This window comes from Globicephala melas, chromosome 19 (genome assembly GCF_963455315.2).
Source record: "Globicephala melas chromosome 19, mGloMel1.2, whole genome shotgun sequence".
NCBI classification, from domain to species: Eukaryota; Metazoa; Chordata; class Mammalia; order Artiodactyla; family Delphinidae; genus Globicephala; species Globicephala melas.
Genome location: NC_083332.1, coordinates 4,972,458 through 5,116,636, shown reverse-complemented (window position 1 = coordinate 5,116,636; position 144,179 = coordinate 4,972,458). Strand labels below are relative to the sequence as shown.

Genomic DNA, 144,179 nt, shown 5'->3' with positions numbered 1-144,179 from the left:
TGTTGCTTCTTCCCATATGTAGAGTTACACTATTAAAATCATTGGTCTTATAAGACTATAGATTTGGTCACTTGTTTCAAGTCACCTAGTCATCATTTTTACTGGAGGCTCAGTCACACACTTGGTAATGCAAGGAACAATCCTGTAAAACAGGCAGAACACAAGTAGTACAGTAACGTTAATACGGTCATAAGTAAGTACTTAAAAGAGCTTCTGTTAGGTGCGGCCCAGTACCTCCCCAGGTCTGTGGAACAGTCTGTTCTGCACCAATTGTTATCTTTAAGGTAAATGATATATTGTTATGGTACATAAAGTTCACTGAAGATGTCTAGATATACAAGGTGAGTGCTGAGTCATTACTGATGAAGGAGAAGGAATTTAATTTAAATTCAAATTTTTCCTGTCTTGCCTTAAACTGTGAGTTTTTATTTCATCACTGTTTTCCCAGGAAGCAGGCATCTTACTCCATCTTACTCCATCCCACATCCTCTGACTGTGTGGGCAGGGGGGAAGCAGGCATCTTACTCCATCCCACATCCTCTGACTGTGTGGGCAGGGGGGATCAGAAGACACAGAGAGGGACTGAGAGAGCAATAGAAAACTGAGGGGAAAAGAAGAGTGGGCAAGGTCAGAGGGCAGTGTAGAGGATGGGTGAGTGTCTTGCAAAGAGATGGTAAGAATGAAAGAGAAAAAGCAGTGAAAGTAGCAGATGAGAAAAATAGAGTGTATAGAAAATTGGGATCTCCAGGGAGATGAAGGTGAAGGGATTAAGGCAAAATACAAGAGGAGCCCTTGATCAGTGGTAACAGCATCGTCAACCGTGGTGAGGCATTTCCCATGGAGAGTCGGGGGAGGGGATAAAAGAGCTGAACCCATGTCCTACAGAGCAACTTGATGCTGGGAGAGGAAAAGAAGAGGAGAAACGAGGGGAAGAGAGAGAACAGGAAGGAAGCACAGCCACCAGGGGGCGGCGGAGAGTGGGGAGGGAGAATAACAGGGACAGAGAGAGAGAAGAGATGGGGGAAGAAAGAGGCAGAAATACAGAGATGTAGGGTCATCAGAAAGGTCGGGGAGAAAGAGCATCAATAGGGGGCACAAGTTGCAGAGTGGGGCAGGACAGGAGTGAGAAAATAGGACGGGAGAAACAGCAGGAGGCTAGAGGGGAGCAAAAAGACAGACACAGAAAGCAGCAGGGAGACCGATAAACAGAATGAAATGGAAACGCGGAGTAGTGCAGGTGGAGACCTGGAGATGATCACACTGTAATAGAGCCCAGCAGTGCGCAGCCCTTAGCACAGGGCCCTTGGCGCACGCTGTTCCCCCCACCCCCGTTACCAGGCAACGGTTACCAGGAGACCACTGAAGGGATGGTTGGAGTGGCCTTAGAGCTCCCGTTCAGCCATTGGTCGGCGCCACAGTGAGCCCTTCCCTCAAGCGACCAGCTGCCAATGAGTGACATTTAATGGACCCATTCAGCCAAATGTCCGCGGAGTGGCAGTCGTCAGGCAGAGAGTGAAGTAAGAGAGGGATCCAGGCCTTCTCCCCTCCCCTTCTCCTTGGGCCAGCAGGTGAGCTGGGAGGCCGAGGGAACGGGGTGTCTTTTGCGGGAATCCATTAGGCTGCCCTAATGGCCGCAGCAGTCTGCACGGGGACCTGGCCCTGAGGGAGCTGCCAACTGAGATCTGCTTCTTCAGCCAGGCCTGGGCACTGGCAGGAGGACCCAAACCTGGTTCTGGACGAATGCTCCGGGGCAGGGTAACTGGCCCCTCTGCAGGGACCCCTTTCTGTTAGCCAGGCCTGGACCCTGGAGGGTGAAAGTTGTGTCTTGGCACCTTCCCCTTTCTTGTCAGGACAGAGAGTAACATTTGTTTGGTGGAGGTTTACAGGAACATCTTTACCTGACCACGACCTGACCTCAAGTACAAAGGATCTGCCACCAAGAGGTCTGTAACCACACCCCTCCCTCACCGTTCCTGTAAGAGGGCTTTGCTGGAAGCTTTCACGGAGTTTGGGGTTTTTAAGGCATGAGCCACCCATCTCCTTGCATGGCCCTGCAGCAAGCCTTTCTGTTCCAAACTCCAACATTCTGGTATTGTTTGGCCTCACTGTGCGTCTAGCACACGGACTTGCGTTTTGGTAACAGTACTAAGTGGAGTAAATCAGACACAGGTAGACACATATATGTGGAATCTAAAAAAATGGTACAAATGAATTTACTGACAAAGCAGAACTAAACTCACAGACATTGAAAACAAACTTATGGTTCCCAAAGGTGGAAGGAAGGGGAGAGATAAATTAGGAGTTTGGGATTTACAAATATACACTACTACATATAGAATAATTAAACAAGGATCTACTGTATAGCACAGGGAACTATATTCAGTATCTTATAATAACCTATAATGGAAGATAATCTGAAAAAGTGGTTAAGAATCTGCCTGCCAATGCAGGGGACACGGGTTCGAGCCCTGGTCTGGGAAGATCCCACATGCTCCGCAGCAGCTAGGCCTGTGCGCCACAACTACTTAGCCTGTGCTCTAGAGCCCCCATGCTCCGCAACAAGAGAAGCCACCGCAATGAGAAGCCCATGCACTGCAACGAAGACCCAATGCAGCCATAAATAAATAAATAAATAAATTCTATATATATACACTTCAGTTAAAAAAGGGATAAGCTACACGATTTGATCTTCAAAGATCTGTCATGCACTGAACAAAACAAAAGTGTAGGAACTTACTTATTGGTCTCTGTGTGGAGTTTTCTGTCCTGAGTCCCTCCTGGGACGGTGGGCAGCAGAGGACCGTCTGTTCCACATGCTGAGGGCTTCCCTGTGTGTGTGGTGGTGACTCAGGAAGGGGGTGTGTTGATTGCAAGCATTAAACAGCCTGTTTTCCACTTTCAGGATCGACCTCTAAAGACTCTTGTCTGAGGAAGAAGCCCAGAAGAGGAGGGAGAGGAGAGAAAAGGAGTCTGGAATGGCTCTTTCTCAGGTAAAGTCATATTCTCAGTTGATTTTTCTGTCTTTCCAGAAATGCCCTTCTTTGGACTCGCTGGTCTTGTCTGAAGTGTCCTGCCTGACACCTGTACAGTCACAGTCACCCGGGTCCTTCCCTCAGGGCCTGTCACCTCCACTTAGATCCCATCTCCCCATGACCTGGGACTTGTGAAGAGGCTCCACTGGGCCTAGTCCTGGGCAGGGCTTCACACCCATGGACTGGAGATGGGGTGTCGGTGCTACTGGGCAGCAGGGATTACTGAGGGGCCCCATCTGGATGCACTGTCTGCTCTCTGAAAACCAGGATAAAGAAGCTGTACATGCAAGTCAGGTAATAATATGCACTTATGCCCGGTAAATTTTAGCAAACAGACTACAGCAAATACGTTGTGACTTTTCATGCTGCATTAGAAACGAAATGGATGTGTCGCTGATTTAAAAATCGTAACGATGGGGAATGGAATGGAAAGTTCAGAGATACATCAGTGGTAGAGGGTGTTTCATTCTACTATTGATTTTAAACTTTGAAATCAACCTAAATCTCTGACACATGGAGATTCTTAGCCCATTTTCATCATCTCTGGTCCTTGGAGGTTACTTTTCGCTGTTGGTTGCCTCCTCTGACACACAGAAGTTTCTCATTCTGATGCAGGTAAGGTTCCAGCTTTACACTTTTGCTGGTAGATACCCGGTTCTCCAGCACCGTTTGTTACTGAGACTGTCCTTTTTCTATTGCGTGGTCTTGGCACCCTTGAAAATGCGTTCTATGTATATGCAAAATTAATTTTGAGTGTTCTGTTCTGTTGCGTTACTTTACATATCTGTTTATGCCAGTACTACATCATCTTGATTATTTCGTGATGTTTTGCACATGGACTTTTGGTATCCTGCAACTTTTCTAGAGGTTTTTTTGAATTTTATTTATTTTTGGTTGCATCGAGTCTTCGTTGCTGCACGCAGGCTTTCTCTAGTTGCGGCGAGCAGGGGCTACTCTGTTGCAGTGCGCGGGCTTCTCATTGTGGTGGCTTCTCTTGTTGCAGAGCATAGGCACTAGGGCGCACAGGCTTCAGGAGTTGTGGCACACAGGCTTACTTGCTCTGCGGCATGTGGGATCCTCCCAGACCAGGGCTCGAACTCCTGTTCCCTGCATTGGCAGGCGGATTCTCAACCACTGTGCCACCAGGGAAGCCCTAGAGTTGTTTTTTGATGTAGCAGTTTCCTTGTGGAATCTTTACTGTTTTTACATATAAAAGTTATCATCTATGAAGAAAGATAATTTTACTTTTTTCAATTCGGGTAACTTTCTTTTTCTTGTCTAATTTCTCTGGTGAGGGCTTTCTGTACTTTGCTGGACAATAGTGCAGAGAGTGTGTATCCTTGCCTTCTTCCTGATCTGAGAAGGAAAGCTTTCTGGCTGAGTGTTTATATCTCTCTTTTTTTCTTTTTGGCCTTGTGGTGGGATCTTAGTTTCCTGACCAGCGACTGAACCTGGGCCACGGCAGTGAAAGTGCCGAGTCCTACCCACTGGACCGCCAGGGAATTCCCAGAGTTGTTATATCTTGAAACATAGATGAATTTTGTGAAATGCATTTTTCTGCATCAATTGAGACGATCATATGTTTTTTTCCTTTATTCTGTTAATGTGGTATATGACATTAATTGATTTTTGTATGTTGAGTCATCCTTGCTTATAGTAATAAAATCCACTTGGTCATGATGTAAAATCATTTTAATGTGTTGTTGAATTTGGTTTGGTACTATTTTGTTGAGGATTTTTCAGTATTCATGAAGGATACTGGTTTGTAGTTTTCTGTGTTTCGTGTGTCTTTCTCTGGGCTTGGTATAGAATCATGCGGGCTCCATAGAATGGGTTTGCCAGCGTTCCCTCTACAGCTCTTCGGAAATTTTTTTAAATTCAGGATTAGAGGTAATTCTTCTGTAAAGGTTTTGGTAGAATTATGCAGTGAAGTGATCTGGTTTTGGCTTTTTCCTTGTTTGAGATTTCTGATTACTGCTTGAACCTCTCTAGTTATAATTCTTTTCAATTTTTTTATTAAAGATAAGAGCTTAGTAGGTTGTATGTTTCATGAGTTTACCCGTATCTTCTAGATTATATAATTTGTAAGCATTATTGTTCACAGGACCCCTTACAGTTTTAAAAAACATTTCTGTGACAACAGTTGAAATCTCTCCTCTTTCATGTTTTTAGTTATCTAAATCTTTTTTTTTCTTACTCTAGCCAAGGTTTTGTAAATTTTTTTCAAAACACTAACTCATGGTTTTCACTTTTATATTTTCACTTTTATATTGACTTTTATATTTTATATTCATTATAGTACATTTATCTCTGGTCTAATCTTTATTTACCTCTTTCCTTTCGTTAAATTTTATTCTTTTTCTCTACTTTAGTAAAAACAGATTTCTGATTTGACTTCCCTGTTTGTACAGCTTTCACTACGTTTTATAAATTTTTGTATGTTTTCATTTTCATCCAGATATTTAAAAAATTCCTTTGTGATTTCTTCTTTGACCCATTGGTTATTTATGAATACGTTGTTTTATTTCCACATTTTGGGGATTTTTCTGTTTTCATTCTGCTGTTTATTTCTAATTTCATTGCTTCGTAGTTTGAGAAAATTTTAAGACTGAGAACACAATGAAGTAAGATTTCTTTTAGGGCTTCCCTGGTGGCACAGTGGTTGAGAGTCCGCCTGCCGATGCAGGGGACACGGGTTCGTGCCCCGGTCCGGGAAGGTCCCACATGCTGCGGAGCAGCTGGGCCTGTGAGCCATGGCCGCTAAGCCTGTGCGTCTGGAGCCTGTGCTCCGCGGCCGGAGAGGCCACAACAGTGAGAGGCCTGCGAACTGCAAAAAAAAAAAAAAAGATTTCTTTTATATCCTAACATGTGGTCTCTCATGGAGAATGTTCTTGAGAAGTGTGTGTTTTCTGGTTTTGTTGGGTAGAGTGATTTGTACATGTCTGTTAGGTCCAGTATGTCTATAGTGTTGTTCAAGTCCTCTGTTTCCTTACTGATGTTCTCTTTGGTTCCACCCATCGAAAAAACTGGGGTATTAATGTTTCCTTAATTTGGGGGGGGAGTTCTAATGTTAGATGTATATCTTCTGGTGAATTGATCCTTTTAACAGTATATATTGTCCATCTCTTTTATCAGCTTTTGTCTTTATATTGTCTGACACTGTGTAGTCACCTCGGGTCTCTTTTTCCACCCTTTCACACTTGGCCTTTCCATGGCTGTAGATTTGTGATTGTTAATAGTTCCAACTCTCTGACACACTCTCTGTAGGCACACTGTACAGTGGTGAAAGGCAGGAGCCCTGGCCAGCAGCCTTCACTGCAACTTCAGAAGGAATGCATCCAGTGTTTTCTTCTGATTATGATGTTTGGTGAAATGTTCTTGCTTCATAACAATATCTTTTTTTCTATATTCCTTTTTGTCATGATTTTTAATTCTCCAGGAAGTTTTAAACTATTATTGTGATAAGTCTTTTTCTTAATATGTTAAATTAAATTTAAACTAAATTAAGTGCAGGTAATAAAAATGCTGAAATAAATGTGGATGAAAATGGTAATGGAAAATGTTATCCAAAAATATGTCACTAGACAACTCCTATCTTTTGTTTTTTTCTTTGGCCAAGCCAATCGTCTTGTGGGATCTTAGTTCCCTGACCAGGGATTGAACCTGGGGCTGCAGCAGTGAAATCACCTCCCTGGGCCCACAAGTTCCTATAAAGCCCCAATGTAGAAGGGGACAGTGGCCTTAGGTGGGGAGACCTCATGTAACCCCAGCTTGAGAATCTAGTTCAGATGCTCTAAGTCCTCCAGAAAGAGCAGTTTAATAAAAGGCTTTGGGTTAAGCTTTCAGAAGATAATATATAGAGAGAGCTGGATATTCCATTTAATCAGTAAACATTAATTAAAAATCAGGAACAACTGAAAACTGTTCAGTGAGATGGACAAAAAACAAAAAGCTTACTTTTTTGGAAGCTTATCATTGTTTTCAGCCTGTCCTCCCAATTTGCTGAGGCCCAAGACATCTGGAGATGAGTTTTCTGTCTCTGACATACCAGCTAGGAGGAAGCAGAGTGGTTGAAATATTGAGAGAAAATCAACACGGCCAAGTTAGGTGTTTCTGTAACAGGTGGAGGAGTATTTGCAGGGAGAGTGAAGCAAAGTGTAAAGGCAAACTTTCCGACCAGACAACAAACAAACACACAAAAATGCTCCAGAGGCAGTAAGGCCTGGACATCCAGGGGAGGCTGAGTTACTCAAGGCAGACGATCGTTGCCCTCCCTGTTCTCTGGGTCGTGTGAGGACCCACTGAGAACCACACAGAAGGTGCACACGGAGCCAATTCACCATATTTGTCTTCGATTATGTCTGGTTCCAACACTGACACATGTAATGTCACTCACCTCACAAACATCTCATTGCAATTTCGTGTTCACTTCCTCAGATACGATGAGGTCTTCTCCGGCCGTGTACAGACCTTCCTCCCGCTCTGTCACGTGAGTACCGAAGGCGGCCGGGCGTCCAGCTCCTTCATCTGGCTCTGCTCTCTGCTCGTCTGAGATTTCCCGGAGCTCGGGCACTTTGGCCGGGTCTTCCTCATGAGAACCATCAGAAGACCTCTAACGGAAAGAATCCTTAAACGGCCTTGTTTGCTGAGGGACGAAATAAGGAAATCGCTAAGATCAAAACTGCCTTCTGCACGCTGTGGGCTCACACGACTGTCACGGCCGCTCAGGTCTAAGCAGTGTGTTGGCAACAGACCTGCACAGACTGGACAGGTGAGATGAGAACCAGACAGAGAGGGAGACAAGGACTTGCCTTTCCATTCATGCTCGGGGTTTATGTCAAACACCCCCGTCTGTCCTGTCAATGTCTCCTTCCGGTTTTTCTGCTCTTTTAAGAATCATTAGCTAAGGGCCTTTCCTGGCTCTCCAGTGGATAACACTTGGCGCTCCCAATGCAGGGGGTCTGGTTACTAGATTCCACACGCTGCAGTGTGGCCAGTCAAACAAGTTAGAGAAATTCCCCCTCAAATGGACTAAAATTACATTAACTCTCACCATAAATTTCAAGCAAGGTATGAGCACCCTGAACTGGTCAACCCCAGTCCGCTTAGTGAGAAGATGTCGAAAATCTGTTTAAAAGCAGGCAGAGTGGATCATCTTTTGAGTTTAAAGACAATAACCCAGAGCCCAATCATGACCGGAAGCAAATGTTAACCCAGTAAGAACCCCACTAACCCTGGTGGTGTTCCTTTCCGCTTTCAGTTCAGCGATTTCTTTTTCTCTTTCAAGGAGCTGCAGATGGTGGTGTTCCTTTCCGCTTTCAGTTCAGCGATTTCTTTTTCTCTTTCAAGGAGCTGCTCTCTGCATATGTTTAGTTCTTTAGTTCTTAACTGCTACAAAATCCTGGAAAACAGTTAAATAAATAGAAACAGAAAACAGACCCTCAAGACTGTCCAGTCCTCACACAAAGGCACCTCGCGCCGTTGTGGGAAGACCCGCCAGAGAAAGGAGGTCCACCCAAGACGCCCCCAGACCACCGTAACTCAGACCAGCCTTCACCCCTCCGCCCCTGACCCCGGCATGCGAGAAGGGAACGCACCTTCTCAAGATCCAGGGAAGTCCAAGATACCTTCCTGAACGTAAATCCTAACGCTACAGTGGAGATATATATATATATATTTTAAATATTTATTTGGCTGCGCCAGGTCTCAGTTGCAGCACGGGGGATCTTCGCTGCGGCATGGACATGACCAGTGGCACTCTCTTTGTAAAGGGGCCTTCGGGGACGCTGTGCTGGGCACCTTCTCTGCCCGAGCAGCCATTTATGATGAAGCTGAAGCCTCTTGTTAGATTCTGAAAGAAGCTTGTCAACAATGTCTGATTTTATTACATTTTCCATTCATTTTTTCTCTCTGCCTTGCCTAAAATAGGAAAAACGAAAAGTTCTAAACTTCAAGAACAAGTATGGCCATTATTTTAAAAGCACCAAGGAGCGATGACGTTGAGTGGCCTGTGCCCTGGCTCCCTAGGCTGTCAGCTTTCACGTGAACCCAGAAAGGACTCAGCATTCCGAACCACACACAACTGCCAGACTCTGAATGCATCTAAAGTGCAAACATTCAGCCTCCAAGTCCAGGGGTGCTGTACACACTACAGCAGTGGACTGGCGTAGACTCTGGCTAAACATCTGTAGTAATTATAACTATGAACCCAGCTCAATTCACCTCTTTACAGATTCCTAAACGATTAAGAGATTTAAGTATCTGATTATGTTGCACTTCTTGTAACTGCTTTTTTGCCTAAAATAGGAAAAACAAAAACTTACAGACTTCAAGAACAAGTATGGTCAGTGTTTTAAAAGCACCAAGGAGTGACGACGGGCGTGGCCTGTGCCCTGGCTCCGTAGGCTGTCGCCTCCCACTGCTATCTCCTAGTGGACTCCTGCACCATCACCAGAGCTGACTCACAGGTACAGAGAAGGGCAGGGACATTGTTCGTCAGAAGGTCCCTCCCCACTGCTTCTGTTCAACAAAGGACCCAGGGAGCCTCAGGAGTGTCACCAGCCATTAACTGTCAGATGGACTCAGCGAGCAGATTTACATGCAGAAGCAAGCGTATTTTAAAGGGCATCAGCTTCTATACACATTGGTGGAGGAATTTCCCAGTGTGTAAACCGAAGATTGAGTCTGGATTAAGCCGCTTGTGGGCTCTTCGTCATGGCATGCATGTGGGATCTAGTTCCCTGACCAGGGATCAAACCCGGGCCCCTGCACTGGAAACGCAGAGTCCAACCCACTGGACCACCAGTGAAGTCCCTGGCTCTGCTCTTGACTGCTCATCTAAGATTTCCTGGAGCTCGATCACTTTAGCCAGGTCTTCCTCGTGGCTTAGGGAACAACCAGAAAGAATCCTTAAAACAGCCTTGTTTGGTGAGGGACGAAATAAAGCACCTCCGGGAAATCGCCAAGGTCAAAACTGCCTTCTGCACGCAGTGGCCTCACACTCTCATGGCCGCTCAGGAGAGAGTCAGAGGGGTCAGAAATCACTGCCTCAGCCCAGTGAGTCCACCACCCACCACAAGAATGGGACCACCAGAAATCATTCCCTCCGAAAGTGAGGGCAAAACGGGGAAATGAGGTTAAGGGTGGGAGGCAAAGTGAGAGACATTAAATCCCTGTGGAATGCGAACTACAAGGTACTCATACTTTAAAGTGGTTTCTAAGTGGCGTATTGCTCTTATAATTTTCTAACCAGTAAAAAATGTAAATCACATTGAAAGTTGTTACGGTCAACATTGTTACGCGTAAGTTTCCTCCAGATAAGAACCATTTCCTTAGCAGAAATAAAACGGCTCCTGTCAGAATATGAGCACTTTTGAGGATCTGTATACACAGGGCAAAATTGGTTCTCCAAGAGCTAGTTACCGAATTACTCAGCAGTAGCTAGCGCTAAGAGCTAGCCAGCAGAAGACAGGGTAGAAGAAAGGCCTTCTTCTCTGAGAGAACAGCATATTTACAAAGAAGCTACAGGAAAACAACATCCTGGGTGAGGAACCCAGCATGGCTGGGGCGGGACACAGAGAGGCCGCTGGGGTCAACCCCTCCTTGAGTCAACCTGATGGAAGAGGGTCCAGATCTCACCAGTGGGCCTCAAACTCGGCCTCCAAGACACAGGAAAGATGCCTCCTACAGGGCCTGGAGACTAGGAGGGTGAGGCAAAGCTGTCTCCTCGGTTTCTGACCACCTGACTAGGTACAAAACTGTACCAACCTCAGGAGGACCAATAGATGGTGAGGAAAAGATAGTTTGGGCCCGTGTTGAATTCAAAGGCCCAAAGTCCACCCAAAAGGAGGTGTGCCAGGCGAGGGTGTGTGAGCCAAACAGTAGAGTGGGGAGGGCAGAGGGTCATGGAAACGCAAGGAAAGCTGCCACGCCCAGTCCTCCCATGCTGACACACCCAGCAGTGCTGACACACCCAGCATCGGCCACTGCTTCTGCAGCAGTTCTACCCACGCACTGAACTTTCTCAAACTGAACTCACCGAGTCTTTCATTCTGTTTCTCTCTGCACAAAGAGATCTTGGGCCACGTAACCCTTCCTACATAGTGAGTAGAACAGTGCCTGACACAGAACAGGCGCTCAGCAAGTATCTGAAGATGTTAGGGTACATACATTATACACATAAGCAGTATGTACACTTAATTAAAGTATTATATACATTGCTCTGGGCTTCGTAAGATGGGTGACGTTGAGGGGGTTAAAATTTTTGCCCCAAGAGCTCAACCCATGTACGCCGAGCGACTCCTCCATCAGTGGTTTCCACCAATCCCTCTTGCCCCGCCCCCACCTGTCCTCCACGCAGCGCCCGCAGGACCTGCTGCCACGTCCGACCAGATGGTGTCAATCCTTCCCCACTGAGGCCACAATGCCCTGGGCTCGCAGCCGTACTTACAAGACGAAACAAACCCCGCCGCCCTCACCTCCCTGCACTCTTCGCTGTGCTCCAGGGGCCGGGGGCGCTCGCCCCACTTCCGTGACTTGAGCCGAGGCCAAGTTCTTCCTCGCCATGGCCTTGGCCCTGCGGTCGCGGCGCCGGAAATGCGACCACAGGTGGCCCCTTCCACCACCCACCCTCGGGGACGGGTGCAGCACCTCGCACACGGCAGTGGCTGCTGCTTCACTGCCGGGCACCTCACCACCTCCCGTCACCGCGACCGCCGCCATCACTGCCATCTCCAGAGGAAATGGCGCCATGGCTCCGCCTCTGCCACTGTCTCCCGGGAGCCCGGAACCGACCCAGTCACAAGGGGCTCCATGGAAACGGAAGGGCTCGGCTCAGGCCACCATCAACGGGGCAGAGAAGGGGTGCGGTGGGACGACGACTTCCAAGACGACGACAGGATGAGTGTGTGGGGAAGAGCGCGCAAACGCTGCTTGGAAAGGATACTGTTTGAAAGCACCGAAGAGGGACTTCCCTGCTGGTCCCGTGGTAAACATCCGCCTGACGATGCAGGGGCGCGGGTTGGATACCTGGTCCGGGAGCTAAGATCCCACATGCTGTGGGGAAACTAATCCCGCGCGCCACAACTACTGCACTCGCACGCCGCAACTAGAGAAGAGAAAACCCGCATGCGGCAGCTAGAGAGAAGCCCGCACACCTCAACGAAAAAGCCCGCATGCCTCAAGATCCCACGTGCCACAACTAAGACCCGACTCAGCCATACAGATAAAACAAGTTAATTTTTTAAAAACGGAACAAAATTTTTAGCAAATTAACAACACGAAGCTACTGAAGAGTATTAACTGTTTCAGAAAACAAATGCACTAGAACTAAGAGGGGTTTGCCACCTCCTCCTACTAAAAACGACACCAGTGAGGCTATGGGAAGGGCCCCACCTAAACTCAAGGGCATCCCTAGAATCTACCCCGGGTGAGGAGTCACTGAGCTAATTCTACCTCACTGATTCTGAGGTCAGTTCTGCCTAACTGACTCACTCAAGCTCAGGAAGTGCTGGCTCCAACCTTGTTAAGGGCACTGAAATGAACCCACAGTGGAGTGCTGGACCCTGCTGTGAACTCAGCCGTTCTTGAGACAGGCTGGGGATTCCTCACACCAGAGCCTCTCAACCCCGGCTGTGCCGTGGGTGCTGTGTAGATGTTCAGGAGCATCCCTGCCCTGAGTGCGACAGCCACGGCCCCTCAGACCCCGCCCGGTGTCGCCCCTTCCTGTGTCCCCACGCCATCCCCCACCCCCTCACCCTCCTTGCTCTCTGATCCCCCCTGCACAGGCTACACTGCTCCTGGCTCCACCCAAACCTCTGCTGTGACAACTAACACTCCTGACACAGGCAGACTAAGTTGTGATTTTAGGACCTTAGTCCTTCAGGTGTTTGGAGTCCTATATCCACCCATCTCAGGCAGACTAAGTTGTGATTTTAGGACCTTAGTCCTTCGGGTGTTTGGAGTCCTGTACCCACCCATCTCAGGAATTAGCAGACTCCAGGAGACACAGAGGCACAATTTGGGGTCCCGCCCACAATTCAACCTGAACACACTCTCTTTTCTCGGCCTTATACACTGGAGTTCTCTGAAATGTCTTTCTCAAATCTCAACTGTTGCTTTCAAAAAGACTAAAATCACTGCACTCAACTTCAAGAATAAAATCTTCATTTTTACCTTTAAAATGAAATTGGAGGGATGACTAAAAGCAGTCATTTTTTTAAGCACTTAAAGAGAAAACCCACATGGGATCAGTTCACAGAATAAAGGCCACGTAACCCCTCCCACCTCCTCAGCCACCGCCCGTCATCACGAAGCCTGCCCTGGGCTGGCACAGGGCAAGGGGACGAGGGGAGACCAGTGCGGGCCTGGGAAAACGGCACAGCGGCCACGAGAGGAGCCGCAGCACAGGTCCTCTGTCTCTGGGCAGAGTGGGCCACTTGCTCCATCCTCTTTCCAAGTTCAAGTGGCCAATAGCATGGGCAACCTGGGGATTCTGATTAGAAACGGAATAGTGGGGACTGAGCAAGGACCAGTGGTTCTTGCTTTCTCCCATATTAAATAAAAATGATCGACATATCTACAATGACTATTATGTATTGCTTCAGATGGAGAGAACACCAGTTTTCCCCCCACTTCCAGTTCTATACGTGAGCAGCCTGTAGGTCAGCCCACCAAGAACTAGAAAAGCTAAATATGTTTTTAACGGATGTCTGAAGGCATCAAAGAGGTACTGAGGCATCCGCAACCGAAGGGTCCAAGATTCCAGACAAAAGGGAAAGCCAGTGAGGGAGCGGGAGACTGAGAGGGCCACTCCTTCACTCGGGGCATCTGACTCTGGGAAGAAAATGCAGTAAAAAGTCAAGCAGAGAGCCCTGGCTAACAGAGATCTGGACAGTTCCATGGGGCTGGGAAGACAAAAATTCGAGTGCAGGCCTGACAAGTCAGCCAGGACTTTAGGGACCAAGCTCCCCAAGAAAAGGAAGGCACAGAAAATGAGCCCAACACTCTGCACAAACGGGCTGAGCAGCTGAGCTGCAGTAAAACCTCATGGTGCTGAGGACCTGCCAAGGAGGAGGGGCCCTGGGAAGCTTCCAGACGGAGACCCTGGAGGGCTCCACCCTGGGGTGGGGGGGAAGGTGGGTGAAGGCAGGTAAGACTGAGGCTTACAAGGACTCCCAGCCTCCAGTCACTCATTCCCTGACTAAACTGAGAGCCTGTCCGTACCCTGGGTCTGCGTCTACGGTTCTGCATATATAATATCCAGCACTCAACTAAAATAACAAAAACGATGTCACAACAAATAGGACCAAGAGATAAAAAGAACAGAAATAGAAACAGATGCAGAGGGGATCCACAGACTCCAGTGATCAGATGCAAACTTCACTTGTTCAAAAATACATACCAGACATCTATGCATATGAATACGTGACTTCCATGTGCAGATTCATTTCTCCTGGCTTACAGAGGGTGACAAGGGGCGTTGCTGAAACTTAGGATCTGTAGCGTATTCGTGAGCAGCACGGGTGATAACCTCGATTTGTGCCTGCCATCTGAAGTGTGTTGAGAGGGATGTCAGTCCTGTGAGATCTATAGGACCTCATGCAATCTCAGTGCAGACACTGTCTCAGCTGAGTTGAATTGTGGGACACCCAGCTGGTGTCCCAGGAATTACTTGTGAGAAAAATCCCCACACATTGGTGACCAAAAGTGTCAAAAGCGTTCTACAGGGGCGGAGGGGAAGATGGAGGAAGAGTAAGACGCAGAGATCACCTTCCTCCCCACAGATACACCAGAAATACATCTACACGTGGAGCAACTCCTACAGAACACCTACTGAATGCTGGCAGAAGACCTCAGACCTCCCAAAAGGCAAGAAATTCCCCACGTACCGGGGTAGGGCAAAAGAAAAAACAGAGACAAAAGAATAGGGACGGGACCTGCACCAGTGGGAGGGAGCTGTGAAGGAGGAAAGGTTTCCACACACTAGGAAGCCCCTTCGCGGGCGGAGACTGCGGGAGGCGGAGGAGGGGGGAGCTTTGGAGCCGCGGAGGACAGCACAGCAACAGGGGTGCAGAGGGCAAAGCGGAGAGATTCCCGCACAGAGGATCGGTGCCGACCAACACTCACCAGCCCGAGAGGCTTGTCTGCTCACCCGCCGGGGCGGGCGGGGGCTGGGAGCGGAGGCTCGGGCTTCGGTCGGAGCGCAGGGAGAGGACTGGGGTTGGCTGCATGAACACAGCCTGAAGGGGTTAGTGCGCCACGGCTGGCCGGGAGGGAGTCCGGGGAAAAGTCTGGACCTGCTGAAGAGGCAAGAGACTTTTTCTTCCCTCTTTGTTTCCTGGTGCGCGAGGACGGGATTAAGAGCGCTGCTTAAAGGAACTCCAGAGACGGTCGCGAGCCGCAACTAAAACCGCGGACCCCAGAGACGGGCGCGAGCCGCAGCTAAAAGCGCGGACCCCAGAGACGAGCAGGAGACACTAAGGCTGCTGCTGCCGCCACCAAGGGGCCTGTGTGCAAGCACAGGTCACTCTCCACACCTCCCTTCCAGGGAGCCTGTGCAGCCCGCCACTGCCAGGTTCCCGGGATCCAGGGACAACTTCCCCGGAAGAACGCACGGCGGGCCTCAGGCTGGTGCAACGTCACGCCGGCCTCTGCTGCCGCAGGCTCACCCTGCATCCGTACCCCTCCCTCCCCCCCGGCCTGAGTGAGGCAGAGCCCCCGAATCAGCGGCTCCTTTAACCCCGTCCTGTCTGAGCAAAGAACAGATGCCCTCTGGTGACCTACACGCAGAGGCGGGGCCAAATCCAAAGCTGAGCCCCGGGAGCTGTGAGAACAAAGAAGAGAAACGGAAATCTCTCCCAGCAGCCTCAGGAGCAGCGGATTAAAGCTCCACAGTCAACTTGATGTACCTGCATCTGTGGAATACCTGAAGAGACAACGAATCATCCCAAATTAAGGAGGTGGACTTTGAGAGCAAGATCTATGAATTTTTCCCCTTTTCCTCTTTTTGTGAGGGTGTATGTGTATGCTTCTGTGTGAGATTTTGTCTGTATAGCTTTGCTTCCACCATTTGTCCTAAGGTTCTATCCGTCCCTTTTTTTCCTAGTTATTTAATTTAATAACTTTATTATATTTTACTTTATTTTACTGTATCTTCTTTTTTCCTTCCTTCCCTCCTTCCTTCCTTCCTCCCTCCTTTCCTTTCCTTCTTCCTTCCTTCCTTCCTACTTCTACTAATTCTTTCTCTCTACTTTTTCTCCCTTTTATTCTGAGCCATGTGGATGAAAGGCTCTTGGTGCTGCAGCCAGGAGTCAGTGCTGTGCCTCTGAGGTGGGAGAGCCAACTTCAGGACACTGGTCAACAAGAGACCTCCCAGCTCCACATAATATCAAATGGCGAAAATCTCCCAGAGATCTCCATCTCAACACCAGCACCCAGCTTCACTCAACAACCAGCAAGCTACAGTGCTGGACACCCTATGCCAAACAACTAGCAAGACAGGAACACAACCCCACCCATTAGCAGAGAGGCTGCCTAAAATCATAGTAAGTCCACAGACACCCCAAAACACACCACCAGACGTGGACCTGCCCAGCAGAAAGACAAGATCCAGCCTCATCCACCAGAACACAGGCACCAGTCCCCTCCACCAGGAAGCCTACACAAGCCACTGAACCAACCTTAGCCACTGGGGACAGACACCAAAAACAGCGGGAACTATGAACCTACAGCCTGCAAAAAGGAGACCCCAAACACAGTTAGATAAGCAAAATGAGAAGACAGAGAAACACACAGCAGATGAAGGAGCAAGATAAAAACGCACCAGACCTAACAAATGAAGAGGAAATAGGCAGTCTACCTGAAAAAGAATTCAGAATAATGATAGTAAAGATGATCCAAAATCTTGGAAATAGACAAAATGCAAGAAACATTTAACAAGGACCTAGAAGAACTAAAGATGAAACAATGATGAACAACACAATAAATGAAATGAAAAATACTCTAGATGGGATCAATAGCAGAATAACTGAGGCAGAAGAACGGATAAGTGACCTGGAAGATAAAATAGTGGAAATAACTACTGCAGAGCAGAATAAAGAAAAAAGAATGACAAGAACTGAGGACAGTCTCAGAGACCTCTGGGACAACATTAAACGCACCAACATTCGAATTATAGGGGTTCCAGAAGAAAAAGAGAAGAAGAAAGAGACTGAGAAAATATTTGAAGAGATTATAGTTGAAAACTTCCCTAATATGGGAAAGGAAATAGTTAATCAAGTCCAGGAAGCACAGAGAGTCCCATACAGGATAAATCCAAGGAGAAATACACCAAGACACATATTAATCAAACTGTCAAAAATTAAATACAAAGAAAACATATTAAAAGCAGCAAGGGAAAAGCAACAAATAACACACAAGGGAATCCCCATAAGATTAACAGCTGATCTCTCAGCAGAAACTCTGCAAGCCAGAAGGGAGTGGCAGGACATACTGAAAGTGATGAAGGAGAAAAACCTGCAACCAAGATTACTCTACCCAGCAAGGATCTCATTCCAATTTGATGGAGAAATTAAAACCTTTACAGACAAGCAAAAGCTGAGAGAGTTCAGCACCACCAAACCAGCTTTACAACAAATGCTAAAGGAACTTCTCTAGGCAAGAAACACAAGAGAAGAAAAAGACCTATAATAACGAACCCCAAACAATTTAGAAAATGGGAATAGGAACATACATATCGATAATTACCTTAAACGTAAATGGACTAAATGCTCCCACCAAAAGACACAGATTGGCTGAATGGATACAAAAACAAGACCCATATATTTGCTGTCTACAAGAGACCCACTTCAGACCTAGAGACACATACAGACTGAAAGTAAGGGGATGGAAAAAGATATTCCATGCAAATGGAAACCAAAAGAAAGCTGGAGTAGCAATTCTCATATCAGACAAAATAGACTTTAAAATAAAGACTATTAGAAGAGACAGAGAAGGACACTACATAATGATCAAAGGATCGATCCAAGAAGAAGATACAACAATTGTAAATATCTATGCACCCAACATAGGAGCACCTCAATACATAAGGCAAATACTAACAGCCAAAAAAGGGGAAATCGACAGTAACACATTCATAGTAGGGGACTTGAACACCCCACTTTCACCAATGGACCGATCATCCAAAATGAAAATAAATAAGGAAACACAAGCTTTAAATGATACATTAAACAAGATGGATTTAATTGATATTTATAGGACACTCCATCCAAAAACAACAGAATACACATTTTTCTCAAGTGCTCATGGAACATTCTCCAGGATAGATCATATCTTGGGTCACAATTTAAGAAAACTGAAATTGTATCGAGTATCTTTTCCAACCACAATGCCATGAGACTAGATATCAATTACAGGAAAAGATCTGTAAAAAATACAAACACATGGAGGCTAAACAATACACTACTTAATAACGAAGTGATCACTGAAGAAATCAAAGAGGAAATTAAAAATACCTAGAAACAAATGGACAATGGAGACAAGACGACCCAAAACCTATGGGATGCAGCCAAAGCAGTTCTAAGAGGGAAGTTTATAGCAATACAAGCCCACTTTAAGAAACAGGAAACATCTCGAATAAACAACCTAACCTTGCACCTAAAGCAATTAGAGAAAGAAGAACAAAAAAACCCCAAAGTTAGCAGAAGGAAAGAAATCATAAAAATCAGATCAGAAATAAATGAAAAGGAAATGAAGGAAACAATAGCCAAGATCAATAAAACTAAAAGCCGGTTATTTGAGAAGATAAACAAAATAGATAAACCATTAGCCAGACTCATCAAGAAAAAAGGGAGAAGACTCAAATCAATAAAATTATAAATGAAAAAGGAGAAGTAACAACTGACACTGCAGAAATAAAAAAGATCACGAGAGATTACTACAAGCAACTCTATGCCAATAAAATGGGCAACCTGGAAGAAATGGACAAATTCTTAGAAATGCACAACCTGCCAAGACTGAATCAGGAAGAAATAGAAAGTATGAACAGACCAATCACAAGCACTGAAATTGAAACTGTGATTAAAAATCTTGCAACAAACAAAAGCCCAGGACCAGATGGCTTCACAGGCGAATTCTATCAAACATTTAGAGAAGAGCTAACACCTATCCTTCTCAAACTCTCCCAAAATATAGCAGAGGGAGGAACACTCCCAAATTCATTCTATGAGGCCACCATCACCTTGATACCAAAACCAGACAAGGATGTCACAAAGAAAGAAAACTACAGGCCAATATCACTGATGAACATAGATGCAAAAATCCTCAACAAAATACTAGCAAACAGAATCCAACAGCACATTAAAAGGATCATACACCATGATCAAGTGGGGTTTATTCCAGGAATGCAAGGATTCTTCAATATACGCAAATCTATCAATGTGATAAACCATATTAACAAATTGAAGGAGAAAAACCATATGATCATCTCAATAGATGCAGAGAAAACTTTTGACAAAATTCAACACCCATTTATGATAAAAACCCTGCAGAAAGTAGGCATAGAGGGAACTTTCCTCAACATAATAAAGGCCATATATGACAAACCCACAGCCAACATCATCCTCAATGGTGAAAAACTGAAAGCATTTCCACTAAGATCAGGAACAAGACAAGGTTGCCCACCCTCACCACTCTTATTCAATATAGTTTTGGAAGTTTTAGCGACAGCAATCAGAGAAGAAAAGGAAATAAAATGAATCCAAATCGGAAAAGAAGTAAAGATGTCACTGTTTGCAGACGACATGATACTATACATAGAGAATCCTAAAGATGCTACCAGAAAACTACTAGAGCTAATCAATGAATTTGGTAAAGTTTCAGGGTACAAAATTAATGCACAGAAATCTCTTGCATTCCTATACACTAATGATGAAAAATCTGAAAGTGAAATCAAGAAAACACTCCCATTTACACTCCCATCACATTTATATAATTTCTTTTGTTACCACTGCAACAAAAAGATTAAAATATCTAGGAATAAACCTACCTAAGGAGACAAAAGACCTGTATGCAGAAAATTATAAGACACTGATGAAAGAAATTAAAGATGATACAAATAGATGGAGAGATATACCATGTTCTTGGATTGGAAGAATCAACATTGTGAAAATGACTCTACTACCCAAAGCAATCTACAGATTCAATGCAATCCCTATCAAACTACCACTGGCATTTTTCACAGAACTAGAACAAAAAATTTCACAATTTGTATGGAAACACAAAAGACCACGAATAGCCAAAGCAATCTTGAGAACGAAAAACGGAGCTGGAGGAATCAGGCTCCCTGACTTCAGACTATACTACAAAGCTACAGTAATCAAGACAGTATGGTACTGGCACAAAAACAGAAAGATAGATCAATGGAACAGGATAGAAAGCCCAGAAATAAACCCACGCACATATGGTCACCTTATCTTTGATAGAGGAAGGAATGTACAGTGGAAAAAGGACAGCCTCTTCAATAAGTGGTGCTGGGAAAACTAGACAGGTACATGTAAAAGTATGAGATTAGATCACTCCCTAACACCATACACAAAAATAAGCTCAAAATGGATTAAAGACCTAAATGTAAGGCCAGAAACTATCAAACTCTTAGAGGAAAACATAGGCAGAACACTCTATGACATAAATCACAGCAAGATTCTTTTTGACCCACCTCCTAGAGAAATGGAAATAAAAACAAAAATAAACAAATGGGACCTAATGAAACTTCAAAGCTTTTGCACAGCAAAGGAAACCATAAACAAGACCAAAAGACAACCCTCAGAATGGGAGAAAATATTTGCAAATGAAGCAACTGACAAAGGATTAATTTCCAAAATTTACAAGCAGCTCATGCAGTTCAATAACAAAAAAACAAACAACCCAATCCAAAAATGGGCAGAAGGCCTAAATAGACATTTCTCCAAAGAAGATATACTGACTGCCAACAAACACATGAAAGGATGCTCAACATCATTAATCATTAGAGAAATGCAAATCAAAACTACAATGAGATATCATCTCACACCAGTCAGAATGGCCATCATCAAAAAATCTAGAAACAATAAATGCTGGAGAGGGTGTGGAGAAAAGGGAACACTCTTGCACTGCTGGTGGGAATGTGAAGTGGTTCAGCCACTATGGAGAACAGTATGGAGGTTCCTTAAAAAACTACAAATAGAACTACCATATGACCCAGAAATCCCACTACTGGGCATATACCCTGAGAAAACCAAAATTCAAAAAGAGTCATGTACCAAAATGTTCATTGCAGCTCTACTTACTATAGCCCGGAGATGGAAACAACCTAAGTGTCCATCATCGGATGAATGGAGAAAGAAGATGTGGCACATATATACAATGGAGTATTACTCAGCCATAAAAAGAAACGAAATTGAGCTATTTGTAATGAGGTGGATAGACCTAGAGTCTGTCATACAGAGTGAAGTAAGTCAGAAAGAGAAAAACAAATACTGTATGCTAAAACATATATATGAAATTTAAGAAAAACCATGACTAACCTAGGGGTAAGACAGGAATAAAGACACAGACATACTGGAGAACGGACTTGAGGATATGGGGAAGGGAAAGGGTGAGCTGTAACAAAGGGAGAGAGAGGCATGGACATATATACACTAACAAACGTAAGGTAGACAGCTAGTGGGAAGCGGCCGCATAGCACGGGGATATCAGCTCGGTGCTTTGTGGCTGCCTGGAGGGGTGGGATAGGGAGGGTGGGAGTGGGCGAGACGCAAGAGGGAGGGGATGTGGGAACACATGTGTATGTATAGCTGATTCACTTTGTTGTAGAGCAGAAACTAACACACCATTGTAAAGCAATTATACCCCAATAAAGATGTTTTTTTAAAAAAAAGTGTTCTACATGAGGGTGTTGTGGTGTGCATTTTTAAGTATGAAGTATTTGGTGATCCCTGAGTTTAAGGCACAACGAAGAAGCTTTGCTAAATTCAGCACATCTGCAATGCTCTGACGGGTGTGGAAGTCCTGATTATTGGTGAGACGTGATCCACGAGGATAGCTTTTTCACATTCATGGCATTTGTGAGGATTCTTTCCACAATGAATTCATCTTCTAAAGACCTGACTATACTAAATACATTTATCTGGCTTCTATCCAGCATAAATTTTCTCATGAAGCCTAAGCTATCAAGCCATGCTAAAAGCATCGCCAACTTCATTATATTTTTAAGGGCTCTCAGTAGTACGGATCCTCTGATGCTAAGTTAGGCTAGAAGGCGCACTGAAGAATCTACCACACTCATTACATTTGTACGGTTTCTGTCCGGTATGAACTCCCCGTTGATTGGCAAGGTATGAATTTCGGCTAAAGCCTCTGCCACATACATCACATTTATACACTTTCTTTCCTGTCTGAATTTTCTGATGTCTACTGACGTTTGAGCTGTCATTACATTTGTAACTTCTCTTTCCAGCATGAATATTCCAAGCTGTGAGTTTTGACCAAAGATTTTACCACATACATCACATTTATATAATTTGGCTCCTGGGTGGATTAGCTGATGTCTTCCAAGAGTGGCTCTATCATTAAAGGTTTTGCCACACGTTACATTTGTACCATGACTCTCCGTGAATTTTCTGACGACGTACAAGCTGTGAATTTCGAACAAAGAATTTGTCGCATACATCACATTTATATAATTTCTCTCTTGTACGGATTATCTGATGTCCAGTGAGGAGTAAGTCCTTAAGAAAGGTTTTCCTACACTCATTACATTTGTAAGGTCTTTCGATGTGGTCTTGTGTCATCACTGAAGGAGGCATGAAATAATTGCCATATGTGTTTGAAACGTCGGTTTGGACACGAGGAGGAATTCTTTGAAGTGGAGTAAATGAGGAACTACTGTTGATAGACCTCTCAACTTCATCACATTCAGATATTATCCCATCAGTAAGAAATACCTGCAGTTTATCCAAAATGTTAAATCCAAGCCTATTTCCAATGGGCTTGATTCCTGCTTGATCCCTTCTACCATGTTGATCTCTTCCATCAGTGAGATTTCCATTATGGGTCATAGACATTCCTTTGTAATTTCATCATCTATCTAATGACACTCAAAATCATGTGTATTTTCCTGGATTTCCCTGAGGTAAAAATGATTATAGGAACAGTTCTGTCATTATCAGTTTAAAGAGTTGGGTGGAAGATTAACATGAAGATTTTTCTGTCGGTGCCCTTCCGACCTGCAGCTTTATCAAGCTGAACGTTCCATCGCTGACTTGCACCAAGCTGTCTTGGAGTCGACCTAGTTATGGAAACGCGTTCTTCACAGAATCCCAGTTCAGGGAGTTCAAGCTGGCCCATCACAGTACCTCTCCATCTCTACAGGCAGAGGGTTAAAAGCAGGAGAACTGGCAGGTTTCCACAGGAGGGAAGTCCATGGAAAAGAGTGAAAACTGGGGAGTGAGGAGAGGAACCCCACGGTGTCCTCTGCAAGGCTGTGGACAGTGGCCCGTGAGCACAGGGAGCCCTCGCTGGTCACCTATGCTGTCATCAAGGAGGGCCGCCCTCGTAGTGAGCAGCTACTGGATGCCTGCTGTGTGCCTGGTGCTCTGTTCCCCTCGCAGAAGAGCTGAACCCACGGAAGGTGTCCTTAGGGGTGGATGGTGGAGCGGGCACTTGTGTCCGGTGGGGCACTGACCCCGAGCCTGGGTACCCCTCTCCCGGGGGGAGCAGCAGCAGGCTGGCCTCTGCCGGCCACATGTGCCGGGAGCCCCGAGCCTGCTCTCCTGAGGATGCGGTGGGCTGAGAGCTGGGAGGGATGGGTTTCCAGGTTCCCGAGCCAGTGACCACAGGCTTTGGCTGCACACGCCCCCACCAGGTACCAGGGCCCCGTCAGCGCACACCCACGAGGCCCTCACCTCTGGGGATTCGACCTCTTTTCCACCCCCGCTTCATTATCCAGAACACTCGCTATTTGACTGCATGTCTTTTGAATGAATGTGACCTACAGTTGAGAAGCACTGTGATGACATTTTAATCACTGGGAACATGAATTAAAAGAATGATATTTACATACCAAATAGCACTAAATAGACTGTTGTCTCATAATTGAGAAGAAAAATATATATTATACTATAGGTGTATTCTGAATACTTACTGTAAATAAATAAATGCAAAAGAACAGATGACATAGGATAAAGAAGATGTGGCACATATATACAATGGAATATTACTCAGCCATAAAAAGAACCGAAACTGAGTTATCTGTAGTGAGGTGGATGGACCTAGAGTCTGTCATACAGAATGAAGTGAAGAGAAAAACAAATACTGTATGCTAACACATATATATGGAATCTAAAAAAGGAAAAAAAAAAGGTTCTGATGAACCTAGGGCCAGGACAGGAATAAAGATGCAGACGTACAGAATGGACTTGAGGACACAGGAAGGGGGAAGGGTAAGCTGGGATGAAGTGAGAGAGTATCATGGACATATATACACACCAAATGTAAAATAGCTAGCTAGTGGGAAGCAGCCGCATAGCACAGGGAGACCAGCTCGGTGCTTTGTGTTCACCTAGAGGGATGGGATAGGGAGGGTGGGAGGGAGACGCAAGAGGGAGGAGATATGGGGACATATGTATATGTATAGCTGATTCACTTTGTTATACGGCAGAAACTAACACAACACTGTAAAGCAGTTATACTCCGATAAAGATGTTAAAGAAAAAAAAGAACAGATGACATAAATTGTAATGCTAAATAAGCCAAAACAAGCATATCCAATCTAACTAATTGGCTGTAAAACAAATACAGAGAAATGAAGAATTTGATAAAACAATTTTTAACAAAACAATATAGTTTTCTAAGTATCTGCTGTAAAACTACATACCTATAAAGAAAAGGCATTTTATAACTTTAACAAGTAGTATGTCAGTTGTTTTGCATAAGACACGCTGAAAGACCATCATCTGTAAATTCCACTTATAAATTAATATATAAAATATTAATTTTCTCCAGTTCTCTAACAGCCAGTAAGTAGAGCAATCCCTACCTATGCAGTACCCTTAGTTATCTAGCTTAATGGTTACCAAAATATATGGAATAAACAGCACATTCTATATTCATTAACTGGGATCAGATACAATGTTGTTGAGAACGAAGTACAAACGAAAAGCAAACAGGATATAATGCAGACAAAGGTGTATCATGAAAACCATGACAGAATACTAACATACCTATTTCTAAAAAAGTAACTTTTGAGTATTTACTACAAAACATGCAATATTCTAAGCCATCTAACAGCACTAACTTGTTTTTAAAGGCTTGAGGTAAATTAACACGATTTTTCAAATCAGGGTAGGAGATGCACACAGGTTTATGTACATTAACCCAACCGACACACAAAGTAGTGTAAGAACCAGGACCTACAGACAGAAAACTTCAATGTGACCGGCCATCGGCCAAAACTTAAACAGGACAGATTACAAAATAATACAACGAATACCAAAATAATACAACGAATAATACAACGAATTTCTGACGTTTAGACAGAAAACGTCAAGGGAGATGTAAGAAGTGAGCTGTGTAACGAAGCCATTCAGCCATCCCTCCTGGAAGTGGTTTCCGAGTCATCACAGCTGCACGGCTGTCCGGATAAAGTTGTTCAATGGATAAAGAGGGATTGTTTCTATAATGTGACTAACGTGGAAGGTGGAGGCATGGGTGAAGAAGTGCTCTGGAAATGGGGGTGATCAACACAACAAATTAAATATGCAAATAAATAACTTTCCATTCACATCGAGGTTCCATCTGAGAAGTGATCAGGAATGAGAAAGGGCATGAGTGGAGCACAGGGTGTATGCATATGTGGGGGCACAGCTTGTGACTGCACATCTGTGTGAAAATAAGTGTACGATGGCAACTGAAATACTAATTTTAAAAGAAAACAAGAATTGGTTTAGGAATTAACATGATACCATCCCAGTTTTCACTATGGAAATTATACTATGGGTATGAAACAGAAACGAAAAAGATCTAAAAAGGGAGAGAGTGTGATGTTGTAAGGAGAAAGCAGGATTACAAATGTGCTCTATAATGTGTTGTACTGATTATACCACAAGTACCACAAGTTCCACTGTCATGTTTATATCCAAGAAAAACATACAGGATTTTGGCACAGTGGTTAAGAATACGCCTGCCAATGCAGAGGGCACGGGTTCCATCCCTGGTCCGGGAAGATCCCACACGCCGCAGAGCCACAACTACTGAGCCCGCGCGCCTACAGCCCATGCTCCGCAACAAGAGAAGCCACCGCAATGAGAAGCCCGCGCACCGCAACAAACAATAACCCCCGCTTGCCGCAACTGGAGAAAGCCCATGTGCAGCAACAAAGACCCAATGAAGCAAAAACAAAAAAAACAATATTTCAGGAGATTGTGCAAGAATGTTCTTGGCAGAAAACAGAAGGAAAAACCAAAAAAGGGCGATCATAGGCGATGGATGACTTTCTTCTGTACCCAAACAGAGATACAAAAAAAATCAAATCAATAGTAAAGAAGAGTAAGAGACCATGATTTTGAAACTGAGTCCCCCTAAACCTGAGTTCTTCTGTCGAGTTTGATTAACCTGTCTGTGCAACATTTTCCCATTCTTATCCAATACCTGTTCCCCTCAAGATTGATGAATGTCAAAGAAAAGGCAGGATTGATATCAAAGGGAACCTGGGGGGCCTTCCGGGTTACAAAAACCTTTCTGTGTCCCCTGTTTCCTGTTTATAGAAGAAGGCTTTAGTTTCCTAGACCTTCCCTGAGATCCAAAGAGCAGATTCAAGCAGTTACTGATTAGGGGAAGGAGGGAATGCAGAAACAAAGGAAAAGCAAGCCGAACATGTATCTTTCCCACGATTGGTAGCTTAAACTGATACCTTGATTTACAACCCCAAACTGTGGCTTCAACAAGTTGCCCCAAGAAGCCTTAAAAATTGATGACACCCAGAGGGTCAACTGAGGACTGGAATTCTTAACGCATCACATCTGGCTCTAGGTAAATAATAAAACGTCACAACTATTGCTTTTACTCTCTTCCTGAAAGAAGTTAAAGAATCACAAGACCGTGATACAGAAACTCGTTTTGCAGGCACGTACAGAATAGTCACAATGTGTGCCAAAGAGTCTGCACAGCTGAGACCTTATAGGAAAGCTGGGATCACAGACACTCCCCTCCCCTCCCTCCTTTTGCCTTTAAAACCTTACACACAGGTATAAGAGTATGCTGAAAACTGTCCTTCCACGCAGTCTTTCTTTAGAGCTTTCACCATCCTCAATGGTGAAAGAATGGAAGCTTTTCCTCCAAGATCAGGAACAAGACAAGCCTACCTGCTATTTCTAAAAACATATAATTGAAAGTCCTACCAAGAACACATAGGCATAAAATGAGATGATAGATATCCCAGTAGCAAGAGGAAGCAAAATCATCTCTGTACACAGGTAACATGATCTAATAGGTAGAAAACCCTGAAGATTCTGAAAGTAAAAAAAAAAAACCTTCTAGAAATAATGAAAGAGTTCAAAAACCTTATAAGATTTAAGATCATCATGCAAAACTCAATTGGGTTTCTAAAAATTAAAAATGATCAAAACAAATTGAGAAAACAATTCCATTTATAAGAGAATCAAAAAATATTTAGACATGGCATTATAAAAGAAGAGAAAGATTTGTACACTGCAAACTATAGACTGCTGAAAATTTTACAGAAGACAAAAATAAATGGAAACATATCCCATGTTCATGGATTGAAAGTCAATATTGTCAAGATGTCAGTACTACCCAAAGTGATTAACAGATTCAAATCATTCATTCCCTAGTGAAATCCCAATAGGGTTTTCCTGAAAAAACAGGTAAATCCATTCTGTGATTCCTATGGAATGTCAAGAGACAATGAATAGTAAAAACAAGTTTGAAAAGAACAGAGGTCTCACACTTCCTTGTTTCGAAAATTATTCCAAACCTACACTAATCGAAACAGTGTGGTACTGTCATAAAGGCAGACAGAGACTTTAGGAAAAAACTCTTCTGTGATAGCAGCCAAGATGGCGAAGTAGAAGGATCCTAAACTCACCCCTTCTCACGAGCACACCAAAATCACAACTAACTGCAGTACAACCATTGATGAAAGACTAGCACCTACCAGGAAAGCTCTTTAACAAGTAAAGACATAAAGAAGGAACCACAATGAGATGGGTAGGAAGGGCAGACTCATGATATACCCAAACCCCATATCCCCTGGGTAGGTGACCCAAAAACTAGAGAATAATTATATTACAGAGGTTCTCACACAGGAGTGAGAGTCGTGAGCCCCACATCACGCCCCCTAGCCCAGAGGTCCGGCACTGGGATGAGAAGCCCCCAGAACATTTACCTTTGAAGGCCAGTGGGGCTTGACTGCAGGAGCTCAGAGTAATGGGGAAAAGAGAGATTTCACTCTTAACAGACACACACAAAATCTCACATACACAGAGATGAAGGGCAAAAGCAATAATCTGACAGAAGCCTGGGCAAGAACTGCCCCTGCCTGCTGATCTTGGAGGATCTCCTGGGAAGGTGGGGGGAGGCGTTGGCTCACCCTGGGGACACAGACAATGACGGCAGTAACATCGGTGAGCATTCATCTGCATGAGCTCTCCTGGAGGCTGACTTCTTGGCACCAAGACCTCGCCCCACCCAAGAACCTATAGGTCTGGCGCTGGGGCGCCTCAGGCAACACAACAAACTGGCAGGGGATACAGCCCCACCAATCAGCCAATGGGCAGCCTAAAGGCTTCCTGAGCCCACTGCCACCTCTCTGCATGCCCTTAGACATACCCTGGCCTGCCAAAGGGCCAAGACCCAGGTCCAACCAACAGGGGGCAGGGAGAAGCCTCTAGACCAGCCTCACCCACCAGGGTGCAGACACCAGAAGCAAGAAAACTGCAGTCTCACAGCCTGCAAACTGAATCCACAAATACAGGCCAGACACTACCCCGGGACCAGCTGGCCTCTGACCTTCGGTGATGAAAGGGATGCAAAGGACACCTCCTACAGAGGGCCACTTTTCCAACGTTGAGAAATGTCACTAACCTACCACATACATAAAAATAGAAATAGCAATTTAGACAAAATGAGGTACCCGAGGAATATGTTTCAGGCGGAGGAATAAGACAAAACCCCCAGAAGAAGAACTAAGTGACGTGGAGATAGGAAATCTGGCCGGAAAAATGTTCAGAGTAATGATCAAAAAGAACTCGGGAGGAGAATGGATGCACTGCCTGAGAAATGAGAAGTATTTAACAAAGACTTTGAAAATCTAAACAACAACTGAACAGAATGGGATAATACAGTAACTGAAATGAAAAATGCACTAGGAAGAATCAATAACAGGCTAAATGAGGCAAAAGAATGGATCAGTGAGCTGGAAGACAGAGTAGTGGAAATCATCACTGAAGAGAAAAAAGAATAAAAGAAGGACGACATTTGAAGAGACTTCTGGGGCAACAACAAGTGCACTAATATTTGTATTATACAGGTCCCAGAAGGAGAAGAAGAGAGGAAGCGCCTTAGAAAATATTTGCAGCGATAATAGCTGAAAACCGCCCTAACCTGGGAAAGGAAACAGTCACCCAAGTTCAGGAAGTGGCGAGAGTTCCATATCCATATGAAGACTCATAGAAAGCAGAAACCAAACATCTATCATAGATACACATTCAAAAAGCACATGAAAAGATGCTCAACATCATGTGCTTTCCCACTCTGTACAGCTCCTTGGAGCACCTCTTTATTCCCTAGGTGGGATGCTGCCCAGTGTATCAATCATTCAATAAAGCCAATTAGATCTTTAAATTTATTTAAATTTGATTCAATTTTTGCACACTAATGGAAGGAAGTCAGTCTGAAATGCACTGCTATGGGATTTGCATTATAGCCATCTGAATATTCTGGAATAGAGTGTAGAGAGTACAAATTATGAGTATGTAACCCCCAAACTGTATGTTGTTTCATTCCATATTGGAAAGAAATTGTTATAGATTCTTTCAAACCTGAGAGCCTAACGGTGCATTTTACCTGCTGTTATAAAGCACCGACATGAGATAAAACTGTGTTGACGGAATAAACATGATTCATCCAGGGTTATGACAAAAGTGATTATATTTTATTAATTAAAACAGGAGACCCATGATACATTCAGAATGTAATTCTATGAATACAACAGTAGCAAATGATAATGGCAGCAGTTAAATGTGAATCATACACACACACATATTATTCTGGTTCTGATTAAATTTGATGCTCAAAATAATTGCTCTCTCTTCAATTTCCAAAAATAAGACTAACTTTTTTTTTTTTTTCTTTTTTTTTGCGGTACGTGGGCCTCTCACTGTTGTGGCCTCTCCCGTTGTGGAGCACAGGCTCCGGACGCGCAGGCTCAGCGGCCATGGCTCACGGGCCCAGCCGCTCCGCGGCATGTGGGATCCTCCCGGACGGGTCACGAACCCGTGTCCCCTGCATCAGCAGGCGGACTCTCAACCACCGCGCCACCAGGGAAGCCCCAAGACTAACTTTTTTTTAATCATACATACAACAGTTATTGCCATCCAATGGAGAAAGTGACCAACTTTTCCTGTGCATTGTTCCTACCACATAATCAGTCCCTAATAACCTGTCACTCTCCTCCCATGAAAAGCCCAGTGCCTCATGTCTTGCCTGCTCTTGTCCAGGTCAGTTGGTAGAGCACTCTGTCCTGTAACCCACTGTGAACAGAAGGGCGCCCTGAACATAATAAGCATGATGATTCATGTCCTCGTTTTACACTATTCTCTGCCCCTCCCTGACACTAATTCACACACTATTAAATTTGATAATTCAGGATTCATGTCTTTCCAGGGAACATGGATGTGAATGAACCATACCTAATGAAGTTGGCCCCCTCATCTTACTGATTCCTTCCCAGAGACCATCATGAAAGGCCTGTAATGAATGCATGAAATCAACATATTAGCAAGGCCAAGCTCTTAGGGCTCACCACACAACAGGCCAATAAACTGAGAGACTAGTTGTTGGAGCAAGCAACAGTGGCTTTATTCAGAAAGCCAGCAGACCCAGAAGATGGTGGACTGCTGTCCCAAAGAATCGTCTTCCCTGAGTTAGAATTCGGGCTTCTTTCATACTAAAAGAGGAGGGAGTAAACTCTTAGTTCCAATCAGGTTCTTGAGGGGATGTCTTAATTTCTTCTTTCTTGAATCCATTCACAGGGGAGCCTGGACAGGAGGTTTCCCACAAGGTAAACAAAGGTATTTTAGTTTAATGCACATTACACGGGAATCAGGTTTCCCAAAGATAGCCCATTATGTATAATTTAAGCTTATAAGCAACATCCCTTTAGTGATTCACTTGTAGCCAAAGCAATAGAATACAAATGTTAAAGTAAAAGGAAAGAGACAGACTTGTTCTTCCCTGTTACTTCAAACTTTAGGTTGAAAAGCATAAATAGTAAGTAGCCTTTTCAAGAAAACTCAAATACTTAATATACTGAAGATAATCAGCTATTTTCACATATGTCCTTTTTCCTCTCATATACACACCATGTCAGAAGTTTTAACATGTTGTGAGTTGTAATGATTCTGCAGTATGTAATATCTCAGGTTAACCTTAGAGAACTAAAGATTTATTTATTCCTAGTATGCCTTCTCTGATGGTCTGTCGTAAGAGTGGCTCAAAAAATTCACCAAATTCATTATATTTGTAAGGACTGTCCCAAATATTAGTTCTTCGGTAAACCCCAAGGATGTACTGTTTCATGAAGCTTTTCCGTGTATACTTTGTAACCTGTAAGAATTCTGTCATTACACTAAAGGTGTGGATACTTGATGTAAAAATTTACAACATTCATTACATCAGAAAGCTTTCTCACCAGCGTAAATCCTCTATTTCAGTTTTGATCTTCAAGTACAGTCCTCAGGACACATATTGCTTTGTGTGGTTTCTCTCAAAACTGTGTACTCTGAAGCTTAGTGCACTGTGAGGCCTGGAGAAAGCCTCTCTTCATACATTTCCACAGCTTCTCTTCAATATGAATTTTCTGCAGTTGCCAAGTACTTGAACTCAAGGTAAAGGTTTTGCCTCAACCAGTGAATTTGGGAGGTACGGCGCCAGTATGCTCCTATCTTGTGACTTCTGGGTAAGATCCTTGCCACATACATTTCTGCGGGTTTTACTCAGGATAAATATTCTGATATCGGGCTTCCCTGGTGGTGCAGTGGTTGAGAGTCTGCCTGCTGATGCAGGGGACGCGGGTTCGTGCCCCCGTCCGGGAAGATCCCACATGCCGCGGAGCAGCTGGGCCCGTGAGCCATGGCCGCTGAGCCTGCGCGTCCGGAGCCTGTGCTCCACAACGGGAGAGGCCACAACAGTGAGAGGCCCACGTACCGCAAAAAAAAAAAAAAAAAAAAAATTCTGATATCTAGCGATGAGTGAGCAATAGTTTAACTTTTGACATATTCGTTGCATTTTAAAACATGAAGTATTTGGTGATCACTGAGTTTAAGGCACAATCTAAAAGCATTCAAAATTTAGTACATTTGTAACATTCTGAAGAGTGCAGATTACCTGAATATTGGTGAGATGTAAGCTGTGAGAATAGGTTTTTCACATTCATGGCATTGGTGAGGAATCTTCCTAGATTGAATTCATTTTCTAAAGGCCTGACTATACTAAATACATTTATCTGGCTTCTATCCAGTATGAATTTTCTCATGAAGCCTAAGATGTGAAGGCCTCCTAAAGCACTGCCACCTTCGTTGTATTTTTTTTTTAAAGATTTACTTATTATTTATTTCTGGCATGTTGGGTCTTAGTTGCGGCACGCAGGATCCTTGTTGAGGCATGCAGGATCTTTCACTGTAGTGCGCAGGCTTCTCTCTAGTTGTGGCGTGCAGGTTTTCTCATCTCTAGTTGTGGCGCACAGGCTCCAGGGAGCGTGGGCTCTGTAGTTGTGGTGCGTGGGTTCCAGAGTGCACGGGCTCTGTAGTTTGCAGCACGTGGGCTCTAGTTGAGACACGCAAGCTCAGTAGTTGTGGCGCGCAGGCTTAGTAGCCCCGCGGCACGTGGGATCTTAATTCTCCGACCAGGGATCAAACCCATGTCCCCTGCATCGTAAGGCAGATTCTTTACCACTGGAACACTAAGGAAGTCCCCTTCATTATATTTTTAAGTGCTCTAACCTGTATGGATCCTCTGATGGTTAAGTTTGGCTTGAAAGCACACTGAAGACTTTGCCACACTCACTACATTTGTAACGTTTCTCTCTAGTATGAATTCTCTGATGGTAAGGGAGGCTCAGGGCACAAAAGCTTTGCCACACTGATATCTGTATGATTTCTCCATAGTATGAATTCTCTGAACAACAGTTAGGTGTGAATTTTGAAGCCCTTCCCACATATATCACACTTACATAGTTTCTCTCAGGTATGGGTTTTCTGATGTGTAGCGAGGGTTGAGACCTGAGTAAAGGCTTTCCCACACTCAAAACATTTGAAAGGTTTCTCTATATGTACTCTCCGATGACTTGTAAGGTGTGAATTTCGACTGAAGACCTTGCCACACTCATTACATTTGAAAGGTTTCTCTCCAGTATGAATTCTCCAATGAAGTCGAAGATGTGATTTTTGACTAAAGACCTTTCCACACTCATCACATTTGTAAGGTTTCTCACCAGTATGAATTCTCTTATGACTTAAAAGGACTGCCTTCTCACTAAAGGCCTTGCCACACTCACTGCATTTGTAAGGTTTCTCTCCAGTATGAAATCTCTTATGACTTATGAAATGTGAATTCTGACTAAAGAGCTTCCCACACTCATTACATTTATAAGGTTTCTCTCCAGTATGAATCCTCCGATGACCAGCAAGGTGTGCATTTCGGCTAAAAACTTTGCCACATGTATCACATTTATATAATTTCTTTCCTGTGTGAATTTTCTGATGTCTACTGAGGTTTGAGCTGTCAGTAAAGGTTTTACCACACTCATTACACTGGTGACTTCTCTTTCCAGCATGAATATTCTGATGACGTACAAGGTATGAATTTTGACCAAAGATTTTACCACATACATCACATTTATGCAAGTTTGCTCCTGGGTGGATTATCTGATGTCTGGCAAGGGTGGAGCCATTGTTAAAGGTTTTGCCACACGCCTTACATTTGTAACATTTCTCTCCAGGATGAATTTTATGATGACATGCAAGCTGTGAACTTCGACCAAAGAATTTGTCACATATGTCACATTTATGTAATCTCTCTCCTGTGTGGATGGTCTGATGTTTAATGAGGTGTGAGCCCTTAAGAAAGGCTTTCCCACACTCATTACATTTGCAAGGTCTTTCCCTGTGTGCTTTAAGGTTTTGCGTCATCACTGAAGGATGCACAAAATCATTCCCATATATATTAGAAACATTGGTTTGGACACTAGGAGGAATTCTTTGAAGTGGTGAAAATGAGAAACAATTGTTGACAGACCTCTCAACTACATCACATTCAGAAATTATCCCATCAGTCTGAAATATCTGCAGTTTATCCTGGAAGTTTAATCCAAGCCTATTTCCACAGGGCTTCATTCCTGCACCCCCTCTACCATGTCGATCTCTTCCATCAGTGAGATTTTTGTTGCAGATTACAGGCATTCCTTTGTAATTTCTTTCATCGTCTCTCCACTGACACTCAAAGTCATACATATTTTTCTGAATTTCCCAGAGGTGAAAATGTTTGATTTTACAGCTTTCAGGTCTTCCCAACATTGGTATTTGGAATACTTCTCCTTTATCACTGTTCACTTTGGGTTGTAATTGCTTGATCACATGTATAGGGGAGATATCTACAAGATATAAAGAACCATAGGTATCCCATTCACAATAATTCCAAGATATATGTCTCATGTTGAATATATGATATTACAACAGATGTAATACTTATACCAAAGATAGGTATGAAATGCCCCAACCATGACCTTAAATTTTTGGAAACACTAAAGGAATAGAATTCTTTACTTAAGAAAGCGTGACAACATAAATCCAAATATACTTTAAGGTAGCCTAGTTTTATTTATTTATTTTTTTTCGCGGTACGCGGGCCTCTCACTGTTGTGGCCTCTCCCGTTGCAGAGCACAGGCTCCGGACGCGCAGGCTCAGCGGCCGTGGCTTACGGGCCCAGCCGCTCCGCGGCATGTGGGATCCTCCCAGACCGGGGCACGACCCTGGGTCCCCTGAATCGGCAGGCGGACTCTCAACCACTGCGCCACCAGGGAAGCCCTAGCCTAGTTTTAAACACCATATGACAAAAACACTCACACTAGACAAACTTATGTCGGCTCTCAAAGAAAGAGTATTCTTCTACTATCATCTCTAAGAACATACCAACCAACAGTAAACATACTGCTGTCTCATAATTGAGGAGAAAAATATACTATTGATGTATTCTGCATACTTACTGTACATAAATTAATTTTTAAAAATAGACAATGTAGGGCTTCCCTGGTGGCACGGTGGTTGGGAGTCCGCCTGCCGGTGCGGGGGACGCGGGTTCGTGCCCCGGTCCGGGAGGATCCCACGTGCCGCAGAGCGGCTGGGCCCGTGAGCCGTGGCCACTGGGCCTGCGCGTCCGGAGCCTGTGCTCCGCAACGGGAGAGGCCACAACAGTGAGAGGCCCGCGTACCGCAAAAAAAAAAAAAAAATAGACAATGTATTATACCGGGAAATAATCCAAAACGAAACTTATCCAATTAATAATATAATTGGCTGTTTAGAACTGTAAAACAAATATAACAGAGAAAATGAAGAATTTGATAAAACAATTTGTAAGAAACAATATATTTTTCTAAATCTTTGCTATAGAACTATGTACACCCCCCCCAAAAAAGGCATTTTACATTAACAAGTAGTATGTGTCAGTTGTATTGCATAATACATGCTAAAAGACCATCATCTGTAAATGACATTTACAATTTAAGACATAAAATATCCTCCAGTTATCTAATGGCCAGTAACAGAGCAATCCCTACCTATGTGGTATCCTTAATTATCTGGTTTAATGGCTCCAAAATACTAGAAACAAAAAGTGAGCACTTTGTATATTTATTGACTAGGGTGAGACACAATGTTGTTGGAAAAAAATGCAAATGAAAACCATATAAGATATAATGCAGATAAAGTCATATCATAAACAACATGAATTTTATTAGCAGAAATCAGAAGAAAAAAACAGGAAAAAGCCATCTAAAGACAAATGAGTTTCTTCTGTACATACGTGCAGTTACAAAGAAACCGAATCAACCCTCCAGTAGAGTAGGGGACCATAATTTTCAAAAGTTAAGTTGCCTTAAATCTGAGTTTTCCTGCTAAGTCTGATTAACCTATCGAAAATTTTATTCTGTTTCTTCTTCCACACATGTTCATCTCAAGATTGAGGAGTACCAAAGAAAACGGGGGACTGAAACTGAACAGGAATCTGCAGGGCCTTCCTGGTTACAAAAGCCTTTCCGAGTCTCCCATTTCCTGTTTGTAAAAAAAAAAAAAGGCTTGGGCTTCCCTGGTGGCGCAGTGGTTGATTGAGAGTCCGCCTGCCGATGCAGGGGACATGGGTTCGTGCCCCGGTCCGGGAGGATCCCACGTGCTGCGGAGCGGCTGGGCCCGTGAGCCATGGCCACTGAGCCTGCGCGTCCGGAGCCTGTGCTCCGCAACGGGAGAGGCCACAGCAGTGAGAGGCACACGTACCACAAAAAAAAAAAAAAAAAAAATAGGCTTTAGTCTCCTAGACCATTCCTGAGTTCAGAAAGTCAGATTCAAGCAGTTACTAATTAGGGGATTGAGAGAATACAGAAACAAAGGAAAAGCAAGTCCAATTTAATCACTTCCATAATTGGTAGCTTAAATTGGTACCTTGATTTATGAACCCAAACTGTGGCTTCAACCAGTTACCCCAAGAGGACTTAAAAATTGATGACACCAGAGGGTCCACTGAGAATTGAAATTCTTAACCAGCCACATTTGGCTCTAAGTAATAAAATGCCTGAACTATTGCTTTTCCTGTCTCCTAGAAGGAAGTTAAGGGATCACAAGACTCTGATTTAGGAACTGCTTTGCAGAAACATACAGAATAATCAGAAAGGAAGCCACAACTTGATTCTCAAAAGTCTGCAGCTGAGATCTTATAGGAAAGCTGGGATTACAGACACTCCCCTCCCCTCTCTCCCTTACCCTTTAAAAATCTTACACCCTGGCCAGCCAGGAAGATGGATTTGAGGCAAGGCCAGGTCTCCCAAGTTTCTGGTTGGCACCTCCTCAACTAATACACATTTCTCTGCTTCTAACTCCAATGAGGAACGGGCATATGAATTTGTATTCAACATCATGTGTGATGTACGTTCTTTATCAAGAAAAGGGAGAAGACTATGCTGAAAAATATCCTGCAATGGAGCAGTTACACAAAGCTATCATCATACTCAATGGTGAAAGAATGAAAGCTCTTCCTTTAAGATCAGGAACAAGACAAGGATACCTGCTCTCAATATTTCTAAAAGCCTATTACTGGAAGTCCCAGGAAGAACACAGAGGCAGAAAATTGGGTAACAGATATCCCAATAGCAAAAGGGAGTGAAATCATCTCTACAGAACTGACATGATCTAATATGTAGAAAACCGTGAATATTCCGCAGAAAAGACCTGCTAAAATTTTTAGAGCTCTAAAAAAATGACAAGATATAAAATCAACATGCAAAATTCAGTTGGGCTCATAAACATTAAAAATGAACAACCAAAAAAGAAAATGAGAAAAATATTCCAGTTACAAGAAAATCAAAAAAAAAAAAAAGTTAGATGCAACATTATACAAGAAGGTAAAGATATGTATATTGCAAACTAAAGACTGCTGAAAATTTTAGAAAAGACAAAAATAAATGCAAAGACATCCCAAATTCATGGATTGGAAGTCAATGTTGTCATGATGTCAATACTACCCAAAGTGATCATTATATTCAAATCATTCCCTCGTGAAATCCCAGTAGTGTTTTCCTGAAGAAACAGATAAATCCATCCTGTGATTCATATGGAGTCTCAGGAGAAAACAAATAGCAAAAACAATCTTGAAAAGAACAAACTTGTTGTATCACACTTCTTTATTTCAAAACTTATTCCACAGATACACTAATCAAAACAGTGTGGTACTGGCATACAGACAGACTGCTGGAATAGAACAGAAGACTTCCAAAAAAAAACTCTTGAGGGATAGCGGCTAAGATGGCAGAGAAGGACCCTAAGTTCCCCTCCTTTCACAAGCACACCAAAAGCACAACTGACTGAAGAGCAACCACTGAACTAGAACCTACCAGAAAAGATCTTCAACAGCTAATGAAGGAACCACAACTGGACAGAAGGAGGGGCAGATTGGCCATATAATCAAATCGCATGCCCCCTGGGTGGGCAGCCCACAAACAGGAGAATAATTATATTACAGAGGTTCTCCCACAGGAGTGAGAGTTCTGAGCTCCACGTAAGGCAGCTCAGCCCAGGAGTCCAGGAAACAGAGTCCTCAGAGCATTTGGCTTAGAAGGCCAGCGGGACTTGACTGCAGCTCCACAGGATTGGGGGAAATTGAGACTTCACTCTTAAAGGGCGCACAAAAGAATCTCACATGCACTGGGACAAAGGGCAAAAGCAGTAATATCATAGGAGCATGGACCAGAGCCACCTGCGGGTCTTAGAGGATCTCCGGGGAGGCAGGAGGCAACTGTAGCATGGTCAGGAGACATAGACACTGGTGGTGGACATATCAGGGAACATTCATCTGCATGAGCTCTCCTGGAGGCTGACATCTTGGCACCAAGACCTGGCCCCATCCAAAACCCTGCAGGCTCCAGTGCTGTGACTCCTCACCTCAGACCAAACAACACACTGGGCAGGGGCACAGTCCCACCCATTAGCAGACAGGCTGTCTAAAGACTTCCTGAGCCCCAGCTACTTCCCATGCCCCGAGACACCAGTGGGCCCTATCCACCAGAGGCAGACCCAGCACCACCCACCAGAGAGCAGGCACTTGCCCCTCCCACAAGGAAGTCTGCACAAGCCTCTAGACCAGCTTCACTCACCAGGGGGCAGACACGAGAAGCAAGAAAACTATAGTCTCTGCAGCCTATAGACCAAATCTGCAAATGCAGGCCACATACTACCTGAGGACCAGATAGCCCCTGGTCCATAGGTGACGAAAGGGGAGTGCACTGCCTGAATGCATAGGACGTCTCCTACAGAGGGCCACTTCTCCAAGGTTGAGAAATGTAACTAACCTACCACATACATAAAATACAAATGGCAATTTAGACAAAATGAGGCGACAGGAAAAAAAAAAAATGAGGCGACAGAGGAATATGTTTCAGATAAAGGAACAAAATAGAAGCCCAGAAGAAGAACCAAGTGTGGTGGAGACAGGCAAACTATTCAAGAAAGAGTTCAGAGGAATAATCGTAAAGATGATCAAAGAATTTGGGAGGAGAATGGATGCACAGTGTGAGAAATGAGAAGTTTTTAACAAAGACTTAGAAATTCTAAATAACAATGAAACAGAATTGAAGAATACAATAAATGAAATGAAAAATATGAGGAATTAATAATAGACGAAATGAGGCAGAATAATGGCCCAGTGAGCTGGAAAACAGAGTAGGGGAAATCACTGCCACCAAAGAGAAAAAAAGAAAAGAATAAAAAGAAATGAGGTCAGTTTCAGAGACCTCTGGGACAAGAGCAAGTATGCTAATATTCACAATACAGGGTTCCCAGAAGGAGAAGAGAGAAAGGGCCTGAGAAAATATTTGAAGAGATAATAGCTGAAAACTTCTCTGACCTGGGAAAGGAAACACCAAGAGACATTCTGATTAAAACAACAAAAATTAAAGACAGAAAATTACAAGCAACAAGGGAAAGCAATAAAAAACACACAAGAGTACTGCCATAAGACTATCACATGATTTTTCATCAGAAACTCTGCAAGCCAGAAGGCACTGGCACAATATGCTTAAAGTGATGAAAGAGAAAAACCTGCAACCAAGAGTAGTCAAACCAGCAAGTTCTCCTTCAGATTGATGGAGAAATCAAAAGATTCATAGACAAGAAAAAGCTAAAAGAATTCAACACCACCAAACCAAATTTACAACAAATGCTAAAAGAACTTCTCTAGTGGGAAAAGACCACAACAAGACCTTCTTGACTACAAACAAGAAAATCACAAAATGGAAAAGCTCACTGGTAAAGGCAAACATGTAATAAAGGCAGAAAATCATCCACACACAAAGCTAGTAGGTAGGTTAAAAAACAAAAGTAGTAAACCCATCTGTATCCACAATGAGCAGTTAAGGGATATACAAAACAACTGGATGTAAAATATAATCTCAAAAACAGTAATCATGCAGAGAGGAGACTACAAATGCAGGGTATCTAAAACGCATTTGAGATTAGCAACTTCAAACAAGCACATAAACATACGTACTAGTATACAAAAACCTCATGGTAACTGAGAAGCAAAAATCTCTAATACATATACATATAAAAAAGAAAAAGAAATCCAACCATAACACTAATGATACTCATCAAACCACAAGAAAAGAGAACAAAAGAAGAAAGGGGGACAAAAAGACCTACAAAAACAAATCCAAAACAATTAATGAAATGGCAATAGAAACATACATATCAATAATTATCTTAAATGTAAATGAACTAAATGCTGCAACCAAAAGATACAGACTGGATGAATGGATACAAACATAGGACCTGTACATATGCTGCCTGCAAGAGACTCACTTCAGATGCAGAGACATACAGACTGAAAGTGAAGGGATGGTAAAAAGTATTCCATGCAACTGGAAATAAAACAGACAAAACAGACCTGAAAAAGAAAAAAGACTGTTAAAAGAGACAAGGCCACGAGAAAATGATCACAGGATCAATCCAAAAAGACATAACAATTCCAAATATATATCCACCCCAACTAAGGAGCACCTCAATATATAAGGCAAATGTTAACAGACATAAAAGGAGAATGGACAGCAACACAGTAATAGTGGGGGACTTTAACACCCACTTATATCAATGGGCAGATCATCCAGACAGAAAATCCATCAGCAAACACAGGCCTTAACTGACACATTAGAGCAGATGGACTTAATTGATATTTATAGAGCATTCCACCTGAAAGCAGCAGAATACACATTCTTTTCAAGTGCACGTGGGGCATTCTACAAGACAGACCACATGCTGGATCACAAAGCAATCCTCGGTAAATGTAAGAAAACTGGAATCATATCAAGCATCTTTTCCGACCACAATGCTATGAAGCTAGAAATCAACTAAAAAAAAAAAAAAACCAAAAACCAAAAAAGCTGCAAAAAACACAAAGATGTGGAAGCTAAAGAATATGCTACTACACAACCAGTGGATCACTGAAGAAATCAAAGAGGAAATTAAAAAAAGAAAACCCTAGAGACAAATGAAAATGAAAACTGTGACCCAAAACCTATGGGACACAGTAAAAACAGTTCTAAGAGTGAAGTTTATAGCAAAACAAGCTAAACTTAGGATTCAAGAACAATCTCAAACAACCTCAAATAAACAACCTAACTTTATGCCTAAAGGAACTAGAAAAAGAACAAAACCCCAAAGAGAGATATAAAGATCAGAGCAGAAATAAATGAAATAGAGACCAAAAAAAAGAAAAAAGAAAAGAAAAGATCTATGAAACTAAAACCTGGTTCTTTGAAAAGATAAAGAACATTGATAGAGAAGTCTCAGAAAATGGCAGAGAAATAAGATGTGGAGATCACCTTCCTCCCCACAGATACATCAAAAACACATCTACATGTGGAACAACTCCTACAAAACACTGGCAGAAGACCTCAGACTTCCAAAAAAGGCAAAAAGTCTCCATGTAACTGGGTAAGGCAAAAGAAAAAAGGAAAAAACAAAAAGAGACAAAGGCAACAGGACAGGACTCACGCCTCTGCGAGGGCACTGTGAAGGAGGAAATGTTTCTGCACACTAGGAAGCCCCCTCACTGGCAGAGACAAGGGGGAGCTTTGGAGCCTCAGAGGAGAACGCAGCAACAGGGGTGCGGAGAGCAAAGCAGAGGGAATCCCGCACAGAGGATCAGTGTCAACCAGCACTCCCCAGCCTGAGATGCTTGCCTGCCTGCCGGGGCGAGTGGGGGCTGGGTGCTGGGGCTCGGGCTTCAGAGGTCAGACCCCAGGGAGAGAGGATTGGGGGTTAGCTGTGAGAAGACAGCCTGATGGAGTCCGGAAAGCAACCTGGGCCTGCCAGATAGACAAGGGACCATTGTTGCAGGGTGCACGAGGAGAGGGGCACACCCGCCCTAGGAGCCTCTTTCTCCACGCACTCACAGACAGCAGGGCACAGCCTACACAAGCTCTAGGGCCTGGTGAGAGCTGTGCCTGCTATCTTGAACCCCAGAGGTGGGCGTGGCAGCTACTGCTGCCACCGCAGGTCCCGTGAGCAAGCCCAGGTCACTGCCCACACCTTCCCGGGAGCCAGTGCAGCCCGCCACTGCCAACGGTCCAGCGATCTGGGACCAACTTCCTGGGGAGGGCGAACAGCACACCTCAGGCTGTTGAAAATTCCCACTGGTCTCTGCTGCCAAAGGTACTCCCCGCACATCCCAACTGTGAATGCTGTGTCCTTCCCGCTCCCTGGCCTGGGTGAGCAAGTGAGCCCTAACCAGCCACTGCCTTCACTCCCCCTTGCCCGGGTGGGGAAGAGACTCCTGAGGGTGGCCAAAACACAGAGGCAGAGCCAAAACTAAAGCTGAACTCTTGGGGCAGTGCAACCACAGAAGAGAAAGGGAAATTTCTCCACGCAGCCACAGGAGCAGCAGATTAAATCCCTCAATCGGCTTGGTACACCCTCCATCTGTGCAATATCTGAATAGACAACGAGTGTTTCCACAATTGAGGCTGTGGACTCTGGGGCAAGTACTCGTACGAGTTGGGTCAGGTCAGAGCATAAGCTGGCCCCATGGTGCCCACAGCAGGTGCAGAGACCTACCGAGAGTTCGATTTCTGCTTTTGATTTGCTTTTAGTTTTGGTAGTTTATTATTTTTTTTTTAATTTTTTTTTTTAGGTAGTTTAGTTTTTAGTGTTTGTTTTCATTTTGGGGTTCGTTTGTTTGGTTGCTCTCTTCTTTTTTGTTATCTCTCTCTCCTGCGGTTTGTTTTTTTGTCTTGGGGTTTTGTTTGTTCGTTTTCTTTTTTGTTTGTTTTCGTTTGTGTGTTTCTTTGTGTGTGTCTGTTTTCCTTCTTTTTTTTTTTTCCTTTTCTTCCACACCGTGCAGTTGCAGACTCTTGGTGCTCTGAACAGGGGTCGGGCCTGAGCCTCTGAGGTGGGAGGGACTAGTCCAGGACGCTGGATGACCAGAGAACTCTCAGCCTCAGGGAATATTAATTGGCAAGAGCTCTTCCACAGGACTCCATCTCTACACCAAGACCTGGCTCCACCCAACAGCAAGCAAGGTCCAGTGCTGGAGGCCTCATGCCAAATAACTAGCAAGACAGAAACACAACCCCACCCATTAGCAGACAGGCTGCCTAAAGTCATACTAAGCTCAGAAACACCACAAAAAGAGCCACCGGACGTGGCCCTGCCAATCAGAGGGACAAGATCCAGCAGCACCCACCAGAACGGAGACACCAGTCCCCCCACTAGGGAGCCTACACAAGCCACTGGACCAACCTTACCCACTGAGGGCAGACACCAGAAGTAAGAGGAACTACGACCCTGCAGCCTGCGGATAGGAGACCCCAAACACAGTAAATTAAACAAAATGAGAAGACAGAGGAATATGCTGCAGATGAAGGAGCAAGGTAAAAACCCATAAGACCAAACAAATGAAGAGAATATAGGCAGTCTACCTGAAAAAGAATTCAGAGTAATGATAGTAAAGATGATCTAAAATCTCAGCAATAGGGCTTCCCTGGTGGCGCAAGTGGTTGGGAGTCCGCCTGTCAATGCAGGGGACATGGGTTCAAGCCCTGGTCCCAGAGGATCCCACATATCGCAGAGCAACTGAGCCCGTGCACCACAACTACTGAGCCTGTGCTCTAGAGCCCACGATCCACAACTACTGAGCCCACGCGCTGCATCTACTGAAGCCCACGTGCTCTAGAGCCCATGCTCTGCAACAAGAGAAGCCACCACAGTGAGAAGCCCGCGCACCACAACGAAGAGTAGCCCCCACTCACTGAAACTAGAGAAAGCCCACGCACAGCAACAAAGACCCAACACAGCTAAAACTAACAAATAAATAAATTTATATAAAAAAATAATAAAATCTCAGAAATAGAATAAAACACAAGAAATGTTTAACAAGGACACAGAAGAACAAACCAACAGTGATGAGCAACACACCAAGTGCAATTAAAAATACTCTAGTAGGGGGCTTCCCTGGTGGCACAGTGGTTGAGAGTCTGCCTGCCGATGCAGGGGACACGGGTTCGTGCCCCGGTCTGGGAAGATCCCACATGCTGCGGAGTGGCTAGGCTCGTGAGCCATGGCCGCTGAGCCTGCACGTCTGGAGCCTGTGCTCCGCAACGGGAGAGGCCACAACAGTGAGAGGCCCACGTACCGAAAAAAAAAAAAACTCTAGTAGGAATCAACAACAGAATAACTGAGGCAGAAGAACGGATAAGTGACCTGGAAGATAGAATGGTGGAAATAACTGCCATGGAGCAGAATAAAGAAAACAGAATGAAAAGAATTGAGGACAGTCTCAGAGACCTCGGGGACAACGTTCGAATTACAGGTGTCCCAGGAGAAGAAGAGAAAGAGGAAGAGTCTGAGAAAGTATTTGAAGAGATTATAGGCGAAAACTTCCCTAAACATGGGAAAGGAAATAGCCAATCAAGTCCAGGAAGTGCAGAGAGTCCCATACAGAATAAACCAAAGAAGAAACACGCCAAAACACATATTAATCAAACTATCAAAAATTAAATACAAAGAAAAACTATTAAAAGCAACAAGGGAAAAGCAACAAATAACATACAAGGGAATCCCCATAAGATTATCAGATGATGTTTCAGCAGAAACTGCAGGCCAGAAGGGAGTGGCAGGATTTATATAAAGTGATGAAAGGGAAACACCTACAACCAAGATTATCCTACCCAGCAAGGATCTCATTCAGATTCCACGGAGAAATCAAAAGCTTTACAGATAAGCAAAGGCTAAGAGAATTCAGCATCACCAAACCAGCTCTACAGAAAATGCTAAAGGAACTTCTCTAAGCAGGAAACACAAAAGAAGAAAAAGACCTACAAAAACAAACCCAAAACAATTAAGAAAATGGTAATAGCAACATACATATCAATAATTACCCTAAATGTGAACGGGGTTAAATGCTCCAACCAAAAGACAGACTGGCTGAATGGATACAAAAACAAAACCTGTATATATGCTGTCTACAAAAGATCCACTTCAAACCTAGGGACACATACAGACTGAAAGTGAGGGGATGGAAAAAGATGTTCCATACAAACGGGAATCAAAAGAAAGCTGGAGTAACAATACTGATATCAGATAAAATAGACTTTAAAATAAAGACTGTTACAAGAGATAAGGAAGGACACTACATAATGATCAAGGGATCAAACCAAGGAAACATACAATTGTAAATATTTATGCACCCAACATAAGAGCACCTCAATACATAAGGCAAATGCTAACAGCCACAAAAGGGAAAATCGATAGTAACACAATAGTGGGGAACTTTAATACCCCACTTACACCAATGGACAGATCATCCAGACAGAAAATAAACAAGGAAACACAAGCTTTAAATGGCACAATAGACCAGATAGATTTAATTGATATTTATAGAACATTCCACCTGAAAGCAGAAGGATACACTTTCTTCTCAAGTGCATATGGAACATTCTCCAGGAGAGATCACATCTTAGGTAACAAATCAAGCCCTGGTAAATTTAAGAAAACTGAAATCATATCAAGCATCTTTTCCAACCACAACTCTATGAGATTAGAAATCAATTACAGGGGAAAAGAACTGTAAAAAACATATAATGCATGAAGGCTAAACACTACACTACTAAATAACCAAGAGATCAGTAAAGAAATCAAAGAGAAAATCAAAAATACCTAGAGACAAATAACAATGAAAACACGATGATCCAAAACATACGGGATGCAGCAAAAGCAGTTCTAAGAAGGAAGTTTACAGCAATACAATCCTACCTGAAGAAACAAGGAAAATCTCAAATATACAATCTAAACAGCTAAAGGAACTAGAGAAAGATGAACCAAAAAAACCCAGTTAGTAGAAAGAAATCAATCATAAAGATAAAAGCAGAAATAAATGAAACAGAAACAATAGCAAAGATCAATAAAACTAAAAGCTGGTTCTTTGAGAAGATAAACAAAATTGATGAACCTTTAGCCAGGCTCATGAAGAAAAAGAGGGAGAGGACTCAAATCAATAAAATTAGAAATGAAAAAGGAAAAGTTACAAAGAGCACTGCAGAAATACAAAGGATCATAAGAGACTACTATAAGCAACTATAGGCCAATAAAATGGACAACCTGGAAGAAATGGACAAATTCTTAAAAAGGTATAACCTTCTAAGACTGAACCAGGAAGAAACAAAGAATATGAACAGACCAATCACAAGTAATGAAATTGATACTGTGATTAAAAATCTTCCGGAACAAAAGTCCAGGACCAGATGGCTTCACAGGTGAATTCTACAAAACACTTAGAGAAGAGCTAACATCCATCCTGAAACTCTTCCAAAAAGCTGAAGAGGAAGGAACTCTTCCAAACTCATTCTGTGAGGCCACCGTCACCGATACCTAAACCAGACAAAGATATCCCGAAAAAAGAAAATTACAGACCAATATTACTGATGAATACAGACACAAAAATCCTCAACAAACTACTAGCAAACAGAATTCAACAACACATTAAAAGAATCATACACCACAATCAAGTGGGATTTACCCCAGAGATGCAAGGATTCTTCAATATACGCAAATCAACCAATGTGATACACCACATTAACAAATTGAATGAAAACCATATGATCATTTGAATAGATGCAGAAAAAGCTTTTAACAAAATTCCACACCCATTTATGATAAAAACTCTCCAGAAAGTGGGCACAGATGGAACCTACCTCAACATAATAAAGGCCATGTATGACACACAGCTAACATCATTCTCAATGGTGAAAAACTGAAAGCATTTCCTCGAAGATCAGAAACAAGACAAGGAGGTCCACTCTCATAACTACTATTCAATACAGTTTTGGAAGTCCTAGCCACAGAAATCAGAAAAGAAAAAGAAACAAAAGGAATATAAAATTGGAAAAGAAGAAGTAAAATTGTTTGCAGATGAGATGACACTATACGTAGAAAATCCTAAAGATGCCACCAGAAAACTACTAGAGCTAATCAATGAATTTGGTAAAGTTGCAGGATACAAAATTAATGCACAGAAATCTCTTGCACTCCTATACATGAACAACTAAAGACCAGAAAGAGAAATTAAGGAAACAATACCATTCACCACTGCAACAAAAAAAGAATAAAATACCTAGGAATAAACCTACCCAAGGAGGTAAAAGACGTGTATTCAGAAAACTATAAAACACTGATGAGAGAAATCTAAGACGACACAAACAGATGGAGAGATATACCATGTTCTTGGATTTGAAGAATCAATACTGTGAAAATGACTATACTACCCAAAGCAATCTACAGATTCAATGCAATTGTTATCAAATTACCAATGGCATTTTTCACAGAACTAGAACAAAAAAAATCTTAAAATCTATATAGAAACACAAAAGACCCCAAGTAGCCAAAGCAATCTTGAGGGAAAAAAAACAGAGCTGGAGGAATCAGGCTCCCTGACTTCAGACTATACTACAAAGTCACAGGCATCAGAACAGTGTGGTACTTGCCCAAAAGCAGACACATACATCTATGAAACAGAATAGAGAGCCCCAAAATAAACCCATGTACATATGGCCAATTAATCTACAACAGAGGCAAGAATATACAATGGTGACAGTACCTTCAATAAGTGGTGCTGGGAAAACTGGACAGCTACATGTAGAAGAATGAAATTAGAAAACTCCCTAACAACATAAACAAAAATAAACTCAAAATGGATTAAAGACCTAAATGTAAGGCCACATACTATAAAACTCTTAAGAGGAAAACAGAGAGAGAACACTCTTTGACATCAATCACAGCAAGATCTTTTCTGACCAACCTTCCAGAGTAATGGAAATAAAAACAAAAATAAACAAATTGGACCTAATTAAACTTAAAAGTTTCAGCACAACAAAGGAAACCATAAACAAGACAAAAAGACAACCCTCAGAATGGGAGAAAATAATTACAAACGAATTAATGGACCAAAGATTACTCTCCAAAATATACAAATAGTTCATGCAGCTCAATATCAAAAAAACAAACAACCCAATCAAAATATGGGCAGAAGACCTAAACAGACATTTCTCCAAAAAAGACATACAGAGGGCCAAGAGGCACATGAAAACATGCTCAACATCACTAATTATTAGAGAAATGCAAATCAAGACTACAATGAGGCATCAGCTCACACAAGTCAGAATGGCCATCATAAAAAAATTTACAAACAATAAATGCTAGAGAGGGTGTGGAGACAAGGGAACCCTCTCACACTGTTGGTGGGAATGTAAATTGATACAGCCACTACGGAGAACAGTATGGAGGTTCCTTAAAACACTAAAAATAGAATTACCATAAGACCCAGCAATCCCACTACTGGGCATATACCCAGAGAAAACCATAACTCAAAGACACATTCACCCCAATGTTCATTGCAGCACTATTTAGAATAGCCAGGTCCTGGAAGCAACCTAAATGCCTATCGACAGACCAACAGATAAAGAAAATGTAGTACATATACACAGTGGAATATTACTCAGTCATAAACAGAATGAAATTGGGTCATTTGTAGAGACGTGGTTGGCCTAGACACTGTCATACAGAGTGAAGTAAGTCAGAGAAAAACAAACATCGTATATTAACGCATATAGGTGGAATCTAGAAAAATGATACAGATCAACCTGTTTGCAAGGCAGAAATAGAGACAAAGACGTAGAGAACAAACGTATGGATACCAAGGGGCAGGGTCGGGTGGGATGAATTGGGAGATTGGGATTGTCATATATACACTATTGATACTATGTATAAAATAGATAACTAATGAGAACCTACTGTATAGCACAGGGAACTCTACTCAATGCTCTGTGGTGACCTAAATGGGAAGGAAATCCGAAAAAGAGGGGATATATGTATACGTAGAGTTGATTCACTTTGCTGTACAGTAGAAACTAACACAACATTGTAAAGCAACTATACCCCAATAAAAATTAATTTAAAAAAACCTAATAAGTGAAATGGTAATTACAGGGAAATTTGCTGCTTTAAATGCTTATATTGGAAAAGAAGAAAGTATCTTTTAACATGCTATTTTATACTAATATGTGTAAAATAGATAACTAATGAGAACCTGATGTACAGCACAGGGAACTCTACTTCACTTAGCTGTACAGTAGAAACAAACACATTGTAAAACCACTATACCCCAATAAAAGAAAAAAAGAATATTGAAAAACATTTAGCCATAGTCATTAATAACAAAGGGAGAGGGCCCAAATCAATAAAATCAGAAATCAAAACGGATACGTTACAATGGACACCACAGAAATACAAAGAATCAGAAGAGACTTCTCCAAGAAACTATACTCCAATAAAATGGACAACCTAGAAGAAATGGGTTAGAAAGGTACAATCTCCTAAGAATGAACCACGAAGAAATAGAAAATAGGAACAGACCAATCACAAGTACTGAAATTGTAACTGTGATTAAAAATCTTCCAAGAAACAAAGGTCCAGGACCAGATGGCTTCACAGGTGAATTCTCCCATTCTGATATTCAGACAAGAGCTAACACTCATTCTTCTGAAACTATTACAAAAAATACTTTTGGAGAGGAAGGAACACTTCCAATGAACTCATTCTGTGAGGCCATAATAACCCTGACACCAAAGCCAGAAAAAGATATTCCAAAAAAAGAAAATTACAAGTCAATATCACATATATGCAAAAACCCACAACAAAATACTAGCAAACAGAATCCAACAATACATTAAAAGAATCATAAACCATGATCAAGTGGGATTTATTCCAGGGATGCAAGATTTTCAATATCTGCAAGTCAATTAATATGATACACCACATTAACAAATTGAAGACTAAAAACCATATGATCATCTCAGTAGTTGCAGAAAAAGCCTCTCACAAAATTCAGCACTGATTTATGATAAAAACGCTTCAGAAAGTAAGCACAGATGGAACCTACTTCAACATAATAAAGACCATATATGACAAACACACAACTAACATCATACTCAACAATGAAAAGGTGAAAGCATTTCCTCTAAGATCAGGAACAAGACAAGGATGTCCACTCTCACCACTTTTATTCAACATACATTTGGAAGTCCTAGCCACTGCAATCAGAAAACAAAAAGAAATAAAAGGAATCCAGATAGGAAAAGAAGTAAAACTATCACTGTATGCAGATGACATGATGCTACACGTAGAAAATCCTGAAGATGCCACCATATAACTACTAGACCTCATCAACGAACAGGGTAAAGTTGCTGGATAAATATAAAAAATAAATATACAAAAATCTGTTGCATTTCTATATACTAACAACGAAATATCAGAAAGTGAAATTAAGGAAACAATCCCATTTATCATGTCATCACAAAAAATAACATTCCGAGGAATAAACCTACCTAAGGAAGCAAAATAACTGTACTTGTAAAACTATATGATGCTGGGCTTCCCTGGTGGCGCAGTGGTTGAGAGTCCGCCTGCCGATGCAGGGGACGCGGGTTCGTGCCCCGGTCTGGGAGGATCCCACATGCCGCAGAGCGGCTGGGCCCGTGAGCCATGGCCGCTGGGCCTGCGCGTCCGGAGCTTGTGCTCCACAGCGGGAGAGGCCACAGCGGTGTGAGGCCCACGTACCACAAAAAAACCCAAAAAAAACCTATATGATGCTGATGAAAGATATCAAAGATGACACAAACAGATGAAAATATATACCATATTCTTGGATTGGAATAAGCAACATTGTTAAAATTACCATATTACCCAAGGCAATCTACATATTCAATGCAATCCTTATCAAATTAACAATGGCATTTTTCACAGAACGAGAACAAAACATTTTTAAAATTTGTATGAAAACACAAAAGACACCGAATATCTAAAACAATCTCGAGAAAGAAGAATGGAGCTGGAGGAATCACACTCCCTGACTTCAGACAATACTACAAACCTACAGTCATCAAGACGGTATGGTACTGGCAAAAAACAGAAACACAGATCAATGGAACAGAATAGAAAGCCCAGAAATAAACCCACTCACTTATAGTCAATTATTCTATGACAAAGAAGGAAAGAATATACAATGGAGAAAAGACAGTCTTTTTAGTAAGTGGTGCTGGGGTAACTGGACAGCTACATGGAAAATAATGAAACTAGAACATTCTCTAACACCACATACAAAAATAAACTCAAAATGGATTAAACAGCTAAATGTAAGACCAGATACTATAAAACTCCTAGAGGAAAACAAAGGCAGAACACTCTTTGATATAAATCACAGCAATATTTTTTTGGATCTCTCTCCTAGAGACACGGAAATAAAAGCAAAAATAAACAAATGGGACCTAATTAAACTTAAAAGCTACTGCGAAGCAAAGGAAACCATAAAAAGTACGAAAATACAACCTAAGGACTAGAAGAGTATATTTGCAAATGATGCTACCAAAAAGGGATTAATTTCCAAAATATACAAAATTCATATAGCTTAATATCAAAAAAACCATACAACCCAATCAAAAAATTAGCAGAAGACCTAAATAGATATTTCTCCAAAGAAGACAAAAAGATGGCCAACAGCCACATGAAAAGATGCTCAATGTCACTAATTATTACGTAAATGCAAATCAAAACCAAAAAATGCTATCACCTCACGCTGGTCAGAATGACCACCATCAAAAAGTCTACAAATAGGGGACTTCCCTGGTGGTCCAGGCGGTAAGGCTCCACGCTGCCAATGCAGGGGGCCCAGGTTCAATCCCTGGTCGGGGAACTAGATCCCATACGCATGTCGCAACTGAGAGTCATACAGCAACTAAGAAGTCCGCATGCCCCAACTAAATATTCTGCGTGCCACAACTAAGATCCGGCGTGGCCAAAAAAAAAAAAGTCTACAAACAGTAAATGCTTGAGAGGGTGTGGAGAAAACAGAACACTCCTACACTGTTGGAAGGAATGTAAACTGCTGTAGCCACTTTGGAGAACCGTATGGAGGTTCCTTAAAGAACTAAAAATAAAGCTACCACATGAACAAGCAATTCCAATCCTGGGCATATAGCCGGAAAAGATGAAAACTCTAATTTGAAAAGATATATGCACCCCAATGTTTATAGCAACACTATTTACACTAGCCAGGACATGGAAGCAACCTAAATTTTCATTGACAGATGAAGGGATAAAGAAGATGTGGCACATATATACAATGGAATATTATTCATTCATAAAAAACAATGAAATAATGCCTTTTGCAGCAACATGGATGGACCTGTGAAGTCAGACAAAGAAAGACATATATGATATTACTTATACGTGGAACCTAAAAAAGTGATATAAATGAACTTATATACAAAACAGAAATAGACTCACAGACATAGAAAACAAACTTACGGTTACCAAAGGGGAAAGTGCAGGATGCGGGGGGGTGGGGGGGCGAGGAGAGAGATAAATTAGGAGTCTGGGATGAATATATACAAACTACTATATATAAAATAGATAAACAACAAGGACCTACTGTATAGCTCAGGTAACTATATTAAGTATCTTGTAAATTGCTATACACCTGAAATTAACACAACATTATAAATTAACTATACTTTAAAAAAAAAACCTCTTGTGTAGATGTTTAAACGATGTTTCAAAAAGGTGTAAAGACCACTTAATGGGAGAATCAGTGGAACAGTGGAACAAAAGGTATTGACAGGACTTCCCTGGTGGCGCAGTGGTTAAGAATCCACCTGTCAATGCAGGGGACATGAGTTCAAGCCCTAGTCCGGGAAGATCCCACATACCATGGAGCAACTAAGCCCGTGTGCCACAACTACTGGGCCTGCACTCTAGAGCCCACAAGCCACAACTACTGAGCCCATGTGTCACAGCTACTGAACTCCGGGTGCCACAACTACTAAGCACATGTGCTGCAACTACTGAGCCCACGTGCCTAGAGCTGGTGCTCCACAACAAGAGAAGCCACCACAACGAAAAGTCTGTGCAACGTAACAAAGAGTAGACCCTGCTCACCACAAGTAGAGAAAGCCCATGCGCAGCAAGACCCAACGCAGCCAAAAAAAGTTAATTAATTAAAAATAGATTTTTTTTTAAAATGTGTTGCCAAAACTGGATACCTACTAACAAAAGTATTTACTTAGACCATTATCTTACGCTACAGACAAAAATTAACTCAAAATGGTTCAAAGACCTAAACCTAAGTCCCAAGTATATAAAACTCCTAGAAGTAAACATACAGAAAAAGTTTCTTGTCATTGGACCCACAAATGATTTATCAGGTATAACACCAAAAGCACAGGCTACAAAATACAGATAAATTGGACTGTATCAAAAATATAAACTACTGTGCATTAAAGCACAGTGAAAAGACAACCAACAGTAAAAGAGAAAACATTTCTAAATCACATATCTGATAATAGATGAGTATGAAGAATATATAAAGATTCTAAGAGGGACTGATAACAAATTCCACCACAGGGACCCATCCCCAATCAACCATCCCACGCGTTGCAAACATAAAACAAAACCCCCAAGAGTAACATGGAAATTTGAACCTAATGATAAAATAAAAAATCATTTATAATGCATAGAAATGTACGAAATCAAAGTACCAGTGTTATAAACACATTATCGTTCATCACTGAAGGTATCCCTCCACTTCATACGCTCTCATTAAGACGCTTCAAAATTCGCTGTTGGGGTAGAATGAACAATGGCACAGGCAGTGAAAAATGTGGCATCAACAACACTTTAGCCAACAGCCTCACAGATATGAGAATGTGAGCTTTGACAAAGTTGTCCTGGGATAAATTCCTATACCAATTTAAAGAGGCTAAAATGTATGGTCATTGAGACACATGAATAACACGGTCACAGTGCCCTTGAGACAGCCTTTTGTGACAGTCCCCAAAGCCAGAAAAAAACCCGGTAAGACTTATCAGTCAGACTCTTGTGATGCTTTCTATCTCATATCCTAGAACATGCTGACCACTCTACTGAGTAGCTTCCAGTGGTGATTTTGTACAGAGCAAGAAAATACTACAACGTACGAGGAATAGTGTCTCTATCAAAATTTTCTGTTACCCAGTAAACACTCTCCCTAGAGACTCCACAAGAGGCTGCCAGATAAACATAGGTGGATTATCCCAACAAGGAAACCAGGTAAAATTTCAGACCTTAGGAACATACTTCAAAGAAATTTAAGAGGCAAAATTAGGAAAAATTAGGAACAGTCGACATTCCCAGACCAGATAGAGCAGTACAAGAGTAAAAAGAAGGGCTTCCCTGGTGGCGCAGTGGTTGAGAGTCCGCCTGCTGATGCAGGGGACATGGGTTCGTGCCCCGGTCCGGGAAGATCCCACATGCTGCGGAGCGGCTGGGCCCGTGAGCCATGGCCGCTGAGCCTGCACGTCCAGAGCCTGTGCTCCACAACTGGAGAGGCCACAATAGTGAGAGGCCCACGTACCGCAAAAAAAAAAAAAAAAAAAAAAAAAAAGAGTAAAAAGAATACAATGTGTAAGGGTCAGACATTATAGGATCTTGAGATGGGACCATGTACTCGACCCACAGATGCCAAGCTAAGAGCCTGAGAGATTCACATAGGCACCCCTTGTAGGATTTGGGATCAAAAGGAGCATCTCTTCGTCCACTGTCCTTACACTTTTCCTAAGTAACAATCACAGAAGATCCAATCCACCCGCCTGTCCCACACACCCCTAAACAAAAGAAACAGCCCTTCTGAGATACCCATCTTTGTTTGCACTTTTGACTCCCACACAATGTATTCTTGGCTATTTTTCACATTTCTCCCCACTGTCCACGGCTCTTTCTCTTGCTCCAATGTGGAGATAATATTCAGATCAGAAAAAGAAATTCTGGGACTTCCCTGGTGGCCCACCGGTTAAGACTCCATGCTTCCAATGCAGAGGGCACGGGTTCAATCCCTACTCAGGGAACTGAGATCCCACAAGCCAGAAGGTGTGGCCAAAAAATTTTTTAAAAAAGAAACAGAAATTCTGGTTTATCAGGACAAAGAAATGTGAAGTGCTGTGGTTTTCCTAAAATCCCAGTTCTTTGTTCAGCTGAGGGGTGAGGACATTACAGATGGGTCAGGAAAAGTATTTCACAAATTCATCCACCGCCTCCCTTCTACACAGGGAACGGTGTAATATGCAGACATCAAGCTCTCTTCCTGCAAAAACTGAGTCAAAAGCCAAAAGGCAGAAAATAGGAAATTTGGTATTTTTTAAAGTTTGCCATTGAGCTTTGTACGTAATTAAGCTCTGGGACAACCCCTGATGTAACATGAAACGTGCAGAGCATCTGAAGAAAGGGTCAGTTTAAACTAATGATGCCACATGATGTGAATCAACAGGGCTTTCAAAGATTATCAGGGCCTCCCAAGAGGCACACAAGGGAAAATGCAAAGACACCCAAGGGCAGATCCCAGCTCTGAAGGGAAGTTATCCTCACCCAGGGAGATCAGGTTCCTGTAGGTCTCCACCATCACGTCCCTGTACAAGGCCCTCTGAGCAGGGTCCAGGCATTCCCACTCCTCCTCAGTGAATTCGATGGCCACATCCTCAAAGGTCAACCGTTCCTGAAATGAAACCACACTTCACCAATGGGCCACGAAGAGTTCTCATCTTCATACAAATGGAAAAGACGAGGAAGGGGTAAGGACTGATTCAATTAAAGTATGTGTTCTACCAGATCCATTTAGAGGTATCTGGAAAAATTATGTATCTCTAATCTTAATTTCTTATACTTTTTCATAAGACCTTATGAGGTCCTCCAATTAATATGATTTTTCGTCACTGTCGAAAAATCTATGAAACGCCTATAAGTAACACTCAACACCATGTTGTCTATGCAGAAGTGTTAGGTATTACGTTCTACACACTGAGTGAGATTCAGTATACAGATGAGATGACAAAGTTTGCAGTGCTTTTAATGAAAGGTCAAAACCTTCAACTATGATGATGATAACAACAACGACTAAAAGTGTTTGAACACTTCCTATTGCTCTAAGTTACATTAATGTTACTCTAAACATTACTCTAAGTAAGTACTTTTACAGGCAAGACCTTGTTATCAACATAACAGCTCATTAAAGGAAGATCTGTCCCCACCTTACAGAGGACAAAAACTGTCACAGACACTCTGAGAAACTTGACTCAGATCAAGAAGGTAAGAAATGTTACAGCAAACACTTGAACTCAGAGGGCTGTGCTCAGCAACTGAAGCTTAAGAATCAAATAGTTAAGTAATACAGAAAGCATTAGAAGTACATTGACAGAGGGTTCCCTGAGAAAACTTGAAAGAAGTCCAAGGTGAATGGCATGAAAGGTCATTACAGATGTGGACACACAGCACATACACATAAATTGTTAGTAATCTTACTACTACTTAAACCATTAACAGGATTGCATAGAAAAATTCCAGGCAATGGAATATACTGAAGACCATTTCAACCGAAAAAAGATATAATACATAGTTTTAAAATCATGATCTCTTTTTTCTAAACCACAGACTTGCACATCCATGCACTCATGCACATACATATCTATAAAAAATAACTGAAATGAGAGAAAAATCTCTTGACAGATTTTTGGACAATTTTTTATCATCGTTTTATTCACATGTATTTCAGCATCTTTCAGACAATGAAAATGTATCCACTGTACTTAATTTAGTTTGTCAACGTGATTCTGTAGTAGCATACTAAAAAAAAATGGTATTAACATTAGAAAAAATAGAATACTTGAACTCAAATCTCAATAAGATAACCATGCCCAAAAATATAAATACAATTTTATCCATTTAAATTTACATAGCTAGGCATTAACAAAAGCCAAAGAATTTCTTTGTTTTTGCCACCAATAAAACATTGATTAGAAATTAGAAAATTTACTATTATACATTATTGCCACAGGTTATGAAAAAATATATCATAATAGTAAAGTTAAAAACTTCCTGGACAATTAAAAATCAAGAAAAAAAGGATATGGAAAAAAATAAATTCTGATTAAACAAGAACATTTCAAGAAATGTCATGAACAGAAGGAAACACTCGATGCATTCCCTCTGGAGTTACAGTGGAGTGAAGGGGGCTGGCCAGGGCACCTGCCTTTCACCACTGTACAGTGTGCCTAAGCAGGGACCACTAGAGTAAGTAACGGGGGAAAACAGAGGGCAAGGGACACACTGTGAGAGACTTGGAACTGCTAGTGTTCACAAATATAAGGACACAGAAAGGTGAAAGGATGGAAAAATATATTCCATCCTAAAGAAAGCAGGAGAGAATACATTATATCAGACAAAATAAACTGAAGAAAAACAAGTGACATGAGACAAAAATACATTATATAATGATAAATGGGTCAATTTACCAAAAAGAAGTATCAAGTAAAAATATATATACATCTAACATTAGATATCTCAGAAAAATGAAGCAAACATTAAAGGAAAGGAAGAGAGAAATAGCAGCACAGGAATACTATGAGACTTCAATGCCCCAGCTGAACTTACGGATGGAACCAAAAAGATCAATAAGGAAACTACAGACCTTACTGGTTATTAGACATAACAGATCACATGACCCAACAGCAGAAAACACATGCGTCTCAAGCACACATAAAGCATTCTCCATGACAGACCACATGTTTGGCCAAAACACAAATCTTAACAATTTTAAGAGACTGATATCATAAAAGTAAACAACAATGAAATAAACAGCAGAAGAAAAAAAAGAAAATTCCCCCAAATGCGGAAATTAAACAACTCACTCTTAAACCACTAATGGGTCTAAGAAGAAATCACAAGGGAATTTTTAAATATATGGATGAAAAGGAAAATACAACCTACCAAAAGTTATAACACACAATGAAGGCTGTACTAAAAGGAAATTCAAAACTGCTAAATGCTTACAGTAAAAAAAAAAAAGATCTCAAATCAGAAATTTATTTTTACACCTCTAGGAAGTAGAAAAACAAAAACAAACTAAACCCAAGTTTAGCAGAAGGAAAGAGGTAAATAAGAAAAATGAAACCAGGGACTTTCCTGGTGGGGCAATGGTTAAGAATCCGCCTGCCAATGCAGGGGACACAGGTTCGAGCCCTAGTCTGGGCAGAGCAACTAAGCCTGTGTGCCACAACTACTGAGCCTGCATGCCACAACTACTGAAGCCTGCATGCCTAAAGCCCAAGCTCTGCAACAAGAAAAGCCACCACAATCAGAAGCCTGCACTCCGCAACGAACACCCAACAACGAAGACCCAATGCAGCCAAAAATTAATAAATTAACGTATTAAAAAAAAAAGATTAGACCAGAGATAAAATAGAAAGTAGAAAAATATAAAAATGAACAAACCAACAGTTGGTGTTTTGAAAAAACTGAATGAGAAGACCCTTAGCTACACTAAGAAAAAAAAAAGATTCAAATAATTAAGAACAGATATGAAAGAGAAACGATTGCAACTGATATCAAAGAAAGTTTTTTAAGGAAGTACTATGAACAATAATGCCTACAAAGTACAGAATCTAAAAGATACTGGTAAATTCTTAGAAACATACAACCTACTAAACTTGATTTATCATTATGAAATAAAAAAACTGGAGATTGGTTCAAGATGGCAGACTAGAAGGACATGCTCTCACTCCCTTGTGCGAGAGCACTGGAATCACAACTAACTGCTGGACAGTCATCAACAGGAAGACACTGGAACTCACCAAAAAAGATACCTCATGTGCAAAGACAAAGGAGAAGCCACAATGAGCCGGTAGGAGGGGCGCAATCACAATAAAATCAAATCCCATAACCGCTGGGTGGGTGACTCACAAACTGGAGAACACTTACACCACAGACGTCCACCCACCGGAGTGAAGGCTCTGAGCCCCACGTCAGGCTTTCCAAACTCGGAGTCCAGCAACGGGAGGAGGAGTTCCTAGAGAATCAGACTTTGAAGGCTAGTGGGATTTGATTGCAGAACTTTGACAGGACTGGGGTAAAACAGAGACTCCACTCTTGGAGGGCACACATAAAGCAGTGTGTGCATCAGGACCCAGAGGAAGGAGCAGTGACCCCATAGGAGACTGAACCAGACCTACCTGCTAGTGTTGGAGGGTCTCCTGCAGAGGCAGGGGTGGGGGGCTGTGCTCACCGTGGGGACAAGGACACTGGCAGCAGAAGTTCTGGGAAGTACTCCTTGGTGTGAGTCCTCCCAGAGTCCACCATTAGCCCCACCAAATAACCCGACAGGCTCCAGTGTTGGGTCGCCTCAGGCCAAACAACCAACAGAGAGGGGACACAGCCCCACCCATCAGCAGACAAGCGGATTAAAGTTTTACTGAGCTCTGCCCACCAGAGCAACAGCCAGCTCTACCCACCACCAGTCCCTCCCATCAGGAAACTTGCACAAGCCTCTTAGACAGTCTCATCCACCAGAGGGCAGCCAACAGAAGCTAGAAGAACTACAATCCTGCAGCCTGTGGAACAAAAACCACATTCACAGAAAGATAGACAAGATGAAAAGGCAGAGGGCTATGTACCAGATGAAGGAACAAGATAAAATCCCAGAAAAACAACTAAATGAAGTGGAGATAGGCAACCTTCCAGAAAAAGAATTCAGAATAATGATGGTGAAGATGATCCAGGACCTCGGAAAAAGAATGGAGGCAAAGATCAAGAACATGCAAGAAATGTTTAACAAAGACTTAGAGGAATTAAAGAACAAACAAACAGAGATGAACAATACTATAACTGAAATGAAAAATATATTAGAACGAATCAATAGCAGAATAACTGAGGCAGAAGTACAGAGAAGTGACCTGCAAGACAGAATGGTGGAATTCACTGCTACGGAACAGAATAAAAAAAAAAGAATGAAAAGAAATGAAGACAGCCTAAGAGACCTCTGGGACAACATTAAACGCAACAACATTCGCATTATAGGGGTCCCAGAAGGAGAAGAGAGAGAGAAAGGACCCAAGAAAATATCTGAAGAGATTATAGTCGAAAACTTCCCTGACATGGGAAAGGAAATAGCCACCCAAGTCCAGGAAGCGCAGTGAGTCCCATACAGGATAAACCCAAGGAGAAACATGTCAAGACACACAGTAATCAAATTGGCAAAACTTAAAGACAAAGAAAAATTATTGAAAGCAGCAAGGCCAAAACAACAAATAACGTACAAGGGAACTCCCATAAGGTTAACAGCTGATTTCTCAGCAGAAACTCTACAAGCCAGAAGGGAGTGGCATAATATACTTGAAGTGATGAAAGGGAAAAACCTACAACCAAGATTACTCTACCCAGCAAGGTACTCATTCAGATTCGAAGGAGAAATCAAAAGCCTTACAGACAAGCAAAAGCTAAAAGAATTCAGCACCACCAAACCAGCTCTACAACAAATGCTAAAGGAACTTCTCTAAGTGGGAAACACAAGAGAAGAAAAAGACCTACAAAAACAAACCCAAAACAATTAAGAAAATGGTAAAAGGAACATACATATCGATAATTACCTTAAATGTGAATGGATTAAATACTCCAACCAAAAGACAACGGCTCGCTGAATGGATACAAAAACAAGACCCACATATATGCTCTCTACAAGAGACCCACTTGAGACCTAGGGACACATACAGACTAAAAGTGAGGGGATGGAAAAAGATATTCCATGCAAATGGAAATCAAAAGAAACCTGGAGTAGCAATACTCATATCAGACAAAATAGACTTTAAAATAAAGACTGTTACAAGAGACAAGGAAGGACACTACATAATGATTAAGGGATCAATCCAACAAGAAGATATTAAATCTATATGCACCCAACACAGGAGCACCTCAATACATAAGGCAACTGCTAACAGCTATAAAAGAAGAAATCGACAGTAACACAGTAATAGTGGGGGACTTTAACACCTCACTTACAGATCATCCAAACAGAAAATTAATAAGGAAACAGAAGCTTTAAATGACACAATAGACCAGAGAGGTTTAATTGATATTTATAGGACATTCCATCCAAAAACAGCAGATTACACTTTTTTCTCAAGTGTGCACGGAACATCATCGAGGATAGATTACATCTTGGGGCACAAATCAAGCCTCAGTAAATTTAAGAAAACTGAAATCGTATCAAGCATCTTCTCTGACCACAACACTATGAGATTAGAAATCAGTTACAGGGGAAAAAAACATAAAAAACACAAACACATGGAGGCTAAACAATACGTTACTAAATAACGAAGAGATCACTGAAGATATCAAAGAGGAAATCAAAAAATACCTAGAGACAAATGACAATGAAAACACGACGAGGGAAGCTTAAGAGGGAAGTTTACAGCAATAAAATCCTACCTCAGGAAACAACAAACATCTCAAACAATCTAACTTTACACCTACAGGAACTAGAGAAAGAACAAACAAAACCCAAAGGTACTAGAAGGAAAGAAATCATAAAGAACAGAAATAAAAGAAACAGAAACAAAGAAAACAATAGTAAAGATCAATAAAACTAAAAGTTGGTTGTTTGAGAAGATAAACAAAACTGATAAACCATTAGCCAGACTCATCAAGAAAAAGAGAGGACTCAAATCAATAAAATTAGTAATAAAAAAGGAGAAATTACAACGGACACCGCAGAAATACAAAGCATCCTAAGAGACTACTACAAGCAACTCTATGCCAATAAAATGGACAACCTGGAAGAAATGGACAAATTCTTAGAAAGGTATAACCTTCCAAGACTGAACCAGAAAGAAATAGAAAATATCAACAGACCAATCACAAGTAATGAAATCGAAACTGTGATTAAAAATCTTCCAACAAACAGAAGTCCAGGACCAGATGGCTTCACAGGTGAATTCTATCAAACATTTAGAGAAGAGCTAACACCCATCCTTCTCAAACTCTTCCAAAAAATTGCAGAGGAAGGAACACTCCCAAACTCATTCTATGAGGCCACCATTACCCTGATACCAAAACAGACAAAGATACTACAAAAAAAGAAAATTACAGACCAGTATCACTGATGAACATACATGCAAAAATCCTCAACAAAATACTAGCAAACAGAATCCAGCAACACATTAAAAGGATCATACACCATGATCAAGTGGGATTTATCCGAGGGATGCAAGGATTCTTCAATATATGCAAATCAATCAATGTGATACACCACATTAACAAACTGAAGAAAAAAAACCATATGATCATCAATAGATGCAGAAAAAGCTTTTGACAAAATTCAACATCCATTTATGATAAAAACTCTCCAGAAAGTGGGCACAGAGGGAACCTACCTCAACATAATAAAGGTCATATATGACAAACCCACACCAAACATCATTCTCAATGGTGAAAAACTGGAAGCATTTCCTCTAAGATCAGGAAAAAGACAAGGATGTCCACTCTCACCGCTACTATTCAACATAGTTTTGGAACTCCTAGCCTCGGCAATTAGAGAAGAAGAAGAAATAAAAGGAATACAAATTGGAAAAGAAGTAAAACTGTCACTGTTTGCAGATGACATGATACTATACATAGAGAATCCTAAAGATGCCACCAGAAAACTACTAGAGCTAATCAATGAATGTGGTAAAGCTCCAGGATACAAAATTAATGCACAGAAATCTCTTGCATTCCTATACACTAAAGAAGAAAAATCTGAAAGAGAGAGTAAGGAAACACTCCCATTTACCATGCAACAAAAAGAATAAAATACCTAGGAATAAACCTACCTAGAGACAAAAGACCTGTATGCAGAAAACTATAAGACACTGATGAAAGAAATTAAAGATGATACAAACAGATGGAGAGATATACCATGTTCCTGGATTGGAAGAATCAATATTGTGAAAATGACTATACTACCCAAAGCGACCTGCAGATTCAATGCAATCCCTATCAAATTACCAATGGCATTTTTTATGGAACTAGAACCAAAAAATCTTAAAATCTGTATGGAGACACAAAAGATCCCAAATAGCCAAAGCAGTCTTGATGGAAAAAATCAGAGCTGGAGGAATCAGACTCCCTGACTTCAGACTATACTACAAAGCTACAGTAATCGAGACAATATGGTACTGGCACAAAAACAGAAACATAGATCAATGGAACAAGATAGAAAGCCCAGAGGTAAACCTACGGTCAACTAATCTATGACAAAGGAGGCAAGGATATACAATGGAGAAAAGACAGTCTCTTCAATAAGTGGTGCTGGGAAAACTGGACAGCTACATGTAAAAGAATGAAATTAGAACACTTCCTAACACCATACACAAAAATAAACTCAAAATGGATTCGAGACCTAAATGTAAGACCAGACACTATAAAACTCTTAGAGGAAAACATAGGAAGAACACTCTTTGACATAAATCACAGCAAGGTCTTTTTTGATCCACCTCCTAGAATAATGGAAACAAAACCAAAAATAAACAAATGGGACTTAATGAAACTTAAAAGCTTTTGCACAGCAAAGGAAACCATAAACAAGACGAAAAGACAACACTCAGAATGGGAGAAAATATTTGCAAACGAATCAACAGACAAAGGATTTATCTCCAAGATATATAAACAGCTCATGCAGCTCAATATTCAAAAAACAAACAACCCAATCCAAAAATGGGCAGAAGACCTAAATAGACATTTCTCCAAAGAAGACATACAGATGGTCAAGAAGCACATGAAAAGCTGCTCAACATCACTAATGATTAGAGAAATGTAAATCAAAACTACAAGGAGGTAACATCTCACACCAGTTAGAATGGGCTTCATCAGAAAAGCTACAAACAACAAATGCTGGAGAGGGTATGGAGAAAAGGGAACCCTCTTGCACTGTTGGTGGGAATGTAAACTGATACAGCCACTATGGAGAACAGTATGGAGGTTCCCTTAAAAAACTAAAAATAGAATTAACATATAATCCAGCAATCCCACTACTGGGCATATATCCAGAGAAAACCACAATTCAAAGAGACACATGCACCCCAATATTCATTGCAGTACTATTTACAATAGCCAGGTCATGGAAGCAACCTAAATGCCCATCAACAGACGAACGGATAAAGAAGATGTGGTACATATATACAATGGAATTTTATTCAGCCATAAAAAGGAACGAAATTGCGTCATTTGTATAGAGTCGTGGATGGATCTAGAGACTGTCATACAGAGTGAAGTCAGAAAGAGAAAAACAAATATTGTATATTAACGCATATATGTGGAATCTAGAAAAATGGTACAGCTGAACCAGTTTGCAGGGCAGAAATTGAGACACACACGTAGAGAACAAACGTATGAACACCAAGGAGGGAAAGCCGCGGGGGTGGTGGTGATGGTGGTGTGATGAATTGGGCAATTGGGACTGACATGTATACACTGATGTATATAAAACTGATGACTAATAAGAACCTGCTGTATAAAAAAAAACAGAAAAAAACCTACTTATTAGGTTTATAGACCTGTGTGCAATTTTAAAAAAACACTAGTGTTACCTTTAAAAAAATTTTTAAAAAGGTACTTATGGTAAAACAAAAAAATGTGTTTTCGAGATATCACATAGATTCATTTTTTTCTTTCCTGTCTTTCAGCTTCTACAACTGTCTTATTTAAGCCCCTCTATTAATATATAAAATATGCCACTGCAAAAATAAAAAACCCACAACCCAATCCAAAAATGGGCAGAAGACCTAAATAGACATTTCTCCAAAGAAGACTTACAGATGGCCAAGAAGCACATGAAAAGCTGCTCAACATCACTAATGATTAGAGAAATGCAAATCAAAACTACCATGAGGTATCACCTCACGCCAGTTAGAATGGGCATCATTATAAAATCTAGAAACAATAAATGCTGGAGAGGGTGTGGAGAAAAGGGAACCCTCTTGCACTGTTGGTGGGAATGTAAACTGATACAGCCACTATGGAGCACAGTATGGAGGTTCCTTAAAAAAACTAAAAGTAGAATTACCATATGACCCAGCAATCCCACTACTGGGCATATACCCAGAGAAAACCACAATTCAAAAAGACATAGGCACCCCAATGTTCACTGCAGCACTATTTACAATAGCCAGGTCATGGAAGCAACCTAAATGCCCATCGACAGACGAATGGATAAAGAAGATGTGGCACATATATACAATGGGATATTACTCAGCCATAAAAAGGAACGAAATTGGGTCATTTGCAGAGACGTGGATGGATCTAGAGACTGTCATACAGAGTAAAGTAAGACAGAAAGATAAAAATATTGTATATTAACGCATATACGTGGAACCTAGAAAAATGGTACAGATGAACTAGTTTGCAGGACAGAAATTGAGACACAGATATAGAGAACAAACATATGGACACCAAGGGGGGAAAGTGGCGGGGGAGGTGGTGGTGGTGTGATGAATTGGGAGATTGGGACTGACATATACACACTAATATGTATAAAATGGATAACTAATAAGAACCTGCTGTATAAAAAAATAAAATTCAAAAGAAAAAAAATAAAAAATTTGAACCGAATTATAACTAGAGAAATTCAAAAAGTAATCAAAAACCTCAAACAAAGAAAAACCCAGGGCTTCCCTGGTGGCGCAGTGGTTAAAAATCCACCTGCCATTGCAGGGGACACGGGTTCAAACCCTGGTCTGGGAAGATCCCACATGCCATGGAGCAACTAAGCCCATTTGCCACAACTACTGAGTCTGCGTTCTAGAGCCCGCAAGCCACAACTACTGAGTCTGCACTCTAGAGCCTGCAAGCCACACCTACTGAGCTCACGTGCCACAACTACTGCAGCCTGTGGGCCTAGAGCCCATGCTCCACAATAAGAGAAGCCTGTGCACCGCAACAAAGAGTAGCCCCCACTTGCCACAACTAGAGAAAGCCCACGCCCAGCAATGAAAACCCAACACAACCAAAAATAAATAAATAAATAATAATTTTAAAAAAACAAACAAACAAGAAAAACCCAGGACCAAATTCTATGAAATATTTACAAAAGAATTACCACTAATCCTGCTAAAATTACAGAGTTGAAGAGGGAACTCTTGCAAATTCTTTCTATGGAGCCAGCATGATTCTGATACCAATCTCAGACAAAAACACAACAAGAAAGTAAAACTAGAAACCAATACCCCTGATGAATATTGATGCAAAATCCTTAACAACATACTAGCAAAATAATACCACATTAAAAAGATCTGACATGTTGACCAAGTGGATTTTATTCATATAAGGCAAAGAGAAGTCAACGTACAAAATCAATTAATGTGATACACCACATTAACAGAGTAAAGGAAAAAAACACACAGGACCATCTCAATTGATGCAGAGAAAAGCATTTGACAAAATTCAACAACCTTTCAAGATAAAACACTCAACAAACCAGAAAGAGTAAATTCTCTCAACATAATAAACGCCATTTATGAAAAAAGCACAGCTAACAACATTCTCAATGGAGACAGACTGAAAGCTTGTCCTCTGAGATCAGAAAGAAGGCAAGGACGCACACTCTCTGCACCACTGCTCAACAATGTACTGAAACTCCTAGCCAGAGCAATTAGATAAGAAAAAGAAATCTAAGTTATCCAAACTAAAAAAGTAAACTTACCTTCTTTCCTAGATGACAAGGTTTTATATGTAAAAATCATAAAGATTCCGTAAGAAACCTGCTATATCAAGACTGTTAGAAAAGTTGTCGTATACAAACTCCAAATGCAAAAATCGGTTGCATTTCTATACACAATGAACAATGTCAGAAGAAAATAAGAAAACAATCTTATTTACTATAGCATTAAAAAGGGATGAAATATTTAGGAATAAATTAGCCAACATGGTGAAAGACTTGTACACTGAAAACTACTAACCATTGCTAAAAGAAATCCAAAAAGATACAAATAGAAAGACAACCTGTACTCATGGGCTGGAAGACTTATTCTCTTAAAAAATCCAAGCTAGGGCTTCCCTGGTGGCGCAGTGGTTGAGAGTCCGCCTGCCGATGCAGGGGACACGGGTTCGTGCCCCGGTCCGGGAGGATCCCACATGCCACGGAGCGGCTGGGCCCGTGAGCCATGGCCGCTGAGCCTGTGCGTCCGGAGCCTGTGCTCCGCAGCGGGAGAGGCCACAACAGTGAGAGGCCCGCGTACCGCAAAAAAAAAAAAAAAAAAAAAAACCAGAAAAAATCCAAGCTACACAAAGTGTTCTACAGATTCAGTGGACCCATTATCAAAATTTCCATAGCAATCTTTGCAGAAATAGAGGGAAAAAAAAATGCTAAAAGTCACAGGGCAGTTCTAGAGACCACAAATAGCCAAAAGTCTCTTGAACAAGAAGAAAGGTGAAGGCCTCCCTTTTTATTTCAAAACGTATTAAGAAGTAATCAAGATGGTGTGGTACCGGTATAAACACAGATAACATAAACCAAATGAACAGAACACAATACTCAGAAATAATCCTTTGCGTATATGTAAAATGTATTCACAAGGGTGTCAAGATACACATAGGGGAAAGGAGAGTATCAATACCAATGGTGCTGAGAAAAGAGAGATCTACTAGGAAAAGAATGAAGCTGGAATCTTGCCCGTATCAGAAGTAAAACTTTCTGTCTGTCAAAGGATACAATCCAGAGTGAAAAGACAACCTCTGAGGAATGGAGGTGATGAAAGTAATTTAAAGAATTTCCAACTGCCAGAGATTTAGGTTGATTTCATAGTTTAAATCTGATGATAAACTAAAACACCCTCTGCCACTGATGTCTATTTTTGAACTTTCCATTCCATTCCCAATCATTAAGATTTAAGGAGAGTGACTCACATGTTTACCTTGAACTGCCTTAGAAAAAGTCAGAACAAACTGCTCCAATTGGTCTGATTTTCGGATTTTACCAGGTACTGTGCACGTTAATACCCGACTTCCAAGTGCAGCTTCTCTATCCTGGTTGACAGAGAGTGGACAGTGCATCCGGATGGGGCCCCTCAACAGTCCCTGCTGCCCAAGAGCACTGACACCACATCTCCAATCCATGGGTGTGAAATCTAAGTGGAGACGACAGACCCTGAGGGAGGGCCCCGGGTGAGTGTGAGGTACAGGTGTCAGGCAGGATACTTCAGAGTCAGACAAGATCAGCAAGCCCAAAGAAGGGCATTTCAGGAAGGACAGACAGAAGAAACAACTGAGAATATGGCTTTACCTGAGAAAGAGCCATTTCCGACTCCTTTTCTTTCCTCTCCCTCCTCTTCCGGGCTTCCTCCTCAGGAAACGTGAGTCTTTAGAGGTTGACCTTGAAAGTGGAAAACAGGCTGTTTAATGCTTGCAATCAACACACCCCCTTCCTGAGTCACCACCACACACACAGGGAAGCCCTCAGCATGGGGAACAGACGGTCCTCTGCTGCCCACTGTCCCAGGAGGGGCTCAGGACAGTAACTCCCACACAAAGTCTAACAGGTGAGTTTTCCCACCCTTTCTTCAGACCTCGCTCCCCTCCTGGTGAGGCCCTCACGTACCCAGCAGCAGCGGGCACCTCAGCGGGACCCGACGATCCCCTGCAGGTCACAGACCAGCCCTGATCCATCCCCACGCAGAGCAGAGCCCTCACCCTCAGCCCAGATCTCAGCCCTCAGGAACGGGGGGACCCAGAGTCCTGATGCTCAGTGACGCATCCGGATTGGAATCACCTGGGGCAACATAAATATTATCGAGCTTTGGTCCCACACTGACTACATGAAGAGGAATCCCTGGTCAGAGGGTACAAAACATGTCTATGCATAAAGCCTCAACGATCTAATGGGAAGCCTGGGTTGAGCACCACTCACAGGAGGCAAGCCCAGCACAGCCCCCACTTTCTTATTCTTTCCCAGCTTTACTGAGGTGTAACTGACGAATTAAAAGGATGTAAATGTAAGGTGTACAAAGTGATCCTCTGACAGATGTGTATACTGTGAATAATTATCACCATCAAGCAAGTCACACTTCCATCAACTAACAATGACCATTTTGTGTGTTTGTTGTGAGGACACTTAATTGTTTCTCTGTGAGCAAATTTCAAGTATATAGAAACAGTATAGGCAGCATGCAGTACATCCGATCCCTAGAACTTATTCATTTTACAACTGAAAATCTGTATACTTTGACAGACATTGCCCCATTTTCCCTACCACCCAGCTCCTGGTAACAGCCTTTCTACTCTATGGCTCTATGAGTTTGATAATTCTAGTTTCCATGTACAATATCTGTCCTTTGTCAGGCTTATTTCACTTAGCATAATGTTCTCTAGGTTCATTCATTTTGTCATAAATGCAGGATCCTTGATTCTTCATATTTATATACAGTGAATAACATTTCATTATACATATTATATACATACTATACAATATACAGTATATGTTTCGATACCACGATTTTGTTACCCATTCTTTTGTCAACAGACATTTTGGTTGTTTCTGTTCCTTGGCTACTGCAAATACCATAATACTCATGAGACTGCAGATGTGTCCCTGAAAACACTGATTTCCTTTCCTTTGGATATCTGCCAGAAGACAGTTTGATAGATTGTGTGCCTGCTCTATGTTTAGTTTATTAAGGAAACTCCATATTTTCCAATTTAGCGGTACCATTTACCCACCCACCAACAGCACACAAAGGTTCCCTGTTCTCTGTATTGTGCCTCTGTGCATATTTTGGGAGGGACAGGAGTGGATAATAGAGTACCCAGCACTGGCCTGGCAGCAAGAAAGTTGCAGCTGCGTCTTCCCAAGGATGAGCCCCCGGACTGCAGATCACTGCAGTGTTGCTGTCCTCTGATTCTTGCAATAATCTTTCCCAACAACACGAGACTTTATGACTCTTCTCAAGTTGGGCTCATAGACCCATACCTAGCAGGACCTCCCTACTAAAAACATTCTGCAGTCTTAAGCTTACTACTCATAATTTCCAGTCTGGACTCAAACAAACTTACAAACTCTCATGGGGTCCAACACAGTGTCCATAGAGCCCAAAATGATCCCCTCATCTTGTTACACAATGACAGAAAACATTTCAAGCCCTAATAACTCATGCATGAGGGATAATACATAAGAGGACACCCAAGGACCCACTAGACACAAGGCACCGTATTTTCATTTACAGTGACCCAGGCAAAACACTGGAATCACAAAAAACTACTAAAAAGAGAGATATTTCCAATGATGCACATGCCCCAGTGAGACCCCAACATCTTCCAAGGCAACACTCCAGATTCTCTTTGCATCTTTCCAAATGCATAGGAAACTTTCTTAACTTGCAACACCAAATACTCAAAGATACCAACGTTAACGCAAAAAATGATCTGAGATTTTCCCTATATTACTCTATTGGTGGCATGATGATGCTTGTCCTCCTAAAAGAGCCAACAAAAGTCAGTGTGTGGAGTGGATGCTGGGGGGCACCCTCTAGATCCAGCCCCTTAAGACCAAGGCACCCATCCTCCTGCACCCAGAGCTCCCTGTGGGCTCTGCTCAGGCCATAGTTCTAACAGTGGAGGATAACATTTCTCTCAGTCAAATTTCACTTTCTTCACTGCTGCTCACGTGTGATCATGAGTTATCGAACCAAACCCATGCAGGCAAATGTCAGCCTCAACACTGACGTCCCAGGAACCTGAGCTAAGACACTAGGGCACCTCAAACCATTCCATGCAGGTTCTCCAACAAACCCACTGCCAGTTTCTCCAGCCTGAACTGAGACATTCCTTTCCAACAGACCCACACAGCCCTCGATCCCGTAACTACCCTTGGGACAGGTGCACACACCATTCACTGGGCTCATCTTGATGCCCCCGCTTGCTGCCATATACCTCCTGCGGTCCCTACAGGCTCCCCTCCGCTTTCCCCATTTTTCTACCTCTTCTCCATGCATGACTGACTAAAGGAGACTAAAAGGCACAGGGACTTCTCGGCAAAGGGATCCAAACAGGAATGTACACAAGCTGCCACCCAAAGGATATTGGGCATTCAGTATGAAAATCAAGAAACTGGCCCTTTGGGCTTCCCTGGTGGCGCAGTGGCTGGGAGTCCGCCTGCCAATGCAGGGGACATGGGTTCTAGCCCTGGTCCAGGAAGATCCCACATGCCGCGGAGCAACTGGGCCCGTGCACCACAACTACTGAGCCTGCGTGCCACAACTACCGAGCCTGCGTGCCACAACTACCGAAGTCCGCGTGCCTAGAGCCCGTGATCTGCAACAGGAGAGGCCACCGCAATGAGAAGCCCGCGCACCACAATGAAGGGTAGCCCCTGCTTGCTGCAATTAGAGAAAGCCCGCGTGCAGCAACAGAGACCCAGTGCAGCCTAAAATAAATAAATTTATTTTAAAAAAACAGACGGCTTCCCTGGGGGCACAGTGGTTGAGAGTCCGCCTGCCGATGCAGGGGACACGGGTTCATGCCCCGGTCCGGGAAGATCCCACATGCTGCAGAGAGGCTGGGCCCGAGAGCCATGGCCGCTGAGCCTGTGCGTCAGGAGCCTGTGCTCCTTAACGGGAGAGGCCACAACAGTGAGAGGCCCGCGTACCGCAAAAAAGGAAAAAAAAAAAGAAAGAAAGAAACTGGTCCTCTTGGGAAAGTCTGCCACCACCTGGGGACATTATGGAGTCTGGGTACAAAGGCATTTGAGATCAGGGAGGACGTCTCAAAGAGAGGGTCCCCAGGTCTCAGTTTCCTGTTGTCCCCACTCACACCTACTTGGAAGATGTTCTAGCTCTTTAAGGGAGGCCTCCTTCATGCCCCATTAGGTTCTCCTTCTGCCCACCCTTAGCGCAGTGAAACCACTACCGCTGACTCTGTGCAGATGAACTGCTGGAAGGCAAGGCTCCTGTCCAAGGTGGCGACTGGTACCTGGATGTGCACAGCCTGGAACACTGGGGGCTGTAGCACAGCAGTCACACAGGAGACTAAACAAGAGGACACCTCAGGACACCGCATGAGGACATCCATGGGCTTTTTAGGACTCCTGTATTTTGGGGCTCTTCTTTTCAGTAATTTAGTAGCCACATGTGGTAGAGATCAATTACAGCTGAAATGTCCAGAATGCAGGAAACATCCTCATCACCTGCCCTGTTCTCTTGGTCTCCCTTGAGGATTATCCAGCCCAACCCACAGTCCTAACATCTAAAGACACCTCCAGCATCAGGTACTGCAGCCATCCTGGGAAGGGGAGGAACACTGTGAGCCCTTAAATAAAGGGTAACCAGGAAAGACTGAAAATAATCAACGGAGAAGGGCTTTCAGATGAGGGTGACTGACTTTAAAGGCAATAAAACTTGGTTAAAATGACAGAGCTTGTCAAGGCAGGATGGGGAGCCGTCTCTGAGCCTACACCTGAAGGGGGACAAAGGGCCTGAGCATGGTGATTTAATAACCAAAGGTAAGAGCGGAAACTAACATCTGAGACAGATGGTGTTTGGAAACAGAGAAAAGGTGAATGTGACCAGGCAGAGTGAGCCATGAGAAAACCTCCCAGGATGAGGCTGGGGACACTGGCAGGGCCCTGAGGATGACACAGGGCTGAGCAGCCACAGGGAGGAGTCGGGATTTTCTCCTGAGGACAAATGGAGGCCAGTGGAGGTCTGAGTGTCAGGAAGTGACAAAATCTCCCTGGAGATTTATCCTTATTCATGGAAGACACCTGATGATGGTCTCGCTGACTCTGAGCCTAGCTTCCTGCCTCCATCCTACTGTTCTTTAGTTTTTCATTTTGGGAAGTCTGGGATCCATTTAAAATTCTAATTACCAGTGGATACTCCCTCCAAACCAGAACTGCCACACACAGACACACGCCCAATGTGGCCAATCATCTCAGGGGTCAGTGTTGCTCACGCTCAGAGTTTCTGGTCTAGTCTCTCATCTCCATGTTACAATAGGGCTCCCTGAGGCCCAGAGGGGAGACATTTATTACAAGGTCTGAGCTGAGTGAATAGAACCGGGTGTGAATGAATTCTGAAAAGGTCACCTGATGGGCAAGTGGGCACAGTTTGTCTTTATCAACTGTCCCATTTAACACCAGGACCATCTTTCATGTGCCTGAACAAAGGAAACTTCTCTTTCAAGGTTCGATCACACTGGTACCAAGCAGGTAATTCTTCTTTATCAGAAGATTGCAGTAAAATGTTTTAAAAACACAGAATTGCAAATATATATCCCTGGTGCAGAAAACATTGTAAGGGATCAGCTTAGAAATAAGATCTGAGCAATCCTTTTCATCGTGAGTAGAGGGACGCTGTTGGAAGAAGATTCCAAGTCAATCCCACCCATCCTTCCTCATTTGCACAGAAGAGTCAAAAGGGACCTGAGGGAAACATCTTCGTATCACCTCATAGCTCACTATCTTCCCCGACCACAGAAAACGGAAAAAAGGGATTAGACTAACTGGTTAAACTAGGTTTTGACTGTTACTATAAAAGATCATTGACATCTTTGCCAAGTACTCGTCAAAACAGTCTAAAGTTATTTCTACTTACCAAAGAAAATTTCAAATATATTAGATGAAGAGAAGAAAACACTCAGGCGAGGAATGAATCTGAAACAAATTTGAAAAAGAAATAATGTGTGTATTATTTTTAATCTAAAAATCTGGTATCAAAGTTTTAAAATAAAAACCGAGGGTATATCACATTTGGAAAAGAATGACATGACTAGAATATTGGAGACTAAAAAAGCTTATTTCATAAATTAAAAATGATTTATAGGAAAGAAGAAATTGAATGAACTAAGATTTATTCCAACCTACAAAAAGAACCATATGTAAAGAAAAAGAAAAATGTAAATCCATTAAAAAAAACAATGTTGCCTTAAAAAGCCACCACCACATAGTGACAGAGTCAGTCATTTCTTGCCCCTCTTCTCCTCTCCCCTGACTTCTACCCCATGTCAGGAAAAGGTACGGGGGTGACAACTGAGTGAATCAAGTCACTGCCTGCTGGCTCAACAGGGTTTGCAAATGGAAGTTATCTTCTGATACAAATAATAACAAAAGGCACAAGCCTTATTGACAGGAGTTTTGCAATTCTCATCCTCATCTGTATAATTTAAAGAAATTTTAAATGTATTAGATTCTAAAGACACGAATGAATATCATCACAACTTAATCATCTATATCCAATCAACTCACCATCCACCTGGATCCAGTTTACCCTCTCTACTTTTACTAGGTGTTTCCATCTCATTCTGTTCACCTGTCTCCCTATTTCATCTTGGTCTGTGTGTCTCTTTTCATTCCCCTCTACACTCCTGCTGTTTCTCCCCTCTTATTTCTTCCCTCACACCTGTCCTGCCCCACTCTGCAACTTATTTCCCTTCGAGATGCTCTTTCTCTCCAACCTTTCTGATTCTGTCAAAAATCTGCAGGTATTTCTGCCTCTTGTTTGCCTCATCTCTGCCCTCCGGGTTACACTCCTTCTCTCCCTGTTACTCTCCCTTCCTCCCCACTCTCTGGAACCCCAGGTGGCTGTGCTTCCTTCCTGCTCTTCTTTCTTCCTCTGCTCTTGTCACCCTTTGGCTTCTTTCTCTGCCAGCACCATGATGCACTGAAGTCCATGGTTCCACGTTTTATCCTCTCCACGTCTGACGTACCTCACCACCGTTCGCCGCCCCCTCCTCCAGGGCAGCTCTCCCTTGTTGTTTTCCAATCCCTGGAGATCTGGCTTTTTCATTTACTTCTCTATTTTATTCACCTGCTACTTTCAAGGCTTAATCTCTTTCATTTTACTACCTCTTTGCAAGTTCCTCAGCCACCCTCTACGTTCCCATCGGTTCTCTCTCATGCTTTTCTCCTTCGCAGTTTTAATCTTTCTCTCTCAGTCGCTCAGTCTCTGCTTCTCCTGATGCCCCTCGCCCATTTAAGGGGCTGGAGACTGAATGAGATGCCCGCGGACTGGAAAAGCACATTTTTCAATAGAGCTGAATACGACACGGAACACCACTAGGAGTCACAAGGCTGGACCAGGTCACCTCCCCCAACGCGGGGTGAGGGGAAGGGCTGACCAGGAAGGGGAGGCCAGAGAAGCAGAAGGACCGGCCTTAGGAGGAGGCGAGGACAGAGGCGCGGGGAGGGAGGGAGGGGGTCTCAGGAGAGGGGCGGGGCTCTGCAGAACCCCAGGACCGCGGGAAGGACGCGGCCTGTCCGGGAGCGCGGCGGCCGGCGCAGCCCTCCAGGGGCCGAGAGGGCGAGGCTGCGGGGCGCGAACCCACCTCGCGGAAGAGGACTTTACAGGGGGAGGGCGGAGGTACTAAAGAGTTTTAAACAGGAAAGTGTCGCCAAAGACGGTGTCTACGTGGACCGAAGGCTGAAAAAGCCAAGGGAACGGACCAGCCTCAGAAAAAATTAAAACCCAAACGAAAAGATACCCGACCTGCAACTGCCACGTCTGGATTTACTCTGGGACGGGTGCGGCGGAGGGTGACGGTGGTCGGCGGGGGGGGGGGGAGGGGGGCTGCACAAATTTACACTGGAAAGAAACTTACGCTCCGCTCTGCGACCTTGGCTCAGCACTCTCCGCTCTCCGCGTCCTGAGGAAAGGGCGCCTGGCGTTCGAGGGAGGGCTTCCGGGGCGGGGCCTAGGCGGAGCGCCAGCGGCGAGGGGCGGGGCGAGGAGAGCGCCCAGGTCTGCGCACTGAGCGCAGGAGGGAGGTGCAGGGAGCAGGGCGGGGTTGGTGCGCCTGTTACCTTGACTACATTCCTTTAAGTTACTGGATGTAACAGTTTTCACGTGTGGGCCAGTTATGTTGGAAGCCAAGATATTTCCTCTTAAGACTAAAAGGGTTTAATAAAAACCTATTTCTCACAGCAAGTTGTTCTGACGTCCTGCTAGTGAGGCTGAAGCAATTCACTGGTCTGGGAACTTGGGTCTCTAGGAGCGGAGAGGGAGGGGTTGACGTGGGCCATTAGTTGGATCCAGGAACACTTCCTAAATTGGAATTAATTTAAGCAGCTTTAAGAAATAAAAATGGGACTACTCTCTGTATTACAAATAACAAATACAAAACTCCCCCTGGGTAGAAATGGGCTATTTCATACTGACACCCTACAAAACTGCTTTTTTTCTCTATTCCCCATTCACGCAGAAGGGCAAACTCAACATGGTGCTGAGTTCCACAAACTCAGGGACAGTACCTGGAGGTCTGAGATGGAAGACTAAGACATGTGATCATTTAGGTCACTAAAAATTGCCTTAAAAACAGCAATACATTTTTTAAAAATTGTTATAAACTGCATTATTCTTTCTTTTATCCAATGTGTTTTAATTATTTGCCTTTCTAAAACCAATTCTGTAAACAGTGACATAGAGTTGTATAAGCAACACTTTATACAGTGACAAACATCACAGTATAAGTTTAAGCTGTAAAGCATAAGTAACTGACTGACATATACTGTGAAATGATTATCACAATAAGTATAGTTAGCATCCAGAATTTCATACAGATAACATAAAAAGAGAAAGCAAACTAGAAGAAAAAACTTTTTTTTTCTTTTGATGAGAACTGCATTATTGTTTAAAAAACTTACTGTATTCCACACTTGGGAGAATTACTTTTAAGTATCTTTCCCCAAAACTTTTAATGAAATTCTACTTAAATACATAATAACACAATGTAATTTCAAATTGATTATATGTTCATTATGAACATAATTAGAATTTTTCACTTTTTATTTCCAAATATATTTTAGTTTTTTATTTTCTATTTCTTAAAGTTTTGTCAAGGGTGGGTAACAAAGCCTGAAAAATAACAGTCTTCAGAAGACACTGGGATTTATTTCCATTTAAAGAATAATTAAGTTGCAATATTTCTAACAGCATTTACTAGGGAGGTATATTCTCTTTAATTTGAACCCCAAAGAGAGTAAAACTAGATTACCAAATATACAGTAACTTCATTTGGACCCCCAATATTTTTCAGGCAGTATCTGTTAGATAACATCTACTATAAACTATGCTTTATCACATCCCTACATGTGAAACATTTCAACCAGAGAGACATGGGAATCCATTGAAATAGGATGATGTTTACATAGGGAAATTAGCATACTTAAAGTATTTTCAGGTAAAATGAGCAGACTGTCCTGGTGTATAACTCACAGTAAGTTTAATTATCATGCATCATCTCATATAGATAAAATGAAGAGAAATCAAAATAGGAGAAAAAACTTTTCTTTGATGAGAACTGCATTATTCATTTTTTAAAGTTTTTTTTTTAATGTGGACCATTTTTAAAGTCTTTATTCAATTTGTTACAATACTGCTTCGTTTTATGTTTTGGTTTTTTGGCCCCAAGGCATGTGGGATCATAGCTCTCCATCGAATCTGCAAGCCCCTTCACCGGAAGGCAAAGTCTTAACCACTGGACCGCCAGGGAAGTCCCCATTATTCTTTAAAATACTTACTCTCTGCCACACCTGCGATGAATTACCTTGTGAACGTATATGGTGACTAAAAAATTCCTTTTAAAAAAAAAGCAAAATAAAAAGATCTTAGAAGAACAAAATATGCTTAAGCTAGCAGAAGGTAGGAAAAAGGATCAGAGACAAATGAAATGCAGAATAAAACCAGAGAACATGACAACAGTACAACATCGTTATTTGAAAAGGATAACAAAACTGACAAATCCTTATCCAGATTAACAACAAAGGGAAGACTCAAATGACTGAATCAGAAATCAAAGAGGGGATATTATAGCTGATTACAACTGATTCTTCAGAAATTTTTTTTTAAATTTAGAAGAAAATATTTAGACAATTCTATGCCTAAATATCAGATAACCTAGAAGATATGGATAAATCCATACAGAACACAACCTACCAAGACAGAATTATAAAGAAATTAAAAATCTGAACAAGCCTATAACTTTTAAGGAGATTGAACCAGTATTCAAAAACCATTCAGCAAAGGAAAGCAAGATAGCTTCACTGCAAAATTCAACCCAACATTTATAAACAATTAAGACCAACCTTCCAAGGACTTCCCTAGTGGTGCAATGGTTAAGAATCTGCCTGCCAGTGGAGACATGGTTTGATCCCTGGTCCAGGAAGATCCCACATGCTGTGGAGCAACTAAGCCCATGCGCCACAGCTATTGAGCCTGTGCTCCAGAGCACCCGAGCCACAACTACAAAGCCCACGTGCCACAACTACTGAAGTCCATGCACCTAGAGCCCATGCTCAGCAACAAGAGAAGCCACTGCAATGAGAAGCCCACGCACTGCAAAGAAGAGTAGCCCCTGCTCACCACAACCAGAGAAAGTCCGTGAGCAGCAACAAAGACCCAATGCAGCCAAAAATAATAATAGCCAAAAATAAATAAATAAATATTTTTAAAAAATCAACACATTTAAAAGACCATCATGACTAACGGGAATATATTCTTTTTTTTCTGTGTTTTTACAAAATTTATTTGGTTGAAGTATACCTGATTTACAATATTCTGCTAATTTCTGTTGTATAGCAAAGTGAATCACTTATACATACAATACATATATTCTTTTCATATTCTTTTCCATTATGGTTATTAAGGATATTGAATATTGTTCCCTGTGCTATATAATAAACCAATGGAACAGAACAGAATGCCGCAAAATAATCCTTTCCAGTACGTAAAGTGTTTTGACAAGGGTACCAAGACTACACAAAGAGGAAAGGACAGTCTCACTAACAAATGGTGCTGGCAAACTAGATATCTACCAGCAGAAGAAGGAAGCTGGAACCTTACCTGCATCAAACGCAGAAATTTGGTGTGCCAAATGATACCATCAACAGAGTGAAAAGATAACCTCTGAGGGATGGAGGTAACGAAAGTCATTTAAAGAACACCCACGTGTCAGAGATTTAGGTTGATTTCACAGGTGAAGACCAATGATGGAATAAAATACCTTCTAGCCCTAAGGTCTCTTTCTGAACTTCCCATTCCACTCCCGACCCCTGAGATTTTGAAGTCAGTGACTCACTCATTTAGCTTCAATGCATTATAATAAGTCTGAACATATTTCCTCCAGTACGTTTTTTCCAGAATTTACCAGGCATTCTTGCAAATGAATACATAACTTCCAAGTGCAGATTCTTTACTCCTGGCTTACAGAGGGTGACAGAGGGGGTTGTTGAAACTTATGATCTTACAGCCTATTGGTCAGAAGCACAGGTGGTAACGTACATTTGTGCTGCCACCTGAAGTGTGCTGAAAGAGATGGCAGTCCTGTGAGATCTGTAGGATCTCATGCGATCTCAGTACAGGCGGTGTCAGAATTGAGCTGAATTGTAGGATACACAGCTGGTGTCCCAGGAATTGCTTGTTGTGCAGAAAACTCCTCACACATCAGTGACCAAAAGTGTCAGAAGTGTTCTATGTGAGGGTGTTGTGGTGTGAGACATAGGAGACACAGAGGAAAGAAACACACAGTAGGAAGAAATGGATTTTTCCCTCCACAGGAGGAAGAAAATCAAGTTTTTCCTTTGTAAGAACACCCAACATAATGAGATAACTTTTCAAGATCTTCCAAGTACTTTACCAAGACAAACCATATTTTTGGCCATCAAACAAGTCTTGATAAATTATAAGAATTCAAGTTATACAAAATATTTCTATGACCACAATGGAAAAACCAGAAATCAATAAACAAAAAATATCTGGAAAAAGTATAATGGAAAATAATGACCACAAATATATGGAAAATAAAGACCTACTAATGAACAAGGTTGGAACAAGGAAGAAATTACAGAGGCAATTAGCATGTATTCTCAACTGAATGAAAATGAGAACAGAACATATGAAATTTACAACTGACCAGTACTTCAGGAGAAATTAAAAACTTGAAAATGGATAGCAATTTATTAAAACATCTGAAAACCTAAGGGCTCTTTCTTTTTTCTTTCTTTGTTTGCTTGGGTTTTGGTTATTTTGGTTATTAATGTGAACTTCCTGCTTGGCATGGGACTTACATCCATAACTCAGTTCATCCAGTTCTGAGGCTCACATAGGCGGGGGAAGGCAGGACCAGGTAAAAGGGCAAGGCTTGAGGTAATTTACAAACATTTGATTATGATACACCACTTCAAAATGTTATAACTGAGAACACATAGGCCACTGAGGGTAGTTGGACTACAAAAAGTAATATATTTCTAGATAAAATGAAAATGAATGGCTATTCTAATGGGAAGAGAAAACAGAAATTGGAAGTAATAAGGGTAATTATTTAGGAAGAGAATTCTTGACATCAAGATGTCAAAGGTGAAACAATTCCTGGAGATAATACATTCTTACCTGTAACCTTGACTCTGGGAGGTGAAGGTGGGGATGAAAAAACAAAAGGTCATTGAAAGTGTACCAGTCAGCTTTCTAAAAGTTTTGCTGTGGTGACAAATATTCCTGAATTCTCACTGGATTATAACAGCAAATATGTATTGCTTCCTCATATGACCTCTATCATTATTGTCACCTCTTGCTTATTTCTATAATTCAATTGTCATTAAGGGTAAAATTTCAGTCTACCCAAGAACATTCTTGCAGTAGAGAGGAAACAAGGCTATACAGAACAAAGACTTTGAAAGCGTCCATGTAAACATGCCATTCTTCTTTTTTTTAATATCTTAATTGGAGTAAAATTGCTTTACAATGGTATGTTAGTTTCTGCTGTATAACAAAGTGAATCAGCTATACATATACATATATCCCCATGTCCCCTCCCTCTTGCATCTCCCTCCCACCCTCCCTATCCCACCCCTCTAGGTGGTCACAAAGCACCGAGCTGATCTCCCTGTGCTATGTAGCTGCTTCCCACTAGCTATCTATTTTACCTTTGGTAGTGTATATATGTCATTGCCACTCTCTCACTTCATCCCAGCTTACCCTTTCCCCTCTCCGTGTCCTCAAGTCCATTCTCTACATCTGCATCTTTATTCCTGTCCTGCCCTTAGGTTCTTCAGAACCTTTTTCTTTTTTTTAGATGCCATATGTATGTGTTAGCATACAGTATTTGTTTTTCTCTTTCAGACTTACTTCACTCTGTATGATAGTCTCTAGGTCCATCCACCTCACTACAAATAACTCAGTTTCGCTTCATTTTATTGCTAAGTAATATTCCACTGTATATATGTGCCACATCTTCTTTATCTATTCATCTGTCGATGGACACTTACGTTGCTTCCATGTCCTAGCTATTGTAAATAGAACTGCAACGAACATTGTGGTACATGACTCTTTTTGAATTATGGTTTTCTCAGGGTATATGCCCAGTAGTGGGATTGGTGGATCACATGGTAGTTTTATTTTTAGTTTTTTAAGGAACCTCCATACTGTTCTCCATAGTGGCTGTTATCAATTTACATTCCTACCAACAGTGCAAGAGGGTTCCCTTGTCTCCACACCCTCTCCAGCATTTATTGTTTGTAGATTTTTTGATGATGGCCATTCTGACTGGTGTGAGGTGATATCTCATTGTAGTTTTGATTTGCATTTCTCTAATGATTAGTGATGTTGAGCATCCTTTCACGTGTTTGCTGGCAATCTGCATATCTTCTTTGGAGAAATGTCTGTTTAGGTCTTCTCCATTTTTGGATTGGGTTGTTTTTTTGATATTGAGCTGCATGAGCTGCTTGTATATTTTGGAGATTAATCCTTTGTCAGTTGTTTGTTTGTAAATATTTTCTCCCATTCTGAGGTTCTCTTCTCATCCTGTTTATGGTTTCCTTTGCTGTGCAAAGCTTTTAAGTTTCATTAGGTCCCATTTGTTTATTTTTGTTTTTATTTCCATTTCTCTAGGAGGTGGGTCAAAAAGGATATTGCTGTGATTTATGTCATAGAGTGTTCTGCCTATGTTTTCCTCTAAGAGTTTTATAGTGTCTGGCCTTACATTTAGGTCTTTATTCCATTTTTAGTTTATTTTTGTGTATGGTGTTCTAATTTCGTTCTTTTACATGTAGCTGTCCAGTTTTCCCAGCACCACTTAAAAACATGTCATTCTATTCACACCAAATGGGCCAAGGAACTCAAATGACCAAGCTTGCATAAAATAGGGAGGGAAGAGCAATCCTCTCAAAGGGATGGAAGGGTTGCCTATGTCAATTGGCCAAGCTTGATATCAAAGGGCAGACATACATGACCTCACAGGAGGGTGATAAATGATTGGAAATAATACTGTAATATGTTATTAGTACAGCTTCATCAGAAAGAAGTCCCTAGCCACAGCAATTGGACAAGAAAAATAAAAGGAATCCAAATTGGGAAGAAGTAAAATGATCACTGTTGGCAGATGACATAATACTATACATAGAAAATCCTAAAGATGCCACCAGAAAACTACTAGAGCTCACCAATGAAGAGGGTAAAGTTGCAGGGTACAAAATTAATATACAGAAATCTGTTGCATTTGAATACAGTAAAACCAAAACATCAGAAAGTGAAATTAAGGAAACAATCCCATTTACCATCACATTAAAAAGAATAAAATACCTAAGAATAAACCTACCTAAGGAGGCAAAAGACCTGTACTCAGAAAATTATAAGATACTGATGAAAGAAATCAAAGATGACACAAACAGATAGAAAGATATACTGAATCCTTCTCCTAGAGTAATGGAAACAGAAGCAAAAATAAACAAATGGGACCTAATGAAACTTAAAATCTTTTGCAAAGCAAAGGAAACCATAAACAAAATGAAAGAACAACCTACAGAATGGGAGAAAATATTTGCAAATGAGACAACCAACAACGGGTCAATTTCCAAATTATACAACGGCTTATATAGCTCAATATCAAAAAACCAAACAACCCAATAAAAAAATGGGCAGAAGACCTGAATAAACATCTCTCCAAAGAAGACATACACATGGCCAAAAGGTAGATGAAAAGATGCTCAACATCACTAATTATTAGAGAAATGCAAATAAAAACTACGAGGTACCACCTTACACCAGTCAGAATAGCTATCATTAAAAAGTCTACAAACAATAAATGCTGGACAGGGTGTGGAGAAACAGGAACCCTTGTACACTGTTGGTGGGAATGTAAATTGGTACACCCACTTCGGAGAACAGCATTGAGATTCCTTAAAAAACTAAAAATAGAGTTACCATATGACCCAGCAATCCCACTCCTGTGCATATATCCAGAAAAATGAAAACTCTACTTCAAAAAGACATATATACTCCAATGTGCATCACGACTCTACTTACAATAGCCAAGACACAAAAGCAACCTAAATGTCCATCAACACATGAGTGGATAAAGAAGATGTGGTACATACATGTATACAATGTGATATTATTCAGCCATAAAAGACAATGAGAGAATGCCATTTGCAGCAACATGGATGGACCTAGAGATTTTCATACTAAGTGAAGTAAGTCATATGGAGAAAGACAAATATCATATATCACTTATATGTGGAGTCTGAAATAATGATACAAGTGAACTTAATTATAAAACAGAAACAGACTTAGGGACAGTAGAAACAAACTTACGGTTACCAAAGGGGAAACGAGGGGAGGGATAAACTAGGAATGTGAGATTAACATATACACACTCTATATATAAAATAGATAATCGACAAGGAACTACTGTGTAGCACAGGGAACAATATTCAATATCTCGTAATAAACTATAATGGAAAAGAATCAGAAAAAAATATACATATAAGTGAATCACTTTGTGGTACATCTGAAACATAGTAAATCAACTATACTTCAATAAAAAAATAAATAAAAGAAAGTTATCTTTACTTTGTTCACACACAAAATACATTCACCTCAGTTCCAACTGAAATGAAAACAAAAAAATGTCTATACGAATACAACTTCCATCACCAGTGAGGATCTCATAATGGTCTCATGAGATCCCTCTTGCTTGGAAAACAGCTTGTTCATTCATAATATCAGGTCTTGATTGTAATATTACATCAAAGGAAGTTGAAAACCAAATGCCATACTACTATCTTTTCTGTTACTGAAAGGATATCCACGGGAGATCACACTACTCCCAGGAAACATTTGCAAAAATCTGGACACACCTTTTAGTGTCACAACTGGGGTAGTGCTTCTGGTGTCTAGTGTGTACAGTTCAGTGATGCTGGTAAACGTCCTACAATGCAGGGAACAGCTTCACACAACAAAGATTTATCTCACTCACAATGTCAATAGAATCAAAAAGTTACATCATGTTAACATGAACTGAAAGGAAAGAGGAGTGTCTTAATAGCAGATAAAATAAAGTTCAAAGAAAATAAAACTACCAAGGGTAATAGCAAATGACATAATGAAAAAAGGGCCAATCTACCATGAAGACCACACAATCCTAAGTGTACATGCACAAAAGAACAGCAGCAAAATTTGTGAAGCAACAACTGATAGAACTGAAAGGATCAATACACAAATCCACAATTACACCTTGAGATTCTGATACATCTCTCTCAGTAATTGACAGAACAAGGACAAAGAAAATCACCTTGCATGGATGAACTCCATACCACCATCAAATCATGGGACAGAATCAAGAATTTTAGGACAACATTAAAAAACAGCAGATTACACATTATTTTCAAAAATATGTCAGGATACATAAATCACAGCAATATCTTTTTGGATGCATCGCCGGTAGCCAACTCCCACATTGAGGTTTGTTTAGAACAGGCTGGTTGACATGAAATCTCATAGGCATTTTTCCAATTATATCTGAGTCAAAATCCTGAGGATGATTCGTAGCTCCCATCACTATGACCTGGCACCTGTGATCAGTACCCAATCCATCCCAAAGACTCATCAACTGAGCTTTCATCATGGCTGTAGCTTCATGGTCAGAACTTGAACGTTTTCATAGAAAGGAGTCAATTTCATCTATAAAGATGATGGAAGACTGTGGCTTCATGGCAGGGAGAAAACAGCAGCAGGTAGTTTCTGAGATTCTCCATACCACTTACCGGTCAGTGTTGAAGGCTGAAGGTTAAGAAAACAACCTGCTTTTTTGGCTGTAGCCTTGGTAATCAATGTTCTACCACAGCATGGAGGCACATAGAGAAAAAAACACCTTTTGGAGGCTGCAGAAGCTTGGAATTTTCAAACAAATGTTTCTTTTTTTTTTTTTTTTGGCGGTACACGGGCCTCTCACTGTTGTGGCCTCTCCCGTTGCGGAGCACAGGCTCCAGATGCGCAGGCTCAGCGGCCATGGCTCACGGGCCCAGCCGCTCCGCGGCATGTGGGATCTTCCCCGACTGGGGCACGAACCCGTGTCCCCTGCATCGGCAGGCGGACTCTCAACCACTGCGCCACCAGGGAAGCCCCAAATGTTTCTTTTTGATAGGTAAGATGACTGTATCTTTCAGATCCATAATGACATAATTTAAACCTCCTATATCACTCCAAGTAACATACGTGTTCAGACGGTCTAGTTGACGAGCAGCAATACCCATTTCATATTCTGAAATCTTCACATTTTTCACGCCAATTGGCTTAATTTTTCTGTTTCAGAGCTTTTGCTTTCTGATTGGATGAATGGCATCCATCATCCATTCGATTGTAAAGTATGTTATTGCATCAAATATCATCAAACAGAAAATTAAACCAACATCATTCCGACTCAGGGGACGAGAAAAGGCTTCAGCATGTTCCATCTTGATTGTTAACAGTCGCATGAAGAACAGGAAATTGTTAACACCACCATTCTCTGCGAAAGGGTGCCTAGGCTGGAAGAACCACCTCCATTTTTGCACTAGGTCGTACCAGTGCCTGTGCAACAATCAGATCTGGTTCATTCTGGCCACCTTCACCTAGGACCTTGGTTCTGAGGTCACCCAAGACAACCCCATGCCCCTGCAGCAAGCCAGCTACCTAAACTTTCCCTGGAAATGGCCTAACTCACAGGGGCAGCACTAACAGAGAACTAAGGGCCTAGGCCAGGTGGACGGCAAGGTGAGGACTGGGACGCCCTTGGAGGTTAATCCAATGGATCCCAAGGGCTGCGGGAAGCTGGGGGGTGGCACTAAGGTGGGGTGTGAGAGGAAAGGGAGGTGACCTTTCCAGCTTGGCTTCCCAGATCCGATCTGGTCCGCAAAGGACCTCAGCTGGACCCTTCACCCCTCCCACAAAGCCCTGTGGGAACCCGCGACTCACTCCCTCACAGATACCTCACTTTTAAAAAAAAAAAAATTATTTATTTATTTTTGGCTGCGTTGGGTTTTCATTGCAGTGCACGGACTTCTCATTGCTGTGGCTTCTCTTGTTGCAGAGCACAGGCTCTAGGTGCGCGGGCTTCAGTAGTTGTGGCGGGCGGGCTCAGTAGTTGTGGCTCACGGGCTCTAGATCACAGGCTAAGTAGTTGTGGTGCACGGGCTTAGCTGCTCCACGGCATGTGGGATCTTCCCAGACCAGGGCTTGAACACGTGTCCCTTGCATTGGCAGGTGGATTCTTAACCACTGGGCCACCAGGGAAGCCCAATACCTCACTCTTCAAAGGCCAACATACAGAGACAAAAGGCAAAAGCAGTAATAGGATAGAAGCATGGGCCAGACCTATCTGCTGGTCTTACATGGTCTACTGGGGAGGCGTCTGTGGCTCACACTGGGGACTTAAACACTGGTGGCAGACATCTCGGGAAGCATTCATCTGCATGAGCTCTCCAGGAGGCTGACATGTCAGCACCAAGACCCAGCACCATCCAACAGCCTGTAGGTTCCTGTGCTGGGACTGCTCAGGCTAAACAAGAAACTGGGTGGGGACACAGCCCCAACCATAGCCGACAGGTTGCCTAAAGAAATCCTGAGCCCACAGCCATCTCTACATATGCATCTACACCTGGCCCTGCCCACCAGAGGGCCAAGACCCAGCTCCACCCACCAGTGGGCAGGCACAAGCCTCGAGACCAGCCTCACCCACCATGGGGCACACGTGAGAAGCAAAAAAACTGAAGTCCTGCAGTCTACAGACAGAATCTGCAAACACAGGCCAGACACAACCCTGGGACCAGCTGGCCCCTGACCCTTGGCTTACAAGAGCGGAGTGTACTGCTGGGACACAAAGGATGTCGCCTAAAGTGGGAGACACTTTCTCATCCCTCCAAGGATGAGAAGCTCAGCTAACCTACCACATACCTAAAAATACAAGTAGCAATTTAGACAGAATGAGGCAACAGAGGATTATGGTTCAGATAAAGGAAGAAGATAAAACCCCAGAAGAACTTAGTTACATGAAGATATGCAATCTACCAAAGGAAGAGCTCAGAGTGATGACCATAAAGGTGATCAAAGACGTCAGAAGGAGAATGGATGCACAGAGCAAGAAATGAAAAGTTTTTAACAAAGACTTAGAAAGTATAACAATCCAACAGAACTGAAGAATACAACAACTGAAATGTAAAGAAAAAAACTAGAAGGAATCAACAGTAGACTAAATGAGGCAGAAGAATGGTCAGTGAGCTGGAAGACAGAGTAGTGGAAACCACCCCCGAACAGAAAAAAGAAAAAAGAATGAAAAGAAAGGAGGACAGTTTATGAGACCTCTGGGACCACAGCAAGTGTGCCAATATTCACATTATAGGGGATCCAGAAGGAGAAGAGAGAGAGAGGGCCTGAGAAAATATCTGAAGAAACAATAACTGAAAAATTCCCTAACGAGGGAAAAGAGTCACCTAAGTATAGGAAGTGCAGAGTTCTATATCCATAGAAAAACTTCACAGTAAACACAAACCAAAAACCTGTCATAGACACACATTCAGAAAGCACCTGAGGGCTTCCCTGGTGGCACAGTGGTTAAGAGTCTGCCTGCCAAGGTAGGGGACAGGGGTTCGAGCCCTGGTCCAGGAAGATCCCACGTGTCATGGAGCAACGAAGCCCATGTGCCACAACTACTGAAGTGTACGTGCCTAGAGCCCACGCTCCACAGCAAGAGAAGCCACCGCAATGAGAAGCCCGCACACCACAGCAAAGAGTAGCCCCCACTCGCCACAACTAGAGAAAGCCCGCATGCAGCAACAAAGACCCAACGCAGCCAAAAATAATTAAAAAAAAAAAAAAAAAGAAAGCACCTGAAAAGATGCTCAACATCATGGGCTCTTCCACTTTGTACAGCTCCATGGAGCACCTCTTTATTTACTAGGTGTGATGCTGCCCAATTCATGAAGCATTCAATAAAGCCAATTAGATCTTTCCATTTCCTTGGTTGAACTGTTGTACACTAATTGAAGTCAAGAGTCTGAAAGGCACTGCTATACGATTTGCATTATAGACATTTGAATATTCTGCAACAGAGTGTGGAGAGAATAACTCAAGTACAAATTACGAGTATATAATCTCCGACTTGTATGTTGTTCGATCCCATATTGGAAAGATTGTTATAGATGCTTTCAACCCTGAGATACTAACAGTGCATTGCTAGCTTCTGCTATAAAGTACAGAGACAGAATAAAACTGTTGGAAAAAGGAATAACATACATCCAGTGTTGTAACGAAGTTGATTATTTTATTAGTTGAAACAGGAGACTAATGATACATTCTGAATAAAACAGCAGCAAAATGTAACGGCGAGAGTTAAGTGTGAATCATATATATACACACACTATTCTGAATATTTTCATTAAATGTTCCTCTCCAGAATATTTCTCTCTTCAATTTCCAACAATAAGACTAATTTTCCTTTAAACATAGATATATAAAACTACTATTGCCACTCAATGGAGAAAGTGACCAAGTCTACCCCTGCATTATTGCTACTGGATAAACAGTCCCCAGTAACCTGTCACTCTCCTCTCAGGTAAAAAAAAAAAAAGCCCAGGGACTTCCCTGGCGATCCAGTGGTTAAGTCTCCTGGTTCCAGTGCTTCCATTGGAGGGGGCACAGGTTCCATTCCTGGCTGGGGAACTAAGATCCCCCATGCTGTACGGCAAGGCCAAAAAATTTAAAAAATAAAAACAAAACCAAATAAAACCCAATCACTTGATATTCTTCCTGCGTTGTTCATGGTCAGCTGGTAAAGCATTCTGCACTATAGCACACAGTGGTCTATCTATGAAAGGGCACCCTGAATATAATAATCATGATGAGTCAAGTCACAGTCTTACACTATTCTCTGGCCCTCCCTCATGCTAATTCACACACTACTGAATTTAATAATTCAGGGGCCTTGTTTTTCCAGGGAACATGGATGCGAATGAACCACAACTAATGAAGTTGGCCCCTTCATCTTACTGATTCCTTCCCAGAGACTGTCATCAAGGCCTGTAATGAAGGCATAAGATCACCATGTTTCCAATGCTAAGCTCTTACTGCTCGCTGCAGGCCAATAAATCGAGAGACTAGTTGCTGGGACAAGGAATGACAACTTTATTCAGAAAACCAGCAGACCGAGAAGATAGTCAACAACTGTCCCAAAGAATCATCTCCCCTGAGTTAGAATTCAGGCTTCTTTTTTTTTTTTTTTTTGCCGTACACAGGCCTCTCACTGCTGTGGCCTCTCCCGTTGCGGAGCACAGGCTCCGGACGCACAGGCTCAGCGGCCATGGCTCACGGGCCCAGCGGCTCTGCAGCATGTGGGATCTTCCCGGACCGGGGCACGAACCCGTGTCCCCTGCATCGGCAGGCGGACTCTCAACCACTGCGCCACCAGGGAAGCCCCAGGTTTCTTTGATACTAAAAGGGGAGAGAGTAAAGTCCTGCTTCAGGTCAGACTCCCATGAAATAAAATTTATACTTTATGGCAAGACAAGAAAAATTTACATAAATTCTTCTCTGCCTTTTGGCTTCCTCTCTCCCCGCACTGTGCATTGTGTATTTGCCTGATACATCAACCAAACCTGACACATCAGCAGGAATAAATACTCAACCATAAAGACACATTCTCCTAGCATCAACAAGGCAACTCCTTAAAGGATAACATTCCTTTTTGATCTTGTAAAGGTTCACATGACCTACCACAATGATGCTTAGACCTGGATTATGTGAACTGTCAAAAATATGTCACTTGGGGCTTCCCTGGTGGCGCAGTGGTTGAGAGTCCGCCTGCCGATGCAGGGGACACGGGTTCGTGCCCCGGTCCGGGAGGATCCCACATGCCACGGAGCGGCTGGGCCCCTGAGCCATGGCCGCTGAGCCTGCGCGTCCGGAGCCTGTGCTCTGCAACGGGAGAGGCCACAACAGTGAGAGGTCCGCGTACAGCAAAAAAAAAAATATATATATATATATATGTCATTTGATGTATAACTGTCTGTCTCACAAAAATTATATAACTGTGCTTTGATTTCTAACAGGCAGAACAGTTCTCAGAGCTTTCTGAGATGCTCTTCCCAGGATACAATCCTCTATTTTGGCTCAAATAAAATTTTCCATTTTTTTCTCAGATGCACTGGTTTACTTTCTGGTGACACTCTGGAAGGGGTATGTTAATTTCTTCCTTCCTGAAGCCATTCACAGGCGGGTCTGGTCAGGATGCTTCCTGGGAGCTAAGCAAAGGTATTTTACATTAACACTCATTACAAGGGTGGCAGTGTATCCAGAGATGGCCCATCATATATAATTTAAGTGTATAGGCAACATCCCTTTAGTGACTGACTTCTACCAAAAGCAATAGAATACAAAGGTTAAAGTAAAAGAAACAAGTCCAATATGGAATCATATTTCTTCTTCTCTATTACTTCATCCTTTTTTTTTTTGGCCGCATCCTGCAGCATTTGAGATCTTAGTTCCCCGAGCAGGGATCAAACCCACACCTGCTGCATTGGAAACACGGAATCTTAACCACTGGCCCACTAGGGAAGTCCCTGTTCTCCCCTATTACTTCAAACTTCAGATTGAAAAGCACAAATAGTAATGTATTCTTTTTGAGAAAAATCAAATAATTGAAAATTTTATACACTGAAGACAATGGGCCATTTCCATACATGTCCTTCTTCCTCAAATATACACATCATGTCATAAGTTTTAACAGCGGGTGACTTGTCATGGTTCTGCTGTATGTAACATCTCAAAGAGGTAAAGATTTATTCCTAGTATGCATTCTCTAGTGTACGGGCTGTTGTAAGAATTGCTCAAAATATTCACCAGATGCCTTAAATTTTTAAGAATTCTCCCAAATATGTGTTCTTGGGTGAACCATACGGACACACTATTTCAAAGAGCTTCCATGTGTATATATTTTGACCTGTATGAATGCTCTCAACACCAAAAGTGTGCATACTTGATGTAAAAATTTACAACATCCATTACATTTGAAAGTTCGCTCTTCAACATAAATTCTCACTGTTCTACATTTTTGATCTTCAAAAATGAGACTTAGCAAACCATATTACTTTGAGTGGTTTCTCTCCAGTACGTATTCTCCAATGAACCCAAAGATGTGATTTTCGACTAAAGGCCTTGCCTCATTCATTACATTTGTAAGGTTCCTCTCCAGTATGAACTCTCTGATGTCTTAAAAGGTTTCCCGTTACACTAAAGGCCTTGCCACACTCATTACATTTGAAAGGTCTCTCTCCGGTATGTATTCGGCAATGAACTCGAAGATATGGTTTTTGACTAAAGGCCTTACCACATTCATTACATTCATAAGGTTTCTCTCCAGTATGAACTCTCTGAAGACTTGCAAGGGTTCCATACTGACTAAAAACCTTGCCACAGTCATCACACTGATACGGTTCCTCTCCAGCATGAACCCTCCGACGAGCAGCAAGGTGTGAGTTTTGGCTGAAGAGTTTGCCACATACATCACATTTATGTACACTTTTTCCTATATGAATGATCTGATGTCTCCTGAGGTATGAGCTGCCATTAAAGGTTTTGCCACACTCATTACATTTGTAAGGCTGCTCCACAGTATGAATCCTCTGATGGGTCGCAAGCTTTGCCTTATGACTAAAGACTCTGCCACATACATCACATTTACGTAATTTCTCTCTTGTGTGGATGATCCGATGTCTAATGAGGTGAGATCCCTGAAGAAAGGTTTTGCCACACATTACATTTGTGAGGTCTTTCCCTGAGTGCTTTCTGATCTTGTGTCTGTATTGAAAGATGGATAAAATCATTCTCATATGTATTAGGGACGTTGGTTTTGACATGAGGAGGAATTCTTTGAAGTGGTGAAAATGAGGAACTACTGTTGTTAGATCTTTCAACTTCATTACATTCATAAGATATCCCATCAGTTTTAAATATCTGCAGTTTCTTTTGAACATTTAATCCAAGCCTATTTCCAATGGGTTTGATTCCTACATCCCTTTTACCATGTCAATCTCTTTCATCAGTGAGATTTCCATCATGGGTTACAGGCATTCCTTTGTCATTTCTTTCATTACCTCTGCACCGACACTCAAAGTCATACATATCTTCCTGGATTTCTCTGATGTGCAAATGTTTGATTTCATCGTTTTCAGGTCTTCCCAACATCAGTGTTTGGAACACTTCTCCTGGATCAGTGTTCACTTTTGGTTGTAATTGCTTGATCATATGTATAGGAAAAATATCTACAAGACATAAACATCTATAGGTATCCTGTCACTACAATTCACAAATAAATATTTCATGTTGAATACATGATATTACACCACAAGTAATACTTATACCAAGCACAGTTAGGAAACTTCCCAAACATGATCTTAAAAGTTTGATAAACTCAAAGCATGTAATGCTTAACTAAAGAAAGAGTGATAAAATATAATTCAAATTACTTTTAGGGTAGTCTAGTTTCAAACTCCTAAGACAAAAACACTCACATTTGACAAACATATGTCGGCTCTCAGAGAAAGGGTATTTTTCCACCATAACCCCAAAGACCATACTCATTAACAGTAAGCATGCTGCTGGCTCATAATCGAGGAGAAAAATTTTTATACTGCAGATATATTCTGCCTACTTCCTATACATAAATCAATGCTAAATAACTGACAATATATTGTAATGGTAAATAATACAAAATTAGCTCTGCCGGTGAATAATCTAAGTAACTGTCTCTTTAGAATTGTAAAACAGATACAGCATAGAGGAAGTGAAGAATCCAACAAAACAGCTGTTAAGAAAACAATGCATTTTTCTCAATCATGCTATAAAACTATGTACCCATAAGGAAAAGCGTTTTATAACATTAACAAGTAGTACATGTTAGTCGTATTGCATAATACATGCTGAACAACCATCATCTGTAAATCACACGTATAAATTAATATGTAAAATATTCTTCAGTTCTCTATCAGGCAATGAGTAGAGAATTCCCTATCTATGCAGTACCATTAAAAAGGTAGTTCCAAAATATATGGGATGAACAGTAACACTTTGTATACTCATTAACTGAGGTCAGACACGTTGCTGAGAACAAAGTGCAAACGAAAAGCAGACAGGATATAATGAAGACAAAGGTGTATCATGAAAAACATGACAGAATACTAACGTATCTTTTTCTAAAAAAGTAACTTTTCACTATTTATGAAAAAACATGCAATAGTCTAAGCCAGCTAACAGCAAAAATTTGTTTTAAAAGGCTTGAGGTAAATTAACATGATTTTTAAAATCAGGGCAGTAGAGGCACAGGTTTATGTACATTAACCCAACTGACATTAACAACTGACATTAACCAACAGAAAGGGGTGACAGAACCATAACTTGAATCTGGACCTATAGACTGAGAACGCTCATTCTTAAGCATGACCACCCACAGGCAGGACAGATTACCAAATAATACAACTAATACTAGAAGTTTAGAAGGAAAACGTCAAGGGAGATGCAAGAAGAAGTCAGCTGTGTAACTACTAAGTTTATTCGGCCGTCCCTCTGGGAAATGGTTTCTGAGTCATCACTGCGGCAGGTAGCGCCTTGGGTCATGTCCTGAGAAAGTTGTTCAACAGATTATGAGGGATCATTTCTACGGTGTGAGTGATGTGGAATGTGGATGGATGGGTGAAGGAGTGCTGTCGATTTGGGGACCACAAGGAGAACAACTTAAATATTGGAGCAAATGACAGTGTTTCCAGGACATCAAGATACCATGTGAGGAAAAGTCAGGACTGAGAAAGGATTTGAGTGGCGGGCAGCGTATATGTATACATGGGAGCACAGCTGGTAACTGCGTACCTGTGTGAATATAACTGTACGAGGGCAACTAAGATACTGACCTTAAAAAAAAAGAATTGGTTTAGCAATTGATATGATACTGTCGATTTTTAACTATGAGAATTATACTATGAGTATAGGACAGAAAGAAGAGAGATTTAAAAAGGGAGAGAGTGAGATGCTGTAGGGAGAAAGCAGGATTATATCTATTATATGATTTGCTGTGTAATGTATCCAACTGTATATTCCATAATTTCCACTGTCATACTTACATTCCAGAAAAACACATAATATTCCAGGAGATTGCACAAGAATGTTCTTAGCAAAAATCAGAAGAAAAAAAAAAACAGGAAAAGGCCATCTAAAGGAGAAGAATGAGTTTCTTCTGTACACACATGTGCAGATACAAAGAAACCGAATCAACAGTCCAGTAGAGTAGGAGGCCATGATTGTAAAAGTGAGTCTCCCTAAATATATGTTCCCCTGCTGAGTCTGATTAATCTCTCTATCCAAAATTTTATTCCATTTCTTGTCTTCCCACACCTGTTCCCCTCAAGACTGAGCAGTATCAAAGAAAACGGGGGACTGAAACAAACGGAACCCAGCAGGGCCCTCCTAGATACCTCCTAGATACCAAAAGCCTTTCCAAGTGCCGTGATTCCTCTTGGTAGAAAAAGGCTTCGGTCTCCTGGATCTTCCCTGAGTTTCAAAGAGCAGATTCAAGCAGATACTCATTAGGGGAAGGAGGGAATGCAGAAAGAAAGGAAAAGCAAGCCCAACATAATCTTTCCCATGACTCATAGCTTAAACTGATACCTTGATCTATGAGCCCAAACTGTGGCTTCAACCAGCGGCCCCAAGAGGACTGAAAAAATTGATGACAGTCAGAGGACCAAGTGAGAAGTAAAATTCTTAAGCCGTCACATCGGTTCTAAGTAAATAATAAAATGTCACAACTATTGCTTTTGCTTTCTCCCAGACGGAAGTTAAGGGATCAGAAGACTGTGATTAGGAATTTGTTTTGCAGAAACCTACAGAATAATCAGGAAGATGCCACAACGTGGTGCCCAAAGTCTGCAGCTGAGATCTTACAGGGAAGCTGGGATCACAGACACTCCCCTCCCTTCTCTCCTTTTCTCTCCAAAAATCTTACACCCTGGCCAACCCGCAAAATGTATTTGAGGCAAGTTTAGGTCTACCATCTTCTGGGTTGGTGCCTCTTTGATTAATAAACCTTTCTCTGCTCCAAACTCTAAAGTTTCAGTTTGTTTGGCCTCACTGAGCACACAAACTTGGGTTCAACCTCATTATGTCTGAATATGTTCTCTGTTCAGAAAAGGTATAGGACTATGCTGAAAGCCATGCTTCAATGGAGTAGCTCCTCAGAGCTCTCATCATACTTAATGGTGAAAGAATGAAAGCTTTTCCTCTAAGATCAGAAACAAGACGAGGATACCCGCTCTCAATATTTCTAAAAAAACATAATACCTGAAGTCCTAGAAAGAACACAGACGCAGAAAAAGAGATAATAGGGATCCCAATAATGAGAGGAAGCAAAATTATCTGACATTATATAACATGTAGAAAACCCTGAAGGGCATCCCTGGTGGTACAGTGGTTGAGAGTCCGCTTGCCAATGCAGGGGACACGGGTTCATGCCCTGGTCCAGGAAGATCCCACATGCTGCAGAGCGGCTGGGCCCGTGAGCCATGGCCGCTGAGCCTGCGCGTCCGGAGCCTGTGCTCCGCAATGGGAGAGGCCACAACAGTGAGAGGCCCACGTACCGAAAAAAAAAAAAAGAAAAGAAAACCCTGAAGATTCTGTAAAAAAAGAAACTGCTAGAAATAATGAAAGACTGCAATAAACTTACAAGACACCAAGTCAACATGGAAAAATCAATTCAGTTTCTAAACCTTAAAAATGAACAATCAAAACAGAAATTGAGAAAACAATTCCATTTACAATAACATCAAATAATAAAATAAAATACTTAGACATAATGTTATACATGACAGGAAAGACTTGTACACTGCAAATTAAAAAGACTGCTGAAGGACTTCCCTGGTGGTCCAGTGGCTAAGGATCTGCACTTCCAATGCAGGGGGCCCGGGGTTGATCTCTAGTCAGGGAACTAGACCCCACATGCTGCAACTAAGAGTTCACATGCCGCAGCTAAAGATTCCTGCAACTAAAAGATCCTGTATGCTGCAACTAAAGATCCCTAGTGGTGCAACTAAGACCTGGCACAGCCGAATAATTAAATAAATATTAAAAAAAAAAAAGACCACTGAAAAAGCTTATAAAAGACACAAATAAATGCAAAGGTATCTCAAATCCCTAGACTGAAAGTCAATACTACACAAACTGGTCAACACGTCAAATTATCCCCTAGTGAAATCCCAATAGCTTTTCCCCAAAGAAACGGAAAAATCCATCCGATGTTTCATATGGAATCTCCAGAAACCCTGAATAACAAAAATAAGCTTGAAAAAAAACAAAGTTGAAGGTCTCACACTTATTTCAAAACTTCTTCCAAAGCTAAACTTACCAAGACAATGTGGTACTGGCATCAAGACAGAGAGAGGGATCCTTGAAACAGAACAGAGACATCAGAAAAAAAAACTTGTGTATATGCTAAACTGATGCTCCACAAGGGTGTCAGGACCATTCAATGGGAGAAGGGCAGTCTACTGAACAAAAGGTGTTGAGAAAACTGGAAACCCACTAACAAAAGTATTTAGTTGCACCACTGTCTTACACGACAGAAAAAAAGTAACTCAAGATGGTTCAAAAAGCTAAACCTAACTCCCAAGTGTATGAAAGTACTAGAAGTAATCATACAAGGAATGTTTCTTGACATTGGATTCACCAAGGACTTATCAGATAACACTAAAAAACACAGCCCACGAAAGAAAAACAGATAAATTGGACTATATCAAAATTATAAAATACTGTGAATTAAAGCATGCTCTAAGTGAAAAGACTCTATGGTATAAGAGAAAATATTTGCAAATTATATATTTGATAACAGATTAACATCTAGAATACATAAAGAACTCTAAAAGGGACTGATCAATTCTACCATGGCGGGGCGCGGGGGCCTTCCCCAATCAACCAACCCACACACTGCAAACATAAAAACAAAAACACGAAGATTAACACAAAATGTATGAACTTAATAATAAATACAAATAAGAATCATGTATAATGCATATGAATATACAAAATGAAAGTACCACTGTCTTAAAAAAAACAAATGATGCTTCATCACTGAAAGTATCATTCCACTTCATAAGCTCCCTCATTAAGATTCTTCAATATTAGCTGTTGAGGTAAATGAACAATGGCACACAGGCAACGAAAAATGTGGCATCAACAACAGATCAGTTCATATTTAGCATCCTGGGATAAATTTCTACACCATTTACAGAGGCTAAAATGTATGATCGTTGGTATATGTGAACAACATTGTCATAGTGCCCTTGAGACAGGCTTTTGTGACAGTCCCCAAAGCCAGAAAAACACCTGGAAAGACTCATCAGACAGGCTCTCGTGATACTTTCTACCTCGTGTCCCAAAACGTGCTGACCACTCCAATGAGTAGCTTCAAGTGGTGACTCTGAACGGAGGAGGAAAATATTACAACATGAGGGAAAGTGTCTCCATTAAATGTTTTCTGGCAACCAGTAAACACACTCCATAGAGAATCCACCACAAGTTCCCTATTACACATGCGTACATTATCAGAGCAAAGAAACCAGATAAAATTTCAGACCTTAGGACTATACTGCAAAGGAATTTAAGAGATAAAATCATACAAACTAAGCAGAATGTAAAATCAGGAAGAGTCGACATTCCCAGACTAAGCAGAGCAGTACAGGAGCAAAAAACAATGCAACATGTGAGGGTCAGACATTCAAGGATCTTGAGACGGGACCATGTGCTCAACCCACAGATGCCAAGCTAAGAGCCTGACAGATTCACCACTGGTCTCCTGGTAGTATTTAGGATCAAAAAGAGGATCTCTCCATCCACGGTGCTTACAGTTTTCCTAAGTACAAGCACAGAAGATCCAATCCACCTAGCTGTTCGACACACCCCTGAACAGAAGAAACGGCTGAGGGATCTAAACCAGCAGAGAGGACCTGAGACAGCTACAGCAGGTGCCGAGGGGCCACGTGGAATACAGAGCAGCCAGTGTTTCCACATCTTCTGATTACTTCTTCCAAGTACAGCAACTCGGATCAAACCGGGATGGGCTCGGGGTGGGACTCCAGAGGCATCAGCTCTGATCTACAGGGACTAAGAACTGAGCATCCAGGGGAATCAAGACCAGAAGGAGACATGAAGGGGCAAGAGACCCCTTTAAAACAGCCCACCTCATGCTCCTCAAAGTCAAGCAAAACCCAGTTCACAAAAGCCAGATGAGGAGTGTTGTGGATCATGATAAAGGCCTTGCTTTTGTCTCTTGTGGAGCTGCAGCACCACTGCAGGGTAAAAGAAAGCATTATCCATGATGAAGGACAGGGTGATAACCCCAGGAGATGAAAAACACCCTCTGAGACTTTTCAATAAATGAACTTCTGTTTTCCAAAAAAAAAACTCTCCACCGTGAGAAAAGTTTCCCAAACTCTATTAATGTTGTGGCTTCCTCTCTGCCCTTATGAGATCCCATCTGTGTTCACGCTTCTCACACATTCCCACCCATTTGGTTTTTGGGTCTTTTCACATCACACATCACAGTCCAGGGCTCTTTCCCTTGCTCCAAAAGGGAGATAATATTCAGATCAAAAACAGAACTGCCTGATTATCGGAACAAAAAACGTGAAGTGCTACAGTTTTCCGAAAATCACAGCTCTTTCTTCAACTAAGGAGTGAGGACATTACAGGTGGGTCAGGAAAAATATTTCACAAATTCATCCACTGCCTCCTTCTAAATGCATCAGGAACAGTATATAATGTGCAAATATTGAGCTCTCTTCCTAGAGACACTAAGTCAAAAGCCAAAAGGTAGAAAATGGGAAATTGGGTATTCGTTTAAAGTTTGCCATTGAGCTTTATACATGATTAAGCTCTGGAACAACTCCTGATGTAACATGAAATGGACAGATTATCCAAAGAAAGGGTCAGTTTAAACGCATGATGGTACTTCATGTCTGAGTCCACAGGCTTTTCAGATCAAAGGAAACAGAGCCTCCCAAGAGGCACAGAGGGGAAGATGCAAAGGCAAAGCCCAGCTGTGGAGGGAAGTTATCCTCACCCAGGGAGATCAGGTTCCTGTAGGTCTCCACCATCACGTCCCTGTACAAGGCCCTCTGAGCAGGGTCCAAGCATTCCCACTCCTCCTGAGTGAATTCGATGGCCACATCCTCAAAAGTCAACCGTTCCTGAAATGAAAATATATTTTCACCAAGGGGCCATGAGGAGAGTTCACATCTTCATACACAAGGAAAAGAGAAGAAGGGGTAAGGATTGACTTGGTTGAAGTGTATGTTCTACCAGGTCCATGTAGAAGTATTGGGAGACATCATGTGCCTCTAATTTTAACTTCTTATGCTTTTTCATAAGAGATGATGATATCTTCCAATTACTAAGGGTTTTTCATCTTTGTGGAAAATCCATGAAACATCTATAAATAAAACTCAAAAATGGGTTGTCTATCCAGATGTGTTTGGTATTATGTTCTACACAGTAACTGAAAGTCAATATCTTGATGAGTTGCAGTCTGAGTGGCGTCTTGAGAGAGACAAAGCCCACAATGGCTCTAGAGAAAAGTCAAAATCTTCAATTATGATGATTATAACAACAATGATTAAAAGTTTGGAAATACTTTTCTTTTTTAATTAATTTATTTTATTTATTTGTCTGAGTCGGGTCTTAGTTGGGGCAAGTGGGATCTTTGTTGTGGCATGCAGGATCTTTCATTGCAGCGTGTGGGCTCTTCAGGGCAGCACACGGGATTCTCTCTAGTTGTGGCACAGGGGCTCAGTTGTCCTGTGGCATGGGGGATCTTAGTTCCCTGACCTGGGACCGAACCCGCATCCCCTGCATTGGAAGGCGGATTCTTAAGCACTGGACCACCAGGAAAGTCCCTGGAACACTTCTTATTACTCTAAATTACTGTAATATTAATCTAAACATTACTCTATAAAGTGCTTTACGGGTATGAACATATCATCAACGTAACAGCTCATTAGAGAAAGATCTGTTCCCATCTTACAGAAGAAAAAACTGTGTCAGAGACCCTCTGAGAAACTTGACTCAGGTCAAGAAGTTAACCAATGACACAGCAAGCACCTAAACTCAGAGGGTTGGGCTCTGAGACTGAAACTTAAAAATCAAATAGATAAGTAACAGAGAGCATTAAAAGGACACACAGAGGGATACCTGAGAAAACCTGAAAAAAGTCCAAGGTGAATGCAGAAAAGCATGAAAGGCCATTATAAATGTGGGCATGCACACACATATATTAAAAATTTTAGTAATCTTACTACAATTTAAACCATTAACATGATAGCATAGAAAAAATTCAAGGCCACTGAGTATACTGAAGACATAATTTCGACTACAAAAGATGTAATACATAGTTTTAAAATCATGTTGTTGTCCGCCTGCCGATGAAGGAGACACGGGTTCGTGCCCCGGTCTAGGAGGATCCCACATGCTGCGGAGTGGCTGGGCCCGTGAGCCATGGCCGCTGAGCCTGCGCATCCGGAGCCTGTGCTCCGCAACGGGAGAGGCCGCAGCAGTGAGAGGCCTGCATACCGCAAAAAAAAAAAAAAAAAAAAAAAAATCATGTTGTTCATCTAAACCAGGGATGCCGTGCACATCCATGAACTTATGGACACACATGTCCACACTAAATTACTGAAATGATAGTTGTTTCCTGACATATTTTCAATTTTTTAATCACCCTTTTATTCATGGGTATTTCAGCATCTTTCAGACAATGAAAATGTATCAACTGTACTGAATTTAGTTTGTCAACATGATTCCATAATAGGCTACTAAAAGAAAAATGGTATGATCATAAAAAAAAATACTTTAACTCCAATCTCAATAACTATATTCAAAAATATAAATACAACTTCAGCCATTAAAATTTACATACTTGGGCATTAACAACAGGCCAAGAGTTTCCTTGTTTTTTCTAATAATAAAACATTGATTTGGGACTTCCCTGGTGGGACAATGGTTGAGAATCTGCCTGCCAAAGGGAGGGGACACAGGTTCGAGCCCTGGTCCGGGAAGATCCCACATGCCACAGAGCAACTAAGTCTGTGAGCCACAACTATTGAGCCTGAGCTCTAGAGCCTGCGAGCCACAGCTCCTGTGCCTGCATGCCACAACTACTGAAGCCCACGCACCCAGAGCCCATGCTCCGCAACAAGAGAAGCCACTGCAATGAGAAGCCCATGCACCACAACGAAGAGTAGCCCCTGCTCGCCGCAACTAGAGAAAGCCCACACGCAGCAACAAAGACCCAACGCAGCCATTAATTAATTAATTATTTTTTTAAAAATCGATTCAAAATTAGAATAGTAGTATTCTACATTATTTTCACAGATTAAGAAAAAGTTTATCACAACAGTGAAGTTATAAACTTCTTGGAGAATTAAAAATCATGAAAAAAAGAATGTGGAAAAAAATTATTATTAAAAAACACATTTCAAACAAACGTCATGATGAAAAGGAAATACTTGATGCATTCCCTCTGAAGTTACAGTGCAGTGAAGCGGGCTGGCCAGGGTTCCTGCCTTTCACCACTGTACAGGTTTCCTGAGCAGGGACCACTAGAGGAAGTAACAGGAGGAAAACCGAGAGCGAGAGCCACAGAGAGAGCATATCAGAGATTTAAAACTGTGAACATTCACACATCTAAAGACACGGAAAGGTGAAAAGTGAAAGGATGGAAAAGATATTCCATCCTAAAGAGAGCAGGGGTGACTCCATAATACCAGAAAAAAATAGAAACACAAAAAACATTATATAATTATAAAACAGTCAATTTACCAAAAAGATAAAACAAAAACAATATACAAATATAACATTAGATCTCCAAGAAAACGGAAGCAAACATTAACAGAAATGAAGAGAGAAACAGCACAAGAATAGTATGAGACTTCAATGGCTCATGTTTACTTATGGATGGAACCAAAGAGAACATCAACAAGGAAACAGAGGACTTGAACAACACTGTAGGCCAAGTAGACATAACAGACATGTACAGATCACTCCACCCAACAAGAGCAGCAGAAACATGCTTCTCAAGCACACATGGAACATTCTCCACAACAGACCATGTATTAAGGCAAAAAGCAAATCTTAATAATGTTAAGAGATTGAGATCATAAAAAGTATGTTCTCTATCATAATAAAATAAAACTAAAAATAAACCGCAGAAGAAAAAAGAAAATTCCCCAAATTGTGAAAATTAAACAACTCATTCTTTTTTTTTAAGTTGAAATATTTTATTCATTCATTCATTCATTCATTCATTCTTTCCTTTTTGGCTACATCACGCCACTTGTGAGATCTTAGTTCTCCAACCAGGGATCAAACCCAGGCCCTAAGCAGTGAAAGTGTGGAGCACTAACCACCGCATTGCCTGGGAATTCCCTAAACAACTCATTCTTAAAGCACCAATGGGTCAAGGAACAAATCACAAGGGAATTTTTAAATATTGGGCTGAAAATGAAAATACAACATACCAAAATTTTGAATACACAGTTTAGGCAGTACTAAAAAGGAAATCTAAATGCTTAAATAAGAAAAAGAAAAGATCTCAAACCAGAAATCTATTTTTATACCTCTATGAAGTAGGGGGAAAAAAATCAAACTGAACCCAAATTTAGCAAAAGGAAAGAGGTAAATCATAAAGATTAGACCAGAGATTAACAAAATACAAAGCAGAAAAATATAAAAGCAAAGTAGCGTTGGCGTTTTGAAAAATTCAATGGAAAAACACTTAGCTGGACTAAGAAAAAAGATTCATATAACTGAAAACAGAAACTAAAGTGGAGAGATTGCAAATAATGTCAAAGAAATTTTTTAAAGGATTATAAAAGAGTATTATGAACAATAATGCCTACAAATTATAGAATGGAGAAGATACAGGTAAATTCTTAGAAACATATAACCTACTAAATCTTAATCCTTAAGAAATAAAAAAAATTTGAACCCAATTATAACTAAAGACATTCCAGCAGTAATCAAAAACTTCAAACAAACAAAAAAAAACCCAGGACCCAATTCTACCAAACATTTACAAAAGAATTACCACTAATCTTGCTAAAAATGTTAGAGTTGAAGAGGGAACACTCACAAACCCAACGTATGGAGCCATCATGATTCTGACACCAAATCCAAACAAAAACAGAAGAAAGGAAAACTAGAAATCAATATCCCCGATGAATATTGCTACAAAATCTTTAACAAAACATCAGCAAACCAAATTCAACACCGCATTAAAAAGACCTGACATCATGATCAAGTGGATTTTATTTATATCACTATAAGGGGTAAGGAGGACTCAACATAAAAAAATCAATTATGTGGCACAATACATTAACAAAATAAAGGAACGAATGTCACAAAGGGGGCTTCCCTGGTGGCGCAGTGGCTGAGCGTCCGCCTGCCGATGCAGGGGACGCGGGTTCGGGCCCCGGTCCGGGAGGATCCCACATGCCGCGGAGCGGCTGGGCCCGCGAGCCGTGGGCGCTGAGCCTGCGCGTCCGGAGCCTGTGCTCCGTGGCGGGAGAGGCCACAGCGGTGAGAGGCCCGCGTACCGCAAAAAAAAAAAAAAAGTCACAAAGGATCATCTCTGTTACCGCAGAAAAAAGCATTTGACAAAATGCAACAAACTTTCAAGAAATAAACACTTGGGACTTCCCTGGTGGTCCAAGTCCAGTGGCTACAACTCCGCACTCCCAATACAGGGGGTCCAGGTTCAATCCCTGGTCAGGGAACTAGATCTCCCATGCCACAACGAAGATGGAAGATCGGGATCTGCCACTAAGACCCAGGGCAGCCAAATAAATAAACAAACATAAATATTAAAAAAAAAAAAAAAGACAAACACTCAACAAACTAGAAACAGTAATTATCTCAACATAATAAACACCATTTATGAAAAGAGCACAGCTAAAGTCATACTCAAACATGAAAGACTGAAAGCTTTTCCTCTGAGATCAGGAGGAAGGCAAGGATGCATACTTTCTGCACTACTCTTCAACAAAGTACTGAAACCCCTAGCCAGAGCAATTAGACAAGAAAAAGAAATCAAAGTAATCCAAATTGAAAAAGAAGTAAAATTATCTTCTTTCCTAGACAAGGTTTGATATGAAGAAGCCGTAACCTTTTGACAAGAAAACTGCTATATCAAAATACATGTTTTGAAAAATTGCAGTATACAAAACCAACATGCAAAAACTTTCAGTTGCATTTCTATACACAATGAACAGTATCAAAGGAAAATCAGAAAACAATCTTATTTATTATAGCATTAAAAACAAATGAAATATCAATATTTAGGAATAAATTCGCCAAAAAGGTGAAAGAAGTATACACGGAAAACTACTTAACAGTGCTAAAAGAAATTTTAAAAGATACAAATAAATAGTCATTCCATATTCACGGACGAGAAGACTTAATACTCTTAAAGTATCCCAGCTACCCAAAGTGTGCTACAGATTCAATGGAATGATTATCAAAATTCCCATGGCAATTTTTGAAGAAACAGAAAAAAGCATGCTAAAAGTCCTAGAGAATTTCAAAAAACCACAAATAGCCCAAAGTCTCTTGAATAAGAAGAAAGATGGGGACCTCCCTTTTTTAGATTTCAAAACATATCACAAAGCAATCGAGATTGTGTGGTATTGGTATAAACACAGATACATAATATACATAAACCAAATGAACACAAGAGAATGCTCAGAAATGATCCTTTGCATATATGTAAAATGTATTCACAAAGGTGCTAAGACTACAAAATGAAAATAAGACAGTCTCAATAACAAATGCTGCTGGGAAACTGGATACCTCCCTGCAAAAGAATGAAGCTGAAACCTTACCTACAAAGGTAAAACCTTCTATGTGTCAAAGGACGCAACCAACACAGTGAAAAGACAAAAAACTGAAGAATGGAGGTATCAAAACTGACTCCAAGAACTTCCAAATCTCAACAATTTAGGTTGATTTCATAGCTTAAAATGGATAATGGAATAAAACACCCTCTTATCACTGATGTCTGTTTCTGAACTTTCCATTCCATTCCCAATCATGAAGATGTTGAAATCAGTGACAGAGTCATTTAGCTGAGAATGTATTATAAAAACTCAGAACAAATTTCTCCTTATTGGTCTCTTCCAGAACTTACCAGGCATTTCTGTATATTAATATCTGCCTTCCACGTGTAGCTTCTTCATTCTGTTTTGTAAAGAGAGGACAGTGCATTCAGACGGGGCCCCTTTACAATCCCTGGTGCCCAACAGCATTGACCCATCCATGGGTGTGAAGCCCTGCCCAGGACTATGCCCAGCAGAGAAACTTCACAAGTTCCAGACCCAGGTCACAGGATTGTATGGAGATCGAATCCAAGCGGACATGACAGGCCCTGAAGGAAAGCCCTGGGTGACTGTGATGTACAGGTGTCAGGCAGGATACTTCAGAGTCAGAGAAGATTAGTGAGTCCAAAGAATGGCATTTCAAGAAATAAGATGAAATAATCAACTGAGAATATGACTTTACCTGAGAAAGAGCCATTCCAAACTCCAGTTCTTTCCTCTTCCTCCTCTTCCGGGCATACTCCTTAGGCAACATGATTCTTTAGCAGTCAATCTTGAAAGTTTGAAAGATACTGTTTAATGCTTAGAATCAATACACCTCCTTTCTGAGTCACCACCACACACACAGGGAAGACCTCAGCATGTGGAACAGACAGACCTCTGCTGCCCACTATCCCAGGAGGGACTCAGGACAGTAAACTCCCACACAGAGACCAATAGGTGAAGTTTCCCACACTTTCCTTCAGATCACGCTTCCCTGGGACTTCCCTCGTGGCCTAGTGGTTAGGAGTCTAGGCTCTCACTGCTGTGGCCCAGGTTCAATCCCTGGTCACGGAACTGAGATCCCGAAAACCATGTGGCAAGGCCAAAAACAAACAAAAATAAAACAAACAAAAAACCAAGTCACTCTCCCCTCCTGGTGAGGGCCTCACGTACCCAGCAGCAGCGGGCACCTCAGCTGGACCCGACGATCCCCTTCAGGTCACAGACCAGCCCTGATCCATCCCCACGCAGAGCAGAGACCTCACCCTCAGCCCAGATCTCAGCCCTCAGGAATGGGGGGACTCAGAGTCACTAAGTCACTCAGGCCAGGGATAAATTTGAAACAAATTTTTAAAAGCAATCATTTATTATTTTTAATCCAGAAGACCGGTATCAACGTTTTGAAAAAACAAAACTGAGGCTATGGTAATTCCCTGGTGGTAGGCCCAGTGGTTAGGACTCCACACGATCACTGCCAAGGGCACAGGTTCGATCCCTGGTCACAGAAGTATGACCCAACAAGACCAAAAAAAAAAAGTATCTTCTCTAACCACAATGAAATAAAACTACAAACAGAAAGCATAAGGAAAACAGGAAAATCCCCTAAATGCGGAAATTACATAGCTCCTTCTTAAAGATGCAATGAATGACATGTATAGAATATTGGAGGCCAGCAAAGCTTCTTTCAGAAGTTAAAAATTATTCAGAGGAACAAAGAAATTGAATGAACTAAGATTTATTTGAAGCTACAAAAGAATTAAATGTAAAGAAACAAAAAGAAAAGAAGTAAATCCATTACAAAACACACTTTCAATGTTCCTTTAAAAGGCACCATGTAGTGACAGTCTTTTCTTGCTCCACTTTTCTCCCCTGAGCTCTACTCCACACCAGGAAAAGGGAAGGGGGTGACCCACATCTAAGTGAATCAAGTCACTGCCTCTCTGCTCAACAGGGTTTGCAAATGGAAGTTTTCTTCTGATACAAATAATTACAAAATGCACAGGCCTTATAGGCAGGAGTTGTGCAATTCTCATCCTCACCTGTATAATTTAAACAAATGTTAAATACAATAGATTCTAAAGACTCAAATCAATATTATCACAACATAATCATCCACATCCAAACAACTCACCACCCATCTGGATCCACTTTCCCCCTCCATCTGCACTATTAGGTGTTCCCATTTTAGTCTGTTTATCTGTCTCCCTATTTCGTTTCTGCCTTTGTTTCTCTTTTTCTTTTCCTCTTCTTTCCTGTTCCTGCCCTTCCTCTCCATTTCTTCCCTCACGCCTGTCCTGCCCCGCTCTGCAAACTGTTCCCCCTCTGGATGGTCCTTCTCCTCAACCTGTAGGACTGTCCTAAATCTCTATATACTTCTTTCTTCTCCCATCTCTGCGGTTACACCATGCCTCCAGTTACACTCCTTCCGTCTCTGTTACTCTACCTTCCTCCCCACTCTCGGGCACCCCAGGTGGCTGTGCTTCCTTCCTGCTCTCTCTCTTCCTCTGCTCTTCTTGTCACCCTTTGTCCGGTTTTTCTCCCAGCACCATGATGCTCTGGAGGCCAAGGTTCCAACTCTTTTATCATCTCCCCCTACTCTGTGTGAAGTGACTCCATTGTTATCCCCTTCTAAGACCGATCCAGGTCCCCTTCCTTATGTTGCCCTGCAATCTCTGCAGATCCGGCTTAAGTTCTTTCTCCATTATATTCACCTGCTACTTTCAAGACTTAATCACTTTCATTTCACTATCTCTTTGCACGTCCTTCAGCCACCCTATGTTCCCACTGGTTCTCCCTCATTCTTTTCTCCTCAGTTTTTCTACTTCGATCTCAGCCTCTCTGTCTCTGCTTTTCCTGATTCCATTCACTCACGTATAAAATGCCCATCTACCAGAAGGGAATATTTTCTAACGGGGTGGAATTGGGGAAGTAACTACACTGGGTGTTCCCGCGTCTGGCCCGGGTCACCTCCCCCTACGCGGGGTGCGGGGAAGGGCTGACTACGAAGGAGAGGCCTGCGAAGCAGAAGGACCGGCCTGAGGAGGACGCGAGGACAGAGGGGCTGGGAGGGAGGGGGTCTCCGGAGAGCGGCGGGCTCTCCAGAATCTCAGGACCGGGGAGGGGACGGGGGCTGTCCGGGAGCGGGGCGACCGGCGCTGCCCTCCAGGGGCCGAGAGAGCGAGGCTGAGGGTCGCGCATCCACCTCGCGGAAGAGGACTTCACAAGGGAGGCCGGGAAAGTAACACGTTATAAGCAGGAAAATGTTGCGAAAAGCGGTGTCTACGTGGACCAGAGGCAGAAGAGTCAGAAGACTGGCCTCTGCGAGACTTCAAACCCAGGGAAAAAATACCCGACCCGTAAGGGCGACGTCTGGATTTACTGGGGCGTAGGGCCAGATGCTGGGATTTAAAGTCCCTAGAAACTCCCACACCCCAAGGACGGGGTAGAGCGGTACCGCGCAGTACAGACTTAGGCTAGAAAGAAGACACTTACGCTCCGCTCCGTGACCTTCGCTCCGTAGGAATGGGTTTCTGGAGTTAGAGATGAGGCTTCCGGGGCAGGGGCTGGGCAGGGCCCTACCAGTGAGGGGCGGGTCGAATAGAGCACCCAGGTGTGCTCACTGAGCGCCGGAGGGAGGAACTGGGAGCAGAGAGGGGTTGGTGCTTCCAGTACCTTGGCCGGTTTAAGTTACTCTCTGCAAGAGTTTGCGGGTAAAAGGTTACGGCTGTGTGGGCCAATTACGTCTGAAGCCAAGATGTTTCCTCTTAAGACTAAAAGAGTTTAAATAAAAAGCTATTTTTGCCCTCAGGTTGTTCTGACATCCTGCTAGTGAGGCGGAAGCAATTCGTGATCTGGAAACCTGAGCCTCCTGGAGCAGAGGGAGGGGTTGACATGGATCATCGGTTGGATCCAGGAACATTTCCTAAATGGGAATTAATTTAAGTAACTTTAAGAAATAAGAATGCCGTGGCTTCCCTGGTGGTACAGTGACAAAGAATCCGCCTTGCAACGCAGGGGACCCAAGTTCGGTTCCTGGTCAGGGAACTAAGATCCCACATCCTGTGGGGCAACTAAGCCCGCACTCCACAACTACCGGCTCGCGCGACTCAACTGGGGCCCGAGAACCACAAGCTATAGAACCCGCCCGCCATGGAACCCGCGGGCCACAACTAGAGAGAAGCCTGTATGTGGCAACGAAGATCCCGTATGCCGCAACTAACACCCGACGCAGCCCAAAATAAATAATTTTTTTTACATTTTAATTTTTATTACAAATACAAAACTCTCTCTGGGTAGAATGATCTATTCCCTACTGACACCCTATAAAATAGCTTTTCCGTTTCTATTCCCTATTAATGCAGAAGGTCAAATTCAACATACTACTCAGTTTCAGAAACTCAGGGACAGGACCTGGAGTCTGAGACTGGAGGACTAAGGCATGTGATCATTTAGGTCACTAACCATTGCCTTAAAAACAGCAATACATATTTTTAAATTGTTATAAACTGCATTATTCTTTGTTTTGTCCAACGTGTTTTAATTATTTGCCTTTTTAAAACCAACTATTTACACAGTAACATGAGTTGTATAAACAACTCTTTATTACAATGACATACATCACTCTAAGTTTAAGGTGTAGAGCATAATGAACTTATACATACTGTAAAACGATTATGACAGTAAGTTTATCTATATGAAATTATGGTTGCAAACTAAAGAGAAAGCGAAATGGGGGGAAAAATTCTTTTCTGTTGATGAGAACTGCATTGCTCTTTAAAATACTTATCCTATTCCACACTTGTAATGAATTCCCTTGTGAATTTACATTGTGAATAAAAAATTCCTTTTTTTGAAAAAGAACAAAGTAAAAAGATCTTAGAAGAACAAAATATGCCTAAGCTAGCAGAAGGTAGGAAAAAGGATCAGACAAATGAAAGAGAATAAAACTACAGAAAAAGACAACACAACAGTTCTTTGAAAAATAGAAAATGGACAAATCCTTACCTAGATTTAAAAAAGAGAGCGAGAAGACTCAAATTACCGAATCAGAAATGAAAGAGGGGACATTATAAAAGATTACAACTGACCCTACAAAAAAAAATTTTTTTTAATTTAGAAGAAAATACTTAGACAATTCTATGTCTAAATATTGGCTAACCTAGGGACTTCCCTGGTGGTGCAGTGGTTAAGAATCCACCTGCCAATGCAGGGGACACAGGTTTGATCACTGGTGCCAGAAGATCCCACATGCCAAGGAGTAACTAAGCCCGCGTGCCACCACTACTGAGCCTGCGCTCTGGAGCCCAGGAGTCACAACTACGGAGCCTGTATGCCACAACTACTGAAGCCCGTGCATCTAGAGCCCGTGCTCCGCAACAAGAGAAGCCACCGCAGTGAGAAGCCCGCACACCAAAACAAAGAGGAGTCCCCACTCGCCGCAACTAGAGAAAAACCGCCTGCAGCAACAAAGACCCAACGCAGCCAAAAATAAATAATTTTTTAAAAATATTGGCTAACCTAAAATAGATAAATTCCTAGAGAAACAAAATCTACCAAGACATAACCATGAAAAAAATTTAAATCCGAACAAACCTACACATTGTAAGGAGACTGAATCACTATTCAAAAATCATACAACAAAGAAAAGTCGGAGAGCTTCACTGCAGAACACTACCCAACATTTAAAAACAATTAAGACCTCCCTTCCTTAAACTCTTCCCCAATATATTGAAGAAAAGGGAACAGTTCCAAACTCTGTGAGTCCAGAATTATTCCAATACAAAGTCAGATGGTGACACTACAAGAAAACCACACAGCAAAATCCCTAACAAATAATGATGCAAAAAATCATCAATAAAACAATAGTAAACTCAGGGAATTCCCTGGCCACCCAGTGGGTAGGGCCCTGCACTTCCACTGCAGGGGACGCGGGTACCATCCCTGGTCATGGAACTAAGATACCGCATTCCTCGTTGCACAGCTAAAAATAAAATAAAAACAAAAACAAAAAAATAGTAAACTAAAATCAAAGTCACATTAAAAGTTTACATACCATGACTAAAGGGAATATATTATTGAAATGTAAGGAAGGTTCCACATATAAAAATCTTTCAATGGAAAATACAAAAGGAGAATGAACCAAAAACAAAAAATCAAAACACTACCGATCGTCTCAGTTGACACAGCCCCACCCATCAGCAGACAGGCTGCCTAAAGGCTTCCTAAGGCAGCCACCTCTCTACATGCCCCTAGACATAAACCTGCCCACCAAAGGGCCAAGATCCAGGTCCAACCAACAGTGGACAGGCAGAAGCCTCTAGACCAGCCTCACCAACCAGGGCACAGACACCAGAAGCAAGAAAACTACAGTCATACAACCTGCAGACACAGTCCACAGATACAGTCCAGACACTACCCTGGGACCACCGGGCTTCTGGCCCTAGGGTGACATGAGGGGGAGTACACTGCTGAGATGCACAGGACATCTTCTACCAAGACCACTTCTCCAAGGTCAAGAAAGGTAACAAACCTACCACATACATAAAAATACAAATAGCAAATTAGGCAAAATGAGGCAACAGAGGAATGTTCCACACGAAGAAAGAAGACAAAAACCCAGAAGAAGAACTGACGTGGAGATACGCAATCTACCCGAGGAAGAGCTCAGAGTAATGATCGGAAAAACGATCAAACAATTCAGGAGGAGAATGGATGCACAGAATGAAAAATGAGGCTTTTGTTTTTTGGGGGGATATTTTGTTTTTTGGTTTTTTTGCGGTACGCGGGCCTCTCACTGTTGTGGCCTCTCCCGTTGCGGAGCACAGGCTCCGGACGCACAGGCTCAGTGGCCGTGGCTCACGGGCCCAGCCGCTCCGCGGCATGTGGGATCCTCCCGGACCGGGGCACGAACCCGTGTCCCCTGCATCGGCAGGTGGACTCTCAACCACTAGGCCACCAGGGAAGCCCGAAATGAGGCTTTTTAACAAAGATGTAGAAAACATAAGTAACCCCAAAACAGAATTGAAGAAATACTGAAATGAAAAATACAATAGAGGAAATCAATAATAGGCTAAATGAGGCAGAAGAATGGATCAGTGAGCTGGAAGACAGAGCGTGGAAATCACGCAAGTCCAGGAAGTGCAAAGAGTCCCATATCCACATAAAAACTACACATTCAAAAAGCATATGAAAAGATGCTCAACATCATGGGTTCTTCCACTTTGCACAGCTCGTTGGAGCACCTATTTACTAGGTGGGATGCTGCCCAATGCATGAATCATTCAATAAAGCCAATTAGATCTTTAAATTTGATTCAATTTTTGTACATCAATGGAAGTCAGAGTATGAAATTCATTGCTATGCTATTTGCACTACAGCCATCTGAGTATCCTGCAACAGAGTGGAGAGAATAACTCAAGTACAATTTATGAGTTTATAACCTCCAACTTGTATGTTATTTGATCCCATATTGGGAAGAAATCGTTATAGATTCTTTCAACACTGAGAACCTAATGGTGCACCCCTAGCTTCTGTTATAAGGTACTGAGGCAGGATAAAACTGTATTGGTAAAAGGAACATAATGCATCCAGGATTTAAAAGATGATTAAATTTTATTACTTAAAACAGGAGACCTATGGTACATTCTCAATAAAACAGTAGCAAAATGTAATGGCAGCAATTAAAATGTGAATCATAAACATACACATACTCCTGGTGCTTCTGATTAAATTTTACTCTGAAGATAACTGCTCTCTTCAATATCCAAAAATTAAGACAATTTCTTTCTTGGTCAGAAATGTAGACAACACATACGCTCATGCAATGGATAAAGTGATTAAGTTTTCTTGTGCATTGTTCCTACCACATCATCAGTCCCTAATAACCTGTCACTATCCTCCCACAAAAAGCCCAGTCCCTGCACGTCCTTCCTGCTTTGTTCATGGTCAGCTGGTAGAGCATTCTGCACTATACCCCCACTGGCTTATCTATGGAAGGGCACCCTGAATATAACCATGATGAGTCAAGTCACAGTTTTACACTATTCTCTGCCCCTCCCTGTTGCTAATCCACATGGTATTGAATGTGATAATTCAGGGTCCTTGTTTTTCCAGGGAACATGGATGTGCATGAACCACACCTAATGAAGTGGGCCCCCTCATGTTACTGATTCTTCCCAGAGACCATCAACAAAGGCCTGTAATGAAGAGATAAGATTATCTTCTCACCAAGGCCAAGCTCTTATGGCTCGCTACACAACAGGCCAAAAAATAGAGAGACTACTTTTGTGGGCAAGGAATAGTGATGTTATTCTGAAAGCCAGCAGACCGAGAAAACGGGGAACTAGCAATGCCAAGAATCACATGTCCTGAGTTAGAAATCAGGCTCTTTATAGTAAAAGGTGAGGGAGTAAAGTCCTGGTTCAGGTCAGACTCCTGTGAAATAAAATTCAACTATTACGACAAGACAGGAATATTTAAACATGAATTCCTCTCGGCCCTTTGGCCTCCTCTCTCCTCCCACTGTGAACTGTGTATTTGCATTATGCATCAAAGCAAACCTCCCCCATCAGCAGAATACATACTCAACCATAAAGAGCAACGTTCTCCTAACACCAACAGGAAAACTCCTTAAAAGATAGCATTCCTTCTTGATCTTGTAAGGGTCACACGACCCACTGCAATGATGCTTAGATCTGGATTATGTAAACTGTCAATAATACGTCATGTGTTGTACCACTCTCTGTCTTACAAAACTTATATAACTGGGCCTTGATTTCTTTTTTTTTTTGCTGTACACGGGCCTCTCACTGTTGTGGCCTGTTCCGTTGCAGAGCACAGGCTCCGGACGCGCAGGCTCAGTGGCCACGGCTCACGGGCCCAGCCGCTCCGCGGCATGTGGGATCTTCCCAGACCAGGGCACGAACCCGTGTCCCCTGCATCGGCAGGCGGACTCTCAACCACTGCGCCACCAGGGAAGCCCACACACCATATTTTAACACATTGTGACTTGAAATGATTCCGCAGTATATAATATCTCAGGTTAACCTCAGAGAACTAAAGACTTCTTTATTCCGAGTATGCATTCTCTGATGTGTGGTCTGTTGAAAAAAGTGCTGAGAAAACTCAACAAATTCATTACATTTGTAAGAATTCCCCCAAACATGAGTTTTTTTGTTAAACGCTGAGAATGCACTGATTCATGAAGAGTTTCCACGTATACACTTTATAACCTGTATGAATTCTCTCATGACCCCAAACTTACTGGATGTATCCATATTTACAACATTCATAACATCTGAAATCTTGGTCTCCAACACAAATCCTGTGTTCCACAGTTTTGTTCCTCAGTTACAAGCCTTCGCACGCATATTGCTTTGTGTGGTTTCTCTTAAAGATGTGTATTCTGAAGTCCAGTGCATGGGGAGGCCTGGATAAAGCCTCGATTCACATTTCCATGGCTTCTCTTCAACACGGACTCTCTGCTGCTCCCTAATACGTGAACTCAACGTAAAGGTTTTGCCACACTCATTGCCATTTGGGAGTTATCGCTCCAGTAGAACATACTGTGGTGTTTGGGTAAAATCCTTGCCACACACATTACATTTGTGCGGTTTCTCTCCACGATAAATATTCTGGTATTTAAGTACGAGTAAGCAATATATTAAATTTTGACACATTCATTGCATTTTGAAGAATGAAGTATCTGATGACCCCTGAGTTTAAGGCACAACCTACACGCTTGGCAAAATTCAGTACATTTGTAACATGCTGTCCGGTGCAGACTACCTGATTATTGGTGTGATGTGAGCCGTGAGAACAGATTTCTCACATTCATGGCACTGGGGATTCTTTCCAGAATGCATTATCAACGGCCTGACCACATTAAATACGTGTATCTGGGCTCTATCCAGTATGAATGCTCTCAGGAAGCCTAAGGTGTGGAGATTCATTATATTTTTAAGGGCTCTCACCTGTACACATCAGCTGATGGCAAGCTAGGCCTGAAAGCACACTTAAGAACTTACCACATTTATTGCATTTCTCACAGTTCCTTCCAACATGAATTCTGTCATGGATCATAAGGTAAGCACTTTGACTAAACACTTTGAGACACTCATTGCATTTGTAATGTAACACTCCAGTATGAATTATCTGATCATAAGTGAGGCTTACACACATAAAAGCTTTGCCACACTCATGATATTTGTATAGTTTCTTTTCTACTTTGAGATTTAAAGACCTTCCCACATATAATACACTTACACAGTTTCTCTCAGGTATGGATTTTCTGATGTTTAGTGAGGGTTGAGACCTCAGTGAACGCTCTTCCACACTCAAAACATTTGAAAGGTCTCTCTACCATATGTACTCTCTGATGACTTGTAAGGTGTGAATTTCGACTGAAGACCTTGCCACACTCATCACATCTGAAAGGCTTCTCTCCAGTATGAACTCTCCAATGAAGTTGAAGATGTGCTTTTTGACTAAAGGCCTTTCTACACTCATTACATGTGTAAGGTTTCTCTCCAGTATGAATCCTCTGATGTTTTGCAAGAGTTGCCTTTTCACTAAAGACCTTGCTGCACTCATTACATTTGTAAGGTTTCTCTCCGGTATGAATTCTCTGATGAGTTGAAAGGTGTGAACTGTAACTAAACAGCTTGCCACACTCATTACATTTATAAGGTTTCTCTCCAGTATGAACTCTCCGATGATCTGCAAGGTTTGATTTTCGACTAAAGACCCTGCCACATACTTCACATTTATATAATTTCTTTCCTGTATGAATTATCTTATGTCTACTGAGGTTTGAGTAGCGATTAAAGGTTTTGTCACACTCGTTACATTTGAAAGGTTTCTCCCCAGTATGAATTCTCTGATGATTTGCAAGGGCTGTTTTTTGACTGAATACCTTGCCGCACTCACTACATTTGTAAGGTTTCTTTCCCGTATGAATGCTCTCATGAACTGCAAGGTGTGACTTTGTACTAAAGCCCTTGACACATACATCACATTTATGTAATATCTCTTCTGAATAGATTATCTGATTATTCCTGACAATTGAGCCATGACTAAAGGTTTTCCCACACTCAGTACATTTAAAATCTCTTTCCCTGTGTGTTTTCTGATCTTGTGTCAGTACTAAAGGATGCATAACATCATTCCCATATACATTAGAAACGTTAGTTTGGACACGAGGAGGAATTCTTTGAAGTGGTGAAAATGAGAAACTATTGTTGATGGACCTCTCAACTTCATTACATTCAGAAATTAACCTGTCAGTTTGAAATACCTGCAGTTTACCCTGAAAGTTTAATCCAAGCCTATTTCCAATGGGCTTGATTCCTGCATCCCTTCTACCATGTGTATCTCTTCTATCAGTGAGATTTCCATTATGGGTTATAGGTATTCCTTTGTAATTTCTTTCATCATCTCTCCAATGACACTCAAAGTCATACATATTTTTCTGGATTTCCGTGAGGTAAAAATGTTTGATTTCACGACTTTTAGATCTTCCCAAGATCACTCTTTGAAATACTTCTCCTGGATCACTGTTCCCTTTGGGTTGTAATTGCTTGACCACATGTATTGGACAGATATCTACAAGACATAAAGAGCCATAGGGATAAATTCAAAATTAACTGTTTCATGTTGAATATATGATATTACACCAAAGGTAATACTTATACCAAACACAGTTGTAAAACTTCCCAACTATGTATTTTTTTTAAATTTTTTTAAAAATTTGAAATTGCCCAATTATGATCTTAAAATTATTAGAAACACTAAAGCAATAGAATTGTTTACTAAAAAAAGAGTTATAAAATATAATTCAAATTGATTTTAGAGGAGACTACTTGCAAACCCGCTATGACAAAAACACTCATACAGGAAAAACGGACGTCAGCTCTCAAAAGAACGCAATTTTTCCACCATGACTCCAAAGCATGTACCAATTTACAGTAAACATACTGCTGTCTCTGAGAAAAATACATTATACTACAGATATATTCTGCATACCTGGTGTATATAAGTAAATGTTAATGAACACACAATATACTGTAATGCTAAAAAATCCAAAACAAGCTTATCTAATAATATGTCGCTGTTTAGAATTACAAAACATATATACCATAGAGAAAAAGAATTCAATAGGACAGTTTTTATGAAAACAAAACATTTTTCTAAATATCTTCTACAAAATGACATACCCATAACAGGCATTCTGCAACATTAATAAGTAAAAAAAAACTTATAGAAATAATGAAAGACTTCAAAAAAATTACTAGATACAACATCAACATGCAAAAACCAACTGGGTTTCTAAACATTAAAAATGAACAGGGCAGGGCTTCCCTGGTGGTGCAGTGGTTGAGAGTCCACCTGCCAATGCAGGGGACACGGGTTCGTGCCCCGGTCCGGGAAGATCCCACATGCCGTGGAGCGGCTGGGCCCATGAGCCATGGCCACTGAGCCTGCACGTCCAGAGCCTGTGCTCCGCAACGCGAGAGGCCACAGCAGTGAGAGGCCCGCGTACCGGGAAAAAAAAAAAAAAAAAGAACAATCAAAGCAATTCAATTTACAATAGAATCAAAAAAGAAGAGTACTTAAACATAACATTATACAAGAAGGGAAGGATTTGTAACTACTGCAATTTGCAGTAGTTACAAAATAAAGACATCTGAAACATATTAGAGAAGACTTCTGAATAAAGATAAAGACTTCTGAAACATATTAGAGAAGACATGTTAGACATATTAGAGAAGACTTCTGAAACATATTAGAGAAGACACAAATAAATGCAAAGATATCCCAAGTTCATGGATTTGAAGCTGATATTGTCAAGATGTCAATACTAGCCAAAGTTATCAGGATATTCAAAATAATCCCTAGTGTAATCCCAAATCCCAATACCGCTTTGCTGAAGAAACAGATGAATCAATCCTACAATTCCTGTGGAATTTCAGGACACAATGAATAGCAAAAAGAAGCTTGAAAACAAAGTCAGACAATTCACATTTCTTTATTTCAAAACTTTTTCCAAAGCTACACTAATCAAAGCAGTATGGTACTGGCATAAAGACAGAGAGACCTGTGGAACACAAGAGACTGAGAAAAATACTCTCGTGTATAAGGTCAAATGATGTTCCGCAAGGTTGTCAAGACCACATAATGGGGGAAGGGCAGTCTATGGAACAAAAGGTGTTGAGAAAACTGGATATCCACATGCAGAAGAATTTAGTTGGACCATTATTGTATTAACTCAAAATGCTTCAAAGATCTAAACCTAAGTCCCTAGTGAATAAAACTCCTATAAGTAAATTTACAAAAAAAGATTAACATTGGATTCACCAATGATTTATCAGATGTAACAGCAAAAGCTCAGGCCAACAAACTAAAAACAGATAAATTGGACTACATCATAACTATTAACTATTGTGCACTAAACCATACTCAGCAGAGTGAAAAAACAATGTATGGTTTAATACAAAATATTTGTAAATCATATATTCAATAATAGTTTAACATCAAGAATATTTATTTAATAAATAAATTTGTTGTTTTTTTTTTTTTTAAAAGAAAGACCCCAAAATTCCAACTATAGTTTGTGACAAGGAGAGAGTCTCCATTGCCAAATGCCTGGAAGCTATCCTGCCATTTTCCAGTGATGTAGTGACATTCAGAGCCAAAGTATGTTGCAGAGAAAATAAGATCTGTGCTACTTCCGACTTGACAACTGACACCCTATATTCTCCAGTTAGAATTTGTTCTCAACCAAAAATAATATATTTTTCTTTGATGAGTGATCTTGGGACTTCCCTTGTGGCACAGTGGTTAAGAATCCACCTGCCAATGTAGGAGACACCAGTTCGAGCCCTGGTCCGGGAACTAAGATCCCACATGCCGCGGAGCAACTAAGCCCATGCGCCACAACTACTGAAGCCCGCATGCCTAGAGCCCATGCTCTGCAACAAGAGACGCCACCGCAGTGAGAAGCCCACACACCACAACAGAGTAGCCCCCTCTCACCACAACTAGAGAAAGCCCACGCACAGCGACAAAGACCCAACACGCAGCCAAAAAAAAAAAAATTAAATAATAAAAATAATTTAAAAATTTTTTAAAATTAATAAAAATTAAATAGCAGCCGGTATTTTCCATCTTCTGATTATATCTTCCAAATACAACAGACATGAAACCAGGACAGGGTCAGGGGTTAGACACTAGAGGCATCAGCTTTGATCTATATGGACTAAAAACTGAGCATCCAATAGAATCAAGTCCATAAGGAGAGAAGAGGGGGCTAGACAAGCCAATAACACAGCCCGCCTCATGCTCCTCAAAGTCAAGCAACAACCAGTTCACAGCAGCCAGATGATGAGTGTTGTGGATCTTGATAAAGACCTTGCCTTTGTCTCTATAGGAGCTGCAGCAACACTGGAGGGTGAAAGAATACATTTTACATTTGGAAGGATAGAGTGATAACTCGAGTAGAAGAAAAGTCTCCTCTGAGAGTTTAATAAAGAAACTTTGGTTTTCCCAAAGAACGCTCCACCATGAGAAGCGTTTCCCAAACACTATTAATGTTGTGGCTTCCTCTCTGCCCTGAGATCCCACCCGTGTTCACACTTTTAATACATTCCTACCCATTTGGTTTTTTTGCTATTTTCACACCACTCACCAGAGTCCTGGACTCTTCCTCTTGCTCCAAAAATGGAAATAATGTTCAGATCAGAAAAAGAAATTTCTGCTTATCAGAACAAAGAAATGTAAATTGGTGTGGTTTTTCCAAAACCACAGCTCTTTGTTCAGCTGAGGAGTGAGGACATTACAGGTGGGTCAGGAAAAATATTTCACAAATTCATCCACCTCCTCCTTCTAAATGCATTGGGAACAGTGTAATGCATATATCTAACACTCTTCCAAGAAATAGTCAGTCAAAGCCACAGGGCAGAAGACAAGAAACTGGATATCTTTTAAAAGTCTGCCATTGAGCTTTATACATAATTAAGCTCTTGAACAACCCCTAATGTAACATGAAATGGGCAGATCATCTGAAGAAAGGGTCAGTTTAAACTCGTGATGCCACATCACGTCTGTGTCAACAGGGCTTTCAGATCACATGGAGAAAACAGGGCCTCCCAAGAAGCACACAGGGAAAAATGCAAAACACCCAAGGGGAGATCCCAACTTCTAGAGGGAAGTTATCCTCACCCACAGAGATCAGGTTCCTGTAGGTCTCCAACATCACGTCCCTGTACAGGGCCCTCTGACCAGGGTCCAGGCATTCCCACTCCTCCTGAGAGAATTCAATGACCACATCCTTGAAGGTCAACCATTCCTGAAATGAAAATACATTTCAACAACAGGTCATGAGAAGGGTTATCTTCATACAAAATGGGAAGATAAGAGAGGGGTAAGGATCGATTTGGTTCAAGTATATGTTCTGAAAGATCTGTGTTAAGGAATTTGGAGCAAATACTGTGTCCCTTAATTTAAATTCTTATGCTTTTTCATAAGAGATTATCATATCATCCAATAAATATGGATTTGTCATCTTTGTGGAGAATCCATAAAACATATATAAATAATACTAAACAACGGGTTGTCTATGCAGAAGTGTCAGATCTATGTTCTAAACATTGAGTGATATTCAATATTTAAATAAGTTACACTATGAGTGGCAGCTTCAGAGATGACAAAGTCCACAATGGCTTTAAAGAAAACTCAAAATCTTCAATTATGATAATGATAGAAACAGCAATGACTAAAAGTGTTTGAATACTTCCTATAGACAAAACATTACTCAAAATAAGTACTTTACAAGCACGAACTTCTTATCAATATAACAGCTCATTCGAGAAAGATATGTTCCCATCTTACAGAGCAGAAAACTGTGTCAGAGACACAAAGAGAAACTCGAACCAAGTCAAGAAGCTAAGCAATGACACAGCAAGCACCTGAACTCAGGTGGTTGAGCCCTGGAATTGAAGCTTAAAAATCAGTTAAGTAAAGGAGAGCATTAAAAGTTCACTGACACTTTGTTATACAGCAGAAACTAACACACCACTGTAAAGCAATTATACTCCAATAAAGATGTTAAAAAAAAAAAAAAGTACATTGACAGAGGGATCCCTGAGAAAAGCTTTAAAGACATTCAAGGTGAATGACATGGAATAGCATGAAAGGTCATTATAGATGTGGGCACACAAGCACATGCACATAAAATGTTAGTAATCTTCCTACTATTTAAACCATTAACGTGATGGTGTAGAAAAAATTCAAGGCCACGGAACATATATATGTATATATATATATATATATATATATACCTTGGTTAGAGCATTTATTTCTTTTACTTCGGATTGCAGACACTTGCTTATGTATATGTACCTTAAATCATTAAAACAAGGATTCAAATCTGTTTCATCTCTTCATGTCTTCTATTACTTAAATAGGTCTTTTTTTATTAGTTATCCATTTTATACATATTAGTGTATATATATCAATCCCAATCACCCAATTCATCCCACCACCAAGGCCACGGAATATATTGAAGATATAATTTCAACTGCAAAAAGATATATACTTTTGAAATCATGTCTTTTATCTAAATGAATGGCTTGCACATCCATGGCACCCATCACACAGATCAACACAAAATCAACTGGAACGAGAAGACTTATCTCTTTACATATTTCAGGACAATTTTTTTTATCATCGGTTTTTTTTGTTTTCCACTAATAAAAACATTGACACAAAATTAGAGAAGTTTAGTGTTATACACTATTTTCACAGATTAAGAAAATTATCACAGTGGTAAAGTTAAAAACTTCTTGGAGAATTAAAAATCATGACAAAAAAAGCGTATGGAAAAAATATATTGTTATTAAGCAAGAACATTTCACCAAACGTCATGAAAAGTAAACACTTGATACGTATCCTCTGTAATTACAGTGAAATAAAGGGGGCTGGCCAGGGCACCAACCTTTCACCACTGCTCAGTGTGCCTGAGCAGGGACCACTAGAGGAAGTAACAGGAGGGAAAAAGGAAGACCAAGTGTAAGAGACACAGAGAGAGTGTGTCAGACAGTTGGAAATGTGAACATTCACACATCAAATGAGACAGAAAAGCTAAAGGTGAAAGAAAGGAAAAAGATATTCCATACTAAAGAGAGCAGGGCTGAGTATATTATATCACACAAAACAAAGGCAAAAACTGACAGAAGGCACAAAGGATATTATACAATCTTAAACGAGTCAATTCACTAAGAAGATATAACAGTTATAAATATATACATTAGAGCTTCCCCCCAAATGAAGCAAACGTTAACAGAAATCAAGAGGAAAACAGGGACTTCCCTGATGGCGCAGTGGTTAAGAATCCACCTGCCAATACAGGGGACACGGGTTTGAGCCCTGGTCCGGGAAGATCCCACATGCCGCGGAGCAACTAAGCCCGTGTGCCACAACTACTGAGCCTGTGCTCTAGAGCCTGCAAGCCACAACTACTGAGCCCGTGTGCCACAACTGAAGCCCGCACGCCTAGAGCCCATGCTCCGCAACAAGAGAAGCCACCGCAGTGAGAAGCCCACGCACCGCAACGAAGAGTAGCCCCTGCTTGACGCAACTAGAGAAATCCCACATGCAGCAACGAAAACTCAACACAGCCAAAAATTAATTAATTAATTAAAAAAAAAAAAGGGGGAACAGCAGCACAGTTAACAATATGACACTTCAATACCTCCATTTTACTTGAAGGCTATAATAAAAGAGAAATCTACACGGCTAAATGGTTACAACAGAAAGAGAAAAGATCTCCACTCAAGAATTTTTTACATCTCAATGAAGCAGAAAGAGAACAAACTGAATCCAACTTTGGCAGAACAAAAGAGTTAAATAAGAAAGATTCAGGGCTTCCCTGGTGGCGCAGTGGTTAAGAGTCCGCCTGCCGATGCAGGGGACACGGGTTCGTGCCCCGGTCCGGGAGGATCCCACATGCCACGGAGCGGCTGGGCCCGTGGGCCATGGCCGCTGAGCCTGCGCGTCCGGAGCCTGTGCTCCGCAACGGGAGAGGCCACAATGGTGAGAGGCCCGCGTACCGCAAAAAAAAAAAAAAAGGAAGATTCAGATCCTACAAACCCACTCCTAAGCATATATCGGGAGAAAACCGTAATTCGAAAAGATACATGCACCCCAATGTTCACTGCAGCACTATTTACAATACCCAAGACATGTAAGCAACCTAAATGTCCACTAACAGATGAATGGATAAAGATGTGGTGTATGCATGTGTGTGTGTGTATATATATATATGTATATATATACACACACACACACACACACATATATATACACATACACGATGGAATATTACTCAGCCATAAAAACAAATGAAATAATGCCATTTGCAGCAAAATGGATGGAACTAGAGATTATCACACTAAGTGAAGTAAGCCAGACAGAGAAAGACAAATGTATCACTTATATGTGAAACTGAAGGAAAGAAGATACAATTGAACTTACATATGAAACAGAAATAGACCCACAGACATAGTAAAGAAAGTTAGGGGTGACCAAAGCAGAAGGGAGGGGCATAAATTAGGATTTGGTATTAACATATACACTATTTTGTATAAGATAGATAACCAACAAGGACCTACTATATAGCACAGGGAACCATACTCAGTATTTTGTAATAACCTATAAGGGGAAAGGATCTGAAAAAGAATATATATAAAATTGAGTCATTTTGTTGTACACCCAAAACTAACCAAACACTGTAAACCAACAATACTGCATATAGGGATATATGTGTATGTATAGCTGATTCACTTTGTTATAAAGCAGAAACTAACACACCATTATAAAGCAATTATACTCCAATAAAGATGCTAAAAAAAAATACTTCAGTAAAAAATTGCTAAGTAGTTCGACATCACTAATTATTAAAGAAATGCAAATCAAAACTACAATGAGCTATCACCTCACACCAGTCAAAATGGCTACCATCAAAAAATCCACAAACAGGGCTTCCCTTGTGGCACAGTGGTTGAGAGTCCGCCTGCCGATGCAGGGGACACGGGTTTGTGCCCCAGTCCAGGAAGATCCCACATGCCGCGGAGCGGCTAGGCCCGTGAGCCATGGCCACTGAGCCTGCGCGTCCAGAGCCTGTGCTCCGCAACGGGAGAGGCCACAACAGTGAGAGGCCTGCGTACCGCAAAAAAAAAAAAAAACAAAAAAAAACCCCACAAACAATAAATGCTGGAGAGGGTGTGGAGAGAAGGGGACACTCCTGAACTGCTGGTGGGAATGTAAATTGGTAGAGCCACTATGGAGAAGACTATGGAGGTCCCTTAAAAAAAAACAAAAATAGAGCTATCATATGACACTGCAATCCCACTCCTGGGTATATATCCAGAGAAAAACATGGTCCGAAAGGATACATGCACCCCAGTGTTCACTGAAGCACTGTTTACAAGAGCCAAGGCATGGAAGCAACCTAAATATCAACAGAATAATAGATAAAGAAGATGTGGTACGGGGCTTCCCTGGTGGCGCAATGGTTAAGAATCCACCTGCCAATGCAGGGGACACAGGTTCAAGCCCTGGTCCGGGAAGATCCCACATGCCACGGGGCAACTAAGCCCACGTGCCACAACTACTGAGGCTGCGCTCTAGAGTCCGTGAGCCACAACTACTGAGCTCACATGCCACAACTACTGAAGCCCATGCACCTAGAGCCCATGCTCCGCAACAAGAGAAGCCACCGCAATGAGAAGCCCACGCACTGCAATGAAGAGTAGTCCCCACTCACCGCAACTAGAGAAAGCCCGCGTGCAGCAACAAAGACCCAAGGTGGCCAAAAATAAATAATAAAATAAAATTAAAATAAAGAAGATGTGGTACATATATACAATGGAATATTACTCAGCCATTAAAAAGAATGAATTAATTCCATTTGCAGCAACATGGATAGACCTAGAGATTGTCATACTGAAGTAAGTCAGACACTGAAAGAAATATCATATGGTATCACTTATATGCGGAACCTAAAAAGAAATGATACGGAGCTCTGGTACCCTGAGTCAGAATAGCTCCACAAGTGATGGAGAGCGATCTGTTTCCAGCCAAAGCAGCAGCAGCATTCCCTCTCAGGTAACAACGGTAGGGTCTGGAAAAATTTCTGAACCAGAAGCTCCAGATAAACATGATTCAGCATCCTATGTTTCTTCGTTGTTGAAATCCAGTGTGAACAGTCATGTGACCCAATCTACTGATTCCAGAGAACAAAGTGGATCCCCGAAAAAGAGTGCTTTGGAAGGCTCTTCAGTCTCAGCCTCTCAAAGCATTTCAGAGATTGAGGTGCCCTTGTTGGGCTTCTCAGGAAGCTCAGAAGTAGAGTTGCCACCGTTGTCTTCTAAACCTAGTTCAGAGACAGCTTCAAGAGGTTAACTCCCAGAACTAGTTCAGAGGCAAGTGTTTTGTCATCTGTTTCTAAAAACAGTTCCTCATCAGGCACATCTTTACTAACCCCCAAAAGCACCACCTCAGCAAACACGATGCTGACTTCCAAAAGCACTTCACAGGTAGCTGCATCACTGTTAGCTTCCAAGAACAGCTCCCAGACCAGTGGCTCTCTGGTTTCCAAAAGCACTTCCATAGCAAGTGTGTCCCAGCTGGCTTCTAAGAGTAGTTCTCAGACCAGCACGTCACAGCTGCCTTCTGAAAGTACTTTGCAATCGAGCGAGAGTTCTGTCAGATTCTCTTGTTGCAAGTTAACCAATGAAGATGTGAAACCGAAGCAGCCTTCTGTCAATAGACTGTACAAAATGGTGGCATGGAAGTTGGTGGCCGTTGGTGACTTCAGTCCCAGCATGAATCATGGAGAGCTCCTAAACGCAGCTATCAAGGCTCTGAAAGCAACACTGGATGTGTCTCTTGTCCCACTAATAGAGCTGGCAGATCTGCCTCAAAATAAGAGCTCTCAAGAAAGTATTGTTTGTGAACTGAGATGTACGTCTGTGTATTTGGGCACTGGCTGTGGAAAAAGCAAAGAAAACGCAAAAGCAGTTCCATCAAGAGAAGCCTGGAAGTTATTTCTCAAGAAAAAGATGGTGGTAAAAATATGTAAAAGGAAATACAGAGGCAGTGAAACAGAAGACTTAGTACTCCTCGATGAAGAGTCAAGGCCTGTAAACTTACCTCCAGCATTAAAACATCCTCAAGAATTACTATAATACGTCCAAGATATCACTGCGTACAATATCTGGTATTTGAAGAGAAAAACTTGCTTACTTTTGTATAATATGAAACACAGGCTTTCACAAATGCTGTATTGCTTTTTTCCAGTTTTGCAGAAAATCTACATTCTAGTTCTCTTCATACAGTGGAAGTTGTAAATAACTTGTGAATGACAGTATACATTAAAAGGTTTATGCATTAACAGCATACCAATATGTTGTTTTATTTGCTGAAGAAAATACTGTCTTCTATTTCTAATGACACATTAGGTAGAATGTGTAATTCTGTAGTCTTAATTTTTGTACTACTTTGAATTTGGTGAAAATGTATTGTCTACCATGCTTTAGTTTTCTAGCTGAATAATCCTTCACATCAAAGAAAAGGAGACCATAGTATTTGAATGTCTGAAAGTCTATGACGCTTAAGGTTTTAAGAATGTTGCCCATAATGCTGAACATGTCTGTTAAAGAATAAAAGAGAAAATAGTTGCCTCAGACTAAATAAAAAAAAAAGAAATCCAAAGATACAAATAAATCTATACTCATGGACTGGAAGTCTCAAAACTCTTGAAATGTCCAAACTACCCAAACTGTTCTACATATTCAATGCAACCATTATCAAAATCACAATGGCAATTTTTGCAGAAATAGAAGGAACACAGGCCAGACACCACAGAAACTCGAGGGACCGCAAATTGCCAAAACACTCTTGAATAAGAAGAAAGATGGAGGCCACCCTTTAATTTTCAAAACATATTATAAAGTAATCAAGATGGTGTGGTACTGGCATAAACACAGATATATAAACCAATGGAACAGAAGAGAACGCTCAGAAATGATCCTTTGTATATATTTAAAATCTACTGATACTAAGGATGCTAAGACTACACAGTGGAAAAAAGACACCTGCCATTAACAAATGGTGCTGGGAGGGCTTCCCTGGTAGCATAGTGGTTAAGAACCTGCCTGCCAATGCAGGGGACATGGGTTTGAGCCCTGGTCCAGGAAGATCCCACATGCTGCAGAGCAACTAGAGCCCACGAGCCACAACTACTGAGCTGGCGTGCCACATGCACCACAACAACAGAAGCCCATGCACCACAACAAAGAGTAGCCCCCGCTTGCCACAACTAGGGAGAAGCCTGCGTGCAGCAAAGAAGACCCAATGCAACCAAAAATAAATAAATAAATAAATAAAATTTATAGCAAAACAAAACAAATGGTACTGGGAAACTGGATGCCTGGATGTGATAAACAATGAAGAGGAAACCTTACCTTCATCAAACGTAAAAATTTCTCTGTGCCAAAGAACAAAACCAGCACAGTGAAAATACAAAACCTGAAGAATGAGTGTGATGAAAGTGATTTAAGGAATTTCCACCTCTCAGGCATTTAGACTGATTTCATAGTTTGAAATAGATGATGGAATAAAACACCCTCTATCACTGATGTCTGGTTCTGAATTTTTCATTCTGTTCCCAATCATTAAGATTCTGAAGTCAGTGACTCACTCATTTAGCTTAACTGCCTTAGAAAAAGCCAGAACAAACTTCCCCTTGTTGGTCTACTCCCAGATTTTACCAGGTATTGTGCACCTAGTAACTGACTTCCATGTGCAGCTTCTTTATCCTGGTTTACGGAGAGCAGACAGTCCATCCAGATGGGGCCCTAAACAACCCCTCCCACCCAATAGCACTGACGCTCTGCCTGAATCTGTGGGTGTGAAGCCCTGCCCAGCACTGCACCCAGTGGAGCCTTTTCACAAGTTCCAGGTCACTGGGTCATGGGGAGACGGGATCTAAGTGGAGATGACAGGCCCTGCGGGAAGGACCCGGGTGGGTGTGAATGTACAGGTGTCAGGCAGGATAGTTCAGAGATTAGCGAGTCCAAAGAAGGGCATTTCAGGAAGGATAGACAGAAGAAACAACTGAGAATATGGCTTTACCTGAGAAAGAGCCATTTCTGACTCCTTTTCTTTCCTCTTCCTCCTCTTCAGGGCTTCTTCCTCAGACAACGTTGAGTCTTTAGAGGTTGACCTTGAAAGTTGAAAACAGGCTGTTTAATGCTTGGAATCGACACACCCCCTTCCTGAGTCACCACCACACACACAGGGAAGCCCTCAGCATGGGGAACAGACGGTCCTCTGCTGCCCACTGTCCCAGGAGGGGCTCAGGACAGTAAACTCGTAAAAGACCAACAGGTGAGTTTTCCCACCCTTTCTTCAGACCTCGCTCCCCTCCTGGTGAGGCCCTCACGTACCCAGCAGCAGCGGGCACCTCAGCTGGACCCGACGATCCCCTGCAGGTCACAGACCAGCCCTGATCCATCCCCACGCAGAGCAGAGCCCTCACCCTCAGCCCAGATCTCAGCCCTCAGGAACGGGGGGACCCAGAGTCCTGATGCTCAGTGATGGATCCAGATTAGAGTTAATTGGGGCACCTTAAATATTACTGAGCTTTGGCCTCACACCGACGATCTGAAGAAGAATCTCTCATTAGAGGGTACAAAACATGTATATGCAAAATGCCTCATCGATCTAATATGAAGCCTGGGTTGAGCACCACTCAGCAGTGGCAAGGCCAGCACAGCCCTCACTTTCTTTTTCTTTCCCAGCTTAACTGAGGTAGGATTGATGAGTAACAACCGTGTACATGTGAGGCATATAATGTGATTATTTGATAGATGTATATTCACTGTGTAATAATTATCACAATAGTTTACACTTCCATCAACTTACAATTACCATTTTATTTCTGTGTAGTGAGAACACTTGAGTGTTACGCTCAGAGCAAACTCCAAGTACACAGAAACACAGTGTGATTAACTATAGTCTGCATGCTGTACATTAGATATACATGTGGTACTTTTTCATTTTACACCTGAACGTTTGTAACCTCTGACCAACCCCACCCCATTTACCCCACCATCCAACCCCTCCTAATACCCTTTATACTCTATGGCCCTATGAGTAAGACATTTCTACTTTCCACCTATAATATCTGCCTTTTTCTGTCATAATAATGTCATAATTTATGGCTGAAATAAATTTTCTATAGCCATTCATTTGGCAGACATTTTAGTTCTTTCTACATCTTGGCTGTTGTGAATAATACAGTAATGTTCATTGCAGTGCAAATATTTCCCTCGCTATAATGATTTCATTTCCCTTGGATATCTAGCCAGAGGTGGATAACATAAGCGGATAAACTTTAAATGTTTTACATTCTAAAGCAACAAATTAAAATATCAAAACTCAATCACCCATATCCAAAGAACTCACCCCCCATCTGTATCCAGTTTCCCCCTCTACCTGACTACTATGTGTTTCTATTTCATTCTTTATCTATCTCCCTATTTCTCTCTTTGTTCCCCTCTACTCTCCTGCTGTGTCTGCCTTGTTATTTATTTTATCACACCTGTCCTGCCCCAACTTTTCTGATTGTCCTAAATATCCATATATTTCTGCCTCTTTCTTCCTCCATCTCCGCTCCCGCTCTGCCCTCCAGGTTACATTCCTTCTACTCCTGTTACACTCCCACTCTATGGCACCCCAGACGGCTATGCTTCCTTCCTGCTCTGTCTTCCTCTGCTCTTCTAGTCAACACCTGTCCTCTGTGTCTCTCCCAGGACCACGATGCTCCGAAGGCCTTACTTCTAACTCTTTTATCCTCTCCCCCCACTCTCTGTGAAGTGCTCTCACCACTGCTGTCCCTCCTGCTACAGCTGACGCAGGGCCCCTGTCCCCATGTTGCTCTCCAAACCCAGGAGATCACACTCCTTTATTCACTTCTCTATTTTATCCACCCGCTACTTTAAGAGCTAAATCTGTTTCATTTTACTATCCCTTTGAGAACAATTTCCAGCGAGATGAACTTGTGAGGGAAGAATACTGGGTGTCACACGGTTGGCCCTGGTCACCTCCCCCTACACAGGGTGAACGGAAGAGCTGACTAGAAGAGGAGGCTTGCGGAGCACAAGTACCGGCCTGAGGAGACGCGAGGACAGAGGCGCTGGGGGGGGGGGGGGGGTCTCCGGAGGGGGGCGGAGTCTCCAGAATCCCCGGACCCGGGAGAGGACGCGGCCTGTCCGGGAGCGCGGCGGCCGGCGCTGCCCTCTGGGGCGGGGGAGAGAGCGAAGCTGCGGGCGCGCGAATCCACCTCGCAGAAGGGGACTTTACAAGGGGCAGACGAAGTAATAAATGATTGTAAGCAGGAAAATGTCGCGAAAGGCGGTGTCTCAGTGGACCGAAGGCCGAAAAGCAAAGGGCAAGGACCCTCACAGCGATTTCAAACCCAAAGGAAATTAATACTCGACCTGTAACGGCGACTTCTGGATTTACTTGGGGCGGACGGCGGCGCTGGGCTATTACGCCCGCAGAACCTCGGAGACCCTAAAGATGGAGTAAGGGGGACCGCGCAGCACAGACTTAACACTAGAAGGAAAAACTTAAGCCCCGCTGTGCGACCTTCACTCTCAGGTCTCCGCTTCCGCTTCCGCAAGAAACTGCTCACGCAGCGCGTACTTCAGAGGCGAGGCTTCTAGGCGGGACTTGGGCGGAGCGCTGAAAGTGAGAGGCGGGGCGAGGAGAGTCCAGGTCTGAGCCCGAGAGCCCGAAAGGCGGGACAGGGGGTAAGGGGGGCAGTCAGGGAATGGTGCTTCCCAGTACTTTGAAACCCCTTAAGTTACTGGCTGTTACAGTTTTCAGGTAAAAGCTTACAGCTTTGGGGACCAGTTATGTTGGAAACTAGGATGTTTCCTCCTAACAAGTAGAAAATGATTTTAATAAAAAATTGTTTTTGCCAGCATGTTGCTCACAAGTCCTGCTCCTGAGGCTCAAGCAATTCAGTGGTTGGGAACTTGGGTCTCCAAGTGGTAGCTGTGGGGCAGTCATTGGATGTGGAACATTTCCTGCAATTAGTATTAATTTAAGCAGTTTAAGAAAACAAGAGCTTGACTTGTCTCTGTATTACAAACTAGAATAAAAAATACAAAACTCTGAAAAAAAAAAAATACAAAACTCTGGGACTTCCCTGCTGGCGCAGTGGTTAAGAATTCGCCTGCCAATGCAGGGGACACGGGTTCGAGCCCTGGTCCAGGAAGATCCCACATGCCACGGAGCAACTAAGCCCATGCACCACAACTACTGAGCCTGCGCTCTAGAGCCCACAGGCTGCAACTACTGCAGCCCACATGCCACAACTACTGAAGCCCGCGCTCCTAGAGCCTACGTGCCGCAACTACTGAAGCCCGCATGCTACAACTACTGAAGCCCACGCTCCTAGAGCCTGAGCTCTGCAGCAAGAGAAGCCACCACAATGAGAAGCCCGCACACCACAATAAAGAGTAGCTCCCACTCACCGCAACTAGAGAAAGCCTGCGTGCCACAAGGAAGACGCAAGGCAGCCAAAAATAAATAAATAAATAATAAATAAATGCAAAACTCTCCCTGGGAAGAATGGGCCATTTCATACTGACACCCTGCAGAACAACTTGTCCTTTCTGTTTCTTATTCAGCCAGGAGGCCAACTCAACACTGCTCAGTTCCAGAGACTCAGGGACAAAACCCAGGGTCTGGGCTTCCCTGGTGGTGCAGTGGTTGAGAGTCCACCTGCCGATGCAGGGGATACGGGTTCGTGCCCCGGTCCGGGAAGATCCCACATGCCGCGGAGTGGCTGGACCCGTAAGCCATGGCTGCTGAGCCTGTGCTCCGCAACAGGACAGGCCGCAGGGGTGAGAGGCCCGCATACCGCAAAAAAAAAAAAACAGGGTCTGAGACTGGAGGACTAAGGTGTGTGATAACTTCTGTCAGTAATGATTACTCTTTTTTTTTAATTTTTTTTAATTTTTAAATTAAAAACATTTTTACTACCATTGCTTTAAAAAGAGCAATACATTTTAAAAAACTGATATAAATTACATTGTTCTTTTGTTACTGAGTCTAAGCCCCTACTGCTCGCCACATGACAGGCCAACGATCAACAGACGAGTCGTTGGGACAAGGAGTAACGACTTTATTCAGAAAGACAGCAAACCAAGAAGATGGTGGGCTCATGCCCCCAAAGAACCATCTTGCCTGAGTTAGAATTCAGGCTCCTTTTATACTAAAAGGGGAGGCAGCAAAGTCAAACACTTCCTGGTTTCCATCAGCCTCCAGAGGGGGATGTGTCAATTTCTTCCTCCCTGCAGTCATTCACAGGTGGGCCTGGTCAGGAGGTTTCCTTTGAGCTAAACAAAGGTATTTTACCTTAAGGCTCATGACCTGGGAGGCAGGGTTCCCAGAGATGGGCCATTATGTATAATTTAAGCTTCTAGGCAACATCCCTTCAGTGATGAACTTGTAATAGAATACAAAGTGTTCTTCCCTATTACAATTCCCCACTGTCAATTTCCATCCCACAATCTTGTGGGAAAAGGAATGAAGACCCTTCTGCTGAACAGAGGTGAGGAATATTCCTTAGAATCTTTAGTTAGTCCTTTTTATCTACAACTATTTAAACCTGATGAAACCTCTTAGCAGTTTCTTGTCTAATTCGTAACTGAACTTGGGGTTTTGGTTCCAGTTCAATACATATACTAAATTCCGGTGCTATTTCTTCGGACACAATTAAACAAATTGGTTGCCCCTTCTCCAATGGGCAATGGAGATGGAATTCCCATCTACTTCGGTGGGATGGGCAGACCTGTTGGAGGTATACTCATGAATAAATAGAGCCCAAAGTTTTAATGTGATTGGCCACCGCTAGGTCTTTAGCATTTATAGATTCTCCTGCCTGGGAACACACCTGCAAGGCCTGCCATACAGTATTCTAAAGTGGCTTAATTTAAGCCTGCTTCTGGGAGCCACTGATCCATAGCAGAGCAACTGGCAAGGCCTCATCCCAAATTCAGCGTCTCTTGACATGTTTTAGCGATGTTCCTTTTTAATGTATGATTCATTTTCTTGGTTTTTCTTGTTGATTATGGTCTCTAGGATGAATGCAGTTTTAATGCCTTCTTCCAAATCCGGGGATAATATCCCTTAGAAGGGCTTTAACCACTTCAGAGATTTTCTGTCCGTGGGATATGCTTCCACCCATCCTGAAAAAGTGTCCACACAAACACTAGCAGGTTATCTGAAATTTCTTGCAGTTCAAGGCATTTGAGGACAGTCTGTTTTTCAGTCCTGGGTTGGGCAGTTTCCTCTGTGTTGAGTCCCCATCTGTGGAGGTCTGACAGCAGTCTTTGGGTTATTTTTAAGACCTTGCGGGAAAGAGCTTTGTCTCCTTTCCAGGGATTTTCATGAGCCCCATATGTAGGCTTAAATTAAAGCGTGTTCTGGTGGGACTCCGATGTCAAGCTATTCTGGTGGAAAAACTTCAGGGTGAGGTCTATCAGAAAGTTAATCAGGGCTTCCCTAGTGGCACAGTGGTTGAGAATCTGCCTGCCAATGCAGGGGACACAGGTTCGAGCCCTGGTCTGGGAAAATCCCACATGCCGCAGAGCAACTAGGCCCGTGAGCCACAGCTACTGAGCCTGTGCATCTGGAACCTGTGCTCCGCAACAAGAGAGGCCGCGATAGTGAGAGGCCCGCACACCGCGATGAAGAGTGGCCCCCGCTCGCCACAACTAGAGAAAGCCCTCGCACAGAAAGAAACGAAGACCCAACACAGCCATAAATAAATAAATATTTAATTTTATTTAAAAAAAAAAAGAAAGTTAATCAGCTCATTCCCCACTGTCAATTTCACCCCCGACTTCTGTGGGGAATTAGGTGCCTCAAGTCCAAGGGAGCCCCTGGGCCTCTTCATTCAGTGTTCCTCTCTTTCTACCATGAGAGGTTCTTGTCTTTTATCGTTCTTCTTCTGTTTTAGCCGAGGGCAACCTTCTCCAATGTTCCCCCTCCTTCCAGTAAGCACATTGTTCCTTCCCCAGTGGGCGCTCACCTCTCTTCAGGTTACTCGCCTTCCGGGAATCCAATGCCACCGTCAAAAGAGTGGCGTGTCATTTTGCATCTTCATTTTTCTGTTGTTCCCTGTTGAACACTTTAAAAGCAACATCTACCAACTGAGGAGGGTTCACTCCAAATGTACCATCTAATTTTTCCAACTCTCTCCTGATATCGGAGGCACTTTGCCCCAAAAGGTCAAATGTACTATTCTAATATTTTCAGGGGCCTCAGGATCTGCATTAGTATGACGTCTGTAGGCCTGAGGTCTTCATTTGTTTTGCTGAGTGTTGCTCAAACTCTTTTGCTTTGGTTTCCCTTTTCAAGGCCCTGCCAAGGTGCACTAATGAGTGGTGCTCTAATAAGGGCCTTCTTCCCTGACTGGGGTCCCAATTCGGTTCAGCTGTGGGTGCTTCCAAGTGGGCTTCAGGTGTAGGGGATCCTCCCTATAAGGAGGGCTGCGATCTTATGAGGACTGCAATCTTTCCAATTAAACAAGCCTGAGAAACCCAGCCGGCTATTCATTTGCATTTACGCCCCCTATGAGATAACGGCGTAAGGGGAACTGCCCGTCCCGGAAATGGCTCCTGGCCCAAATTGGGTGCCCTGTCGGGTCTTAGATGGCAATACCAGACCAAGTCCCTGTACCCCTGAAACTAACACAGGATTTTCTATCTGACCCCTATAAGGAGGGGCTGTCCTGGGCCTCAGTGTAAGGAATACAGGCTGGATAGGAATGGAAAGTGGTGGAAGGGGTGTATATAGTGGCATAATTGTCAGAGCAGCTGGGACAGCTAGCTCAGCCAGAGGAGTTAAGGTTTGGAGCAACATATCCTCACGCTCATTCCCTACTTTTTTGTATTTTCCCTGATAATACTACCAATCCTTGTGCATAAAGGATTTCATCATTCTTCCCTGCTTTTTCACAAAATACCTACAGAGTCATTCAACAGCCACTGTAAAACTATAGATAATAATTGATCATATAACCATTAAAAGGGCGAATTTCTTTTTAAGAGGGTATTAAATCATTTGTTGATTACACATGCTAATGGATGACACACAAGCTTCACTCCCATCTATAACTTTATCTGGTACCATAATTCAATTTAGATATATTGCACAGGATGTGCCAACAATCATATTAATAACCAAAAAACTCCATGACTTTGCTTGGGTGACCCTTTTAACGGTGAACTCTAGGTCACGATACAGTAACGGTCAGTTCATAGCTTCTCCACCAAAGCAGGTTGTAAATAAACTTTGAATGGAACCTGGCATCACCCTGAAGGAATTCTAACGTCACACTGTTGGGGTAGTTTACCAATATGGCTTCAGAGTAGACTAACTACACAGCACATTTAAAAAAAACCACACATTTATTCAGCGTCATGATCAGACTATTACATTTAGCAATCAACAGCATGGGTGCAAAAAAAAAAAATCTACTACATTAAAACCCTTTGTTGGAATGCTTTACACTTTCCACAGAACAAAAACTAAAGTAACCTGTTAGGGCTTCCCTGGTGGCGCAGTGGTTGAGAGTCCGCCTGCCGATGCAGGAGACACGAGTTCGTGCCCCGGTCCGGGAAGATCCCACATGCCGTGGAGCGGCTGGGCCCGTGAGCCATGGCCGCTGAGCCTGCGCTTCTGGAGCCTGCGCGTCCGAAGCCTGTGCCCCGCAACGGGAGAGGCCACAACAGTGAGAGGCCCGCGTACCGCAAAAAATAAATAAATAAAATAAAATAACCTGTTATACAATTAGCCACAAATACAGTCCTCGAGGTTTTTTTCCCCACACACGAGTACTGTCTAAAACATGTCTTCTTTGTAGCAGTTAGGCCCTGCCACCACTGTGCTTGGCTGAGTTCACAACGCTTTAGTAACCTGGAGTTTCCCCGTCACTTCTCTGTCTCTCCTCTCCTGCTAAGCTTTGTTTCCCGGGAGTAGTTAAAACCTTCTGCCCCCACCACAGCTCCTGCTGCGGCTGGAACCGCCACAGCCACCTTGGTTTTGTGGTTTGGGAAAGTATTGGTCTCCACCACCACAGGGGCCAGCACTTCTGCCTCCAAAGTTTCCTCCTTTCATGGGTCCAAAATTTGCAGATTGTTTGTTGTAACTGCCAGAATCATTGTAGCTTCCACCACCTCCAAAATGGCTTCCATCATTACCCAACCCATTATAGCCATCCCCACTGCCACCATATCCCCCGCCACCGCGGCTGCCACCAAAGGCACCTCGGCCACTGAAGTCTCCTCCACGACCAAACCTGTCATTCGCACCAAAACCCCCTCCACGACCATCACCAAAGTTTCCAGAACCACTTCGACCTCTTTGGCTGGATGGGGAACTAGCCATCTCTTGCTTAGAGAGGGCTTTCCTTACTTCACAGTTGTGGCCATTCACCGGGTGGTATTTCTGACTGACAGTCTTGTCTACAGAGTCATGGTCATCAAAGGTTACGAAAGCAAAGCCTCTCTTTTTGCCACTACCTTGGTCAGTCATGATTTCAGTCACTTCAGTCTTCCCATGCTGTTCAAACTAATCTCTTAGGTGATGTTCTTCAGCATCTTCTTTAAGGCCATCAACAAAAATCTTTTTCACAGTTAAGTGGGCACCAGGTCTTTGAGAATCTTCTCTTGAGACGGCCCTTTTTGGTTCCACAACTGTTCCAGCCACCTTGTGTGGCCTTGCATTCATGACTGCATCCACCTCCTCCACAGTGGCGTATGTGACAACCCCGAAGCCTCTGCAGCGCCTGGTGTTTGGATCCCTCGTGGCCACCCAATGTGTGAGCATTCCCCGCTGCACAGAATGGCTCCTCAGACACTCATCAGTTGTTTCAAAGCTCAAACCTCCGATAAAGAGCTTCTGCAGGGCTTCCCTGGTGGCACAGTGGTTGAGAGTCCGCCTGCCGATGCAGGGGACACGGGTTTGTGTCCCGGTCCAGGAAGATCCCACATGCCGCGGAGCGGCTGGGCCCGTGAGCCATGGCCGCTGAGCCGCAAAGGGAGAGGCCACAACAGTGAGAGGCCCGCGTACCGCCAAAAAAAAAAAAAAAAAAAAAAAAAAAAGTCAGACCAATGAACAGTTTTTCTTTTACACCCAGAGGTCAACAAGGTAGGAAAGCCCCCATATGGAAGAGTGGATGATTAGGTGGCCTGAGGCTACATTCTCAGGGGATGTTTTACACTAAAGTCTCCTACTTGGAGGAGATGTTCAGGCAGTGCTGTTGTTCTGAATTACAATGCTCAAAAGCGGTCTAAAATAGTGACCTTGGGAGGGGAGAAAAGCCTACTAAATTTTGATTAAATCATGGTAACGGGGCTTCCCTGGTAGCGCAGTGGTTGAGAATCCGCCTACCAATGCAGGGGACACGGGTTCGTGCCCCGGTCCGGGAGGATCCCACATGCCACGGAGCGGCTGGGCCATGGCACGTCTGGGGCCTGTGCTCCACAGCGGGAGAGGCCGCAGCAGTGAGAGGCCCGCGTAACATAAAAAAAAAAAAAAAAAAAAAAAAATCATGGTAACGGTCATTGTACCCAGTGATCACTGAGGACAACTGAGGATGACACTGAGGCTGGGAATTTGTAGTATTCCTATCTGGCTGGTTCCTAAGGAAACAAGGGAGCTATCTTGAGTCACACTAAAATTGACAGGGAGGTGTAGTTCTTAGCTAAGTAAGCTGTTTCCTTTAGCACAAAAGAAGAAAAGGAGCTCTTTAACCTTTGATATTTTCAAGTTACAGAGTTTAAGTAAAGTCTAACATTTTCACTCCGTAATATGACAGAAAGCGAAATTCAAAAAATAATAAATACATGTGTTATATTTGAATAAAGGAATATTAGAAAATTTAAACTAATACTGGTAATAACAAACTTGCCCAGGAACCTTAGCGTTTATGACTTTGGATGGCATCGAAGGACCCTTCATACTCATTGTGCCTGTGTTGTGACTCTCCCTGTCACATACAAGAGAAATCATTAAGTGCTGAAATATGTTGCTCTAAATCACCAAGTCAGAAATCTATGAACCATAAACTGAACAAAATCCTAGAGGATATTTTCAGACCAAAATTTAGTCTTAACTGAGCTCATCCAGTTCCGAGGCTTCCTCATTCAGAGGAAGGCGGCACCATGAAATAGGGCAATTTCAGTGAGATTATTTACAAATATTTGATCATGATAAACCAGTTGGAAGTTTTATAACTGAAAACACAAAGCCCCTTAAGGGTAGTTAGACAATGAACGTAATATATTTGCAATTGAATTAAAAACAAATGAATCTACTATACAAGTGTACTTATTTACAAAACAGAAATAAACTCAAAAACATAGAAAACAAACTTATCGTTACAAAAGGGGAAAGTGGGGGAGGAATAAATTAGAGTTTGGGATTAACAGATATACAGCACTATATATCAAATAGACAAAAAACAAATACCTACTGTACAGCACAGGGAACTAAAATCAATATCTTGTAATATCCTATAATGGATTAGAATCCAAAACAGAATATATATATATGAATCACTTTACTGTACATCTGAAACTAACACAACATGGTACATCAGCTATACTTCAATCATGGTACATCAGCTATACTTCAATAGAAATAAATAAGTATGGAGGCTCCTTAAAAAACTACAAATAGAACTACCATACGACCCAGCAATCCCACTATGGGGCATATACCCTGAGGAAACCATAATTCAAAAAGAGTCATGTACCACAATGTTCACTGCAGCACTATTTACAATAGTCAGGACATGGAAGCAACCTAAGTGTCCATTGGCAGATGAATGGATAAAGAAGATGTGGCACATATATACAATGGAATATTAGCCATAAAAAGAAATGAAATTGAGTTATTTGTAGTGAGGTGGATGGACCTAGAGTCTGTCATACAGAGTGAAGTAAGTCAGAAGAGAAAAACAAATACCATATGCTAACACGTATATATGGAATCTAAAAAAAAAAAAAAAAATGGTTCTGAAGAACCTAGAGGCAGGACAGGAATAAAGATGCAGACGTAGAGAATGGACATGAGGACACAGGGAGGGGGAAGGGTAAGCTGGGACTAAGTGAGAGAGTAGCATGGACATATATACACTACCAAATGTAAAATAGATAGCTAGTGGGAAGCAGCCACATAGCACAGGGAGCTCAGCTCGGTGCTTTGTGACCAGCTAGAGGGGTGGAATAGGGAGGGTGGGACGGACACACAAGAGGGAGGGGATGTGGGGATATATGAATACATATAGCTGATTCACTTTGTTATACAGCAGAAACTAACACACCATTGTAAAGCGATTATACTCCAATAAAGATGTTAAAAATAAATAAATAAGAATAAATGCGGGACTTTCCTGGTGGTCCAGTGGGTAAGACTCTGTGCTCCCAATGCAGGGGGCCCAGGTTCCATCCCTGGTTGGGGAACTAGATCCCGCATGCATGCCGCAACTCAGAAGTCCGCATGCCGTAACTAAAAGATCCTGCATGCCACAACGAAGATCCCGCGTGCCGCAACTAAGATATGGCGCAGCCTAAATAAATAAATAAATAGTTTTTTAAAAAGAGTAAATGCATGTTCTAATGGCAAGAGGCAATATATGAGAAGGAATAAGGGTAATAATTTAGGAAGTGAATCCAAGGGTTAAAGGTGGAGTAATTACTGGAGATAATGAGTTCTCACCTATAACCTTGACTTTGGGAGGTTAAGATGGGTATGGTAAAAAAAAAAAAAGGTCATTGAAAGTGTACCAGTTAACTGGCTACAAGTTTTGCTATGGTAACAAATATTCCTGCATTCTCAATGGCTTACAACAAGAAACACTGATTGCTTCCTTATATTATATGAATCATTATTCACCTCTTGCTTCTTTCAATAATTTGATTCTGTCATTCCCGGTAAAATTTCAGTCTATCCAAGACCATTCTTGCAGTAGAGAGAAGACAGGGTTATATGAATCAAATAAAAGCTTTGATTTCAGGTTGAAACATGCCATTCGACTCACACCAAACTGGCCCGGGAACTCAAAAGGCATAAATGGGCAAGGAAGTACAATCCTCTCAAAGGGAAGTAAGGGTTGCCTAAGTCAAGCAGCCAACCTTGTTATCAAAGGGCAGACATGTATAATCTCACAGGGTGATAATTAATAGGTAATTATTACAATATATGATACTGCAGCTTCTGTCACAAATAATTTGTCCCTCCTCTGTTCACAATAAATAAAACTACTAATTTCAAATGAAATAGGGAATATTACTACAGAACATGAATACATCAAAATGATATAAAGAAGCTATGATAAAACTCTACACATTATACCTAACAACTCAATAGCACATTAAAAAGATTATATACCATGGCTAATGGGAATGTATTTTTAAAATATAAGGATGGTTCAACATATGGAAATCGTTCAATGTAAAACAGCATGTTAACAGAATGAAAGAAAAAGACAACATGATCATCTCTACTGATGCAGAAAAAGCAGTTGACAAATGTCAACAGTCTTTTATGATAACAACACTCAATCAACTAAAAATAGACAAAAATTCCTCAACATTAAGGACGTATAGTAACAGCCCATGGCTAACATCATACTCAACAGATTTTCCTCTAAGATCAGGAACAAGACAAGGATATCTGCTCTCACTGTTTCTAAAAACGAATTACTAGAAAGCCTAGCAGGAATACATAGGCAGAAAAAAATAAGTAAATAAACGGTATCCAAATAGAAAAAGGAAGCAAAATTATCTCTGTTGACAAACAACATGTTCTAGTATGTAGAAAACCCTGAAGGTTCTGCAAAATAAACCTGCTAGAAATAATGAAGGAATTCAGAAAAATTATGAGATAAAATCAACAAATAAAATCAACTGTGTTTCTATAAATTAAAAATGAACAATCAAGAAGGAAATTCGGGGGGGTTCCCTGGTTCCCTGGTGGTCGAGTAGTTAGGATTTGGCGCTTTCACTGCTGTGGTCCGGGTTCAATCCCTGATCGGGAAACTGAGATCCCTCAAGCAGTGCTGTGTGGCACAAAAAACAACAACAAAAAACACTCCTTGGGGCTTCCCTGGTGGCTCAGTGGTTGAGAGTCCGCCTGTTGATGCAGTGGACACGGGTTCGTGCCCCGGTCCGGGAAGATCCCACATGCCGTGGAGCGGCTGGGCCCGTGAGCCATGGCCGCTGAGCCTGCGCGTCCGGAGCCTGTGCTCCGCAACGGGAGAGGCTGCAACAGTGAGAGGCCCGTGTACCGCAAAAAAAAAAAAAAACAAGGAAATTCAGAAACAACTCTATTAACCATAACATCAAAGAAATAAGTAAAATACTTGGAATAAGCTGACATTTAAAGGGAAAGATTTGTACACTGTAAACTAAAAACACAGCTGAAAAATATTAGAAAGGACACAATGCAAAGATATCCCAAGTTCATTAACTGGTAGTCAATATTTTCTAGATGTAAATACTACCCAAAGCAATCAACAGAGTCAACCCAATCCCTAGTAAATCCCAATAGTGTCTCTTGAAGGAATAGATGAACACATCCTAAGAGTCACTGCCCTTGAGAAATGGTTTGTGATATTCCTCAAAATCAGAAAAAACCCTTTGGAAAGACTTATCAGCCAGGCTCTGTTGATACTTTCTGTCTCATATCCTAGAACATGCTGACCACTCCACTACATAGCTTGAAATGGTGATTTTGTATGCTGCAGGAAAACATTACAACATATGACGGAAACTGTGCTACATCAAAAATTTCTGTTACCCAGCAAACCCACACGATGGAGAGTCCAGCTGAAGTTGTGCATTAACTAAGGATGGCTCATCACAGCAGAGAAACTGGATAAAATTTCAGACCCTAGGACTAGGTATTTCAAAAACAAGTTTCAGAGGCAAAATCATGCCAACTTAGGAGAATATGAAATCAAGAAGAGTATACATTCCCCAACTTGACAGAGCAGTACAAGAGCAAAACAAAATACAAGATTTGTAGGTCAGATATTATACGATGAAACCATGTGATCTACCCACAGAAGACAACCTAAAAGGCTGAAAGATGCATATTCATCCTTTGAGGGACTGCGGACTAGAAATAGGATCTCTCTGGGACTTACACTCTAACAATCTTTATACTCTATGGCTCTATGAGTTTGACATTTCTAGTTTCCATATATAATACCTTTCTTTTTTGTCACAATGTCATCATTTATGGCCGACATGTATTTTCTATATCCATTCATTTGCCAACAGGCATTTTAGTTCTTTCTACATCTTGGCTGTTTTGAATAATGCAATAATATTCATTGGAGTACAAATATTAACCTCACTATAATGATGTGATTTCATTTGGATATGTAGCCAGACGTGGGTGTCATAGACTGTGTGCCTGTTCTATGTTTATTTTATTAAGGAAACTCCATACTGTCTTCAATAAAAGCCCTAACACTTACATTCCCACCAACAAAGCACAAGGGTTCCCTGTTCTGTGTATTGTGCGTGCGTGTATGTGTGTGTGTGCGTGTGTGTTTTCACACAGGTAGGGAGAGGACAGCAGAGGAACCAGCACTGACCTGGCAGCCAGAAAGTAGCAGCTACAGCTTCCCAAGGATGAGCCTCTGGGCTGCAGATCACTGTGGTGCTCCTTGCCCTCTGATTCTTGGAAAAATCTTTCACTACATCAGAGAACTTAATGGCCCCTCTCCAGCTGTGTCCACAGACACATCCCTAGCAGAATATCCCTAACGAAAACCTTTTGCCATTCAAAGCTTAGTACTCATAATTTTCCTTCTGGACTCAAATGAACTTACAAACTCTCATGGGGTCCAGCACAGTCTCTGTACAATCTGTATCAACTCATCCTACTATACAATACGAGAAAACATTCTACTTCAATAAATCACGCCTGAGGGAAAACTACATATATTTTCCTTCACCATGACCACAGACCAAACACTGTCATCTCCAAAAAACTATATATAAAAGAAAGATGTTTCCAATGGTGCACATGCGCCACTGATAACCCCAAATCTCCCACGGAAACACTCCAAATTCTCTTCTGTATCTTTCACAGTGCATCTAAAACTTTCTTCATTTGGGACCCAAAATACTAAAAAATACCAAAGATGACTCACAACACGATCACTGAAATTTTCCCTGTATTACTCTAACAATCGCACAATGAGTCTACACCATCCAAAAGACCCAACAGAAGTCACCTGTGGTGTGGAGGCTGTAGGGCACCCTCTAGATGGATAGACTGAGGACAAGGCACCCATCCTCATGCACCCAAAGATCCCTGTGGGCTCAGCTCAGGCCATACTTCTCACAACACTGGAG

General features: G+C 42.0%; 4 protein-coding genes, 1 long non-coding RNA gene and 2 pseudogenes across 5 annotated transcripts in view; 1 reads left to right on the top strand and 6 right to left on the bottom strand.

Annotated features, from left to right (window-relative positions):
* The window catches only part of LOC115847723 (uncharacterized), a 12,640-nt gene extending 3,005 nt beyond the window's left edge, over positions 1–9,635 (bottom strand). Inside the window, exons 1-6 of the long non-coding RNA XR_009560075.2 lie at positions 8,630–9,635; positions 8,266–8,433; positions 7,429–7,677; positions 6,990–7,083; positions 2,738–2,925; positions 1–142 (exon numbers count right to left, since the gene is read on the bottom strand). The exon at positions 1–142 is cut by the window's left edge and continues 3,005 nt beyond it. This is a non-coding gene — a long non-coding RNA (uncharacterized lncRNA). The remainder of the gene's footprint in view (positions 143–2,737; positions 2,926–6,989; positions 7,084–7,428; positions 7,678–8,265; positions 8,434–8,629) is intronic.
* A 23,689-nt stretch (positions 9,636–33,324) lies between these two features.
* LOC115847707 (zinc finger protein 665-like) lies at positions 33,325–76,173 on the bottom strand (annotated as a pseudogene).
* Positions 75,633–86,205, bottom strand: LOC115847765 (outer mitochondrial transmembrane helix translocase pseudogene; annotated as a pseudogene).
* Positions 86,206–91,413: 5,208 nt separating this feature from the next.
* LOC115847713 (zinc finger protein 83-like) lies at positions 91,414–93,504 on the bottom strand. Its single transcript, XM_030847827.2, is given in 1 exon segment — positions 91,414–93,504. A coding segment is annotated over 1 exon segment (915 nt). The 5' UTR covers positions 92,749–93,504; the 3' UTR covers positions 91,414–91,833.
* A 19,310-nt stretch (positions 93,505–112,814) lies between these two features.
* Positions 112,815–131,392, bottom strand: LOC115847703 (zinc finger protein 836-like). Its single transcript, XM_060289208.1, has 4 exons — positions 131,223–131,392; positions 128,854–128,944; positions 120,880–121,006; positions 112,815–117,264 (listed from the first exon to the last, which is right to left on the bottom strand). Exons 2-4 carry the CDS (start codon positions 128,866–128,868, stop codon positions 115,937–115,939), a joined length of 1,470 nt encoding a protein of 489 aa, XP_060145191.1. The 5' UTR covers positions 128,869–128,944; positions 131,223–131,392; the 3' UTR covers positions 112,815–115,936.
* On the top strand, positions 125,728–126,905 carry LOC115847748 (CDKN2A-interacting protein-like). Its single transcript, XM_030847873.2, is given in 2 exon segments — positions 125,728–126,115; positions 126,118–126,905. Coding segments are annotated over 2 exon segments (1,176 nt in total).
* A 4,971-nt stretch (positions 131,393–136,363) lies between the features above and the next one.
* Positions 136,364–137,792, bottom strand: LOC115847757 (heterogeneous nuclear ribonucleoprotein A1-like). The gene has a single exon (XM_060289260.1). It carries the CDS (start codon positions 137,335–137,337, stop codon positions 136,783–136,785), a length of 555 nt encoding a protein of 184 aa, XP_060145243.1. The 5' UTR covers positions 137,338–137,792; the 3' UTR covers positions 136,364–136,782.
* Between the last annotated feature and the right edge of the window lie 6,387 nt (positions 137,793–144,179).

Bases quoted from the DNA above. Each gene is read 5' to 3' on its own strand.
- LOC115847703 (XM_060289208.1), bottom strand. The intron at 117,265-120,879 runs GTGAGGATAACT...TATGTCTTGTAG, and splicing joins CAGGAACCTGATCTCTGTGG to ATATCTGTCCAATACATGTG.
- LOC115847757 (XM_060289260.1), bottom strand. From the start codon at position 137,337: ATGACTGACCAAGGTAGTGGCAAAAAGAGAGGCTTTGCTTTCGTAACC.